The sequence below is a fragment of the Sorex fumeus genome, unplaced genomic scaffold (genome assembly GCF_029834395.1).
Source record: "Sorex fumeus unplaced genomic scaffold, SorFum_2.1 ptg000051l, whole genome shotgun sequence".
In the NCBI taxonomy this organism is placed as follows: Eukaryota; Metazoa; Chordata; class Mammalia; order Eulipotyphla; family Soricidae; genus Sorex; species Sorex fumeus.
This window is the reverse complement of record NW_026606108.1, coordinates 3,475,367-3,585,686: the sequence shown is the minus strand read 5'-3', so window position 1 is coordinate 3,585,686 and position 110,320 is coordinate 3,475,367. Positions and strand designations below refer to the sequence as shown.

Here is a 110,320-nt window from a genome sequence, read left to right as displayed (position 1 = left end):
CTGACCACATATAGTGCTACACCGTGCTTCCTGTATTCTCTCCAGATACTGGTTTACATCTGATTATGAACTGTGGAGGAACTGGTTTTAGAAATACCATAAAGGTTTTGAATTGAGGTTTTGTTGTTTTGGAGCCACACGTGCTTAGGACTTAATCCTATATCGAGAATCAGTCCTGATGTACTTGGAGACTAAGATATTGTGAAACTCAGCTCAACCATATGAAGCCAAGTGCTTTCTGTTTTATCACTCTTGTCCCCTGAAGTGAGTTTTATATTTACCTGCGTCTTTTTTTCCTGCTTTTTGGGTCACACTCAGTGATGCTCAGGGTTACTCCTGGTTCTGCACTCAGGAATTACTCCTGGCTGTGCTTAAAGGACCATATGGGATGCTGGGGATTGAACCCGGGTTGGCCACGTGCAAGGCCTAACTGCCGTAGTATTGTTACAGCCACATCTGAGTCATTTTTCAACATGTGATCATTTTTCTATAACTAGATGCTTAAAAAATATTAATATCTCATTTAAAAATAAAGTATAGAAACAATTGGATATACCAGTGTCTTAGCTGATTTTCTTAATTTATTAAGGTGGCTTTGAATAAATGGTTTTAATTAATGCACTAGATTGACAGGTGACTGTACCAGTTCATAGTGAAAAAATACCTGGATTCAGAATTATTCCTCTTCCTTCTCTTCTTTTGTTAGTGCTTGGAATTAAGCCCAAATGAAAAGTTAATGTTTTGTCACTGAACTACATGCCCTGCTCCCTGAATTACATTCTTCCTAATAAGAGGTTGACAAATATTTACTCTATCCATTCTCTTTTTTGAGTTTTTGTTTTCCCTCGGCACAGAATTTTGGAAATTTTTACTGTCCCATGTTATTTTTCTCTTCAATTTATTGATCCTGATGTAGCTATTTGCAGGTTGAATTGAAAGAAGTAATTTGGTTCCAGTTTCATCTGAATAACTTCTTGGACACTACTTTTTTACTTAAACAAAACTGCATACAAACTTAAATCCCTTGATAATGATCAATTTTTGCTTATTTTGGGTGTTTGGGAGTGGTTGGGCCACACCAGTGGTGTTCAGGGATTACTGCTGGTGGTCTTTGAAGGACCATTTGTTGTTCAGCAATCAAAATGGGGTTCCTTCATGCAAGGCATGTGCCTTACTCTTCTACTGTTTCTCTGGCCCCTTATTTGAGGTAAGAGAGTTGACTCAGTAACTTAATTTCTTAAACTTAATTATCGCTATAAGGGGATGCTGATAGTCAATTATATATAGACACAATTCAATAAAAAGATTAATGGAAGGAATTGGAATAGAAATAACTTTTAATCACAGTGGTAAGACAAAAGAGGACTTAAAGGAAAAAAAAGCAGTGTTTAAATTCATAGCTATGGTTGTCCAGTGAAGGAGACAAGTAAGTTTAGTTGTGTCAGGTTTGTGGAAATTGGTAGAAATGCTGCAGCAGTTGGAAATCAGCACTGTATATTATAATAGTGGGGATGAGAGAAGAGTCAGAATTTGCCATTGTTCTGCTGATTCTGATTTGTGTTTCTGTTAGGTCCATAGATTTTGGCTAGCTTTCGCCACAGGACACTTTCTGGAGATGACTGTATTCTGTCATACTTCCTCTTGAAATTGTGATTTAGCAGGATTTTAGGGAATGCAGGATTTTGCTGCACTTATTAGAATTGGTATTTTTATGTAAAAAACTTTTTCAACCAATAACATGAAATTCACCTGCAGAGGTTGTATGTTTTTGAGTTTAAATTTCTGATTTAGTAAAGTGAGATCTGGAAAGTTGGCAGTATTTCATTTATGATAAATAAAAGTTACATTTTATAAGTATGCATTAATTAAATATAGTATAAAATATGTTAAATATAATATAAATGTTTACAATTATGAAATGAGAATAGAATTTTGAGAGAATTGATAAAATTAAAATTCATTCAGTTTTTTTTGCTTTAAGATTATAGAAAATAGAAATGACTGATAGTTATTCTATTTTTTTGTTAGTGAAATACCGTGAGGCACAGTTGTAGACTTTCAAATTTTTGTGCTTGGATTTCAATTATACCATGATCAAATGCCCATCCCTCCACCAGTGCCCATTTTCTACCACCACGGGTCCCAGTATCCCTCCCACACCCCAAGATAGTTGTTCTTTTTAAAGACAAATTCAGAGGGAAATACATGCATTCATGTCACTTCGTTCAAAATGTAAATCCAATGACTGGGGAGATGGAAAAACTGGCAGGGTCCTGCCTTACATGTTGCTGACCCGAGTTTGATCCCGGGCACCCTCTGTGGTTGCCCAAGAGTGTACAGCAGTGATCTTTGAACTCAGAGACAGGAGTAAGCCCTCAACTGAGTGTGACCCCCAAACAAACAAAAAGCAAAATATAAACTAGAAATCCAGATAAATTAATATATCTTGTAAGAAAACAATATCAATATTTTAAAAAGCATACTGCATTTGAGGAAAAAACATTTAAATTACTATTGTTTTACCTTTTGTGGTATATTTAGGATCAGACTCATGGCATCACACATAAAAAACATGCCACACTCCTGAGTCACATTCCTGAACCCAGAAGTTCGCCTTTAATAGTTTTCATAGTATTAAATCAACTATTTAAACTTCTGCCAAGTTTATGTTGAATGAGCGATGCCAAAGAAATAACTTTTTAGGGATTAAATTTCGAATTTTTGTTGAAGTACAATTATACAATTCTTAATATCATAATGGCTTAATTAAATTTTAATAATAGTTCTAGTTTAGGACCCAGAGTGATAATACAGGGTATATGTGCTTACCTTGTGTATGTCTACTGCCAATTGTATCATTGGCATCATATACATTTTCCTAAGAACTCATTGGTGTTCACTTCTGAGCGCAGTCAGGAATAGCCCCTGAGTATTGCTGCATGTAGTCAGAGTCTACAACATTAGAAAATAATAGGTGTCATACAAGTAGTAGTATGAACTTCTATATTTGAAAATTTCTGCCTAGTTGGGGAAAAGAAGGATCAGATGAGTATTTTATATCATTAATTCATGTATCAATTTTGCTAACTTGAATATCTTATGTAAACATCCAATTCTAGGTCAATTAAACTGGCAATACCAATGGGCATATGGGTATTGAGTTTTTTTAAAAAAAATTGGAATATTTGTAGTATCTGCTATAGCTTAACTTTAAATGCTCTAGTGATTATTTTAATATTGAAATGCAGTATTATCCCATGGTTTTTCTCTGTATAATAAATGGTGTAACAGACTAGCCAGTTTTATTTAAAATTTTGAAATTTGGTTACATTAATTGGTGTTCCTGTGTGTTTGGAATTGCTGAAGAATACATGTATGGATCAAGTCAGAGACACTCATCTTCCTATAATAGCTGAGGGAGGAACTCAACCTTTTGAAGTAGGAACATTTTCTGTGACATTGAATGAAAGGATTTAATACATTGTGATTTTGAATTCTCTGAAGATGTAATTTCTAATATATGGGTTTTATTTTGTTATAGAGAGACAGAATGTAATGCCCTATATTCTCCTACTTCTCTTTTGTTTAATGTGCAACCTTCTGAGCTTGTCTGGATACAGTAGCTTTGAATTTTAGATAGAATGTATCTACTTTTTTTATAATCACTGAATGAAGGCCATCAGTGATATAAAAATAACACTATTTAAGAATTTTTGTTACTCCAAGATTGTAACATAGTATGATTTCTAAAAAATAAAAGCAAAAATATACTAGTTAAGAGAATAAATAGACCATTTTTTGTAGTCTTCACTTAAGACTTTAAAAAATTAATGTTGTACTCATTCAGAGTGACATTACTGCTCTAACCCAAAACTTGCATAGTAGTTGGCATCTAATAGGTTATTGGTGGATGTGAATTAACTTTCATATTGGCAGATTATTGGCTTAATGCAAGAACAAAATATATAATAATTATGCTATTGTAGAAGAAAAATTTGGTTTTCAGTTTACCCTTAATTTTTTTTCATGTTTTCATGAGTCTAGGCAAATAAGTTTTTCTCTCTTTTTTTTGATTTTGGGTTTTGGATCTACACCTGGAAATTTTCAGGGCTTACTACTGCCTCTATGCATAGAAATCACTCCTGTCAGTGTTTAGAATTACATAGGATGCAAAATGCCATGTGCAAAGCAGATGCTCTGACTGCTATATTATCTCTTTGGCCCTGTGGCAAGAAATATTCTCTGGGCCACATCGGTAGTGGTCAGGGCATACTCATGGTTCTATGTTTAGGGATCACTCTTGGTGTGGGTCTTGGGACCATATAGGTTGCCAGGCATTGAGCTTGTGTTGTCAGCTTGGAAGGCAAACACCCTAACCCTGTACTCTCTCCAGCCCCAAAGCAAGAAATATTTTATAAAATAGTTTGAGTAAGAAATATATAATTGGTAATACCTTGAATTCGGTTTTCCCTGTCCTTATCAATTATATACATGACATTACCATATTTTAATATTGCTTTGATACTGACAAAAAAGCTTCCCTTCTAATCTGTTTATTAGATACCATCAACTCCAGATAGGTCACTGGAAAATAAGCTTATTTTGATAAAGTGAAAAGAAGAGCCGGAGATAGTATAGGAGGAAAAGCACTTTCATGTGGAAAAGTCTTAGTTCGATCCCCAACCTTATTTATGGGTACCAGTACCACCACCCTTGAACAGGGTTGGGAATAGAGTTTGAGTAGTCAAACCATCCACCTCTACCTGTAGTACACATTTATTTGAATTTTTTTTGTATGTAAACCTCTTTGATATAAGTGGATAATAAAGTATTCTACTATCAAAACAATTTGAAAGTATTAATCATATTATTTTGGGTGATTCTTTAAAATTTGTATTGATTAACTGCTCACCACAAACTATAAGATATGGATAGGGAGAAGTATTTTTTTTATTTTTTATTATTTTTTTAATTTATTTTGATTTTTTTTAAATGGAAAAGTATTTTCCAACTCAAATAAAAACCTTTTTCTTTGCACTGTTGTTGGCCATAAACATCTATAGCTTAGAAAAACAGAAAATGTGCAGTTTCTAAAAAAGACAATATTGATTATTCAAAGATGATAATGTTGATTATCATGAAACTTTCAACTCTTTAAAATTATGAGTGTAAGTTTTTCATGAGTGGAAAATGGTTACCATTTTCCTGTTAGCTAGTAATTGCTGTTATTTATAGAAATATGGATCCTAAGAAAGATTGGCAAGAATTTCAAAGGAAATTGAAGTAAAATTTTTATGTGATAGCCACTGTTCGTACCTTTTGATTTTGGAGGAAGAGAACTTTCTACCTGAGAAATTTGTCATCATTTTTTTATTTTCAATTTTTCTTTTTTTGGGGCCACACCTGCTGATGCTCATGACTTACTCTAACTGACCTTGTTCTCAGAAATCATTCCAGGCAGGGCTTGGAGGACCATATAAGATACTGGGTTTCAATTCCGAGTAGGCCTAGTATATCGCAAGCACCATATTCATTGTTCTATTGCTCTGGCTGTCATCCTTTAATTGTATTATCAACTTCTAACCTATCCCCTTCAAGCTTCAGATTTTCTTTTGTCTGTCTTGAGTGGTATCAAGTGACACTAAAAAATCTGGAAATATTCCACTTTTGGTCACTGAACATTTAAATTCATTAATTTTATGATATTCATTCTTTTTTAAAAACTTTTATTGAATCACTGTGAAATAGACTACTACAAATTTGTTCATGATAAAATTTATGTCATAGGTATTTCAACACCCATCAGTCCAACAGTGTACATTTCTCAGCAGAGTGTCCCCATGTTCCTTCCTATCATCCTCACTCCCACTTCCTGCCTATGGCAGGCCCTTTTCTTCTCTCTTCTCTCCTCTCTCTTTCCTCTCTCTCTCTCTCTGCCTCTCTCCTTTTGGGCATTGATATTTGCAATATTGTTACTGAAAGGTAATAAAAATATCCCTTACCTACTTTTAATCCTGATATCTTTTCCAGCATATCCCTTCATTCTTATTCTCTTGTTCATAAGAATATTCAGAAAGTTGTGCAGTCAGAATGATATTGAATAAATCACAGAATAGCTTGTGAATATTTTTTCCATAACCTAACTAGATAATGAAAGTATGTCTTTAGTGAATGCTCCTGCATTAGTAAAATTCATTTCACATTCTTGTGGAGTATCTGGGGTATACTTTTTTTGGAGGGGGTGGGTCACACCCAGTGATGCACAGAGTTACTTCTGGTTTTGCACACAGGAATTATTTCTGGTGGTGCTCAGGGGACCATATGGGATATGGGAATCGAACGTGGGTTGGCCTTATGCAAGGCGAATGCCTTACCCACTATACTGTTGCTCCAGCCCTGTAAATGCTTTTTACTTTTGGAATTATGGGGGAATGTAAACCTTCTGGAATCTGGGGTAATGTAAACCTTTATGTAAACTTATGTCTTCATGTCAATAGCATGCCAAATTCATGTTTTTTGCTTACACCCCTTGTAGAACTATTTTCTGTATTTTCTACTCTATTCATTTATTTCTCTATTATAGCATTATGAAACAACACAATTTCTTCCAGACATCTTCCAATAATTCAAAGATATGTTGGTTATTTATCAAATTACTGTAGATTCTGCTTATCAGATTTGGACAACTAAGAATTACATAAAGTAGACACACTGAATCTTGCAGGATTGTTTGAAAAAGAAGGTTAAATGCAACTTTAACAGCTTTAAGTTTTCAGATAAAATTGATCTTTAATGTGACCATCCAGAACATATTTACATATCATTTGTCATCTTGATATTTAAAATAGAAAAGAAACAAGAATATTTGTATTGCCATACTGTACCAATTAACTTTAAAATAGTAGTAAACCCATTATGTCAGTAATCCTACATTTACAAATATTTATTTTCAACCAACATTTTTAAGTAGAGACTGGCAGTTGTCACAGCTTACTTTTGGCTCTGCTCAGGGCTCCCTCCTTACACTTGAGAAACCATACGAGATGCCAGGAATCAAACCTACGTTGACAAGTGCGAAGCAAGAGCCATGGTTGTGTGCTATAACTTCGGACCCAGATTTAAGTATTTTAATGCTTCTTAATAACTGTCTAAAATATACAGCTGAAAAATTTAACATTAAAAAACTTTGAGATTAGATAATTATATTGAAATAGAATTATAAAATATGAAATTATGAATGGGTAAGAGGTTCTTATTGGACTTTAGAAGGAAAAAAGTCTATATAAATGAAATTATCATTTTTTATACTTTGCTTATTTTTCTTATAACATTAACTCACAGGCCTACACTCATGAACCTATACACTTTATTTTTTTGGCTTTTTGGATCACACCTGGCGATGCCCAGGGGTTATTCCTGCCTTTGCATTCAGGAATTATTACTGGGATTGTTCAGGGAACCGTTTTGAATACAGGGTTTGAACCTGGGTTAGCCTCATGCAAGGTGAATACCCTCCCTGCTGTACGATCACTCTTGTCCTGAGTCTGTATACTTTTTGTTTGCTGCTCTTATCAACTGGTACCAGAATCCTAAAGAAGTTTTTAAAATATGTTAATTGGAGAAATATCTAAAAAATTTTTAGAAAGGAATTCACTTTGTGAAGGTATTCACAAGTCTGTACTTATTTTCTGTTTATGGATAACATAAATGGAATCCATGTGCATTCTGAGAAAATTTTGTCTGAGATCAGCAGATATGATTTTTGTGACATTTTAAGTTTATTGATATTGCTAATAAATTTGCAAAAATATTCATATGAGGTAGTTTTAAATTCTTGGTAAAAATGGATAAAAGATTGGTAACATTTAAAGTATACTGTGTTGTATTATCTTAGAGATAGTGATAATTTATGAGACGAATTTCTATGTCATTACATGAACCATAACAGCTGATTTAGGTGTAAGCAGTTAAGGAATAATGCACATACACTTATGTCTGGAGATCTTGAACAGACACTAGATTTTACTCTATAGACAGGTGCTGTGAATCTGTATTTGTTTCATAAATGTTCTATTGTTAAAAGCAAGAAGATTTTTCCCTTCCAGGAGAATTTCTTAAAATTATGTCTGAGCATTTATTTATGGTAATATTTTTATTTTCTACATGATTTTCTTTTAATATTCTTTATGTCTAGACATCACTAATTATAAACTTAAAAATGGTATATTTATTCTGTTCATCACATCTTCAGAATCATTTTTATGTTATAACATCAGTCATGGTAATATCCAGTGTCTTTGTTTTATGAAAATATTTTTGAAAATATTTTTTGTTTTATATGTCTTTTAACTAGCATTCATTCTGCTTCTATTTTTCAGATACATTTTTATAAATCTATTTGTAAGATCTATTAAATCTGTAGTTATTAAATCATTGTATGAGGAAAGTAATGCTATATTATATGTATAATAGATGTGCTTTTAAACATATGAACTCTTGTGTGCATGTTTTGTAAATATATAAAAATATTTTCTTTTTAGGATGCCTAATTATGTTTTCTGTGTGAACAGGTGCACACAGAAAGGTGTTGTTTTGTTTATGTTCTTTAAAATTTTAGTTCTTCATTTATAGGTATTTCAGACATACTATATTTGGTTATATAAGCGTATTTATATACCCTTGTTCACATACATGCACTTGTGCATATGTGTGATTTATTAAGTTTTAGATTGTGAACTTTTACCAATTACCAGTTTATGTTTATTTTATTTTACCTTTTTTGGGTCACAACAGGTGATACTCAGGGCCCTGTATTCAGGAATTATTCCTAGTATTGCTCAGGGGACCATATAGGATGCCAGGGATTGAACCCAGGTCAGCCATATGGAAGGAACCACCACCCCGCTGTACTATCACTCTGGCCCTAGTTTATGTTGTTTTTTTAGTCATTGGAGAACTGATAAATTTTTAGTTTATGAACATTGGAAACTCTAAAATATTTCAAGGCTGCTAGGTGTATGATAATGAAGTGCTTTTGTTTTGTAACAGCTGCAAACAATTTTCTCCTAATTGTATATTTTGTAAATACCAAGTTGATATCAAAACAAGAATTTATTTTAACAAATAGAATTATTACACCATTATCATATCTATTTTGAAACTTTTATAGGATTTATTAGTTCATATTATAAATAGAAGGTAACATAACTTAAATATTTTTGTATGTGCATTCTTTTATTTTTAGAAATATTTAAATGTTAAAATTATAATCTTTAGTATTTTTAGGAATTAGGCTTTATTTTTGCAAATTTTTTTTCTTTTGTGTACTTGAGCAATTAACTAATATTCTTATAGTATAATTACCATTTATTTTTTTAATTGTGAGATTGTATAATTTTCATAATTGAAATTTAATTTTTCTTGAATGCTTGAATAAGTCAGGAAAGTGCTTTATGTATTCATAAATACATCATTATTTTTTATATATGAGCTTCTATAAGTAAAGGTGTATAGGAACAAACTGCATATGCATATACTTACCTCAGATCCCCCATATGCAGAGTAAATATTGTTGAATTATGGTGAAATATATATTTCAAATGTTAAATTACTCCTGTGTATTTACACTTGGTGATCATGAGGAAAATATCTGCTGTGCTCATTGATCAAATGTATCTGTTTTTAAACAGTATAAGTTTATAAATATACAGATACATCCTATATACGGATACTTTAACAAAAATTTTGAGTTTCTTTTAGAACTAAAATGGTACACCAAGCCTATACATTGTGGAGTGTGACATTTAGAATGCTGTATATACACTTATCTCTTTAAAATGTTTACAGTATATGAGTATTACTAATAAGCATATTTTTAAATATCAGAAAAACATCAAAATAATCACTAGTTATTAGCATGCTTAGTGGTTATGAGGTTTATGGACCAGGGTAGTGTGGGCAGTTTTCTGATCTATTATGTATGATTCATCTGTGCCATTCTTTTTGGTCTCTAGAAATAGTGTGTATACATTTGTCTCATCAAGCGATTGTTAGACAAAATTTGAATGCTTCAACTTTTGTGTATCATCTTAGAAACTATATGAGTTGTTTTGGATTTTTAAAAAATTATACTATTTTATTTAGTCAATAGAATGTTCCATATTCAAATGATGTACAGCAGTAAAATCTTTTAATATTCTAGTTTATTTAGTTTTAATTATATTGCTGAAATTTTTAAAAGACAATTCAGGTGAAATCTAGTTCAAAGCATTAGTGATAAGCATTTTTATGTACACATGGACATTAGTGAGAGTAAATAATGTGATAGATGTGAACATTTTATTTAATACAAATTTCAATTTTATTTAGAAAAAATTTACCTTGTCCTAAATTTTTTGAGCATTCTTTATATAAATTGTTTTTGTTTTTAAGAGATATGTAGTTATACCTTATTTTGTCAAGTGATATCAACTTCATGATGAAGTCATTTACGAAATGTTTTAAAGTGTTACTAAGTTATATTTTTGTTACATGACAATAACCAAGAAAACTTTTTAAACAGTGGACAGCTGGAATATTTAGTTTTAAAGCTCTATGATATTGAGGTGCATTAAGAGTGACACCACTTATAATATGCAAAGACCTCATTGTGAAATATTTTTTACCATTGTCACTTTAAAATGGCAAAATGATAATCTAATAGCTCATGGACCTAAGCAAGATTTGTAGTTTTTCTGATATAGAAAAATGTCAGATGAAGGAAGTTTGACATTGAACTTTTTTGATTTTCAAAATGAACTACATAGAACTCAGTGAGATAGTACATGGTTTTGGGTCTACTCTGGTTTGACCTCTGACTCCACATATGGTCCCCTGAGCACTTTAGAGAGAGCCAGAAGTAAACTCTGATAACCCTTGGGTTTGCACCCCTCTCTTCAGCCTAAAAAAAGAACAAAACTGTCAGTCCATTCGGTATTTCTGGGGATAGAATTTACTGATGAATATTTGGGCATTTTACTGACTGTATTTAACCACATCAGAGCAAAATCGGAATGAATGTTTCAGAGATTCTTCAGGTACTGTATTCTTCCATCTAGGTATAGTCCCTTCCCTAGCAGCATTAACAACTAGCTTGATACATTTTTAAATTTTCATTTTTTTATCCATTCCCAGCTATTCTCTGGTCTTACTCCTGGCTTGGTGCTCAGGTATCACTCCTTGTGCTCAGGGGAGCGAATCATGCTGTGTGGGTCAGTGTCGCACAGTAGTTTAGCTGCCTGCAAGGCAAGCAAGCACCTTACCTTCTCTGCTGACTTGCTGGCCCCAAATTAAAGTTTAAACTTCCATTTATTCATGATAGTCTTCCAAAGTCCATCAGTCGCATATCGGTTATCTCTTGGTTGATTTAAATGCTGTTTTTTTAATGTAGAAATACTGTTATTTATTCAGCCATTGATTAGAAGCTGATTGAATTGGGCATGAACTCCACACTACTTTTTATTTCTTAAGTGACGGTTTTATGAAAACATACACGGTCATGTATCAAATATTGGGCATTAGTATAGAGTTTTTTCCTTAATACCTCATGTTCTGTTTTTTCTATATATGTTTATTTTATATATGTATATTAACTATATGAAATAAATTTATTTAAGACATTTTATACTACCTCTTGGAACTATATACAGTTCTGTATTAGTTCCCTTATTGCATGACAATATTCAAGACAACTTTGTAAATAGTAGATAGAAGTATTTAATTTTGAACATCTAGATAATCTAGATATAATAGAATCTTATAAAGTATAGTTTTGTAAATAATTCATTATAAAATTTGATTTATACAATTTTTGGCAATTATCCTAAGAAATTTAGCAAATTTGGTTTCATGTTTCGATAATCAGTTTTTAGGTTGAGGAGAAATTTAAAAGTACTTTCATTTGCCTTTCATTTTACAGTTTATATTTTGATTATTTAGTTATATATTTAGCGTAAAGGTAAAGGTAAAAGGCCCTCCCGTTGATCGTCGATTTGCTCGAGCGGACCCAGTAACGTCTCCATTGGAGACTTTGTTGTTACTGTGTCTGGCATATCGAATACTCTCGGTAGCTTGCCGGTATATTTAAAAAGTCATAGTTTGTAGTTATTACTAATGCCTTTAATCTTTTTAATCTTAGTGTGTTTTATAATAAATTTTACTCCAGTTATACAATTTTGTATTATAATTGGATTGCACGACATCAATCAAGACAATTTAAGTATACCATTTAAAATAAGTTATATATATATGCATATATACTTATATGGAGGTCACAAAGTATACTTTTGTATATATTTTTAAATAGCAAATTTCATGCTGTAAATTTTTTTGCAGCAAAATGGGTAACGAATTTCTTCCTGTGTTTAGCATTTTTTTCTTTATTCAGTTGAAATGGGATAAATCACCTTTGTATCTTTAGATGTTTATGTTCTAATGTATGAGGAAAGATAATAATAACTTCTGTCTTTTATTTTTGGTTTTAGGATATGTGATTAAGACAAAAGGTGAACATTTAAAATTTAAATTTGAGATATTTTTAAAAGAATTTTAAGTTAATCAAATTGTTAGAGCTATTTTGCTCTGCTGTATAAATCTACCACTGGGAAATTTACAGGTTTTCATATACTATAAAAGGATATTAAAATATGTAAAATTAGTTTTATGGATCAAAGATTTGATTGTTAATAGAATAGTTATATTACTCACTGAATCTTTTTGAATAGCATTTGGCAATGGCATTCAAATGATGGTGGTGTAAAGTTTTCAAAATAGTTTATGGCTCATTGGTGGTATTTTATCTTTTCCAATTAAAGTAAAGTAAAGGCCTTCCCGATGATCATCAATTTGCTCGAGCGGGCCCAGTAAGTCTCCATTGGAGACTTTGTTGTTACTGTGTCTGGCATATCGAATACTCTCGGTAGCTTGCCGGGCTCTCCGAGAGGGGCGGAGGAATCGAACTCGGGTCGGCCATGTTGGCTGCGTGCAAGGCAGACGCCCTACCCGCTGTGCTATCGCTCCAAAAGAGTAAAATTTGTGATAAATTGAGTATGAAATTAATTTGAATGTCTCATACAATATCACTAAGAGATAATTCATATATATTACATTTTATAATTTTATCCGTTTATCATAGAAAGTATTGGAAAAATCTGACATGGTAGTTCATAAATTGATCACTGTCACTGTCACTGTGCTCCCGTTGTTCATAGATTTGCTCTAGTGGGCCAAGTATTGTCTCCATTTTGAGATTTGTTGTTACTATGTTTGGCATATTTAATATGTCACCGGTAGCTTCCCAGGCTTTGCCATACGGGTGAGATACTCTCGGTAGGTTGCCGGGCTCTCTGAGAGTGGCGGAGGAATTGAACCCAGCTCGGCCAGACTGGCTGTGTACAAGGCAAACACCGTACCGCTGTGCTATTACTCTGGCCCATAAATTGATATTATAAATAATTACAGAAGTATGTACCCATGCTTATTTCTTGCTGACTTTAAATGTTAAGAAAAGATTATCCTTGGGAATATGATTATCATTGACCTTTTAAAATTTTATTTACCGAATATATACTCATCACAATTATAATGATGTTATTTTAACATTAAAATATATTTTGTACTTATGCATTTAGTATAAGAACATTATGTTTATATGTTGCTCTTGAACAATTTTGGATTTTTCAACGTTGTATGGAAAAATGTGGAAAATGTTTTACAATGCAAAATGTAATATGAAAATATAAGAACTTTCTAAATTCATAAATGGACATTTTTTCCATTTTTTGTGTCTCCTACAAAATTTAATAAGAACTGCACCATGAATGTTTGTTCTGTGCCCCTTGTCGAACTACGAAGATCAGCAATACAATCTTTAGTTTTCTAGGCACAGAAGTTAGATCCATGAGAGGAAAATTATCCCCAACTGGGGAAACCTGTTTTCAGATGTTTATTATTGAAACAGTGAAAGTCTTTCTTCAAAAAAATGAACAATTTTAAAGAACAAACGAATTTTAGTGACAAACTGCTTCTGCCTGTTTTCATCCCTGAGTATTGACATATTCGAAGGTTTTGGACTGGTGTACCCAACTTGCATTTTAAGTGACATGAATAAATTTTGAGTTTTCATGCCGAATCTGCGATTTAAAGATTAGGGAAACAAAAGGAGTACTACGACCCAGTGAAATAAAAAAGGATTGTACAAGAGAGTAAAAAGGTTGGTGCTGTTCAATTCTTTTTCAGTTTGTTCACAGATGTATGAGAAAAGTAATCAGTGAAGCATATGATAGAGTATGTTTTAGTAATTCATGCTATTATGACTAGATTAAGTTAAGATATTTTTTAGAATATGTAGAAGTTAATATTGCAGGTAACTAGAGAATGGATTATTTTACTGTAAGTTCATTGAATGCGTTTTCAGGGGGTTCTCATATTTTCAAAATTAGCATGACATTGTATCAACATTTTCTACATTTACACTTCATTGGCTTTAAAATATTATACAAAATTATCCCCTGGGCAGTTGTGTTTGCTGGGTGTTTAAACTTAAAATTTGTGTATCTTGGTATCTTACTGATATTTAACTTTTGCTATATTGTGTATTTCACAGGTGAACATAATAAAATAAAGTCATTTTAGATAACATCAGGAACATTCCTATTATTATGGAATTCTGTAGTGAATAGATCTTAATTCAGAAGTATAGGTAAGAAGTTCCTTGATCACAACTACTATTGTGCTTTGACCAATGGCATGAAGATAACTTGTTATAAAGTTATTCTCTGGTACAGAGCTATTTGGAGGGGCATCTTGGAGTTTGCAAATGTACCTGAGAATTATATATATATACATAAATACATACATATATATACATATAACAATAACTGGTGTCATTCCTCTGACCCTGAAAGAGCCTCTAATACGGCAGCTTTGGGAAAGACAAGTGGGGAGAGGCCGCTAAAATCTAAGGGGTTGATGAATGGAGATGTTCTGGCACCTGCTCGTGTAAATTGATGAACAACGGAATGACAGTGATACAGTGATTACATATATATATACACACATATATATTTTCAAAATTAAAAATATGAAGTATATACAGAACAGATATTAAATTTAGTTAATAGCTAGGGGCTCGACTATTCCTCATTAAGAAATCATAAATTAGATTATTAATTTTTGTAAATTTTGTTATGTGATAAAAATTCATAATGTATATAAAAGATTATAAGATTGAAAAGTAATACTTATATTGGTACATGGCATTAGAGATTGAGCCCAGCAATAGAAGTGATTAGTGATGAATGGTTTCTAACTGTTAAAGGAAATTGAGGCTACATTAATTGCTGCTTCAGATATTTAACCAGTATGGTGTATATTTACCATACAGTATTTCTTGTTTTTTAACACATGGTAGTTCCAAGAAAAAAATCCCTTAGTTTTAAATCACAGTAATGGTCCTTTCATATCTGTTATATTATTAAATTCCAGTATTTAAGTATTCTTTTTATTTGTCTGCTTTTTAGGTCACAGCTGGTCATGCACTGGGGTTACTCCTGACTCTGCACTCAGGAATTACTCCTGGCAGTGCTCAAGTAACCATATGGGACGCTCGGAATCGAATCCGGATCAGGCGCGTGCAAGGCAAACTTCCTTCCTGCTGTGCCATCCCTCCAGCCCTTTAGTATTCTTCATGTCCATCTCTGGGCCTAGTATTGCCAGCTTGCCATTAAGATTGTAAGCATCAGTAATTCACAATGTATTAATGGAGAGACATTTGGATTATTTAGGACTTGATACTTTGATTTTCTTAATATTTAATTAGTTTTTGATTATTTTTCTTATAATTTATTACTTTTTGGTGACATCTTGTATTGAAACTACAAAAGTTACTCCCTTGTTTGTAAGAAATTACCCTGACAATGGGGCCACAGTGATCATAGTATAGAGAGAATGTCTTTTTCCTTGCACAACACCAATGGGGGTTCCATCTCTAGCATCCCATATGTTCTCCTGAGCAGTGCCAGAGGTAATTCCTGAGTGCAAAGATAGGACTAATCTCTATAAATGGACAGGTTTGTCTCCAAATTCTACCCCAAACCCATATTTATAAATATATGTATATACATATTTATATGTACACATTATATTATATATGAGGTTTGGGGCCAAATCTGGCCATGTCATGTATGTGTACATGTGTACATATATATGTGTGTATACACACAAACACACACACAGACACACACATATATGAGGTTTGGGGTCAAACATGGCCATATAATGTGTGTATGTGTGCATACACACTGGGTATTTGTGTTTGCTAAATATTTAAACTTCAAATTTATATGTCCTGGTATCTCTTTGATAAATAACTTTGGTTGTATTGTGTATTTCACAGGTGAACATTAGATAACATCAGGACCATTTGTATTACTATGCAGTTCTGCAATTAATAGATCTTAAAGCTACAGGTAAGAAATTTCTTGATCATAAAACTAATCTTTTTTTTTTTCCTTTTTGGGTCACACCTGGCGATGCACAAGGGTTACTCCTGGCTCTGCACTCAGGAGTTACTCCTGGCAAAAACGAATCTTTTAGGGCAATGCTTTGGCCAAGAGCAGGAAATTTATATATAAGTCAGGGAAATTATAAATTTCTTGATAGGACTTAAAACATTTTGTGATTTGTGGGGAAGATTTTAGAATGAGATGAAAGAAGGTTTAGTCACAAATGTTACAGCTCTGCATTTTTTTATATTTGAAGGTATTTTCAGCATATTTATGTTAAAGTAAAAGTAAAGTACAGGCCCTCCCGTTGATCATCGATTTGCTCGAGCGGGCCCAGTAACGTCTCCATTGGAGACTTTGTTGTTACTGTGTTTGGCATATCGAATACGTCACGGGGAGCTTGCCAGGCTCTGCCGTGTGGGCGAGATACTCTCAGTAGCTTGCTGGGCTCTCCGAGAGGGGCGGAGGAATCGAACTTGGGTCGGCCATGTTGGCTGCATGCAAGGCAAACGCCCTACCGCTGTGCTATCGCTCCAGCCCATATTTATGTTAAATTATATCAGTTCATTGATTTTCATAATTTCATTTCTAAATCTCCTAGTTTTCAAACCGTCACCATGTTTATTGAAATGTCTTCATAAATCATCCTGTGAACTTATGAGTAAATTTGATTAAACAATGTTAGTTGGAAAAACAATAAAATTAAATGACTTAACGTTCATTTGAAAGAAAAGTGCCTGGATGCATAGTCTGCAATCTTTAGTGCTTGATAAGGCTGTGGAAATGTATGAATAGTAATAAGAAACTCTTCCTACAATTCCATATTATTTTGGTTACCCAAACCAATAATATAGCAAATAGTGAATCCCAGTTTAAAGTGTACCATCACTCCTCGACTTCTTTATTTTTTGTTATGCCCTTTGGGCAGGATACTTTTTATGTGCTACAAAATGTGAATGGAATAAATTTATATTCCTTAAACATTCACAGAGAACCTTATTTCCTCTAATCCAAGTGTAGATTTTAAGAGAAAATATTCTCTTCTTCCTCAGGTTAAGTCATGGCCAAAAAAAATTATTTTGTGCTGTGTCTGCTTGAGCAGTTTGTATGGCCAGCTTAATAGGTAAGGAACAGAATGAATAGCTCCATATCTTGGTATAGTTACCATTTTTCTCATGTTATTCACTGTTTATTTTTATAAGTTAACAAGAATGAAAATTTAATATAACAGTGTGAAATTAGTATCACAGATTTAAAGTTAAGACTCTTTAGCCATTCTATCATGTTCATTGTCCAGAAAAGTATATTATGTTAGATAGTTCTTTATATAAATGAGCTATTTAGCAAAGGAGGTGATCAAATTTCAATTTAAAGACACACGAGTCTCTGGGGCTGGAGAGATAGCATAGCGTGTAGGGCGTTTGCCTTGCACACAGCCGACCGGGGTTCAATTCCCAGCATCCCATATGGTCCCCTGAGCACAACCAGGAGTAAATCCTGAGTGCAGAGCCAGGAGTAACCCCTGTGCATCGCCAGGTGTGACCCAAAAAGCAAAAAAAAAAAAAAAAACCCAAAACAAAGACACACGAATCTCAAAGTTTCTGCAGGAATCAATCTAGTATTGTGTGAGAATAAATACCAGTACATCTTTTGATTCATAGAAAAGGAATGTTGATCTTCCTCTTATTTTTTATAGTGAAATGTCTTATTAGTTCACCATACAGAGAGCTTTATTATACCCTACCAATGATCTCATTGTATGCTTCTAAACTCTTCATATATTTTTCTGCTTTGTTTTTCCAGTGATGGATGAGCAAATAGGAAATGGATACAATAGCTTCTCATATCATTTTTACCAAAACCTGAAGGCAGTCATCATTGTATATATTTAGACTCTGCCTTCATGTTTTATTGTTGATATTTGCTATTAATAAAAAATCGAACCAGAAACTTCATTGTTTAAAATTAAACATTGTAATTGGAGAAAATTTTATCCAGATATGTTGACTCTGTTTGTTGATGTAGTTGAACTCAATCTCAGGAGTTTGTACTGCTGTTTAATAATTATAAACAGGGGCTGGAGAGATAGTGCAGTCGGTAGGGCATTTGCCTTGCACGCGGCCAGCATCCCATATGGTCCCCAAGCACCGCCAGAAGTAATTCTTGAGTGCATGATCCAGGAGTAACCCCTGTGCATTGCCAGGTGTAACCCAAAAAAAGCGAAAATAATAATAATTATTATTATCAGAAACTGAAGATGTAATCATTACCAGGCCTTATTCAGAGCTCCCATTAAATAATAAGTATACATATGTTTGTCATTTCAATTATGAGATAATAAATTTAAAATGGATTGAGAAGAAATAATTTTTAGAAATTTGCAAGGACATAGAAGTATGTCAGTATACTACATTTAGTTATAATAAAAGAATTCATTGGGAAATACCTCTAAATTCTTTTATTATAACTGTAGCACTGTCCTCCCGTTGTTTATCAGTTTGCTCGAACGGGCCCAGTAACTTCTCCATTGTGACACTTGTTGTTACTGTGTTTGGCATATTGAATACCTCACGGGTAGCGTGCCAGGCTTTGCTGTGCGGGCGAGATACTCTGGGTAGCTTGCCGGGCTCTCCAAGAGGGACCGAGGAATCAAATCTGGGCTGACCAGGTTGGCTGCATGCAAGGCAAATGCCCTACCCGCTGTGCTATAACTAAATGTAGTATACTTCCCTATTTCTGATAGGCATTTTATGCATCATTGTTTGAATGTTTATAAAATCAACATTTGTTTTCATATATTTGGTACAAATGTTCTATGTTATAAGTGAAATATTTTAAAGTTATCTTGCTATGACAAAGTAAACAGGAGTAAGAATACTGAAATTTTATAATTTGACTACCTCCTTCCCTTCATTTGTCAAGTTAATCATTATCTTGTCTAAAAGTTTGTTTCCTGAAACTTTAGGTATCAGTATTTTAAATTTTTAACTATCAGTCATATAATACTGCTTTTTTGGTTGTTTATTCATTAATATTTGTCATTTCTGTTGCTTCATTCTGTATTTTTCCATATTTTTAGAATAATTGTTCCTTGTTTCTGGTTTTTGGGTCATACTCAGCGATGCACAGGGCTTACTCCTGGCTCTGCACTCAGGAGTTACTCCTAGCAGTGCTCAGGGGACCATTTGGGATGCTGGGAATCGAACCCTGGTTGGCCGCGTGCAAGGCAAATGCCCTACCTGCTGTACTATTGCTCCAGCACTGTTTCCTTTTTTTGTACAGAAATTTTTTGTTGATATATTATCATGTTCTGTTTTATGCCTGTTGAGTTTTGCTGCTTTTCTAAATGCATGTTTATAGTTTTTATTTTGCATTTGTTGTCTTTTAAAGTATTACTATATTGTTTGCCTCCTTTTAGATAGCTACTAATTTTGGTTCCTATCATAGACCAAAATTCTTATATGTATATGGGACAGAAGATAGAAGATACGTCATTTGACTTGCAGCCAACCCATATTTGCACCACAGCACCCCATATGGTCCCTTGAACCTGCCAGTAGTTAACTGTGAACACAGAATGATAAGTAAGCTATGAGCAGTGCCAGGTGTAGCTCCCAAACCCTAAAAAAATTCTCACATATTATTCAGTTATATTTACTTTCTTACTTTCTGTAGATAATTTAAAATTGTTAATGAATTTAATCATCTATTGAGTTCTATCTCATTTCTTCTTTTACAGAATGTTCCTTGTTTATAATCTTATTTTTTTCTTTGGGTTGATGCTTAAATTACTTTGCAAGTTGGAAAGAATATATTTCATTTAAACAAGACAATAATTAGAAGAAAAGAAATCTCAAATACTTATACTTCATATATACAACTTCAAGGTATGTCTTTCTTTTTTAATGTAACTGTTGGTATACTGATAAGTATTATTTAACTTTCATTTCAGGCATTTCATATTTCATTAACAGTAATTTGTTATATAAACCATTTTTGCATACCAAATTGTCATCCTTCTATTGCAATTCTACAATCAGATTTTCTGAAATTATAGGTTTTTCTCTTGTATAACATAACTTGTAATGTTATAGAAAAATACAAGGAAACACAAAACTATTGATATTTTTGAAAAAATTTATTTAATTTTATAAATTGTATTTTATGTATTATGGTTGCTTTTGTTATTCTAATTAATGAATAGCTTAAACTACATCTTCTAAAAATGAATATGCTTTCATTGAGTGAAAGATATAAATTTATTGCTCATAATGTAATTTCATGAATTTGATTAAATGAATATATTTTAAAATCTTTATACTTGTAAATATATAGGAAGTTAGAAACTATATGCTTATTTGTTTTGGGGCCATAATCATTTCTTTGGGGTTGCTTCTGGATTTCCCCTCAGGAATCATTTCTGGAAGTGCTCAGGAGACCAGAATGGGTGCATGGGATGGAAATAAGGTCAGCTATATGTAAAACAAGCAACTTTTCTGATGTCCTTGGTCTTTAGCCCCCTAGAAAGAATTTATTAATCTGTCTCTGTCACTGTCTCCCATTGTTCATTGATTTGCTCGAGTAGGCCCAGTAACATCTCAATTTTGAGACTTGTTCTTACTGTGTTTGATGTATTGAATACGTCACCGGTAGCTTGCCAGGCTTTGCCGTGCGGGTGAGATACTCTCGGTAGGTTGCCGTGCTCTCCGAGAGGGGCGGAGGTATCGAACCCGGCTAGGCCAGACTGGCTTCACGCAAGGCAAAGCCCTACTGCTGTGCTATTGCTCCAGCCCCCTTATTAATCTATGAATTTTAATATTCAAATAATTGTAGATACATGGTTAGAGATTATTTTTGATCTGTTTTGTTCTTTGGCTTCCTATTATGCCAACATTTTGAATGCATGTGAATTAATCATTTATAAATGGAGTAAACAATTACTGCACTTAAATGATTCTTTACCTGTTTCATGATTTGAGGTGCATCCAAATTGCACATAATTGTTTCACATATGCCTGTCACAGGTCACGTTCCTCCCATTGTTCATCGATTTGCTCGAGCAGGCCCAGTAACGTCTCCATCATGAGACTTGTTGTTACTGTGTTTGGCATATTGAATATGTCACAGGTAACTTGCCAAGCTCTGCTGTGCGGGCGAGATACTCTCGGTAGCTTGCCAGGCTCTCTGAGAGGGGCAGAGGAATCGAACTCGGGTCGGCCATGTTGGCTGCGTGCAAGGCAAATGCCCTACCGCTGTGCTATCGCTCCAGCCTAAATCTGTTAATTAAAAGTATGTTTATGTCTTAAGAGTACAATGTTACCACACAACCTTTATCACAGAATTCCAATTTCATTGGAACTTAGCCTGAAAACTCTTCTCCCCAATGAATTAGTATAGTTTACACACTGTAGGTCTATTTTTTATAATTGGATATAATATTTACTCTTGCTTTGTATCTTTACCACATATGAGAGAGATCAATTCCTATTTTTCTCATTCTTAATGTATTTTTAGAGTGAGATTTCCTATTTACACAGAGGCATCATTCTAACCTCTAAATAGCCTTCCTTGTGTGTGTTTTCCCTGTGTATCTCTTCTATGCCTCTCTCATATATACATACACATATATATGAAAGAGATATATGTGTAGATAAATGTAGATAAATGTGGATATATGTATATATATATAGCTATATGTATGTATATATACACACACTATAGATCATAGATCAATATGTATATCAAGATATAGAGTGGTATTCCACATTTTGGGGTATTTGAGGTTTTTATATGTACTATCTGAAATCTTTTCTTTTTACCTCTTGTATTATCTTCCTAGCCTTTAGCATATCTTTGTAGTTTGTCTTCATGTCATAATCAGAGGTGCTCATGGTCAAGATTATTATTGCTTGAGGGACTATGTGTTGCCAGTTATCAAATCAACACTAGCAGTTTTATCCTATATCTGCAGCCCAGCTATATCTTTTTTGGTGATTTTGGTGTTGTGGAGATAAATAAGACTTTGAGGCTGTTCATACTTTACACACACACACATACACACACAGACACACTCACTATAATTCTCCCTTATTCTCCACAGCTTTACAAAGGTGATACATGGGTAAGAAGTGGAAACTTTAAGATTTATTCCCTGACACCTCCATTGCAGTCCATTTTCTTGTTTACCATTTGTGTGAACTTCATTCTTCAAAAGTGCTGCTAAGAATATGATAGTGTATTCTTTAGATGAGTTTAATGTGAAATCTAACTTACATTATCTGAAATTCCTAAACTATATACTATATTCATAGCAAATGTATTTCAGAGCCAATTAGATGTAATATTATGTATATTAATATTTAATTACTCAATTTTAGTGTCATTGATAGATACGTAGATTTTTGAGAGCTATGCTACTCTCACTATTGAAATGTTATATAGGCATATACCATAATCTTCGTTTTACAGCAGAGCATTACAGTAAATAATTATTTGTATATCGAATGTTTTGGAATGAGTAATATGTGGCCGGTATCTGTGGCAGTGGTGGGTGTCTGTGGCAGTGATCTCTGGCAGTGGCGGTTATCTGTGGCAGTAGTGTCTGTCATAGTGGGTGTCTGTGGTATTGACAGGAGTCTGTGGCAGTGCTTTCTGGCAGTGGTGTCTATAGCAGTGGTGTCTGTGGCAATCGCCAGTGTCTAGCAGTGGCAGGTGTCTGTGGCAGTGGCTGGTGTCTGTGGGAGTGGTGTCTGTGGCAGCGATCTCTATGGCAGTGGCAGTTCTTTGGCAGTGGCAAGTGTCTGTGGCAGTGGTGGGTCTCTGGCCGTCGTGTCTGTGGCAGTGGCATCTGTGTCTGTGGCAGTAGTGTCTGTGGTAGTAGTGTCTGTGATAGTGGTGTCTGTGGTATTGGCAGGTGTCTGTGGCAGTGGTCTCTGGCAGTGGTGTCTGTGGCAGTGGTGGGTGTCTGTAGCAGTGGTGTCTGTGACAGTGGTGGGTGTCTATGGCAGTGGTGTCTGGCAGTGGTTGGTGTCTGTGGCAGTGTTCTCTATGGCAGTGATGTCTGTGACAGTGGTATCTATAGCAGTGGTGTCTGTGACTGTGAAGGACGTCTGTGGCAGGTTTGTGTACTGGTGGGACCTCACCCTGACACTGGGATCCTGCTGGCTGTGCCCAAGGAACCTCTGATATCTCTGGGCCAATTTTAGTGGAACCGCGAATGTATATTTTCTATTTGTGTTCAGTAGTGTAAAGCTGGTGGAATTCCGTGACCGACCAACCTGGGAAATGCAACATGTCTGAAAGAAGATAGAGGAATAGAGTATTCCTGAACAAGTGATTTCTCTCTAAATTGTTTGTGTTCTATCTTATACCTTACATATTCTTTGCTAATTTCCCATTACCTTTTATTTTTTTTTAATTTTTTTTTGCTTTTTGGTCACACCCGGCAGAGCTCAGGGGTTGCTGCTGGCTCTGCACTCAGGAATCACTCCTGGCAGTGCCCAGGAGACCATATGGAATGCTGGGAACTGATCCTGGGTCGGCCGCCTGCAAGGCAAATGCCCTACCCATTGTGCTAATGCTCCAGACTCCTCCCATTACCTTTTAATTTACTTTTTGCTTGTTGGTTTGTGTTGAGGCCTCACCTGGCGCAGCTCAGGACTGACTCCTGGCTCTGTGCACAGGAATTACTCTCCTGGCTCTGTTCTCAGGGCTGACTCCTAGCTCTGTGCTCAGGACTGACTACTGGCTCTGTGTGCAGGAATCACTCCTGGTGGGGTTGAATTGGGCATTCAAACAGGGGTCAGTGGGATGCTAGGCAATAACTTTATCCTGTATTCTCTTGCCAGCTCCTTTACATTTTGGAGGGGCAGCCCCCAAACAGGAACCTTGTGACACTTGACCAGCTATGCTGGACGGTGGCTGGGTCTGACCCCGCAGCACTGCACAGACCCAGCAGTGTTTGGGCCACCAGTGCTTCCAACAGTGCTCAGGTCACTACGGCCACCTTCTTTGGTGCTTGGGAGCCTCTAGGGCTATGTCTCATCGTTCACAGGCAGTCACATGCTACCATAGGTCAAACTCGGGTACCTGCACAAGTGGCTCACAGATCCTTGAAGCCGGAGTACCCTCTGACTCTATATCCTTGTTTGGGTCATTGAAATTGAGTACTCAGCTGAATCTTTACCAAGCACTGTTGGAATGATATAAATAAGTGCATTCTCTTTCTCTTTTAATTTTTTTCACATTTTTAAATTAAAGCAACATGATTTAATAATAATAATAAATAATAACAGTTATTTGTAGTTGAGTTTTAGACATACAGTATTGCAATGGCAGCACCCATTCCACCACCAGGGTCAACTTTTTCCCACCAATATTCCCAGGCTCCCTCCCATATCCACCACCAGCCTGGCCTCGTGACAGGCACCTACCTTTCTGAATTTGGTTATTAAAGTTTGGCCCTCTTGATTTAAGTGTTGTTGACTCTGGTTTGGATGTTTGGCTGTATCATTTCTTAACACCTTTGTACCTCAATCCCCTTACCTGGCTCCGGTTACTTCTCACCTGTCTCTTCTCCCCCTCCCTCCACTCTCTCTTTCCTTCTCCCCTGTATTCTGGGGCCAAGGTTGATCAGGGCACCCCTCTCTTAAAACATTGTGTTCCCTCATTCATTAGTACTACATTAGTGATATCCTGTGTTTATTCTTTTTCTCAGGTTTTCTTCATTTAACATGATGTCTTCCAGTTCCATCCATGTTGCTGCAGAGTGCATGATTTGATCATTCCTTACAACTGTGTAGCATTCCATTGTAATACGTTTTCTTTCTGAGGGAATGTTCCATTTGGTTTGCTGCCTGCAGTCTGATAGTTCTCTTATTTAAGTGGCAGTTTCCCTGAAGCTACTATTTAAGTTCATTTTCATGTATATCAGGAGTACAACCCCTAGAAATGAGGTATAATGCGGCCAGAGACTTAATACAGTGGGTAAAGCACTTGCCTTGCATGAGGCTGACCCAGGATCAAGCCTTGGCCTCCAATATGGGCCCCCAAGCACCACCAGGAGTCATTCCATGGTGCAGCACCAGGAGTCACCACTGAACATTGCCATTTGTGGTCCCAAAACAAACAAACAAAAAGTACAAAAAAAAAACCCTGAGGTATAGTCACCTGTTACCTGTGGTATAGTTTCTTGTGGTAACACCATGGCTAGGGTCAATTATGAGAAGCCGACACATTTTTGAATCTACTGCTGAATCCGGGTTGGAGCGATAGCACAGCGGGTAGGGCGTTTGCCTTGCATGCGGATGACCCAGGTTCGATTCCTCTGTCCCTCTTGGAAAGCCCGGCAAGCTGCTGAGAGTATCCCGTCCACACAGCAGAGCCTGGCAAGCTCCTTGTGGCGTATTCAATATGCCAAAAACAGTAACAACAAGTCTCACAATAGAGATGTTACTGGTGCCCGCTTGAGCAAATCGATGAACAACGGGAGGACAGTGCTAATATATATATATGACAGGGGAGATAATAATGGAGATTATACACATGACAAAATGATGAGTAAAGTAGACAGACAATAGCAGATCCATTTTGACATAGAATTTGTATAAATGTTGGGTTTTGCTTTTTAGGAAATGAATGCTGTTTTTAGATTTTCAATTTACGTATCTTCATATATGTGTAGTTGGTATAAAATGTAGGTACTAAGAAATTTTCTGCTATTAAAGGATATGAAAGATAGGTATTTACATAGTATTTGATGAATTACAGAAGAATCTGTAATATTTCCAGTTATTCATTTTCTTCTATATAGAAGAAAATTATTCATTTTCTTCTATAAACTTTCATAGTCATTGACCAAATAGGTTTTGATGGCAGATGAGAGCATTAGTATAAATATTCTGATTTTTAATATTTACCTTTGTTTCTAAACATTGAGGATTAGATTTCCTTTTGTTTCCTTTTGCTGAGTCATGCCTGGTGATTATTACAACCTCAGGGCAACCATCTTAGAGCCCAGGGTTCATGCCTTTGAAGCATGGGCTTTCACCCTTTGAGCCAGCTCTGTATTCGTGGTTAAATTTTTTTTCTGAGTTATGACATTAATTCCATTAAGCCTATTTATGGACTTTACAATTTTCTTGTTTTGTTTTGGTGCCACACCCAGGAGTGCTTGTTCAGGGGTTGTCCCAGCTTTTCACTCAGGAATTAGTCCAGGGGACTGTCATATAGGGTGCTGGGATTGATTGATTTTAGGTCAGCTGCATGCAAGGCAAGCACCCCACCTGATGTTCTATGGCTCCAGCCCCATATAATTTTTTATCATTATAGTTTATCCAGAAGTTTAGAATTATATTGATAGTAAATAAACATTGTTGAAATTACAAGTTTAGATATGAGGATTTTATTTTTCATTTGGAACTACTAAAAGGTACACAATAATGTTCAGAAAAGAGAGGTAATAGATAATGTGATGATAGGTTTTCAGTTTTGTTAAGATTTTCATGAATTACTTTGTAACTTCCGAGCACATTTGTAATGTTTCTATATATTGTGCAGTTTCATTTTAAGCTATGAATTGGTATATGAATTCTCAGTATAAAATTACAAGTGGAATTTTGGTTTAAAGAGTAAAAATAAAGAGAACATGTCTAAATGATATAAGAAATAATTTGCAGGCTTTCTATCAATCCTGTGGCTGGAGCGATAGCACAGCGGGTAGGGCGTTTGCCTTGCACGCGGCCAACATGGCCGACCCGAGTTCGATTCCTCCGCCCCTCTCAGAGAGCCCGGCAAGCTTCCGAGAGTATTCAATATGCCAGACACAGTAACAACAAAGTCTCCAATGGAGACGTTACTGGGCCCGCTCGAGCAAATCGACGATCAACGGGAGGGCCTTTACCTTTTTACCTATCAATCCTGTATTCTCCCTTCAATGCCTGTTCATTAGTCTGTCTGTTTTCTTGCTTTTTCCACCGTGGCATACCCCTGTTCTCTTTAACATATATTTCCAATTTTTAAATAATTTTAATTCACTAAACTATTGCTTCACAAAAAAAGTGCATTAAATGCAGGATACTTAAGTAAAAATAATAAATAGGCTATGGGAAGAACATTCTTATTTCATCACACATAAAGGAAACTTTTTTAATTGGTTCACATATTTTACTTTAGAACACATTTTCCTAGAATATTATTAAAACATGATATAAAGGTGATATTAATCAGTCATAATGCACCAATAAGGTAATAATCTGCTTTTAATTTTCATTTGCATTTTTCTGTATTACAGGTGTGGTGACCTTGTGGACACGAGTAACAGAGATACCTTCTGCAGTGGTTCCTCACCATCTCTTAAATACTATCAGTATTTCTTTTTTATGGACTTCATTTTTCATGGTATCTTAAGGGCTTTTATGAATGTATTGTCAGCAACAGAAGTGACCTGCTCTTTGGCAAGTCATTGCCTGAGCCTGGAATAATGATTATTTTATGTTTTCCTATCTTATTGTACTTACCTCATAGCATTTTCCGCCTCCCTTTTCCCAAAGTTTATATGTACTTTATAAATGGTTGTATTTTTGATGTGGTAATGAAATTAATGCAACGATATGTACACCATCATTATGTCTAGGTAAATTCCAAATTTTCTCATGTACCCAGACCCTCTAGTTTTTTTTTTTTGGTATTGATTTGGAATACTCTGTTTTCATTTAATCATGGTAATAATATGCAAGTTTTCATAAGGTCTCAAATGAGATTATGTTAAATCTTAAATATTACCTCTAGTAAAATAATGTGCCCCTCCACCTTTTATAAACAAAACGTACTGAAGCCCTAGAATAGATGTTCTATTTTCAATATTCTATTGAATGAAGGACATTTGTTTCATGACAATTTTGATCATGCAAGGCAGAGCAAAATCAACACTTGTTGAAAGCACTGTTACATGTTTTCATGATATCAGTGGAATTTTTAAAATCTCAGTGTATCAGTGAGACTTCACTTGTAGCATAAGAAGCCAACATTTATTTGTTCTATGTTTAATTTCCATGTGTTTGATATATATGACTAATTGTATGTTTTAATCATCAGTTTCTGTAAACTTTGACATTAGTTTTCTAGAATAACTAAATGCACTGTTAAACTGTGATACACAGGTTTAAAACATAGAACAAATAAATGGGCATTAGGGATGAATGGTTGTTAATATCAAAATGGTCATGCGTCTTTCATCTTTTCCTGTCTCCTAATAGACAGGAGCTAACCATTTATTTAATAAATTTATTTAACCATTTGTTAAAAAATATATAATAAGTTTTCTAAGTGCATATAAGTTTATGTGGAATCCTCTTTGCAAGTGTGTCCTTATGATAAATATTTACTAATATTTGAGGATGTATTCAAATCAGTAAATATATCTTAATCAAATTTTTATTAAATTGAAATATATATCATTTGTGGTTAAATTGTTTCTCTCATGGAAGGGAACTTTGTTCAGTGCTGAATATTAGGATTTAATATATATGTTACTGTATATGTTAATCTATATGTTTGGATTCCTAACCTATTAAATAGATCCCTAGTTTTGCCAGTTTGGATCATCAGTCTTGCATATTTTGAGTTAAATAAATATTGTAAAATTTTAATTTTAAATGCTTTCATCACTGTCACTGTCATTGTCCTCCCGTTGTTCATCAGTTTGCTTGAGCGGGCCCAGTAACATTGTGAAACTTGTTGTTACTGTGTTTGGCATATCGAATACGTCACGGGTATCTTGCCAGGATTTGCTGTTCATATTTTAATTTAAATTTTTATTTACATTTTAAAATTTTTACATAAAATTACATTTCAGTTTTATATTTAAAATGTATTTAAGGTGCAATATAACAGTGTCTTTAACATCAGCAAGGTATTTATTAGTTTTCCTGGAATGAGAGGCACTGTAGAAGAGCCCAGGTTTAGGTTTAATAGATATATTTTCTATGTATGTGGTAAGTAAACAGTTTTTTTAAGTTTGCTCAATCATTTTAATGTTTTGATTTGTTTAGGATGTGTATTTAAGATGCTGCCTAGGAGCCAGAGCAATAGAACAGCATTTGCCTTTTATGTGTTTGACCTGGATTCAATCCCCAGCATCACATATGCTCCCCTTAGCAATTCCTGGACTGATTCCTGAGTTCAGAGCCTAGAGCAACCTCTGAGCATTGCCAGATGTGACCCACAAAGCAAAATAATAATAAAATCTTTCTTAAGAAGGTGCCATCTAAAGATAAACACTATAAATTTCTGATCTTACACTCTTTTAAAATTTACCTGTCATGAATCTAGTTAGGTCTTTGTAGATTATATAGCCTACAAACCACATTTGTTATATTTTACAAAATATACATCTCTCTAAACTCACTTCTATATCCCCTTACTGGTAATTTAAATCATTTTAAAAACTGCAATACAAAATTTATGTAGTTAAATCAAGTGTCCTGAGTAAAAATATTATATACCTTGAATAGTTATTGTTGAATTTATGAAGTATCCTTGATTATTCATTATAAGTACTTGAATCTGAGTTATAATCCACTTCATATGATAAAAATTTTATAAGCTTATATGTAACGACTATAATGATTGTAGGCATATACATGACATAAAGGCTTTTACTCAAAACATTAATTTCTGTATTTTCTCCTCCCTGTATCTTTCTGCTAACTTTTATTTATTTATTTATTTATTTATTTTGGCTTTGTGGGTCACACCCGGCGGTGCTCAGGGGTTACTCCTGGATCATGCGCTCAGGAATTGCTCCTGGCAGTGCTCAGGGAACCATATGGGATGCTGGGAATTGAACCTGTGTCGGTCATGTTGGCTGCGTGCAAGGCAAATGCCCTACCCGCTGTGCTATCCCTCCAGCCCCGGGAATCCACCTTCTGATGCAGCTCGGCCACCGTAGGCTTTTAGGAGCATCAAGTTGATCTCCTCAGTGATTGTTCTGCATTCAGAGATTCCTCCTCCAGAGATCCCTCTGCTAACTTTTGAATAATTTGCGATTGTATCAATAAATATTATTATTGGTTCATAATGGGGATAATGGAAATGACACCAAAGTCACTATTTTTGGTAAAAAACTTCCTGTTAACCAAACTTTCATTTATTTTAGTAAAAACTAAGGCCAACAGGAACATAGGGAAGTATATTGCATTATTCATAAGGGATAATATATATGTTATACGTCTTTAGTATTCCTTCAGTCTTTGATTTCCTATTACATCATTATATCTCATCATATTTTCACAGTTATAGTAGACTGTTTAATGCAAGATTTCTCAGTAGTTTAAGATATCTTGGATGTTGTGATTATTCTTTTTTGGTGGGGGGAACTGCCCACACCTGGCAATGCTCCAGACTCTGCATTCTATAGTCATACCTGGTGGGCTGGGGCTGAATTATTTTAGTTTAATTGTCAGTCAATTTATGAAGTTTTCTGAATTATTTTAGAATGTTCCAGTCTATAGTAAGTTATTCAAATGAAGTCAAGGAAAAGATACTGTAGGAACATTCTTTTCCAACTGTATAAGAATATTAACTGATTAAAAAGTATTAAAAATTTCTATCCAACATATTGAACTGTCATCATTTAATTTATGCTTTAATTAGCATGTTATGTGCATGTTTGTATATTTCATTTTACTTTTAAAATTCAGTTAAGGGTTTATGTTTTTGTTTTATGGTCCACACCCAGCTGTGCTGAGGGCTTCCTCTTGGCTCTGCACTCAGGAGGAAAGACTTGGCAGAGCTTGGGTTACCATATAGAATTTTAGAAATATCAACCCAAATCTGCCAATACAAGGCAAGCACCTTATCCATTAATACTATTTTTCTAGTCTCCAAGATTTTACTATTGATACTGAAAAAAATCTATTAACTTTGAAAGCCTAAAATATTGTAGATGTGTTATTTAATGTGTTATTTAACTACTTGTTTAGTTGAAAAATGAGATTTTGATAAGTTAATTACTTTTTAGGATTTTGAAGACGGGGGTGGGTGGGTGTTGGGAACCATATTCATGCTGTTTCCTGGCTGTTAACCCCTGGAATCACTCCTGGCAGGATAAAGGGACCATGCATGATGCTACGCAACACACCCTCATTGACAATGTGCCCTACCCAATTTTCTATCTCTCTGGCTCAAATTATCCGCTTATTTATTTATTAATTTATTTATTGGCTTTTTGGGTCACACCCAGAAATTCTCAGAGATTACTTCTGGCTCTGCACTCAAAAATTACTCAGAAATTACTCAGAAATTCAAGCAGTACTTGAAGGACCATATGGGAGGCCAGGGATCGACCCAGGCTGGCCTCGTGCAAGGTAAACACCTTACCTGTTGTATTATCACTCCACCCCCCCAGTCTACTTTTTTTAAAGGGAAACATATATATATTTGTACAGTTGGGGTATTTGAATCCATAACACATACTTGTATTTTGTGGAATGTTTCACTATCACTGGGAGAATCATAAATTTTGTATGTAGACTAGCCAAAGTTCCTATGTGCAGAAATAGATCATATTACGGGGAACTGATATTTGATTTCTGTGAATTGACCACTTTGTTGCATTATCAGTTCTCATTGATTAAGAGAGACTGATAAATTCTCTTTTTGTGATTGTCAGAGGTGATTAGGACTTCTATACTCCTGTTTTTTTATTCCAGAGTATCCCATACATTTTAATATTTTTTTCTTTTACTTTTCTCAGATGGAAAATATATGAATTTAATGAATCCTTTTGTGTTATCATAATGCTTTATTTATATCTTATTTAAGCCGTTCTGGTTAAAAATTCTTATTTTTTTTGAATAAGTGTGTCGTTCAACAATAAACATGTGGATATATATTTTTAATGTGATAGTTTTGTTCATCTGTTGCCTTAGTAGACCTGTTGAGTATTGAAATTTAAGGAATATTTAAGAAATGTCAACTGATAATTGATGTATTGGATGTTTAAAATGTTTTTTCAGTGAGAGACAAACAAGATAATAAGGAGATTAATAAATTGTTTATAGCTCTTTCACTTTAGTTTAGAAAATCCAGAAAAGTAATAATGCCTTTTCTGCAATCGTGATGTGCTGAAGGCCACTTTGTTTAAAAATTACATGAATAGAAGATATTATTTCACATCATGTATTCCTTCTGACTTTTATTATGCTTTTTTGTTTCTTTGGTTTTTTGTGTGTGTGCTGGGGGATTGAACACAGATCCTCACACATGGAAGGCTAGTACTCTACCACTGAGCCACATGCCTACTCCCCTTGTGACTAAATCAGGTTCAGAGTAAGTTTAAAATTTTTTTCTGATATTGTTCCTACAGGAAATATATTGCTGTTTGTTAAAGCATAGTAGTGGTTGATTTAACAAATTACCTGTTAAATTAGCTAATTGATAATTGGTGACTTATAATACTTTCCAAAATTCCATTTTTCACTTAGCTAGAATAGAAAAAGTGCTGGTTTGGAGATTTTTATGGATTTTTATGGATCCATTATAAAATGCAAAATTTGTGAATAGAACATTTTGAATGACAAATTTTTGAAAAATACATGTTATGGGTTTCCATACTGGGCACTATGCCTTTATGTGCATACAATCTATATACAGCTATATGCATAAAATCATATGTAATTTTAGTTTTTACTAAAAATTCTTAAAATGTTCTACTTTTTTTGTAAATATACATACCAATGTTGATTCATTTAATATATTTTTATTTACCTCTTCTCCCAAAATAGCAGCCAAATTGTTTTCTAGTACCTTATGCTATGTTGAAATGTCCAAAAGAATTTCATTTAATGTTTATTAAATGCAAAAATCTCTGGAATAAGTAAAAAGTTATAAATAATGGATTAATAAAACTATAAAGAAATTATATTATTATTGATGTAGATGTGACATAGTTGAATTATTTGGGGATTTATTTTGATAATGCTAAAAGAAATTGACAGTTAATTTTATTAGATGTAGATACTATTATTGTCATTTACCAAGAGAAATAATAGGTCATTAGAATATCATAATTTAGAAAATTAAAAATGCATTGCTCTTTGGGAACTCTTTCTTGTGGTGATGATCCAGGTAGTGATGTATAATTCTCACTTTATTCTGTGTTGAAAACACTATTTGGACTAAAAGTATTGTAGGAAGTAAGTCTTTCTATGGAGCTGGAGAGAGAATTCATAGGGTAGGGTGTATATGCACTCAATTCCTGGCAACTCAGATGGTCCCATTAATCCTACCAGGGTTTATTTCTGAGTATAGAGTCAGAAAAACTGAAGAGAACTCAAATCTTTCTTTTGCTCATAGAACTGCAGTGTAGCACTATACTCCCATTGTTCATCAATTTGCTTGAGTGGGTCCAGTAACGTCTCCATTGTGAGACTTGTTACTGTTTGGCATATTGAATACATCACAGGTAGCTTGCCAGGCTTTGCCTTGCAGACGTGATACTCTCAGTAGCTTGCCAGGCTCTGCATGTTTGGTATTGTCGTAGATGATGTGACGATACCCAATTCCTGTTCCTGTTTTTGTTTTTCATGAGTGTGTGTGTGTCATTGTGATTCAAAGATTTTATTGAGCATTCTGAGTTCCATTGGTGCTCATTGCCTAATGCACCACTCTGGATGACTGAGGAAGCTAACAGTATGATTTTGTTTGTGTGCTGTGAGGTGTATGAGGTGTGAGGACCTTGCCTCTATGCAGTCTGGGTAGTTGAATCACTCACACAGGGTTCATATAACCTTAAGATGGCTTTTTATTTTTTTGCTTTTTGGGATCACATCCAGCGATGCTCAGGGGTTACTCCTGGCTCTACACTCACATATTACTCCTGGTGGTGCTGGATAGACCGTATGGGATGCTGGTGATCGAACCTGGGTTGGCCACGTGCAAGGCAAATGCCTTACACACTGTACTATCTTCCAGCTTCCAGCCCTAAAATGTTTTGATTCATATCCAAAGGAGAGAATCTTAGCCCAGAATCCAGACTGTCAACGTGGTTGTTTCCTAGTCAGATTTTGTTTTGTGAAATTGTCATGTGTTGGCAAGTGGGAGGTATTTCATAACTGAAATATTGTTCTCCTATCTCTGGGTACAATGGGTATATATCAATATTTGCCAACTTAATCCCTACTGACTCAATCCCTAATGGCTCATCGAGGGCATTTTTTGTGGTTTAATCAGTGGAATATGGCAAGAATTCCCTCATATTTGTTTCCATCATTGTCCACTTGGCCTAATGTAATAGTTTCAGAAACATCTGCCTATCCTGCTACTCATTTCACCCCTTTACTACTGCGATGATTAGCATTAGCCTTACCTTCCCTTACTGTGTAGCCTAGATTTCGCATAGGTTTGATTAGTAGTAGCAATGTAGCAGCACTGTCCTCCCGTTTTTCTTCGATTTGCTCGAGCAGACACCAGTAACATCTCCATAGTTAGACTCGTTGTTACTATTTTTGGCATATTGAATACGTTACGGATAGATAAAATAATATTGCTGGAATTCCTGGAGACTGGTGCATACATATGCGTTTCCAGAACTGTAAGGAGATCTCAAAATTTTTCTGATATGTTTGCACTTTTCAGTTCGTATAGGACTTCAGGGCTTGTTTCCTCGAGTTAAAAGAGGAGTTTTACCTGTCATCGAATGTTCAGAGATGCCTAGCTGTATTGGATGAAGTGTGGGTCAGGATGCTCCTCTGCAATGCAATGATTCCTGGTGGTGAGCATTCTTTCTTCAATATTTTGTTCTTTCTGCTTAAGCTTCTCAGAACTGCCTGAGTGGTGCTGAAGATACTTGTATCCAAGAAGTCTTAGCTTTCTCTCTCAGAATACAAGGCTTTCACCCCCGTTCCTGGGAGTTTCTTTAAATCCTCAAATGCCTTGTGGGCCATCAGTTCATTAACTCACCTGGTGAGCCACCTTCTGTGCATAATACAGGTAAAAGTGGTAGCCTCCCCGCAATGGCTGGATCGATGATGATTTCCTCTCAAAAGCATTCCTTGGAAAGCTGAACAAAATGAGTGAGAACTCAATACCACCGTTCTCCTCGATGCTGAGGTCCAGCAAGCTCTTTGACAATGGATGATAGTCATGAATTATATTTTTTCCCAGGAATTTTCCTGCAATGTCCCCTTGGTATTCTATCCCTTTGGAGTGCCTCTCATAAAGGTGACAGTGGACTTAATGTATGAGATACTGATGAATATCTCCCCCCATAATAGGGTTGGTTGCCAACCCGTAGTTACGGCTGTGCTGTCACCTATCACAGATGACTTGAGTTTGTATATTGTGGTGCTTAGCACAGGGCCCCTGAAATGATGGCATGGCATGAGGGTGCTACTTTTTTTTAAAAGAATTCTATTCTGAGAAGTATTTCTAGTATCTAAGCCTGAGATAACAGGATGTTATGCTTTAGATATACTATGTTACTTCAGTGAGCTATTATAGATCCCTAGGGCAGTTGGTTATGGGTAATAAACTTGGCCTCAAAAGGTCTTATTCTATTAGAGATCAATAGCACCCTGAACAAGGCCTGTGCAGCATAGAATCCCTTTCTGGTCAGATCTGAATAGTGTTTGTACAATTGCACAAAAATTGAAAACTGTCCTGTGTTAGTGTCTGCGATGTGTGTGACCTCTGAGATGTTATCCTCCCAGCTCTGTGAATATCGTATCTTGAGTTTAAATGGTGTCATCACATCTTGGGTAAGACCTTGTAGAATTTTCACATATTCTCCAAGGCTTACACACTTGCAACCAGTATGATTCCTCGTATAATTACTCTTGCTTTTGGAATCAACTTAGACCCTGTTGTGCTGCAAAAGAGAATTTATGAATGGTAGAACCTGTATTAACATCATTCGCTCTGTTCCTTTTTATTTCTCAGGGTGGGCATAAAATTGGGGAACAACGAAAGGAGTCTGGCCAGAAATTTTTCACATTCATGCTCATTGATTTTTCCCAGGCTTTATTTTAGATTTTCAGATGCATCAGCTGTGCCCACCTTCATTTTTCTCCAATAGAAAACCTAGATTTGAAAATTTCATATAACCCCTTATAAGTGTCCAACGTAGCTTTGTTAATGTTAGATGAAATAAAATTTACAGCTTACCTGGTGAATTAGTGAATGTATATGCATTTCCTGAAACTTGATGCTGTTCTAGTACTTTCTTTGTTTTATATCCACTTCTCAGGGGAAGTCAGCCTGCAGAGCTTGCTGTCTTGAGTAGAAAGAGGTTCTCCACTTGTCATCAAATGTCTAGAGATGTCTGGGTTTATTCGTTGGAGTGCTGTTCCAGGTGAACCTCTCACATTCAGAAAGACTACTAGTGGTAAGAATTCCTTTCTTCTGTGCTCTTTTCTTCTGGATGGGTATCTCAGAACTGCCTGAGTGCTGCTAAGTGCACTTGTATCTAAGAATTCTTGGAATTGTCTCTTAGAGTCCATGACCTCTATGTACTCCAGTTCTTGTAAGCTTCTCTGGATCTTCAAATGCCTTGCATTCCATGAGGTCATTAACTCAACCGTTAATCCACCCACTCTTTATAGGTACAGGTGACTTGGTAACATCCCTGATTTTGCTGGATCGATGATGATTCCCTCTCTCAAAATCATTCTTTGGAAAGCTGAACAAAATGAGTGACTACTCAATATTGCCGTTCTCCTCGACTCTGAGGTCCAGCAAGTATTTTGACAAGGGATGGTAGCCATGAGTCACAATGTTTCCCTTGGCAGTATGCTGTTATATTTCCTTGGGATTCTTTCCTTTAGTAATTCCTTTCATGTGGTCACTGGACTTGGCTCAGGGAATTCTGCCATGTGAGTGCATCTAGTAGAGATAGCAGAATATCAAGATGCTATTCTTGAGAAATCTTTTCCTGTCCAATTTTCCCTCATCGGGGTACTGAATGTCTTGTGGCAATTGGACCTGGGGAATAACCTTAGACTCATGGAGTAAAGGATACAGCTGTCTCTTGCTGAGTTTCATCTGCGTTTGTGATTTCTTGATTGTGTTCATAGGTGGAGTCTTCCTCTGTCGTATAAATTTCCCAAGCCCTGAGGACCAAAAATTATAGAAGAAGTCAAACTCCTTTTGTAAATGTGGTGAGAGTTGAAATATGTTTTATGATTTGATTTTTGAACTTCCGTGTGAAATGTTAAGACGAACGTTTGGCCTTGGTGTTTATGTGCTGTTGTTTTTGCTTTGTTATTTTTTGTTTGTTTACTCACATTGCTTTTATTAAACATAGGTCATTTTTTACATGATTGACCATATCTTTTTGTCTGTATATTTGGGCTTGTTTATAATTATTGTGTCTGTTTTTTGTGTATGTATGATTGTTGCGTCCACTGAAGATTTGTGATTATTCCAATGGAGGTCATTGACTAGTGAACTACTCTGATTGGCTGAGGTTAATAAGGAGATTATTTCTGTTTGATGATATGAATTCTGAGGACAATGCCTACACAGAACCTTAGGTTGCTTCAAGGACAGAGGAAGTTTATATTCATCTCTCCACAGCGAAAAGTGACCCACAACCTGACAACAATATGAGTGTTTCATATTCAGGTCCCTTATGGGAGACCATACTTTTGTTGTGTCTCAGAGGGCTGTATGTGAGCCCTGACATCTTTTCATCAAAGCTTCCTTGATATAATGTTTTGAAATTTCCTGAGTGGCAGTTTACCTATGTTAGTCCCTCATTGGATTTCAATACAAACATTGGTGGGCTTCCAATCCTCTTAAGGCTTACAATTGTAACTGAGTCCTCTTGTTTTTGGAAAATAAACTCCAGGACTCTTGTATCAACCTCTATTCTACGTTCAGATACTATTTCAAATACTGTTGCATTTTTATCTCTGGCCCTGTGTTTACAGACCACCATGTGCTGTCATAAAATCTCTATGGCCAGTTGGGAACTTTGTATGAGATTGGACTACAGTAGTCTAAGCAGGATTCCTTCAAGTTTATGCATCCAGTTATGTACAGCAGTTTGCTGGAAGCATCGGCCATGCACATTGATAGTTTGCTCCAAGACAATGATTTATATTATGCTTGCCTCCCCTTACTAAGCTTCATCATTGCTTTGCTTCATATTAGATGAAATAAAACTCACAGTTTGCTTAGAAGACTTTGGTTGTGGACATTTCTTTAGCCTGACTGCAGTTTTAATGCTGCCTGTGTTTTGTATTCACTTTCCAGAGGGAGCTGCCCACAAGGCTTGCTGTATGGAGTGGAAAGTTTCTTCACCTATTATTGGATCTCTAGAAATGTCTGGGTATATTGCCTGGAGTGTGGGTTAGGGTGCAACTCTGGTACTCAAACTCTGGCACTCAGACTCCTTGTGGAAGTATTTAATTGTTTACTTCAGTCTCTGTGTTGTCATTCTTACAGAACTGACATGCACATAGATGCTTCAGTGTTAGGGGAGTACGTTTAACTGCACCCTAGGCAGTATGTGTGTATTCCATTTTCACCATGAAAGTTGGTTACAATAACCCATTCTTGAGAAATTTTTTACAAAGTTTTTTTATATTATATTTCAGCATACAATGTTGTAACACCAATTCCATCATCACGGTGTAGTTTCCTCCACCAAAATCCCTGGGTTCTGCCGAACACTAGCCTGCCTCTTTACAAGCACATTTTTTTTTTTTGCTTTTTGGGTCACACCCAGAGGCGGTGCACAGAGGTTACTCCTGGCTCTGCACTCAGAAATCACCCCTGGCAGTGCTCAGGGGACCATATGGGATGCTGGGAATTGAACCCGGGTTGGCCGCGTGCAAGGCAAACGCCCTACCCACTGTGCTATTGCTCCAGCCCCGTACAAGCACATTTTTAAATTCTACTTTTTCCTTTTTCTGGGGCCATATCCGATGGTGCTTAGGGATTATTCGTGCCTCTGAATGCAGGTATCATTCATGTCAGGCAGGGGGTGAAGATGGGGGATGATTAGAGGAAACCTACGGACACTGGTACTGGAAAATGTAAACTGGTGGAATGATGGGTCTTGTAATACTCTATAACTGAAGACCAATTATGAAAAGCTTTGAATGAGTCTATCTTATAGTGATTCAATAAAAGAAGTTAAAAATATTTAATTTTATTATCGGAAAGAGGCTCAGTGATGGTGCAGTGGCTAAGGGTCTTGTCTTGTATGTGGCTGACCTGTATTTGATCCTCAGCATTCTATACGGCCCTCCAAGTCTGTTGTGATTGAACTATGAGAAATATTCTTCATGTGCTATGTTCTCTTCATTACATAGTGTTAAGTTTTCAGACTTTTTGACTCTGAAACCTAAGCGTGGACCATAAACTAGGGTCCATAGGAGTTGATGCCTCAGTTTCACCTATCTTTTTATAGTCCCTCCACAATATCCATGGATGAATTTGCTCCAAATGTCTTCTAGAATTATCTGTCTTCTTGAGCTATGTCATGTAGAAAAACGTGCCATAGGGAGGAGAGTCACTAGGTGTTTCATAAATCATTTTATATCTTTAGAGAAGCATTATTGAACAAATTTTGGTCTTGCTATGTACGCAAGGAGTATCCATTTTTTGTTTCCAGTTGGACTGCCTCAGGATATAATGGATTTAAATAATTGCCTGGGTTTAATTGCCTGTATTTAAATGATTGCCTGGGTCTGTTTTGTTATGTATGCATTTGGGGGAGAATGGCCACATCTGGCTTATTCTTACGGATCACACCTGGTAGGGTTTAGGGCAACATATGGGGTGCCAAGTATTCAACCTGGGTTTTTATGTACTGGGCTAACTCACTGGGCACCTTTACTCTATTCTCACTCATGCCCCTGATCATGTGTATGTTGTTGGTGGTTGATTGTGCTGGTACCACTGACTTGACATTCTTAATTCCATTGTGTTCCATTGCCAAGTGGCCCATAATGGTTGATTCAGGTACTTGTTAGATGATTAATTTGGGTGCTATGAGGTGTGGAGAATGTGCCTCCAGGAAGTCTCTGATACACATAGGGCTCATATTGCTTGTGTGGTTTGCCTCTTCCCTGGAGTCAGCATTACCCAGAAACTGGCATATCAAACATAGTGTCATTTCTCATCAGAGCTTCATATATGAACCTGTCATGTTTTGATATCTGAGGCGTGTGCCATCTGAGATACTGAGTTGCTAACTCTGTGGATACAGGTTTTTTTAGTTTTTCTCTAAGTGGTCCTTAACCTCAGTGGCAAATTTGTCTATTATGGTTATGACTTTGAGTGCGCTCTTTCTTTGAGTTGCAGTTCCTAGAATATTCCCCTTTATGTTATTAGCATGCTATAGAAGTTGGCAGTGTGCAAAGCAGGGCTCCTACATGGGACTTCTCAATTACTGACATTGGCTAACAGTATGAGTTCTCACAGGATCCTTGTTTAAGATGGATTGGCTACTAGCATACCATCCTTTGAACATTTATGATAAGTAATCTTTTGATTTGTGACACATTGGTTGCAGATTTCAATTTTCTCTGTAAATGCCTAGTGGCTCCATGAGTACTTTTTTTTGATTTTGAAGGAAGCGCTTGCCAGATTTCCTTCGTTGTCATGCCATCTAGTTGTCCAACTCTCATAATGGGTGTTACAGTGCTGAGAATACTACAATACATTACAATACATTATGGACCCTCTGTAACTACATGTCACTGAAATGTTATTTTCGTGTTACAGGTAGTATCCCATTATGATTATATGTAACTTTAAATTTGTGCATTAGGGTTATTCCTTTGCACTCTGTCCTTGAGTTAGTTTCTAGAAGACTCCCCTTTATGTTATTTACATGCTGTAGTAGAATCTGTTCTCCTAGTGTTTGGCTTTTCTTGGAATCATTGTTAGTTTGATGTTTGCAATCATGTTTGCGTTCTAGGGTTACATTTTATAAAACACTGAGATTAATGGACTAGGTTCAGTAGCGTCAGTTCGTCACAAATGCATATTTTTTCTGTTTTTAAACTGAGATATACCTTTACAAAGCTGTTTGTAATTGGATTTCAGTCATACAGTATTCCATCACCCATCCCTCCTCCAGTGTACATTTCCCAGCTCCAGTGTCCTCGGGTTCCCTCTAGTAACCCCCAAATACTTCCTGCCTCTGCAGGCTATTTTCTTCTCACTCCTCCCTCTCTGTCTCTCTCTCCTTTGGGACATTTTGGTTTGCAATATTGATACTGAAACATTATCAAGAATATCCCTTACCTAATTTTAAACTTCAGGTTTTGTCCAGTGTCACCATTCCCAGCTATTATTGTCATAGGGGTCTCTTCTATGTCTCATCTTCCCTCAGCCCCCCACACACTTATGGTTAGCTACTCTCATCTTGCCTCATATCAACTGTGATTTATATTATGCGTACCTCCCTTTTTAATGTAAAATTCAGCATAAGTTAGATCACTGATAGCTGATAAAACGTCCCATGATGTTCAGGAAAATGTTGGGTGCATGTGTGTTCCCTGACTCTGGGTGCAGGACCCAAAGTGTTTGTGATTTTTGTTCACTCTCAGATGTCTTTGGCCTGATGGTCTTCTTGTCTGGACCGGAAAAAGTTCTAACGCTTGCAATGAGATGGACCAAAATTCCCTGAAGATGTGGTTCAAGATGCACCTCTAGTGGTTAGAAGCCTCCTGATGGTAAGAATATATTTCATTTAGGCTGTCCTTCCTCTTAGGGTCTCACAGAATAGCCTGAGTGGTTTTGTTTGTGTCCCAAGAGCTCTTTGGGTCTGTCTTACTGAGAACCCACTTTCACCAAGTTCATGTGCATTTCTCTGTACTGTCATAATCTTTGCAGGTGGAGAGGTCATTGACACACTCTCCAGCCACCACTCAGTTTGTACTCGAACAGGAAAGGATAGTAGCCTCCCTGATATTGCTGGATCAATGATGATTCCTTCTGTCAAAAGCATTCCTTGGAAAGCTGAACAAAATGAGTGAGAACTCAATACCACCGTTCTCCTCGACACTGAGGTCCAGCAATTTCTTTGATAAGGGATTGTAGCTATGATCTGGATGTTTTCCTGGGTGATATCCTGTAACAGCTTTCAAAACTTAGCCAATGAAATATACATATTGTCCTCAGTGGATCCAATTATAACGTAACAATGTCTCCAACTGAAGCTATTGTTAATTGGCACAATTGGTCAGCTTTCATGGGTGACTATAGTGGTAGTTCGCATGCAGCACTAGATTTGATTTCATTTTTTGGAATGCCTCTTGTCTACTGGAATTACATTGCACTGAATGTGTTTAGCATACCAGAAATGAAACAGGTAATATCTTGAATAAGAAGATCTTGTCCTTGAGAATTTGTGATAATGTACTATTCCATCAGTAAAATAATCTGGGTCCTGTGGCTTATTTCTTTGGTATTCTATTTGCTCTTACGTGCTTTTTGACATTGCAGTCATTGCCTTAGTTTCACCTGCCTGTGTGTTTCCTTATATGGTGGCTCTGGTGTTGTCTGCCCCATAGACTCTGTCAAAAGGTTCATGTATAATGTGGTCAGAGTTGCTAGACATTTCGTGAGCTGATATGTGTTGTACCATATGAAGTACTCAGCTCAAATTTTTCCTTTTCACTATGCTATGACAATCCTATTCTTTATTTCCACTTGGAATCCCTCAATACAGGCAATAGATAGGTATAATTTATGTTTGTATGTGTCTATGAGTCTGCATGTTTGGGTGTGTGTATGAGTGATATTTTAGTGTGATTGAGACAACTGTTAATGCATATTTTTAAATTCTTTGTGGCCCTTTTATAATGACCCATTCTGTCTGAATAAGATACCTAATTATAAGAATTCTGTTGAATGTTGTGAGTTGTAGGGATTATGCGTTACTAATTCTTTGAGTGGTGGCATCACACAGAGAAATGATAATCCCCTATGACAGTCCCATTCATTCCCTATAGAGGTCAGCAGGGTCCAGCATGAGATCTGCCAAGCTGTTTCTTGGCAGATTGTCATTTCGCAAACTATCATGTGTTGGTATCTGAAGGTGAGTGTACTCTGAGATATTGTCCTCTTAACTCTGTGGATACTCTATTCTGAGGTTTTTGTAAAAGGTGGCATTCCTACATGGGAAACACCTTCTGGAATGGTTGTATGTTCTCCATGGCTTAGACTTATAAACATTAAGAGTCCTCACAAAATTCCTCTTTCTTTTGGAATTATCTTAAACCCTTGTTTGCCATAACTGAGATTTTCTGACTGGCAGAGGCTATGTTATAAGTATTTCACTACTTGTTTTCTTATCCTTTATGGCTCAGTGAGGGCATTTTATTGGAGTTCTAGGAGAGCAGATTGACCACAAATCCTTCATGTTGTGTACACTTATGTGTCCCTGGATTGATGTGATATTTTATAATACTAAGCCACACACAACATCATGTTCCTCCAATACAATATCTTCATTTTTATTTTTCCAATATTCAACATACATTTGCATTGTGATGAAATAAAATTTAAAGTTTACCCTGGGATTGGTAAACTGAGCCTACCCTTAGCCTGGATGAAGTTCTTATACTGCCCTTGATTTCTATTCACCTTTCAGGGGCAGTTAGCCTGAAACGGCTTTCTGTCTTGAGTATAAAGTGGTCCTCCACTTGTCTTCAGATGTACATAGATGTCCAAGTGTATTGGTTGGAGTTGTAGTCATGGTGCACTTCTGGCACTCAAGAAAGACTCCTGGTGGTAAGAATTCTTTTTTTTCTGTGCTGTATTCTTTCTGCTAGGGTTTCTAAGAACTGCCTGAGTGCTGCTAAGGGCACTTGTGTCCACTAATTCTTGAATTTATCTCTTAGAGGCTATGGCCTCTATGTATCCCAATTCTTGGGAGATTATCTGGACCTTCAAATGCCTTGCATTCCATGAGATCATTAACTTGCCCGCTGATTCACCCAGTCTTTATAGGAAGAGGTGACTTGGTAACTTCCCTGATTTTGCTGGATCGATGATGATTCCCTCTCTCAAAAATCAATCTTTGGAAAGCTGAACAAAATGAGTGACTACTCAATATTGCCGTTCTCCTCGACTCTGAGGTCCAGCAAGTTTTTTGACAAGGGATAGAAGCCATGAGTCACATTGTTTTCCTGGGCAGTTTCCTGAAATGTCCCCTTAGGCTCTTCTCCTTTAGAGTGCTTCTTACCATAAATCGTTGGAATCTTACCATAAATCCATTAAAGGGAAAGGGTCTATTTTTGTGAAACTATTCTTTTCATGACTATGACCAAGTCAGGACCATTCACATCTGTTGTCTGACTTAAGTTTGCATGTTGTGATGCTTGAATTGGGTCACTTTACCTGATGAATATTGTGAGATTGTTATTTGGATTAGGAGAGTTTTACTGTATAGTATGTTTTAGCAATCAAGCAAGATTCCTTGCACTCTATTGTGTAATGGGCTGTATCTCAACCCTGTCCAACACTCTCACCTGCATTTGAAGTAGGCCTACCACCTTATGTTGCTGCACATATTTTCATAGCATCATTAGTGATAGTTAAAATAAAATTTGATGGAGTGCGTAGGACACTGTACTTCCTCATTAAGGTGCAGGTCTCGTAATGTGTTTAATTTGTGATTACTTCTCAGGTGGCATTTACCTGCAGGGTTTGGTATCTGTAGTGGTAAGAGAATCTCCACCTTAACTCAGATCTGTAGATGTTACATGGTGGAATGGCTCAAGTATGGCTCAAGAATCCTTGGCACTTAAATACACTTGGTAAGTATTCCTTAGTTTCCTGATGAGTTTTTGGTATTTTTTCAGAGAACTGTCTGAGTTGTGGTGAGTACATAAGTCCATACTGGTGAATATTGTTGCCATTTTAGTTTGCTGGTTTGATGATTATTCCTTTTCTCTAACGAGTTCCTTGGAAATCTAAAAAAATGAGTGAGAACTCAAAACTGCTGTTAATTTTAGAGCTGAGGTCAACAAGTTCTTTGGCAAGGACCATCATCCTTGCCCACTTGCAGAAGTTCCCCTTTGGGTGGCTAGCAGTGCCCCCTGAAGCTTTCTATTTGGATTGCTTCTTATCATAGGGTCAGTGAATGATGAACAAACTTGTTGTGATGATATGTCCCTGTGAAGATTTTGCTTGCTAACCTAGGGGCGACGTATTACTTGGCATATCTAATTGATGCCTTGAATTTGCATAGTGGGTATTTGCAAGAGGTTTATGAGCTGATTGCCTGGTGTAATAGTTCCACTTGGTTAGGAAAGTTTTACTTCAAAGAGTGTATCTAGGATCCTAAACAGATACGTTGTAATGTTGAGAACAAGAGTCTCTTGATTGCTTGATATTGTACCATGTTCCATCAGTGAGGTACATATTGTCTGAGGCAGTAAGCTTCTATTCTTAAGCTCAAAACAGCTGATTCAATATCACCTCAGTGATTTTTGTACTCATATATTTGAGTCTGCCCCACTTATCATATACTTATCATATACTTATACTAAAATATACTTATGCATATTTTCAAAGGTCTCTGGGCTGTATTGCAGAAAAAAATTTTCTAGTATAACTTTGTTGAGAGTCACCAGATTTTCAATATGCATTTTATGTCATTTTGCATGATGAATTAAGACCAAATTTGGGTTTTGGTACAAGACAAGGAGTATCTTATTCTAGGATTCCTTATGAAATTTCTTCTGTACTCATTGAATGGGTTATAGAAGAAGATTATTGTGTGTAATTTGTCCGAATCTTTGGGCTTGCGCATAGTTAATTGTCTGTTTTTGAATGTCTGTGATTGTGCTGAGGACCTGAGATTGTACATTCTGAGGTCCATTTTGTTCCATTGCTTAGTGACCAACTATTGCTTTGAATGCTAGTTATGTATTCAATTTCTTTTCAGTGGCATCTGGTCTGAGGACCGTGTTTTTAGTAAAACTTTCTTTATAGGATACTCTATATAGGATTTATATTTCCCTCAGAGGTTTAGAACATCCTACCATAGGGAGGCATAACCCAGAAATTGGCCTTCAAACCATAATTTCTTGCTTATTTTCCGTATGGGAAAAACTCATTTATTAGAGTTTCTTTGAGAAGTTCCACCCAAAATCTGAATGGTGTTTACTCTCATAGCCAATGTCCTCTCAGCTCTGTGCACACCATGTTATAACATTTCTTTCAGTGGTGGTGTGCCCTGAGTGTCGTTACATTTTTGGGATTCCATGGGAAAATCAGTCCTGCTAAATGGGCTGTACTCTATGATTGACACTAATAGCCAGTATGAGTTCTCACAGTATTTTTTCTTGATTTGTATCAACTTGGATCCTGGATCTCCAGTCTTTGAATATTTTACACTGTTTTAAGTTGTACTTCAGTTTGACCTGTGTTACTATGGGTGTAGATCAGTCCTTGCTCTCATAATAATGCCCATTTAGGTTCATGAGCTTAATAAGCTTAAAACCTTTGTAGCTCATTTGTTTGAGGTTGGAGCGAAGGTGTCTGGCCAGATTCTCTCATCTTTTCTTCTTTATTTGTGTTCCAAAGGGTTCTTTTTAGTTTATGGTTTGTGGTATCATAGATATGGTAATTTTTTAATTAGGTGATAATCAGATGTCTCTGTTAGTCTCATACCTGTAAAATCCATCCATTTACCACATGTGGATATTTATTATATCCGCATATACCTCTCTCTACTACTGTAGAGTTTGTTGGCATTAAAAACTCTTCCAGGGGCTGGAGCGATAACACAGCAGGTAGGGTGTTTGCCTTGCACGCAGCCAACATGGCTGAACCTGGTTTGGTTCCCAGCATCCCATATGGTCCCCCGAGAACCGCCAGGAGTAATTCCTGAGGGCATGAGCCAGGAGTAAACACTGAGCATCGCCGGGTGTGACCCAAAAAAACAAAACAAAACAAAAACAAAAACTAAAGACTCTTTCATCTATTTTTACTTAAGCTATTTGAGGATTCATCCTTAAATATCTTAGTTTGCTATGGAAGAAATTGTTAATTTACTATCTTGATTTTCTGGGACTGGCAGTATTGTGTAATTCAGATAGAGGTTTGGGATGCATTTCTTGTTTTATGGGTTTGATGGAAAAGTTTTTGAAGCATGGTTTCAATCTTAAACGAATGTAACTCCAACAGCACCAACTTGGTTAGCATTATGTTTACCCTTTTTGCTACAGAGTTCAAGTGTATATTTGGTTACTAAGAGTAGAGATAAAATTATATGCTTTATATAATTTTTTATATTGTTCTAAACTGTTGGTTGCTGGAACAACTCTTGAGACTGGGAAGCGACCTCAGAGATTCTGTGTTTTATGTTTATGTCTCAGGTACCATTGCTCCTGGAAATTTTTTGCTTTAAATAAAAAGAGATAATTCACCTATTATTTGTTGGGAAGAGTTGCCTGGAAGAATTGGCTGGAATTGAGGTATGTCTTGTACTTACACGATATTTGGTAGCATTACTTCTGTTCTCTGTCCTCTGTGGTAGGGCTTCTCAGATATCCATGAGAGTCCACAATTGTATGTATCCTTAGAGATCTTGTCTTCATTTTAAGTTGATAAATTTCCAGTTCTTAAGGGTTTCTATGAATCCTCATATGCCTTTCAGGCCATAAGGACAATGTCATCCACTGTTCAGATATAGATTAAAATTGATTGATTTTAGTTTATTATTATGATTATGATTCTTCTCTCGAAAGCATTCTTGGAAAGCGGAACATAATAACTAAGATCTCATTACCACTTTTCTCCACCGCATTGAGTTCTAGGAAGAATATAGTACCTATGAGTACCAGTATATAGTATCCATGAGGTTCCCTGGGAAGTATCCTGAAATATGACCTTGAGATTTTTCCACTTTAACGTGCCTCTCATCATGGTAGTCAGTGGATTTGCTATATGATAATGCAGTGGTTATTTCTTCCACTAAAGGTTTTGGTTCTTGCAGTGGTTAAAGCAGCATTACCATATATCTTGACTGATTTAGTTTGCATTTGTCATGCTTTGCATGGAACCCTTGAGCTGCTGGCATGGTGTGATCATGCCGCTTTGCTATGGGACTTCTATACTGGGGAGGGATTCTATCATCTCACCAGAAGAACAACTGGTATTTGTCACAAGAGCCTGTACCTGTGGGATATTTATTGTGCACTATGTTCCCTCCATTATGTAATGTAGGTTCTAAGTCAGTTGGATCTATGTATAAAGTTTGGAGTTAGACTTGAGGCTGTAGTGCCTTATTTACACCTACCTGTGTGTTGTTCTACACAGTGGCCATGGTGGTTTCAACCACAGTTGTCATGAAAAATTGTAACCCCCTGAGGGCTATAGACTTTTGTTAAAATTTTTTGTTAAAAATTTGTTTAAAATTTTTCTTCAGTAGTCATTTCATGAGCTGAGTTTTTTCCCTTAAAGTGGTGATACAAAATTTTGACCACTGAATTTAGGCATCTATGATCCTATTTGTATCTAAACTGTCTGTCCCCAGAACACAGTGGAATTATTGTGATAAGACTTGTTTGTGTCTGACTATATATTTAGATTTCTTGATGAGTCTCTGTCTATGTGATACATTAACTCCTATGATTAAGTATTCTTAATTCATTTTGGTACATTTAATTACCATTGAGGTAATTAAGAAGAAGATTTCTGTATTTTAGTTTGTTGTGTCGAAACTTTGCCATTTAGTGGTATCATTTTGTACAGACAACTCATACTTTTCTAAGATGCTTAGAATCATTTTCTGCTTTGTCAAGAATCCGGCCTGTCAAACACAGGGTTGCTACTTCATAAGATCCCAATATGGAAAACTGTCACATTTTACTATTTTAGACGTTTATGTTCTCGAGATGTTGTCTTATTAAAACTGTCAATAATGTTTTTAGTTCTTTCTACGATTTTTCTTTTTCATCTCAGGGGCAGGAAAATTTTTTGTGACCATGTGCAAATCAGTCTTCTTAAATGGGTATCCTCCATATGTGACACACCAGTATGAGTTCTCAGTAAAGTATTTCTGTTTTGTTAATCAAATGTTCTGTTCCATCATTTGAGTACTTCTGCCTGGTGGACACTATACCGAATATTTTGCTTTTAACCTGTGTCATGATGGTTGCATAATTTTCTCTCTTACTTCCAGTAATTCATCAGTCACATCTTTATGAAGCTACAGGAGTCGAGTCCGGCTGAAATTCTCTTGATTTTGCATCCAGGTGTAAGAATTTTGGTAGTATCAGTCTGCCTCTACCCTCATATCACTCCAGTGCAACCACTGTGATTTGAATTATGGTTATTTAACACTAATAAGCTTTAAAATTGCTATGATTAATGATAGGTAAAAGAAAATAGATAGTGTACCCTGGTGTATGCAGATGCAATTCTTGAACCTGTTTATAGATATGTGTCCCTTATTTTCTTCTCTTTCTCAGGTGCAATATTCATGATTAAATTGCTGTCTGAAGTGAAATATATGTCACCAATAATTGAATTTGTTTGAGAAACATGAGAAGAATATATGTCTTGATGTATTGCTCACACTCAAAAGAATAGTGGAGGTAAGCGGTCCTGTCTTCTTGGCTCTATTTTCTCTAGTGGATGTTCTCATAATATTAGAGTTGCAGTGAGTGCACATGTAATGTACAGAGATCACTTGGGTTTCTGTCTTGGGTTTAGAATAAAAAGACTCAAAGCCTGTTCAAGACTCTGCAGTCCATTTCAGGCTGTAAGTTTATTAATATACCTGCCAAATACCCATTCTGTATGGATAAAAGTGAAATGGTAGCCTCCTTGAGAGTTTGTTGGATCAATGATGATTCTCTCAAAAGCATTCCTTGGAAAGCTGAACAAAATGAGTGAGAACTCAATACCGCCGTTCTCCTCGATGCTGAGGTCCAGCAAGTTCTTTGACAAGGGATGGTTACCACTTGTCCTTTTTTTCCTTGTTTCTAAACAAGGAAATTGTTTCCTTGACCTTCTCCTTAAAGTTCCTCTCATAACGGGGTCAGTTGCTTCCTGGTATAATAATGTGATGGGAAGTCTCCTAGTAAAGTTGTTGGTTGGAGGCATGTTGTTTCAGGGCTTCTCAATATGGGTTCAGTGGATTCATGTCACAATAACTCTAAATGTGACTCTTGGTGTAGATGTTGTTTGCTATTCTATCACTCAAGTTCTTTTCAGATTGAGTAATTGAGTTGAGTTTCAATATTGTGTTTCATGGACTAGTAGTCCTTAAGCTGATGTCATACTTCTACCATGGGGTTTTTTTTTAGAATCTCAGCAAGAGAATATGCTAAATTTCTTTAGTTGTAATCTCTATTGCATGGTTTTTGGGCACCTAAACTTTTGTTCTTTATTTTGTTTTCATGACTCAGGTCCGTGTCTAGTCATACACTAGAACATTTTACTTTTCTCCTTGGAACAGCAACTGAACAGATTTGAGTGTTCACTAGGGTACTGTCAATTGCTCATGTACAATTCTGAAAGGTAAGCTCTCCATTGCATTTGAGCTCAAAAGTACCTTTGCCTTGGTTTGGCCTATTTGGAAGGCTGTTTGAGTACCAGTTCCCCTAATCCATGAATTCTCGGGCTGCTGTGGTCACTGGCTGCAATCTGTTAGACCATGCCAGCTGCTTCAGTGAGGCAGCATCCCCAGTGTGCTCGGATCGATGATGAGTACCCCTACCTCTATGCATTCCTTGGAAAACCTGAACAAAATGAGTGAGAACTCCCACCACCGCCGTTCTCATCGTAACTGAGGTCCAGCACATACTTTGCTCAATGGACTGTACTCCTGAAGTACATCTTCCCCTTCTTCATCTCCTGACCACCACATGGCTTTCTCTTTAGGCACAACAAATGAATTCTTATCCTGAGGTTGTTGGGAAGTTGGGGAATCGTGGATCCCTGGCCATAAGTCTAAATGTGACTCTTGATGAAGATTTTGTTTGCTATTCTATAACTCAAGTTCTTCTTTTCAGATTGAGTAACTGAATTGTGTTTGAATATTGTAGTGCTTGGACTAGTAGTCCTTAAGCTGACGACATACCTCTACTCTGGGAGCATCTGCCTCTCAGCAGATCTTAGATGAGTCAGCCAACATATTGTCATGATAAGGCATGGTATCCTATTCAAGACTGCCAATGTCTGTGACAGACATAGTGTATTAGTGTTGGTATTTTGGACTTGTACTTTGTGAACGGGACTGGCATTATATTGTGTAACTGTACTCATGGTACTGTTGGCCTGGGTGACTTCCCTACTAGACATCATATTGACAATTTTGGCTATGGAAGAATGTGAAGGGCTGGATGTTGAACGTACATTCTTGTTGTCCTCATTATTATTCCCAGTGGGTAAAATGAATGTTTAAGCAGAATTTGAGGCCTGAAAGTTCTTAAATGTCTCTTTTTTACTAGATTTACGATGACATTGGAACAATGTCACTGTGGATGATTGTTGTTTCGCCAGTCTGTATTTAGCTAGGTTCATTGTGTGTTCAGGCATGTGTCTGTTCAGTTTAGATATGATGGCATCTCTTTGTATTTTTTTGAAAGCTGGTGCCCAAGAATTGTGTACTGGGCTTTCCTATTGATTCTTAGCTTGCACTGTCACATACACATCCCCACACCTTTCTAGATTGAGAGTTCTGAGATTTTTTGTTTTAAGTGTGGGAAACCCAGCATAATGCATGAATGTGAAGCTGTGATTCAGTGTGTCTTATATTGTTTGGTACCATCCCACTGCTGCATCTTCAAGAGACACAGCTCATGGCAAACAGACCAGATTTTATTGACTGATTTTGTTAGAGCTCAGTTGAAGAGAGATGAAACATGTCTTGTTTCATTGGAAGCAACTACTCTGTTTTTAGACAGAGTGGCTCTTTGGGAGGCAACCTTTAGCTAGGCAATAATATGAATATCAAGTTCCTTGTAGTGGAAAGATCGGGTATTCTGTACTCCTCAAGCAGATTGTTCACAAAGAAATAGATCAAGAGTACACAGTGAATATTATGATAAAAACCAAGAAAACCCTTCCAAATCCAATGGCACAGGGTCTTCCACTCCTATCCTCAGTCTTACATATTTCTTTGTTGTGCCTCATTCTGCCATATGATATTATACCTACTGCTAAGAGCAAATACAAGTTTTGCATCAGGGATCTTGTGGCTGCTGTCTCCTGTTCCAGATCCTAAGGCACCATCTTGTTCTGCTTTTTGTGTACACTGCTCAGGTGGAGTTTCCTCATCAGGCACATGTTTAACAAGAAGAGTATTCTGTTGTTGCCAGGAAGAAGGTATATTCAAAATCTGGGTCAAATATTGGACAGGAATCTGTTAGTTTCCCTGCACATTACTGAAGGTAAGCTATGACTTGTTTCTGTGAATTCATTTGCTTTTACCTTGCTTCTGCCTCTATTGTGGGATATTTAAGAATATTCCCTTCATGCTGTGGGTCAGTCTTGCTGCTTCTGTGTGGCAGCCTCCCCGTTGAGTTGAGATTAATGATGAATACACCTAAATCTGCATTCTTTGGAAAACCTGAAGAGTGTGACTAAGAACTCACACTGCCGCCATTTTCATCCTATATGAGGTCAGCTAGTGGGCCAGTGTTTCTGCTTCTGTGAGGCAGCCTCCCCATTTTGTTGAGATTAATGGTGAATACACCTAACTTTGCATTCTTTGGAAAACCTGAACAGTGAGAATGAGAACTCACACTGCCACCATTGTCATCCTGGAGCGATAGCACAGCGGGTAGGGCGTTTGCCTTACAAGCGGCCAACATGGCTGACCCGAGTTCGATTCCTCTGCCCCTCTCAGAGAGCCCGGCAAGCTACCGAGAGTATTCGATATGCCAGACACAGTAACAACAAAAGTCTCCAATGGAGACGTTACTGGGCCCGCTCGAGCAAATCGACGATCAACGGGAGGGCCTTTACCTTTACCTTTATGAGATCCAGCACATGGTGTTCCCCCCAGATACTAGACATCAGAGATGGCTTTTGCTTGGTCATATGCATTTATTGCTGCATTCCCCTCGACTTCGATTAAGAGGAACTTGTCCAATGTCCAGAGCTGTTTTTGTTGAGGAATCAACTATCAGGAACCACAGAGGGACACGCATTCCTTGCTAAAGTCTTGTCTATTCATCACTGCACCCCATTCATGCATCTGAATTTATAGCTACTGGTTTATAAGACCAAAATGCCAGGTGCCCATGTGAGTCAAGAGGTTGTGATCTGTCGTGCCCATTCCCTGTGAATCTTCTCACGTATTTCCATTTTTGTTTATGTTGCTCAGGTGGAGTTTCTCTGCTAGAAAAGCACCGAGAAGAGCTTTCAGAAGTTAACTGAGCCAATGTTGTTTGAGAGACCCACATTGGTTGGGCCAGTTGATGCTTTCAGAGATAAGATCTCCATGCATCAAGATGACATCTGCTTTGGTCTTTCTTGTGAAACCTCCCTCTTGGCTTTACACTGTGGCCCCAGATAGCTGCTTCTTTGAAATAGTCTCCGCACGGTTCTGAGATCACTGATGAGTATCCCTAACTCTATGCATTCCTTGGAAAACATGAACAAAATGAGTAAGAACTCATACCACCGCCATTCTCAAACTATATGAAGTCCAGCATATAGTGTGCCTCACTGATGTTAGGCATGATGGATGGCTTTTCCTTGGTCATAGGCATGCTACATTTTCCATGACCTCCAATTAGAGGCATTTGGTATTCCAATGCCCAGAGATGTCTTTTTATTGAGGAATCAAGTATCAGAAATCACAGAGGGCTATGAACTCCTTGCTGCAGTCTTTCCTGTTCATCACTACACCCTATTGCATCTGACTTTATATCTACTGGTTTATATGGGTCAAATGCCAGTTGACCATAGAGGTCATGTGGCTCTGATCTCTTGTGCTTATTCCCTGGGAACCTTCTCATGTATTTGCGTTTTCGTTTACATGGCCCAGGTGGAGTTTCTCTGCTACGTTTGCTGAGCACAAAGAAGAACTTTCAGTAGTTAAAGCCAGTTCTGCATGGGAGACCCATAGTCTTGCGCCAGTGGACACTTTTAAGAGGTAAGATCTCCTTGCATCATGATGACATCTGCTTTAGTGTTTACTTGGAGAACAGTTCCTCTTGGCTGTACACAAGTGGCCTCAGATAGTTGCTTCTGTGAGGCAGTCTCCGTACTGTTCTGGGTTCAGTGATGTGTACCCCTAACTCAATTAATTCCTTGGAAAACTTGAACAAAATGAGAGAACACACACCACCGCCATTCTCATCATATCTGAGGTCCAGCACAAGGTGTGCCTCGCAAATGTTAATCACGAGGTATGCCTTTTTCTTGGTCATAAGCATGCAAATTTCCCCTCGACCTCCAGTCTGGGGCACTTAGCCTTCCAGTGCCCTGAACTGATATTTGTCGAGGAATCAACTATCACCAACCACAAACGGATATGCACTCCTTGCTAAAGTCTTTCCTGTTTATCTCTCGACTCTATACCCAGGGAATCGTCTCACGTATTTCCACTTTTGTTTACATGGCTCAGATGGAGATTCTCTGCCAGGCTTGCTGAGCACCACGAAGAGCTTTCAGTAGTTAACTGAGCCAATACTATTTGGGAGACCCAAATTGGTTGGCCAGTTGACGCTTTCAGAGGTAAGAACTCCATGCATGAAGATGTCATTCGTTTTAGTCTTTTGTTTTATGTTTTTCATTTTTATTAGTGAAACACCATGATATACAGTTGTAGACACAAATTTTTGTGCTCGGGTTTCAGTTAAACAACGATTGAATCCCCATCCCTCCACCAGTGCCCATTCTCCACCACTACTGATCCCAGTTTTCCTCCCACCCAAATCCCCCCCATCCCACCGTACCTCTATGGCAGGGCTTTCCCTGCCATCCGCTTTAGTCTTACTTGCGGAACCCTACCTCTTGACCATTCACTAGTGGCTCCAGATAGCTGCTTCTGTGTTGCAGCCTTCCCAGTGTTCTGAGATCAACGATGAGTACCCCTAACTCTATGAAGTTTTTTGAAAACCTGGAAAAATGATACAGAATTCCCACCGCTGACATTGTCATCATATCTGAGGTCCAGCACATGCTCTGCACTCCCCAAGATGTTATGCATGAGGGATGACTTTTCCTTTGTCTTTGGCATGCAGCACCCCTCAAGGCCTATATTCAGAGGCACTTGGTCTTTCATTGACTAGATCTAGTTTTTGTCAAGCATCCAAGTATGTTCACCCACACACGGACATGCACTACTTGCACTGCTTGCTCAGTCTTGTCTATTCATCACTGTCCTCCGTGCCTGCTGACTTTATGGATACTGCAAATGATATAATTGTAGGGGGGAGACCAAGATTTGTTGGTCCAGTGGATGCTTTCAGATGCAAGATCTTCATGCATCAAGATGGCATCCCCTTTGCTCTTACTTTAGGAACCCTCTTGACCTTGAATTACAGGCCCCATTCAGCTGCCTGTGGGAGACAGCCTGTCTATTATGCTCATATCAATGATAAGTACCCCAAACTCTACACATTCTTTGTTAAACCTAAAATAAGTGAGAATTCACACTGTTGCCATTGTTATTGTATCTGAGGTCAGCGCATGGTCTACTCCAAGGATGGTAGAAGTAAGGGAGAGATTCTCATGGTGATACTCAAGCATCACCAACCAAGGCCTTCCTGTTGGGTTCACCTAACATTCTAGGGACCCTCGCTATTTGCCAAAATTGGAAGACTCGGATGTGAACATATTTTCTGATAGTGTGGTGCCTGGTATTATAAAAATGAGAGTTTCATGCCTATAATACCTGATCACTTTGTTCTCAGGCATTTTTGGTCTCTCCTATGTGTGTGATGAGGAGATTTACATGGATTTGAAGGTAAAGAATTTTTGTTGTGCAGTCGCCAAGAATAGGCTAGCAGGTCCTCCCACTTGGTCTGTTAGTGGCTATTTAGCAGTTGCAATCTAGATGACTGACTCTCTTAGTTGTCAGAAATAATGAAGTCGAGATCATAGGGATGGCCTCTGTCATTGTTACATGGACTTGAAATAGGGACACAGGTAAATGTTATTTTGGTGACTGATCAGGTTTTAAAAATAGATGGAGGGCTCAAAAGGGTGTGATGTGATTGTAGAGGCTGAATATGTGACATTATGTGAGGCTTTGGTCTAGATACGTATGGAGGCTTTTTGGACAAGGATATGTAGGATAGTATAGGTTGTCTTGGAGCTGATATTGAGAGGTCCCCATACCTAAAAATATTGGTGATGAGCATGAGCATACCCTGTATTTCTACAGAAAAATTATCATGAACAATTTTGTAAGCCACTGTGTTTAATATTGTGGAGGAGGAGCCATGGGAGTGCACACCCTGGTACAGGGTTTCAAATATTTCAGTTCATTCTTTTTAGGATAACTTTTGATAGCTCCACTTTGCTGATGACATTGTTTAAATAACACCAACTTGTGTGAGGCATCTTGCCACTGTGCTTAGATCAATGATGAGTACCCATATCCCCATGCACTCCTTGGAAAACCTGAACAAAATGAATGAGAACACTTACTGCTGTCGTTTTCATCGTATCTGAGGTACAGCATGTTGTGTACTCCAGGGATTATATGATTGAGGTATAGCTTTCTCTCCTGTAGTAACTGTCATCTAGCTCTCCAGTCTTACAGTGCTGTCTAGCCATTGTGAACTTTATTAGTGCTCTTGAAAGGTTCTATAATGTCTAGAAGAATTACATGTAGAACATTTGAGTAGCCCATTGCTAACAGCCACTGCTGCATGCCTGCTATATGTTATGAAGGTCTGCTGGTAGCATGGAGTTCGTGAATACCAGCCTGTTTATGTCAGCATATAGGATATTTCATGAGAAGTAAAATGCAGGCCGGGGTGATTTTATAGATCCTGTTTGGGACAGAGGGTATCCTTTTGTCCCCAGTATTAGTGAGATCTTTCTGGGGGGAGTATGTGAGAGGCAGTATGTATATCTTCATTTGAGTGTAATGTTGAGAGTTTTCTCTTCCTTGGAGAGTGGTGGATGACTTCTCGTTTTGTGCAGACCTCAATACAGGAACCCCAATGTTCCTGGTCCATTTTCTTGGTGTGCTTTGAGACAAACATTTTGGTTTAGGCTTGAGGTATTCCACTTTTTTACAGAAGCTATCTTGGAAGTGACCATGAATTTTGGGCCATAATTGCTTGCCCCATGTTCCCATATAATGCATTTTCTCCTAGCCTTCTGGTGTACTAGAGACTTTTAACCGCTTAGCAGCACCTGGCTCTCATTCTGCTCTGGATAAGTTGCTGACATAGACCTGGGTACTACAGTGACCCTTGCACTAGTCATTTGGGTATTCAGTTGCAATATTTGACATATTCTCATGTAGAAGTAGAGAAACAAGTCCTAAAACAACTTTCAGGGCTGTGGGCTGCAGTTAGTCTACTTTGACCTCATTGCCAACCCTCGGGATTGACTATTAAGGCAAATTTTGGACTTAATGGGCCATGAAGGTGTCTTGTGTCTTTACCTTCATAATAACCTGGGAATAGGAGTAGTATAGAAGGTTGATTTACCCCCATTCTTAACACGTTTTCCCCTTTGTCTTTGTTGTTTGTTTAATTTTTGGTTTTGCAGTACTAGGTATTTCTCCAGCATTCTTCCTGACCCTCGGGTATCACTCTCAGCAGAGTTCAGGAGATCATATACATCACCTGGGATCAAACGAGGGTAGGATCTATGTAAGGCTAGAAACTTCATCACTGTACTATAGATCTGCCCCTCCTCATGCCTTTGGATGTCCATGCCTGTGCCTGGGCAAGTTTGTTCTCATGTCATCCCTTTTTATTTTTTCTGAAATCATAGGGCAATGCAAAGTGTGTCCTTTGGCTTCCCATTAGTTTCCTCAAAAGTTAGGTGATTTTGAGACCTTAATTCTCCCAACCCTCGGGAGCTTAGGTTCCTGTGATTCTCTGAATTAAGGTGCACATCATTTTCCAGAACAAAAACTTATAACCTTTGTGCCACTTGATTGCCTGATTGTACTAGTTACAGTTTAAGGACAAGCACTATTTTTTTCTTTGTTTTCTAGAACCTGTTGGATAGAGCTCAGTTGAAAGTATATAGAGTGTTATCTGCTTCCAGAGAAGGAGAAGCTGTGAGCAGAGTTTCTTATTGACATCAGTGAGCTGGCCAGATTAATTTTTGTCTCTTTAGAGGGCAAGACTATGTGCAAAGTTCTACACAGTGTGCAAGGTTCCCATTAGAAAATAATATGGATCCATCAGAATATGAAAAGTTCTGATGGCTATCTAGTATCACATAAGGCTCAAACATACACACATATGCATAGGGGTATGCACTCCTAACCAAAATCCTACCAGCTTTTGTCCTGTCCCCCATGGACAGACAAATGCTAGGCCTGCACTGGTGGGTCTTATGCCTATACCCAGTCATATTCTGATACATTCCTCATTTTTGTGTCAACTTCTCAGATGCAGTTTTTCCATCCAGGAATATGTGTGCCAAGAGCAGCTCCATATTGTCACAGGAAGAATGCTGCTGGGACATCCATGTCAAGTTTGGTTCATATGCTGTTCCTTTCTTTGAATGCTTCTGGAAGGTAAGCTGTACCTTACTCTGAACACATATACTTCAGCCTGGCTTTGATCTATATTGAAGCCTCTTTCAGGACCCCTATGCCTAGGTCATGATGCTTGCTTGATGCCACTGGCGCCTTAAGGTCATGGGCTTTGCTATATCAGCCCTGTCTAGCTGCTGCTGTCGGCAGGCTCCCACTGTGCTTGGATCGATGATGAATACCTCTAACTCTATGCATTCCTTGGAAAACCTGAACAAAATGAGTGAGAACCTTCACCACCGCCTTTTTCATCGTATCTGAGGTCCAGCACATGGTATCCCCTGGAAGATAGTCGTGAGAGACAGCTTTCCTGTGGTCACATACATGCACCACTGCCGTGGGCCTCCACTTCAGAGATAGTTGGTGGTGCCGGGCACAGGGCTTGGGTTTCATAGGCAAAGTTAGAGTGTTCGGGTTGTTTGATGTTGGAATCTCTAGCTAATTTAGCTTGTCTTAGGGACAGCCTACCTTTGTCATACACATATACAATCATCTCTGATCGCTGGTTGGAGAATACCTGAATCTCCATGGCCCAGTGTTCTGGGTACAGGGGAGGTTTTGAATGTTTTGATTCTCTGGTTGTGGGATCTATGAAATGTGGCTTAGACTTGGAAGAGAGTGGTAGCTTTATTTGTATCAGGTGCTAAAAACAGTTATTGGCCAAAGTTAGGGCCTGTTGGGTGTTGAGGGCCTTCTAGAGGTTGCATCCTAACATTTAGATTCTACAGTGGTGTACTATGGTCCCTGCATTACATAAGCATGTTTTAGAAGGTCCAGTGGATCCAGAATGTTACATGGAAGGTTCTGATGACTGCCATGAAACAAAGTCACTGCCATCCAGGCAATTTCAGCTTTTTCTGGAATCTTACCTACTTTTGTGCTGTCCCCTAGACCTGTTGTCTACCTTACAGAAATTGTTCCAAAGGTCAAATGCAATTTTTGCCCTGGTGGATCCTGTGAGAAATTCTAATGTCCTCTCTCTGAGCATCTTCTCATGCACTCTGCATGTTCTGTAAACTGCTCAGGTGTAGTTTACCTTCCAGACAAGTGTATGAAGAAAATTCTGTTGTTGCAGAAAGTAGGGAGACTTTGGTCTTGTGAGGGCAAGGATGCTTTTTCTCTCCATCAGTGCTTTTGGCCAGTAAGCTGTCCATTTTGTCCATGATTTCATCAGCTTTTGCCTTCATTATGGCTCTCTTGAAGGCTGTTTGAAGAGCCCTCCCACCTAAAACCATGTCCTTCCTCTGGGTCCTGTAGGTTATGAGTATTGCTTTATGTGACTGTGCTCACTTCTTGTTTAAAGCAGCCTTGCCATTGTGCTCAGATTGATGATAAGTATCCAGAACTATAGACATTCCTTGGAAAATCTGAACAAAATGACAGAGAATTCCCACCGCTGTCTTTCTCATCGTATCTGAGGTCCAGCACATGGTCTTCCAAGAGGATGGAAGGACTGCACCCCTGCTAGACCATCATGCTAAGTGAAATTAGTCAGAAATAGACATAGAATGGTTTCACTTATTTGTGGAATATATAATAGCATAATATGAGCCTGACAACCAAGGACAGTAGACACAAGGTCCTGAAATAATTCTTCATAGGTAGAAGCCTGTAGAGAGTAGATCTCTAAGTCAATGATGGTTGGAGGAATTTTTTAGCATTGGGACATTGGTGGTGGAGAATGTACACTGGTGGAGGGATGGGTGATTGATTATTGTATGACTGAAACTCAAAACATGAATTTTTTATAATTGTATAAAGGAGTGAAAGACAGTTCCTCTTGATCACATGCACACATTAGGTTGTAACGCCTTCTTGTCAGAGGTATTGTGCCTAGTTAAGGCCCGAGACTTTGGCTTCATTTAGAGGAGTTATGTTTCCATGAATTTTTGTTTCTGGTACAGGCATGTTTTCTGGTGTTGTGTTATCTAGTTCTATTAGGTGAAGGGCCACTTCATATTTCCTTATCCTTTAGTTTATGCAGGGTTTTCTTCCCCATTGGTGTGAACAGTGAGAAGTGTTTTAGACTTAAAGGCCATTTGGTGCTTATATTGTTGTAGGTGTTAAGAGCAGGCAGATGTGTTATGCCCAATGTTAGTAAGCATGCGAGACAGCTTCTGCTTGGTCACACACTTGCACCAACTCATGGGGGCATCTGCATGGAAGAACCCTGTGGTTTTCAAGACTGAGGTACTGGTTTCGGGTTTAGGTATAGAATTATTTGATCCTCATACACTGGTTGGGCAAACTGTTCTTGTTGCATTCTATTTCTGCAGAACAAGAGACTGTATTTCTGTGGGCTGTGCCTCACCCTTACTGTCCAGGCAGCAGTAAACTACCCAAGAGTAGATTATAGAAAAGTCACCACAGTTAGAATCACTAGCCATGGTTCCACCCAGTTGACTGTGTATTCATCTATTGGTTGTGATCTGGAGTGCTGGTGGGAGACTCTCAGGTGACTGGAGACATGCAGACCATGGAGACAGCATGTGGACAGCAGCAACTGCAGCATACATACTGATGCATAGTGGGCCAGCTGAGAGCAAGCGTAATTGAATCTAGCACACATGTCTGCTGCTGGTGGCTTATGTGTCTGGAACCTTACGGCAGGGCTTAGAGGGTCAGGTGTGATTATGAATGGTAGGTTTAGGACATGGGTGTCATATTTTGTCAGTACTGATGAGGGCTTTTGGTAGAGGATGTGGTTTAGAGGCGCAGGGTGTATGTCTTCATTCAGACCCAATGCTGAGAGGTATCATGATTTGTCCTTGTCACCTTGTCATTCGTTATTCTTTTTTTTCTATAGTGCTCAGGTGATTTGCCTGCTTTGTTTACCATGTACCAAGAAGAGGTTAATTTCATTGCCTGAGCTGACAGTAATTGGATACCAATGTTAAATTCAGGCTGGTTGCTACACTGCCTGTGGATAAATCCTGAAGATATGTTGTCTGTGTGTCCAAGATGCCATGTGCCTATGTATTATGTCTATCTGACTTTAAAAGGTGCTTGAGCACCCATTCACCTTGGCCATACATTACTGGGTTAGGCCCACTGCTTATGTGAGGCAGCCTCCCCATTGTGCTCGGTTTGATGATGAGTACCCCTAACTCTGTGCATTCCTTGTAAAACCTAAAAAAATTGAATGAGAACCTCCACCACTGCCATTCTCATCATATATGAGGTTCAACATGTTGTGTTCATCAGGGATTGTAGGTGTCAGGAACAGCTTCCCTGTGCACCACTTCCATTCCCATAGACCCTCACTTGAGAAACAATGGGTGCTGCCACACTCAAGGCTTTGATTTCATGGGGAAAAGTCAATTGTGACTTCCATCACCTGTTTATTCCAAGACAGTCACCTTTCTTGGTGGTATCGCTTTGAGTTCTATGGATGATACCCTATCTTTCTTGGGTGGTGCTTAGCTTTTGCGCTCCCTCTATTAAGCATCCAGTTTTCCTGGGGTTGGATGGTTGAGCAGAAGTTTCTCAAATTGAAGAATTTTTGTAGGGCTGGTGCCAGTACCCAATATTTGTTTTCTGTGATTTTTTTTTGATTATTGGTGGTTTCCTTGTGCTTTTTGATTTGTAGGATCAGTCTGGTCCTCAGAGTTGGCCAGAATAAGGAAGTTCAGTGTTTGTGGCAAGACCCTGGACAACAACCCTCCTGTCTGCTTTCAATGTGGGTTTGGCCTCCCAGAGCAGGGATAAAAGAATTCTGAGTCATATATGTGCTCCTGATTCCCAATGTGGATGAGGGCAGGTAGCAGGGCCAGTTGTAATTGCAGAGGTTATGGTTGTGATATGTAGATCTCTTTGGTCACAGCACTATGGGGACTCTTTTGACAAGGATGTAGCTGAGATGGGGAGGCCATATATATGTCTGCATTCAGGTGCAATTTGAGACGTTCGTGTATCTGGGAAAGAGGTTGATGACCTCTGTTTAGTGCACACTCTTGATTGCTTGTCAAGTTCTCTAGCAGCAACCAGAAAGGAACATAACCCTTGTAGATGGCTACTGCATATTTTCTAGAATTACTATGGATTTGGTCACACACCTCACACCCTTCTGAATTTTTACATGAGTGTAGGAAGATACTTTTCCTTCATAGTTATCAGGCTGGTATGGAAACTATGCCCTTGGTTCATCTGACTCTCAGAAGGCCATGGATGATTTTCTGCTGAAGAGACTGGGTCGTGCAGGTTGACGGTATCCTAGTGGGAAGAGTTGGTGTGTACCTGTGTAGAAGAAATGTTAACAATGGGCATTGTGATTCCTAGGAATAGGTTTCCAGAAGAAACCTATCTGCCAAAGTGGCATCTGGTTTAGGAACCGCCTTTCTTGACACCATGGGGATACTTTGAAGGTTGGGCCTTACATACTCTTGCTCTCTTGTTTATCCTCCTTTGCAGGTAGAATGTTGAGGTACATTCCTACGTCTGCTGGATCTTTACAGTCCTTTTTGCCATGGACCTGGTATCTTCTAGGTAGGAGTGGTACGTAAGGTTGTTGTTTAAACATCACATTTAGGCACTCCCCTTGTGCCTCTGAAGTCTCATTCATGCATTTGGTCAGTCTTCCTCCCACATAGTCCATTGAATTTTTCCTGCAACATGTTGGCCATCTACTTACTCTGAGGGCGCTAAGTCTCAGTGCTCAAAACAGTAAGTAGTCAGCTAAGTGCTCAGACTGAGGGTATTGAGATGCTTGGGTCAAATGTAAAAGGAATCCACACTGTCCAAAAGAGCTTTCTGACAGCACCCAGTGCTTCAATTTCTGGTGTGGTGGGCAGCCACTGTTTTTCATCAGGAGAAGCTTACCCAGTAGTCTGTGTGCCAGAATCTTTCCGTGACTAAGGATCAAATTCTGAGAGTGCAGCTAAAGGGTTGAAGAGTATATCCTTCCATGGCATCAGCGGATGTGTACTTTGACTATATACTGTGTACAGTACTGACTCCTTTGTGTGTTGGAGCTGAATCAGAAGATGACTATTAGGATCCTTCAGTGGAGATTTCTGTCTCTTTTAGTGTGCCTGCAGGATCTAGTGTTGCATGGTAAACTGCTTATTATCTGGACATCCATGTGCATCGCACAGATGCACTTATACAGGAACATGCACTTTTTTCTGAAGTTCATCCTACTGGTACTTTCTCCACATTTCTCTCATCTGACTTTATTGCTACTGGCTTACAAGGGCTAATGCCAGGCCTTCCTGGGGTGTGTCCTGTGATTGTGATCTGATGCCCAGTTCCAGAAAACTTACCATGTTTTCTAAATTTTGTTTGCAGGCTTAGGTGATGTTTGCCTGCCAGGATTGCTGAGCACAAAGAAGGACTTCCTATATTTAGCTGAGCCATTGCCGGGTGGGGGACCCAGGTTGTTCTGGTCAGTGGATGCTTCCAGAGGTAAGATCATCAAGCATCAAGATGACATCTGCATTGGTCTTACTTGCTGAACTGTACTTCTTTGGCATGCACTAATGGCCTCATAAGCTTGCTGTTTGTGTGAGGCAGCTTTCCCATTGTGCTTGGATCGATGATGAGTACCCCTAACTCTATGCATTCCTTGGAAAACCTGAACAAAATGAGTGAGAACCTCCACCACTGCCTTTCTCATCATCTCTGAGGTCCAGCACGTGGTCTGCCCCAGGGACATTAGTTGTGAAGTATAGCATTGTCTTCGTTATATCCATGCACCATTACCAGTCAGAGAGCACTAATCATTCAGGGCCAAGCACTTTGTTTTCAAGGGTAATGGTTCAGTAATCTTCACTTAGTACTCTATGGTCAAGGATAGCCCTGTGGCATCCTTCGTTTTGGAGCAATAGAACCTGTCTTTCCCTGGGCTCAATTATCATTTAAGTTTAGTCTGTTATACAGGAATCTTGTGATTTGCTAATTAATGGTGGCTTATCAAAAAGTGAGTCAGATCGGAGACCAGGGGAGTTTTTTTGGTAGCAGGTCTCAAGAAAATGTATTTGGTGGCTGAAATCCACAGTGGTGCCTATTGGTGCTATCTTACAGGCATTTTGGAGTGTTGATACGATGCTGAGTTGGCTTGAAGAACACTCTGGGTATGGTCAGAACCCTGGGAAGCTCTGCCTGTTGCATGATATTCTTGTTCTACCTGGGACAATTTGGATTTTGGACACTGAGCCACACATATGTTATTTGTAGGTGATGTGTATGGCATGAAGGGAAGGTCCCAAAAGTGTCAGATTAGATTGTAGAGATTGATCTTGGATACAGGATGTCCCTTTGGTTCCAGTGTTATTGGGGTCTCTCTAGAAGAGGAAGTCAGTGAGAGCCACAGTTGGTATGGATATATTCATTGATATGCTGAGTGGTCCTCATGCCTGGAAGAGAAGTGGAACACCTCTGATCCAATGCATGCCCTAGGATAACAGCTACTAATGCTCTCACCCATTGGTGTGTATAGAAATTTAATCACTTAGGGTTGATGTCATGCAATTTCTATTGGAGGTACTATGTTTAACATGACCTCAGGCTATCCTGGGTATTTTCCATAGCCCCAGAAAGTATGTTCTCTTTTGAGGGGCTGTGATGTTAGGGAATCTCAGTGCTCTGACAGTACTTGGCTCTCAGCTCTTTCTTAATGATGCTTTCCATCTGAGGATCTAGGTAACATTTGTTGTCTAGTGCTAGATTGGCAGGTGATAATGGAGCAGAGATGTCATATTCCTTTGCATACACGTTTACTTTTGGACCTCCCTATTTCTATACAGGGACATTCTGTTAGTGTTAGGGAGGTCTCAAGTGACCCCTATCCCATAAAACCTCTTTCCTTTGTATAATGTGAACAATCAAGACCAAGAAAGATTTTTGTGACCTTAGCCTCACACTTACTTGTTTTTTCCAACTTGTGTGAAGTATGTTGAGACCCATTTCTGGGCCTTCCATCTCTTATGCGTTTCTTGTGTCCTTTCCTTCATTATGACCCGGGGATAGAAGTGGTACTTAAGGTTTTTTTTCATATATAGGAGCTCCCCCTAGTGCCTTTGGGTTTCTATGTGGCATTTGAGTGTGCTCTCCTCATCCAGGTTCAATTCCTCCACCCCTCTTGAAGAGCCTGGCAAAGCCTGGCAAGCTACCAGTGATGTATTCAATATGACAAAAGCAGTAACAAAAAGTCTCACAATTTGTTGTGAGGCTTTACTGGTGCCCACTCGAGAAAATCGATGAACAATGGGAGAACAGTACTACATGGTGGTCAAGAACAAGACTGCCTATGGAGTTCAATGGTCTGCTGAGAGCACTGTGACTCAGTAGCAGTAGTGCCCCTTGAAATGGGGGATAGAGGCCTCTGACATTTAGTAAATGTTCATATATCTCAGCAATGTGCATAACACTTGTGCTAGATTGGCAGGTGATAATGGAGCAGAGATGTCATATTCTTGTGCATGTCTTGACCACCATGTAGCCTTTCACTCTTGACCCTGGTGGACCACCTTGGAGAATGAAGTAAAAGGACAGTGACATGCACTTACACTGCTGGAAAATCATGTTCACAATAAATTGAGGACAGTTTCCAGAAGGATCAGTCATGTTTGTAGAGTTCAAAATTATGGACACAATCTGGGCCTTTGTTTTGAGCACTAATGGAGATTGAGCTTGCGAAGAGTAGTGTATATGGTCATGTTTCAGCATAATGCTGTGATGTTCCTCCACCTAGGAGAATATGGAAGTCCGCAGTCCTCCTTATCTGTACCATGTCCCCAGAAAGTAGTTCTTCTCCTTGGTTCTGATGATGTTAGGTCTCCTCCTAGTGCCACACGTTTCAGTGGATCCCACATTACTTGGAAATTTGGAACTTTGGTATTGCCCTGACCCTGCATGAGGTGTCATGCTTCCAGAAGGCAGTTATGTCTTATATCTGGGGAGAAGAGATGTTGATATTTGGGATTCGTTATTTCTAAGTAGTGGAAATCATAAGCATTCTCACAAAGTTGTTGAGAACTCCCTCCTCGATGTCTTGTGGAGAATTAGGCCAAGGGAGAACATTGAAGGCTGGAACTCGTGCTTCTGCTCCTTTCTCCCTGCCTTTACCCTCCTTAGCAGATATGACATTGAGATGCATTTATGTGTCCTGCTATCTCTTTGATTCTCTTGAGTCCGTCCCTTGATAGTACCTGGCGATGGAAGCTGTATGGATGGTGGTTCACCTTGTACAATTGCTCCCTTAGTGCATTTGGGTGTCCATATATTTGTCCAGTCAGGATTCTCCCATGGAATTTCTTGTGATTTTCCTGGAAGACAGTGATTAAGGATTATGTGTCCTGAAATATTCAAAGCATTCTATGTCAGTGGCAGTAAAGCTCCGTCCAAACCCATACTGAGGCAGCTGAGACCCTTAGGGTTAAAGTATGTGGATCACATACTGTGCAATTGCTGACAACTTCCATGTTCTTTATTAATTGCAACTGATTCTTGCAATAGCTACTGGTAACCTGTATGCCAGAATTTTTTCTGGTTGTCTAAAGTCTAGCTGCTTATGTTCAATATGAAATTAGACAGTGTGTCCTGTAACTTTACCCCAAGTTTTTGGATTCTGGCAAAAGGCACAGCAGAAATGTTGGGGTATCTGAAAGTCTGACGGTGCCATCAGGCTGCTGATGCACTCGTGTCACAGGTACAGATTGATCTGCTGGCATAACCATACCCCCCTCATCCTTTGCATATTTCCTGAAACAGGGAATGACAGGTATTGTCTGGGCCATTGCATTGTCACTGAGTACACTGTGCTTCATGACATTCAAAGCTTCCCTTGATCCCTGGAGGAGAACACAGAGAACTTTAGGGTGAATATACATGGATTCCAGCAATGTGAGAGAGAATAGAGTCGAAAGCCTTTATTCTTGTGGTTGTGCAGTGCTTCTAGTTTCTGCATCTCCTTCCTTAGCTCTTGGATACCTGGGAGCTGTAATGTGTTCTGTGGGACCAGTGCTTAGCTCTCAGGGGAAAGGACAGAGTGTTCCCTGCTTTAGGGTATCAGAAGCTGTGATCGGAGTGCCTCCCTGGTACTGAAATCCACTTAGCAGATGAATCTGGGGCTCCTGCAGTAGAAGGATATCATCTCCTCAGTGCACCCATGGGTAAGCAGCTGGTTATGCCTGAATGGAATGTGCTAGTGACTGCCTAAGTACATCTGTCCCCAGAGACTTGCGTCGTCACAGAAATAAATATGCACACTGTCCTGCTTAATCATGCTGTCCCCTTTGTAAACATCACCTTTTTGGCTAGTGATTCCTCATGCTAAATGTCAGGTCTGCCTCCCGTGGGGAGTCTTGTGACTGTGACTTCTTAAGCCTCTTCAGTGGGGATCTTCTCACACATTCTTATTTTTGTGTACATGGTCCAGATGGAGTTTGCCTGCCAGGCTCACATGTGCGACAAAGAAGTTCGCATTGTAGAAGCAGCTAAAGTGATACCTAAGTCAAGGTGTGCCTGGGTTGTATCTGTTCCTCCAGACATACTTGGCAGGTAAGTTGTTCCTGTGCATAAGATGCCATCTGCTTTCTTTTGCCGATCTTGATGGGTGCTTCGGGACCCCTTCTACTTGGCCATGTACTACTGGTGCAGAATAACTTCTTCTGTAAGGCAGCCTCCCCACTGTGCTTGGATCGATGATTAGTCCCCCTAATTTTATGCATTCCTTGGAAAACCTGAACAAAATGAGTGAGAACCTACACCACCGCTGTTATCATCATATCTGAGGTCTAGCAAATGGTCACTCAAGGGGCAGTAGGCATAAGGGTCCACTTCCTTTTCATCACATGCACAGATCATCATTCCAGTCTTTCTCATCATGGTGATTATCATCTACCAGGCAGATGTCATGTATCTCTTTGTAACTTCAAAGTGTCCCTCTTGGACTTGTGTGGTTAGCTTGTTGTATGCGTTGTCAGCGAACCATGATGAGGATGATTCTTCTGTTGGAGAGTGATTAGCATTTGTAAGCCACCTAGTGACCAGGAGCTCTAGCTTTCTATCTGCCAGGGTTCGAGGAGATGAGAATTGGATTTGGATGTCAAACATTTCTTGGTTTGTAGAAGATATTAAGACTAAGATTTAGGGAATAAGTTGGAATGGGAGATGTGTTCCGAAAGTAAATAATGGGCCAAACATCATGATCTCTCAATGTCTGTATTGCAAACCATAATGCCCAAAAGTAGAGAGAAAGTATGGGGAATATTGTCTGCCATGGAGACAGGGGGAGGGTGGGGAAGAGAGGGTGTTCTGGGGAGATTGGTGATGGAAAATGTGTACTGGTGGAGGGATGGGTGTTTGATCATTGTGTGATTATAACCCAAACATGAAAGCTTATAACTGTCTCACGGTGATTCAATAAAATTTAAAAAATGACTAGTTTTCGGTGGCTGCAATTCGGCCATCTTCATGACATTCTGGGTTTTGGACATTGAGAGCTGTTGTCATACTCATTTGGCAGCAAGAATAAGGCACAGAGCATTTTCACAGAACCTTTCCATCCTGAAGTGGGGTGCGTCACTGTGTCTCAGGTGGTAGAAGGATACTGAGAAATCCACATGCTGATGGTATATGACATATTACTAACAGGGAACAGCCCAGGATCATCAGATGTGATTGTGGACGCCAGTCTTTGGATATGTGTTGTCCTTTTGGTCCCAGTACTGATAGTGGCTCTATGTAGCAGATTGTTGGTTAGAATGTAAGGGTTATGGCTTCTTATAAGGGTTATCCCTAGAAGTCTCCATGTGTAATATAGGTGGACACCACCATTCAGTTGCATGTCAACGACAGGGGATCAAATGCTCAATGTCACTCCACATGTGTAGCTTCTAGATGAATGAGGTGGTTCTTGCTGAGTGGTTGGCTTTTGTTCATAGGGAGCAGTGGAAGATTCTTGGACTTCAGGTCTACCGATTGTTCTATCACACTGAAAAGTGGGTTCTGCCCTGGAGTGCCAGGCCCTCAGTCATTTATCTATATCATGCCTGAGTTCCTGAAGACCCATCACTAGATGTGCAGAAGTGGCATTTCCCTGTGCAAGAGAGTGGTTTTCAATAGTATCTTCCAGTTTTTGGACCTGAGCTTCCATTATAGTTGTGGAATTTTTTTTGTCATTAGGGGATCTCTCTTCATTTCCATGTGGAGTATTGAGGCCACAGAAAAAGTTAAAAGTCGAGGACTCATTTTCATGCTCTTGTTTTCATGTGCCTCATATATGTGTAGGATGTTGAAGTCCATTTCTGGGACTTACAGCTCCTAGAGAGTTTTATATGTTCTGACTTTATGACTTCCTCAGGATAGAGTTGTTATGGAAAGTTTTTGCTCATCCTAGAAAGGCGCTTCCCTGCTGCATATTTCAGTATTGTTTGGACTAATTTCTTTCCATGCATGCATGATTCTGTGACATCCCCAGAACTTACTGTGAAACTGGGGTATCAAAGAAAATCATGCCCTGGGACAGCCCCATTGGTCCCTAACAACACTGTTACTCATTGGCTGGCTAGGCCACGTTATTCCCAACTCAGTCTGCAGAGACGGTCTGAGTAGACATGTCAGCACTGTGCAGGAGAGTTGAGCTGAGCACATCCTTGCTAATTTGTTTCCCAGTAGTGCTGACCACTGCTTCTATGGTTCCGGTAGCAGTTCATTCTTTTCTGTGTCCTGGAATTTGTGTCTGAGGTCTCAGTACTTGTTCTTGGGTCAAGGGAGAGACTGTGCACTTCTATAGAATAGTAGTGACTATGAGCCAAGAGTTTCTTTGGCATGCTGGAATTGACTTTGAATATGAACATTTGGCTGTTCCAGTGGGAGGCTGTTGCAATGTGGAACCAGAATGGCAGTGGGTGTATTGAATAAAGGCATGGGAAAAGTTGTTGATTGTTAGCCCCCCCCGCCACACACACACACACACACACACCACATGTACACCCACAGAGGAATATGTACTTATTTTCCACAATCCTGTCAACTTGTGTACAGTCTCCTACGCCTTCCATCCTACTCTATGACCATTCTTCTGTAATGGCTAATGTTATGTTGTAGTTAAAATCTTTCTTGCCTGGTTTTGGGCACGTTCTCATGCACTGTGATTTTTCCTTGGAAAACCTGAACTAAATGAGTGAGAACTCACACCACCTTCATTCTCATCATTTCTGAGGTCAAACATGTGGTGTGCCTGACAGATGATAGTCCTGAGGGACAGTACTTCACACTTGCACCTTTATCCAGGGTCTCCCTATATGAGCTGCATGGACATATAGGGAGACACAGAGATTTTGTTTTACAGTGAGTTTCCTAGTGATCGTCAGTTGGTTCCTTTAATCTCCCCAGCATGTAGTTTATTGAGGTACTTACTGAGACCTGATGGCTCTTGTTTCCTGATATGGATGATTTTCTTTGTGGAAATACTGTGCCAAGCGGTTTTTTCCTTCTTTCTTGATAGGTGCACTTCTTGTGCCTTTTGTGTCTATGTGTGTGCGTTTTATTTCTATGCATGTGTAGGTTTTCTCACTTGGCATTTGTTATATTTTAATGAAGCATATCGACAAGTACAAGTGTTCCCTGAGCTTTCCTATTGGGCTGTTTAGAATAATGATACTCAGTGTTAATCAATGTACCCCCACCATGTTGCTATGCCATGGAGATCCTCTAACTGAAAGGACTTGGAACTTATCATTGTGAATTACAGTGAGCTGACTGTTTCCATGCTTTATGGTGCTTGTTGCTGCTGGCCACTTCATCAGATCAGTGAACCATGGGAATTCCTGTGTCATAATTTACTTTATCTTATGTCCTGTGCTTGGAATCCAGATAAAGGGAGACGGAGTGTGTCCTACTCTGATTGCAGCAGTGTCTATGAGCAGTCTAACTCCTTGACTCCCTTTGACTAGCTGAGAAATGCAAGATGGGCTTATGCAATGCATAAGAAAGGTGGCGGTAAATAAACTCAACCCAGATCATACCACACAAGGTGATTATGTTTTGGCAGACACAAGAAAACCCCTCCCTTATGTAACCACATGTGGATATCCAGTCCTTCCCTAAGTACTGCCGAATACAGTGATGTCCCTCATGCCTATCATCTCACCTATAGCTACTGATATGTGAGTGTAAATAACAGGTTGATCCAGGATATCTTGTGCTTTGAAATCTTACGACTACTCCATGGGCACATTCTAATGTGTTTCATTTTTTGTCTTCAATGCTCAGGTGAAATTTGTCTGCCATACTCTCTGTGCTCCTTGAAAATTGGCCAGTTTTTTCTAGAGCAAAGAGTCACAGTTTCTCCAGGTCAATTTTGGCCATGGTGCCCTTTTCCTCACACTTCGGAAGGGTAAGTTGTACGTTATGTCCTAGATGTCATATGGTTTGCTCTTTTTTCTGCTAGTGTTGAACCTTTTTGAAGACCTCTCCCCTTAGGCCATATATTAGTGGTTCGGGGCACTGTTTGTGAGAGTCATTATCCTCAGTGTGCTTGGATCGATGATGAATACCCCTAACTCTACGCATTCCTTGGAAAACCTGAACAAAATGAGTGAGAACTCATACCACCGCCATTCTCGTCGTATCTGAGGTCCAGCACTTATGGTAGGCATAGGAGACATATTTTACTTGACCAATGTCTTGTAGCACTGTCCAGGTCCCTTTTCAGAAGCACATGGCATTCAGGACCTGTGACTGTTTTCTGTGGAGCATTAAAATATTAATAAACAGAAAGAGGCATGCAGTCCTTGACAGAATCTTGCCTAGTCATGCCTGCCATACAAATTTTTGACTCTCAGTTTGTGAGGTTAGATGCCACAATAGCTCAGGGGGATCCTATAGATTTGATCTCTTTTGCTTGGACCCTGGGCATTCACTCATGTTTTCTGATTTTTCTGAACACTACTCAGGTAGAGTTTGCCTGCCACACTTTAAATATGCACGGAGAGCTTCCTGTTGTCTTCTCAGTGGAGACTGATGGGATACCCAACTAAAGATTCACCAGGGCCCTCATATGCCTCAGACACTTCCAGAGGGTAAGCAGTTTATGCATCACATAGGAAGTCTCCTGTGGTTTATGCTTGGCCTCTTCTGTTCCTTTGAGCGCCTGTTCTTCAAAACCATGCATTCCTTGGAAAATTCATTCCTGGGAAAACCTGAACAGAATGAGTGAGAACTCCTACCACTGTCGTTCTCATCGTTTCTGAGATCTAGCACATGGTCTGCCCAAAGAACTGTCAGCATGAGAGACAGAATTCCCTTTCTCTCTCTCTCTGTCTCTCTCTCTCATACACACACACACACTACCTCACTGGTGCACCTGCATGAGCAGCTCTTTGCCTTTTAAGACTCATTGATTTTAGGGTTAGGTTTAGCATCATTTGATTCTCCTAGACTGGATTGGAATACTGGTCTTGTGGCATTCTACTAAGAAAGCTGTGATGTATTATTGTCAAATGTACATCATCCCTTAGTAAAAGCAGCATCTGTCTTACCAATGGTAGAGGAACATTGAGAAGTGACTAGATTTTGACTTCATTGACCACTACTCCACCATTGGCTATTTGAGTTTGCCTACTGGTTTTAACCTGGATGCCTAGTGGGAGACTCTCTGGTGACTGAATTGCTGACATGCAGAACATGTAATTAGAGCAGCATCTGTCTTACCAAGGGTAGGGGAACATTGAGAAGTGACTAAATTTAGACTTCATTGACCGCTACTTCATCCGTTGGCTGGTGGAGTTTGCCTACTGGTTTTAACCTAGAGGCCTAGTGGAAGACTCTCTGAATTCATGTCTGAATTTCTGACATGCAGAATATGTTGACAGCAGCAACTACACTCTGTTAACCTAATGTAGAGTGGGCCAACACCTCCACACACACTTGCATCTGGTGGCTGATGTGGATGGAAGCTGAGGACAGTGTTAAGATGTCTGGTATGATTACAAATTTTAGGTTTGTGTCATGGGTGCTACTCTGAAACAGTTGAGAGGAGGGTTCTTTGGATTGGTTGCGGGTTCAAGGGGTAGGGTGTATGTCTTCTTTTAAACACAATGCTGAGTGGTGCAAAGAATGGTCCTTAGGCATTTTCTTACGTGTTTACCATTTTGTTTGTATTACGCAGGTGGAGTTTATATGCCTGGCTTGCCATGCACCAAGAAGAGCTTCCTTTCATCACCAACTAGAGCAGACACTGATGGGATTCCAAGGCCAAAATACAGTCTGTGGGGCATGGTATATTTCCAGTGGATAATTATAGAAGGTAAGTGCTCCGTGTGTTCAATATGCTATGTACTTTGGAAATATTTTTGTCTGTCTTAAAGGGTCCATTCCCCATGACCGTGTCCTACAGTCCACAGCAGATGCTTTTGTGAGACTGGCCTCCCCACTGTGCTCGGATCAATGATGAATACCCCTAACTCTATGCATTCCTTGGAAAACCTGAACAAAATGAGTGAGAACTCCTACCGCCGCCGTTCTCATCGTATCTGAGGTCCAGCACATGGTGTTCCACACAGATAGAAGTCATTAAGGGATATTTTCATTGGTTAAAGTAATACTACACCATTCAGAACTTTTTTGGAGGCACTTGGCCTACCAGGGTGTGGTACTATGTTTTCTCTGGAGTAGTCAATTATCATCACTAACACAAGGAAGTGCAGTTCTTGCCATAGTCATGCCTATTCATGCTTTGTTTCCCATGTCTGTCACTCAAATTTTGGGGTATTGGTTTGTGGAATCAGATGCCATACTTGCTCACGGCATCCTGTGTCTGTGATCTCTTGTGCCTAGATTCTTGGCAGTCACATGTCCTGCTTTTTCTGTTCACTGCTCAGGTGGAGTTTGCCTGCCTTGACTCCCCATGTGCCAGGAAGAAATTTCATTGTCTTCTGCGTGGATACTGGGATACCCATGTGAAGGTGCAACAGATATTTCAGGAGGGTAAGTTGATTATTCATCCAAGAAGCAATTGGTGTGGTTTTTCTTTGGCCTCTCTTGACTGGTCCTTGAGAAGCTGTACCTTAAAGCCATGCACTACTCGGCTGGCTAGCTGCTAATGTGAGGCAGCTTCTCCACTGTGCTTGGATCGATGATGAGTACTTCTAACTCTATGCATTCCTTGGAAAACCTGAACAAAATGAGTGAGAACTCCTACCACCGCCGTTCTCATCGTATCTGAGGTCCAGCACATGGTGTTCCACACAGATAGAAGTCATTAAGGGATATTTTCATTGGTTAAAGTAATACTACACCATTCAGAACTTTTTTGGAGGCACTTGGCCTACCAGGGTGTCGTACTATGTTTTCTCTGGAGTAGTCAATTATCATCACTAACACAAGGAAGTGCAGTTCTTGCCATAGTCATGCCTATTCATGCTTTGTTTCCCATGTCTGTCACTCAAATTTTGGGGTATTGGTTTGTGGAATCAGATGCCATACTTGCTCACGGCATCCTGTGTCTGTGATCTCTTGTGCCTAGATTCTTGGCAGTCACATGTCCTGCTTTTTCTGTTCACTGCTCAGGTGGAGTTTGCCTGCCTTGACTCCCCATGTGCCAGGAAGAAATTTCATTGTCTTCTGCGTGGATACTGGGATACCCATGTGAAGGTGCAACAGATATTTCAGGAGGGTAAGTTGATTATTCATCCAAGAAGCAATTGGTGTGGTTTTTCTTTGGCCTCTCTTGACTGGTCCCTGAGAAGCTGTACCTTAAAGCCATGCACTACTTGGCTGGCTAGCTGCTAATGTGAGGCAGCTTCTCCACTGTGCTTGGATCGATGATGAGTACTTCTAACTCTATGCATTCCTTGGAAAAACTGAACAAAATGAGTGAGAACTCACACCACCGCCATTATCGTCATATCTGAGGTCCAGCACATGGTCTGCCAATTCAACTTTAGGTGTGAGGCAAAGCTTTCTATTGGTTATATGTAATAGCATCTGGTACTTCGTTTAGAATGTGTTTTACCTTGTAGCATCAAAGACTTTGGTTTCCCAATTAGATATTGATTATCATTTTCTACATCCCCTTAGGAATTTGTTGACTTAGTTCAGTTAGTACATGTAGTCCAGATGTGTCATTCTAGTCCAAGGAGGATGATAGCTTTTCTTATTCTGGAATTTGCTTATTATTTGACAAAGCGCTAGTGTCCAGGCAGCATTTGTTTTCCCAAAGACTGAAGCATTGAGGACACGTGATTGGATTTGGATGCCATATGTTGCTTGGTTTTCAGGAGGTAGCAACATATCAGTTGCAATAAACAAAAAATTACAATTCTCAGAGAAGATTCTCAGTTGCAATCATAAGGTAGCAACACACAAAGTATTTCTTTCTTGTGTGTTTCAGTGGTGCCTCCTATCAGGTGGTTATGACCTGAACGGTTGATGTTGTTACTTAGAAGTGTGGAATAATGTTTCTCAGAGCCCATGTTGAGACCCTAGTCAGCATTAACTACTGCCTGTGACCCTGTCATTGGGTGGGTCAGCTGGTACCAAGTGGTAGAAGCACAATGATAGGCATATGTTCCGCTTGTGGCAACTGATTTCAACAAGAAGCAGAGTTGAGGAGCCAGGAAAGTCCACTGTTATTGGAAAGACCAAGTTGGACATGGTGTGTGCCTTTATTTCCAGCACTCACAACAGTTCCTGGATGAGGATGTGTGTAGGAAGGTCATGGAGTGTTGCTTTCTTGTGTGATTCTGTGAGTCCCCCGTGTACAATAGAGGTGTAGGGCCACTAGTCATTTTCTAAGAGACTGGGTACCAAATTATCGAGGTAATTCTGCATAAGGACAGAATTGCCTTGTTCCCTGTGTGAAAGAGGCCATTGTTTTTGATAATTTTTCATGATTTCTGGACCTGGCAAAATAACCCCTGGCCCAGTATAACTCCCGCCTAAATCCATGCAAGAGTGTAGAGCACGAATTCAGTTGAAGTGTTACTCCATTTCCCATTCCCAGTGTGTAGAATGTTAAAGTGCCTTCTTTGGACTTAGAGTCTCTCAGAATCTCATGTACCCTGGTGTTTATAATGGCCTAGTGGTGGAGGTGGCATGTAGGATTTTGGTACATTACTCCTGAAACATGATTCCATATTGCCCTTTTTCATGCATATGTGCGGTTAGGATTGTATCCACAGAAGCCCTTTATTTTTCCTGAAAGGTGGTTGCCAGGGTTACCTGTATTAAAGGCTAGTTGCATTTGTTCTTGGTTGTATTGTCACTTGCATCCCCCCTTGACCCCTAAGTCCACGAAGACCCTTTGGGTACAGGTGTGTGGATCCCAGCTCTGCTGGATTGCAGAGATTCCAGTCTGTATGCCTATGGTTGCCTGATAGCTAGTTCTTCTACATCAGGAGAAGTAGCTCATGTATATTTCTGTGTACTAATGTGTTTCTGAGTTTCTTCTTTTGCTTTGGGCTCAAGTAAGGAAAGGATGAGTGTGCCATATGTTAGGTCAGTACCTGAGAGAACAATGACTCATTGCCACCTGGTGTTTACTTAAGAGATTAATATTGGGCACTGTATTGTGAAGCCTCCATGTCCTGCCATCCAAATATTGGGTGGCATTCACTTCATTGGACATACAAGATTCTAAGTAAGACCTTGTTTGATGCCCCCCACGAGCCCCACATTCATACACCCACCAGGGGGCATGAAATTTTTATTACAGTTCTGAATTCTCCTGTGCTTACCCCCATGTCTATCATCCTACCTTATGGGTACTGTTTTTTGAGGGCAAATGCCAGACCTGTGCTTTCAATCTCATATACCTGTTCTCTGGGCACTTTGTCATGTCTTCTGCTTTTTGGTACACTGTTCAGGTGGAGTTTGCTGGCCACGATCAACATTCATCAAGAATAGCTTCCTTTTGTTACCATACATCATATCTACCTGATGTTAGGTCTGGATACTGCACTATACGTGAACACTTATGGAAGTTAAACTGTCCCTGCATTCAAGATGTGATCCAGTAGTCTTGGAGGCCTGTCTGGGAGGCTGCTTGTGGATCCCTCCTTTTTGTTCATGTGCTACTGACCAAGGACAGCTGCTTTTGTAAAGCAGGCTCCCCAATGTGCTTGATTAGTACCCTAACTCTATGCATTCCTTGGAAAACCAGAACAAAATGAGTGAGAACCTCCACCACCACCATTCTCATTATTTCTAAGGTCCAGTATATAGTCTAACCCAGAAAGGTCAGATGCACGTGCCATCACCTTGGCCCCCGCTTCTCTGGAACCTGTTATTGCAGCATCTAGCACTATTGTTTTCATAGAGCGTTTGTCAAAAATCCTTACTTTTTCTTAGTCATAAGCACATTTGCGGTGCATGTGGCATCCTATTCTGTTTGTCTAGATATGATGACAGTGATAATTTCCAGGGTTGTGCTTAACATGTGCGAACCATCTAGTATTCATGCAGCATGTGGCTTCCCAAAGACTGGACATTGAGGAGGAGTGATTTTATTTAGAGGTCAGGTGTTGCTTGGTATTCAACAAATATCAAGATTAGGTTGCAGTTGTCTTAGTTCAGCACTATGTCTGTTGGCACATGTCTGGTAATTCTGATATGGAGGGTAATATGTGTCTCTGTAGTAGGTGAACAGGAGGTAGAAGAACTCTTACATGCACATGTGCTGCTGACTACCAATATAGACAAGAGACAAAGTACAGTAACCATGAGGGACAGATGTCATTTCATAGTCCAGATTGGATGTGGTATGCCTTTATTCCCAGCTCTCTTTGGGACTCCCTTTAGGACTATAGGGTTGAGAGGGTTATGGAGTGTAGCTCATTTTGGGTGGGATTTTGAAAGGTTTCCAAGTGCTCTTGAGGTGGATGACCACTTGTCAGGACCAGACATAGGAGCCACATTCTACATAATGTGCATGAAGAAGAATGCATGGGCTTAATATCCAGTTAGCTACTCAGGTGCATAGGCACCACAGTACTTGCTTGACTCCTTTGGGCCTCTTAGGTTTTGAAAATTACTAGAAAGTGATTTCCCTTCCGGGTGGTTGGTTATTACAGAATCTCATTCTCCATATAGCACCTCACTCTCAGTTGGCCCTGATTAGTTGCCACCACAGTGCCTGGGTTTGCTCATGTACTTTATGTGTAAGCACCCACAAGGGCAGAGGTGACATATATCTGAGCAGAGGAGTTTTTCACATAGATGTTTTATGATTTCTTGACCTGATCTGTCATTAGAATTGGGACAGTCTTACAAAGTGACCCTGGACCAGAACTCCCTCTTTATGCCATTCAAATAGTCTAATGCATAGAATCACTTGTTGATTGGGCTTCATACTAATGTTCACATTTCCCTAGTGTATAGGATGTTCAAGTATATTCCTGAGTTATAGTATGTGTTTCCCTTTCTGAGGTCCTTGTTGGTGCTTCAGCCTCAGGTGAATGGAGCTAGAGTGTGCTATATCTCAATGCAGCAGCAGCTAAGAGAACAGTCACACCTTGGCTTTCTGGAGTCCACTTAGAAAATGAATGTTGGGCACTGGAGTGTGTGGCATTTCTCTAGTACCATCCAAAAGTTGGGGAATTAGGTAAACTTGACAGAAAGGATGTTGGGGATGGTATTGATTGTTGCTTGGACATACTTGAGCCCCACTGTCATGTACCTACACAGCAACCTGACATTTTCTTTACAGTTCCACCTACTCATTTTGTAGCACCCCATGTCTACCATCCTACCTTGTGGCTACTGATTTGTAAAGGGCAACCACCAGGTCTTCTGAAAGGTATATATTGTGTTTGCAGTGTTGAATACCTACTATCCAGGCATCTTCTCATGCATTCTGCTGTTTTTGTACACTGCTCAGGTGCAGTTTGCCAGCCAGTCACAAGATTTCATCATGAAGAGCTTCATTCCAGTGCTAGCACAGCATCCTGAATGACCATGGCCAATTCTAGAAGGTAACCTGCCCCTGCATCCATGATCCAATCCCCTTTGGTATTGCTTAGGACTTTACTGAAATGTCCTTGAGGATTCATTCACCTAGCTCATGTGCTACTGTCCAAGCCAGATCCTTATGTCAGAGAGAATCCCCACTGTGCTCGGATAGATGATGAGTACTCCTATCTCTATGCATTCCTTGTAAAACCTGAACAAAATGAGTGAGAACTCAAACCACCACCGTTCTCGTCATATCTGAGGTCCAGCACGTGGTGTTCATCACATATGGTAGGCATAGGAGACATATTTTACTTGGTGTTCCACACAGAACGTAGGCATAAAGAACAGCTTTTTCTTGGTATGCATGCAGCACACTCCAGAACCTTCAATCGAGTCATTTGGCCTTCAAAAGCCCAGGACTATGTTTTCTTAGGAGGAGTCAAGTGTCATCATCCACACAGCAACATGTAGTTCTTGCACATTAGCTGTCGGCCATGCCTATGTCTGAATTTATGGCAATTGTTTTTAGGACAGATGTGAGGCCTGCTAGAAGGATCCTGTGTCTGATCTCTTGTGCCTGAACCATGAACACACCTTCAAACAACCTGCTTTATCTGTACACTGCTTAGGTAGAGTTTGCTATACTTGTCATGGGTCAAGAAGAGCTTCCTGTTTTCCATTGAGTGGAGATGGACAAGATACCACGTGCTCTTCTGCCATAGACACTTCTGGAGGGTAAGCTGTTTATATATCCATGTATCTCTTTACTGTTGTTTATCTTTGGCATCTCTTGAATGGTGCTCGAGGAACAGTTTCTCAAGACCATGTAGTCCTGGCCCAAGCCAGCTGTTTGTGTGAGGCAGCCTCCACACTGTGCTCGGATCAGTGATGAGTACCCCTAATTCTTCATTCCTTGGAAAACCTGAACAAAATGAGTGAGAACTCACACCACCGCCGTTATCATCATGTCTGAGGTCCAGCACATGGTCTATACTAGAGATGATAGCAATGAGAAGAGATTCTTCTTGGATAGAGAAGAAATTGCCAAGTTAATAATGCTTGGAGGGATAGCATGAAATGGGAGATGTGTGCTGAAAGTGGATAAACCAAACATAATGGCATCTTATTATCTGTATTGCAAACCATTATACCCATAAGTAGAGAGAATAATTGTCTTCCATAGGGGCATGGGTACATGGGATGCATAGTGGGGACATTGGTGATGGAAAATGTACCCTGATGGAGGGATGGCTGTTCGATCATTGTATGAATGAAACTGAAAATTGTCCATTAGAAGAAGAAAAGAAAGGGTTTCCCCTATACACATACATGCACCCTTACCTTGGGACTTCCCTTCAGGAATTCTGGGCTTTCTAATGCTTTGGTTTCATGGGGTGGGGTTGAGTGTCCGTAACTTTGTTGAATCAAGACATTCTCATTGTCTGGAAATTTGGTGTTCTAGGCCTAGGAGGTGAAGAGCATGTTTGTCTTTCAGTTGAATTTAGTTTAGCTATTGCTAACCTTTTGTTGTCCATGTACATTTTGACTTTCTTGAGGATGAGGGTTGTTAGGAAGTTACTTTGATTTGAGTGTCATTGAGGGGTTGTTTGGGGATCCTGTGTCAAAAGCACTCAGCTCCAGGCACCCTAGAAATTACTGAAAAATTTATGTTGTGTTTATTCAGTGCTAAAGAATTGCTTTAGTGGTTAAAGTGGTTCAGAATGAGTCCTGAAAATTGCTGATTACCAACTTGAATCCCCTTATACATGCACATGCACAAGGATACACACTCTTTCACACCATCCCTTCTAATTGTGTGTTGTCCCCATGTTTGCCATCTGACTTTACACCTACTGGTTTATGAGTTCAAATGACAGGACTGCCTTAGGAGATCCTGTGACAGTGATCTCTTATTTCTCATTCCCAGACAACTTCTTATGCATTCCACATTTTGTGTATATGGCTCAGGTTTTTTCGCCAGCAAGGTTTGCTGTGCATCAAGCAGAACTTCCTGCTATCACTGGAGCTGAATTGGACTGGAGAACCAGGTCAACTGTGGGACAGATGGTGTGAAAGAACTTTTGATATAAGGTAAGCTTTCCCTTATGATCTGGTACTATCTACTTTGGCAATACTTTGTTCTGCTTTAAAGTGTTTGAGGATTCCTCCCTTAAGGCTGTCAGTCTGCCACTGTGACCTCTGAAATCATGGGCTGCATTAAAATTACACAGTCCCCCTGCCTCCCCATTGTGTTTTATCGATGATGAATTTCCTTAGCTATGCATTCCTTGGAAAACCTGAACAAAATGAATGAGAACTCTCACTGCTGCTAATTTCTCTCATTGAATCTGAGTCTTAGCCCTTGATCCGACCCTGGCGTGAGGTAAAGCTTCCTCTTGGTCATCTTTACACACCTTTATCTTGGCCTTCATTTTGAAAAAACCTTGCCTTTCAGTGTCTAGGAATTTGATTTTATCAAGAGACACCAGATATCCTTTGATTTGTGGTGTTCTTAGCATTTGCAGACCCTGTAGTTTCCAGGAAGCTGGTGGCTTCCCAAAGACCTAAGTATTGAGGATAAGTGACTAGAATTAGATGTCAGTGGTTGCATTCAGCCCTGTGATTGTTGGTGGCTGTCAAGTGGTTGCTAACTGGTTGTCTTATATGGCACTTTATAGTTGGTGGAACTATGCAATACTAGCTGCTGCTTGTCCTCTTGCTGTGGGTTGGGTCAGCTAGTACATGGAAGTAGACGATACTGACACAGTTGTGCTTCTGGCAGCTAAGGTAATAATCAGATGTGATTGCAAAAGCTGAGTCTGATCATGGTGTGCCTTTAGTCCCAGTACTCATTGTGACTCCTTGTAGGACTCTGTGGGTTAGTGGGTCAGGGAGTGTGCCTGCTTTTGGGTTTGAGTCTCTAAGATCCCCAAGAGCAGTTGAGGTGGATGACCACCCGTCAGGATCAGACATAAGGACCATATTCCACATGGGGTTCATGGAGAGGAATATATGCACAGGATATGTACGTGGCCAGCCACTTGGGTCTGTTGGCACCAAAGAACATGCTTCAGTCCTGTGGCTCTCTTATGTTGTTCAATGGCCTAAGGAAGAGCTGGTAGCTGGACTGTTAGGGATCCTCAGCCCCCTTTGCACCTTGCCCTCTTGCTGGTTCCTGATGTGCTACCACCATTGTGCAAGAGTGCTTGCATGTATTAAATAGACACGCCCCAATAGGACGGGTGACATATTCCTGTGTAGCAGACCTGTTGACATTGGTGTTTTGATATTTTTGACATGAACTTCTGGGACACTTTCTAAGTGACAACTGGCCCAGAAGAACTCCCTCCTGATGTCACTCAGAAGAATTAGAACTCAGTATCACTTGAGGGCTTGGCCTGACACCCCTGTCTATGTTCTTCCATTCTCCTCCCCACAGTGTAGGATCTTGAAGTACATTACTGGGACCTATTGTCTCTCCTAGTCTCCCATGTATTGATGGCCTGGTGATGTTGATTATGGCCTGGTGATGATGTGGTATGCAAGGTTTTGGTTCATTATTCCAGAAAGGTGCTCCTATAGTGCCTTTCTTTGTCATACATATGTCCATTCAAGTTTGCTCCCACGGCATCCCCTGCACTTTTAAGATACAAGGTTGCAGGGTCAGGTGTGGTCTGCACCATTGTATTGATACTTTAGTGTACTGTTACTCTTGGGATGTAACAATCACATTGACCTTTGACTGAGGCCATGCAGACCCTTAGGGAGAAGGTGTGCGGATCCCTGCACTTGTGGGAGAGCAGAGCTAAAAGCCTCCATGCCCATGTGTGCCCACTAGTAATCCGCCATTGCTTCAACATAAGAAGCTCATGGTTATCTGTATGAATGTGTTTCATTTCTGAGATCCTGGTGTTTAGAATTCAGGTTAAGGGAGATACTGTGACCTATTGGCAGATAGCAGTGGCTTTGAACTGAGTGACTCCTTGGTACCATTAAGTCTATGTAGTAGAATGTTTGGCAGTAGTGTGTTGTGCCTTTTTCCCCTGGAGTCTACGTAGGACAGTAGAGGGTAAAGGGAAGTTGTTGTTGGCCTCCTAGATATGCACAAGCCCCACATTTATGCACATGTACAGGGACTTTCCCTTTTCCTCGCAGTCCCTCATTATGCAATGCTGTTCCCCATTTCCACCTTTCTCTTTATGGCTATTTCTTTGTGAAGGTAACTGTTAGATTCTCCCAAGAGTATCCCTTGACTATGATCTCTCTTGCCTAATATGTGTGCTCCTTTTCATGTGTACACTGCCCAGGTGGAGTTTCCCTGCCAGGCTTGCTATTTGCCCAGAAACACTTCCTTTTCTCACCAGAGAGGAAGATGACTTGATAGCCGGGTCACATTTGATCAGGGTGCTGTGTTGCTTGTGGATACATCAGGAGGTAAGCTGCGTCCATCATGCCATCTGCTTTGGTCGTGCTTCACCCTATCTTAAAGGGTGATTGTGTACTTCTTCCTCTTGGCCTGGCACAACTGACCCAGACCATCTGCCTCTGTGAGGCAGTGCTTGGATCGATGATGAGTACCTCTAATTCTATGCATTCCTTGGAAAACCTGAACAAAATGAGTGAGAACGTCTACCACCGCTGTTCTCATCGTATCTGAGGTCCAGCACATGGTCTGCCCCAGCACAGCTTTTCCGTGGTCACCCACCTCTCCTGTCACCTTAACATTGAAGGTATCCATCCAGCCTTACAAGGTTCAGAACTTTTCTGTCAAACTTGTTAAGTATACGTTACTCTTTCTGTCTAAGAGTTGTGCAGCCTCAATGGTCATGTGGCATCCTTGACTGAGAAGAAAGATGAGATCAATTCTTTTTCTGGGCTCTTCTTATTATTTGCCCATTCTCTAGTTTTCAGGCAGAATTTGACTTGCTGCAGTACATGAAGGCTGTGGATTGAAGTTAATTCACTAGATTTCAAAGTCATTTGTCATTTGGTCACATTAGATCAGGGTTTTGTGTTCCTTGTGGATACATCAGAAGGTAAGCTGTTATGCGTCCATGATGCCATCTGCTTTGGTCATGCATTCGCAAACACCCAGGTAAACCTATAAGGAAATTCACTTTTGGTCCATGAAGCAAGCTATGAGGGCAGGAGTACTGAAACAAATTGTGTGGCCTACAGATCTAGGCAGCTGGCAACAAGGCCAAATGATGAAACCAAAACCCAATATGGATTGCTAACCCAGTGGGTGACACAGCTGTAATCACGGATAAAAGAAAACTGATATTCACTTGTGCTGCTGGAGCTTATGTTGAGAAGCAGAGTGCAAATCCCAGGAAGGTCAAATATGCTTGCAAAAGATGAGCTTGGGGCATAGAAAGTCTCTTTGATCACACCACTGAAAAGGACTCTCAGGAGAAGTGTGTGGATTAGAGAATCAGGGTGTAGGGCTCCTTTCAGTTGTGATTCTACAAGGTCCCTATGTATAATAGAAATGGATGACCTCAGGTCAGTAGCATACACAGAGACTGCTGATTTCTCTAGGTCCTTCAACATGGTGTGCATGGACAACATTGACTAGATCTGTAGGCCACACCATTTGTTTCAGTACTCCTGCCCTCATAGGTTGTTTCATGGACCAAAAGTGAATTTCCTTATAGGTTTACCTGGGTGTTTGGGAATGTAGGTCCCCCCTGCCAGGGGTTGGATACATGCTACCACATGGCCATGTCGGCAGCAGCATTGTTTGGAGTGATAGCATATCCCTGTGTAGAATTGGCATTGGTGTTTTTGCAATTTCTTCTCATTGTCTGATAGTAGCATCAGGTAGATTCCCCAAAGTGTGCTCTGTCCTACAGACCTCTTGCTGGTATCATACAGACACTGTAGGTCACGGAATAAATTTAGATATTTGGCCTCTTGCTGTCATGCTTTGGTTCTGCTTTCCATTCTCCCCATCATTTTGAATGAGGTGTTGAGATTCTCCTGACACATTAGGGTTCTTTTTTTCTGGCTTGAGAATAGAAAATGTACAGATGTTTCTGTTCATTCATCCCAACTCTTTTCTCCCATAATACTTGGGTTCACATTTGTCAAAACTGACTTGCCCAGGAAAAAATGTGGCCTCGGTCTCCCAGAACACTTTCTGTGAGTCCATGAGAAATAAGATCTCCTTCTGACCCCAGCGCAAACCAGGAGACTTCTATGGAGAGAGGATGCATGAATTCCAGAGTTTTCAGTATAAGATAGCTGACTGGCCTCCAGACTCTAGCGGCCTGCAGCTCCAGCAAGTTCTTATTTATAAGGAACAGAATTTCATTGCTATCTGAATACTGTTCTTTGTATGGGTTTTTAGGTACCTGATTCTTGTAGTTTAGTTAATGAGAGAGTGTGCTCTGCTTCCAAGGCAGAGCTGTAGTGAGCGCAGTGGTTCCTTGGCACCTTGGAATCAATATAGAAGGTGAAATTTGGGCTCCTACCATGGGAGTCTGCAGTTGACTAGAATGTGAAGCATAGTGACAGTGGGTAAACTGGACAGCGATTATGACAGCAAAGGTGCTGATAGATGTCCAGACACACCTGATTCCCACAAAAATCCTCACACACAGGCTCATGAACTCCTTGCTACAATCATGCCTAGTTCAAAATTGTCCCCCATGCCTGCCACCTGAGTTTATATGGCTGAAGATTTATAATGATAAATGCCAGGCTTGCCTATGGAGATCCTGTGGCTTTAATCGCTCATGCGTTCTGTGTTTTGTTTACACTACTTAGGTGGAGTTTGCCTGCCATCCATGCTGTGTGTAAGGAAGAACGTCCTGTGGTCCCCGGAGACTGACGAAATACACAGATTAAATTGGCCAGAGTGTTCTAGTGCCCATGGCCACTTTCAGAGGGTAAGCTTGGTTATAAGGGTGCTTGTGAGAGCCTTTGATACCCATTCCCCAAGGCCATGCACACCTTGCCCAGGGTAACTGTTTCTGTGAGTTAGCCTTGCCACTGTGCTCGATCAATGATGAGTAACCCTTCCTCTATGCATTCCTTGGAAAACCTGAACAAAATGAGTGAGAACTTCCACCACTGCCATTTTCATCGTATCTGAGGTCCAGCACGTGGTCTAATTGGGGATGGTAGAATCTATGAACAGTTTCCCCTTGTTTACAGTTGCTCACCATGACCCATATCTCTGCTTTGGGCACAGTTGCCCTTCTGGGGCCCAAGGTTGTATTTTCTGTGGAAGAATCAAGGATCTTCACTCACCCAGGACAATACTCCTTGCCAAATATGTGACTATTCAATTTCTGTCCCCCATGCCCACTGTCAGAATTTATTGCTTGCAGTTTGTGAGAGGAAATGCAGGCCTTGCAAGTGGGGGATCCTGTGTAAGTTATTTCTCATGTCTATTCCTTGGACACTTTCTCATGCATTTTGATATTTTGTGTACACTGCTCAGGGAGAGTTTGCCTGCCAGGCTTGCCCTGCGCCAAGAAGAGCTTACTGTGGTCTTCAGAATGAAAGCTGCCGAGAAAGCCTATTTAAATTGAGCCTGTACTGTGCACACACAGTTCCAGAAGGTAAGCTTTTTCCATGTCCAAGATGCCAGCCAGTTTGTTTTACTTCAGCCTGTCTTAAAGGCTGCTTTGAGGACCTGTTCCCCAAGGCCATTTGCTACTGGTCCAGGGCAGCCAATTCTATGAGGTAGCCTTGCCACTGTGCTCGGATCAATGATGAGTACCTCTAACTCTATGCATTCCTTGGAAATCTGAACAAAATGAGTGAGAACCTCCACCACCGCCGTTCTCATCGTATCTGAGGTCCAGCACGTGGTCTGCCCAAGGAACTGTCAAAATGACCGATAGTTTTCCTTTGGTTATACACACACAACTTCCTAAGGGCTTTTGCTCAGAGAGGTCTATGCATTGACTCATGCATTGATTTCAGTGCTAGGTGTAGAGTCATTTGATTCTCATTGACTGGGAAGGCATAGTGTTCTGTGGCATTCTACTCCTGTAGAACAAGACTATGTATTCCTGTAGGATTTTACTCATCCCTGCTATCCAAGTGACATCCTTCCATGCAAGGGTGGGCGGGGGGCTGTTGAGAAGTGATTATATTTAGAAGTGAGTAACCAAAGCTCCACCTAGTTGTCTGTTGGAGTTTGTCTACTTGTTTTGCAGTGGTAGCTGAAGGTGTGGTATATATAATACAGTGTGTGGCCAGCTGGTATACAGTTGCAACTGTAGCCTTCTAACCTGGTCCAGAGTGGGCCAACTTAGGGCATGGACTCTTTAGAGATATACAAAGACGTACTTGCTGCTAGTTGGTGATGTTTATTGAAGCTGAGGATAGGGTCCAGAAGTCAGGTGTGACTACAGATTGTAGGCTTGGAACAAAGGTGTTGCTTTGTCCCAGTTCTAATGAGGGTTTTTGGAATCTGATGTGTGTTAGAAGGACAGGGTATATTTCTTGTTCAGGCACAATGGTGAATAGTAGCATGATTTGTCCCTGGACACCTTCTCATGTGTTCCATTTTTTACTACACTGCTCAGGTGGAATTTGCCTACCTGGCTTGTCATTCACCAAGAAGAGCTTCCTTTCATCACCAGAACAATGTCTTATGTGATGCCAAGTTTGAATTCTATCTGGGTGCTATACGCCTTTGGATAATTCCAGAAGGTAAGGAGTCCATTTGGTCAAATTGTTATATCCTTTCAAATACTTCCACCCGGCTTGAATGGCACATTCCACATAGCCATGTGCTACTTGTCAAAGTCAAGTGTGAGGCAGCTTCTCCACTGTGCTTGGATCGATGATGATTACCCTTAACTCTATGCATTCCTTGGAAAACCTGAACAAAATGAGTGAGAACTCCTACCACCGCCGTTCTCATCGTATCTGAGGTCCAGCACGTGGTGAGCCTCACGAATGGTAGACTGGAAAGGCATATTTTATTTGGTCAAAGGCATGTAGCTCCACCCAGGACCTTTGTTCGAGGGATTTGAAGGTCTTTGGCCTTCCCAGGCCCCTGACTATGTTGTCCATGTGGGAGTCAAGTGTCATAATCCTAACAAGGTCAGTCTTTTCCCCAGTCATTCCTAGTCTTGCACTGTGTCCCATGCCTGCTTTCCAATTTATGACTACTGGTTTGTGAAAGCAGATGCCAAGGCAGGCAAAAGAGGATCCTTTGACTATGATCTCTTCTGCCTGGTCTCCAGGCACTCTCTCATGCATCCTGTGTTTTGTATATACTTTTCATTTATTTTTTTTGGCTTTTTTGGCCACACCCGTCGATGCACAGGGGTAATTCCTGGCTCATGTAGTCAGGAGTTTCTCCTGATGATTCTCAGAGGACCATATGAGATGCTGGGAATCGAACCCAGGTCGGTCGCATGCAAGGCAAATGCCATATCCACTGTGCTCTCACTCCAGCCCCTGTTTACATTGTTTAGATGGAGTTTGCCTGCCAGGCTTGGCATGTTCTAAGAAGAACTTCCTGTTGTCCCCAAAATGGAGATTGATGAGATACCACGTCATTATGGACCCGAGTGCCATTGAACCAAAGATCCTTCCAGTAAGCAAGCTTCTTATGCATCCAACAGGCCATCTGGTTTATTTTATCTTTGGCCTTGGAGCCCTTCCTCTTAGCCATGCATTAATAGGCCAGGGCAGCTGCTTGTGTGAGGCAGTCCCTCCATTGTGCTTGGATCGATGATGAGTACCCCTAACTCTGCATTCCTTGGAAAACCTGAACAAAATGAGTGAGAACTCCCACCACCGCTGTTCTCATCGTATCTGAGGTCCAGCACATGGTCTGCCCCAGGATTGGTAGGCATGAGGGACAGCTTGTATATAGTCAAAGGCACACTTCTCCACCTAGGTCTCTGTTTAGGTTCCCCTCCACCCCCTACCTTACCTGGCACAGTACTTTTATTTCATAAGGAGTGGTTGAATATCCTTCACTGCATCTCTCTTGGATCTGTGCATGCTAGCCCCTTTTTTACCAACTGTGAAGGGGAGGTGAGAAGGTAAAGGATTTATTCTGCTCTGGGTGTGAACTGATAGGTCCTTAGCATATATGATATGTGGATGATTGCTTGTAAGATTCACGCCCAGGGACTGGCTGCCTAATGCTTAAGCTTGTTGTACATGGATACCTCGAGATACTGTGGTGGCTTAGCTTTTGGGTCACACCCAGTGATGCCCAGGGGTTTCTCCTGGCTCAGTTACTCCTGGCAGTGCTCAGGGAACCATAAGGGTTGCTGGGAATCGAGTCCGGGTCAGTTGCATGCAAGGAAAACACCCTACCTGCTCTCCTATCACTCCAGTCTTGGGAATGGAATGTTTTGGAGTGTTTTTGTTCATCCATTACTTGTAATTCACTAGTACCTGTGTGTCCATGTCTGTGTCTGTTCAGATTTACTCCCATGGCATCCCGCAAATTTTCCTAAAAAACATGGCCAAGGAAAAACACCCTGCCAGCCCATTTGTTACTTTGAGATACTCTCAGAACACTATAACTCAGTTCCCAGCACGACCCCCTAGTGTCCCTGGTAGAGTCCATGGAAAGCCCTTTCACTAACATGAAGGTGTGTAAATCTCAGCATTTTGTTGGAGAGCAGAGCTAACTGCCTTCATCCTCTTGACAGTGGCTCCAGTGTTTGCTTCTACATTGTGAGAAACATCTTATGGTTTTCTGTGTGCTAGAATTTGTTTTGGGATCTGGATTCCTGGTGCTTTGGCCTCAGTTAAGGGAGATAGAGTGTGCCATGCTTCCAGGGCAGCAACTGCTATGAGCAAAGTGGCTCTTGTGAATTCTGGAATTGACTTTGAAGGTGAACACTGGACTTCTGCAGTGGAAGGATGTAGTATTCTGCATTGAACAAGCATCTAGTGAAGTACTTCCAGAGGGAGTCAGGGAAGGTCCTGGTGGTTTCCCAACATACATGAGCCCCACACACATGTGCACACTGTGACATGCACTTTTTATTACAGCCCTGCCTACACGTTGACTGTCTCCCATGCCTGCCATGTGACTCTGCTACTAATTTATAAGATCAAATACCTGGCCTGCCCTGGGATCCTATGTCTGTGATCTCTCATGACTGGTTTGCAACTATATTCTCATCCATTTTATTTTCCTGTACATTGCTCAGGTGGAAATTGCCATCTACCGAGAAGAACTTCCTGTTCTTGCCTGAGTAGATGTCAATGAGACAACCAGGTCAAAATTGGGGACGATGCTATAGTGTCCATGGACACTTCGAGAAGGTAAGATGTTTATGCATCCAAGAGGCCATCCACTGTGTTTTACCTTTGGTCCTTCTTGAGTACTTGAGGATTCATCCCCCACAGCCATGTACTATTGGTCCAGACTAGATGCTTCTGTGAGGCAGCCTCCCCACTGTGCTCGGATCAATGATAAGTACCCCAATCTCAATGCATTCCTTGGAAAACCTGAGAAAAATGAGTGAGAACCTCTACCACCGCCGTTCTCATCATCTCTGAGGTCCAGCACATTGTCTTCCAAAGGGATGGTACACATGAGGAACAGCTTCCGTCTTTGTCATATGCATGTACCATCACCTGTGACCTCCACATTAGGGGTCCCATGCCTTAAGGCCCAGGGCTTTGATTTCAGCAGGTACTGTGAGCGCAAAGACTCTTAGGCACCTGGAGTACACTTAGATTATAATTTTTGGGCTCTGGCATGTGAGGTTGTGATCTCATGCTCTTCAAATGTAGAGTGGCATTGGGTAAACTGAATAAGAGGGTGCTGCGGGAGATGTTGTTTGCTACCCAGACACATACAAATACCTCATTCAAGCACCCACAGAGGGACATGAAATTTTTCTCTAAACCCAGCCTATTACTGTACTGCCCCTCATGCCTACTGTCCTAGTTTATTACTACTAGTTTCTGGGGACAAATGCAGACCTGTCCAAGGGTATCCTGTGGTTGCAGTCTTGAATATCTGTTCTCTGGGCATGTTCTCACGTGTTCTGCTTTTTATACATTGCTCAGGTGGAGTTTGCCAACTAGGCTCATGGTGCACCAAAAAGAGCTTCTTATCATCACCAACCTGGAGACCAGCAGGATATACTGTTTGAGTTGGGCCATGCTGCTGTTGTTCCCGAAGTTACTTCTGGGAGGTAAGCTGTTCATGCCTTCAGTAGGCTATCCTGTCTGTGATTTGGCTGTCTTGAAGGGTGCCTGAGGACTCCTTCCTCTTGGCCATGCATTACTGATCGAGGCCAGCTATGTTTGAGGCAGACTCTCCACTGTGCTTGGATCGATGATGAGTACCCCTTAACTCTATGCATTCCTTGGAAATCTGAACAAAATGAGTGAGAAACTCCACCACCGCCATTCTCATCGTCTCTGAGGTCCAGCACAGTGTCTGACAAAGGGACAGTAGACCTGAGGGACAACTTCCCCCTTGGTCATATGCATATGCTGTCACCTCAGGTGTTCTCATCATAGGCAAAGTGACATCCAGATCTAGGACTTTCGTTTCTCTGGTGGGAGTTGTTGTCACTCGTCCTTTTTGGACAGTGATGTGTTTTGTCCTTGATGCAGAGTCTTTCTTTCCCTAGGCTGTGATTATCGTTTGTGAACTTGAAGCATCAAGCTTCCCTGCAGCTGAGGATTGAGGAGATGAGACTGAAATTAGGAGGCCTTCTGAGTGTTTATTTTTGACCATGTACCATGGCCCTACCCTGTTGGCTGTTGTCTCTACCTAGTAATTGTGTCATCGAATACTGCTGTGAGCCTATCTCGTGGTTGTAAGAGGTATCCCTGAGCTTCACCATCTGCTACCTGCCATCCTGACATGGCTCAGCGAGCTGGGAATTAGGGCTTGAAATACACTGATATGACAGCTCATGTTGATGGCAGCATTGGGCTGAAACCACATAGTATTGATTTCAGAGGCTGATAGAGAATTTTAGAACTTTTGGCCGAGGAACTAACTGGAGTCCTCTGCTAGAGATTGTTGCTTCAGGCTGGACACTAAGAGGTCCCATTTCCTGAAGAGAAGTTAATGTCCTTTCACATCAGATCCACTCCCCTGTATTGGCTGCTGAATGTTACAGGTCATTCTGCTTGTGGTCCTTGGAGAGCAGCTTGACGCCTTGGTTTTGACAAGCCTACTATTTTCTGGCAGGTGGCACCACAATCACCTTGAACTTCAGAACTTCCAGGTTTTTCTTTGGCTTCAGGAAATGTACTTTCCCCCATCCCTTGTCACATTTAACTGGTTAGGGAATAAAAGGTAAAGGTAAAGGCCCTCCCGTTGATCGTCGATTTGCTCGAGTGGGCCCAGTAACATCTCCATTGGAGACTTTGTTGTTACTGTGTCTGGCATATCGAATACTCTCGGTAGCTTGCCGGGCTCTCTGAGAGGGGCTGAGGAATCGAACTCGGGTCGGCCATGTTGGCCGCATGTAAGGCGAACGCCCTACCCGCTGTGCTATCGCTCCAGCCCAGTATTCCAGCCCAGTATTCGATGACACAATTTTTGTGCTTGGGTTTCAATTATACAATGATCGAGTACCCACCCCTCCACCAGTGCCCCATTTTCCACCACCACTGATCCCAGTACCCCTCCCACCCCCCCATCTCCCCTATCCTCCCCTGCCATTGCACTTCTTTTTTTAATTTTTATTAGTGAAACACCATGAGGTATAGTTGTATACTTACAAATTTTTGTGCTTAGGTTTCAAGTATACAATGATAGAGTACCTATCCTTCCACCAGTGCCCATTTTCCACCACCATTGATCCCAGTATCCCTCCCACCCCCATCCCTCCTGCCTCTGTGGCAGGGCATTCCCTTTTATTCTCTCTCTCCTTTTGGGTACTGTGGCTTGCAAAAGAGGCATTGATTTGCAATCATGTTCAGTCCATAGTCTACTTTCAGCATGCATCTCCCATAGTGGTGATGGGAGACACCCTATCACCCTATCCCAACACCCTATCTGAGCTGCCTTTTCCCCTAGCATGTGCGGCTGGCCTCCAAGCCATGGAGTTTACCTCTTGGTACTTATCTCAGCTATTTTTGGATGTTAGTCTCCTATTTTGTTACTTTATGTTCCCCAGATGAATGCAATCTTTCTATGTCTGTTCCTCTCTTTCTGACTCATTTTGCTTGGCATGATACTTTCCATGTAGTACGACTTGTATGTAAATTTCATGATTTCTTCTTTTCTAACAACTACATAGTAGTCCATTGTGTAGATGTACCAAAGTTTCTTTAACCAATCATCTGTTCTTGGGCACTCAGGTTTTTTCCAGATTCTGGCTATTGTAAACAGTGCTTCAATGAACAAAGAAGTGCAGATGTCACTTCGACTATACTTTTTTTGCCTCTCTGAGATGTATTCCCAGGAGTGGTGTTGCTGGGTCAAATGGGAGCTCAATTTCTAATTTTTTGAGAATCATCCATACTGTTTTCCACAGGGGCTGAACCAGTCGGCATTCCCACCAGCAGTGAAGGAGGTTCCTTTTTTCGCTACATCTTCCCCAACACTTGTTGCTTTTGTTCTTTTGGATGTGGGCCAGTCTTTGTGGTGTGAGATGATATTTCATTGTTGTTTTGATCTGCATCTCCCTGATGATTAATGATGTAGAGCATTTTCTCATGTGCCTTTTTGCCAATCAGATTTCTTCTTTGATTAAATTTCTGTTCATTTCGTCGCCCCGTTTTTCGATGGGGTTGGATGTTTTCTTCTTGTAAAGTTCTACCAGTACTTTGTATATCCTTGATATCAACCCCCTTGTTGGATAGGTATTGTCCCCTGTCCACTCTCAGGTCAGTTAACTGTCCCCTCCCATGTCAGTTAATCTGCCAATATTCAAACCCGGGAATTGACTTTCTTTGCGCAACTGCCCCGGGCGTCCTCTAGGACTCTGGGTGACCCACCAGCCCTGAGCCTCTTCCTGTTTGTCCCCAATGCTGTGGTGCTGGTCTTCTTCTCCTCCCAGTTGGTACTCCCCCCATCCCCCCCCACCATGTACCTGTGTGGGCGTGGCCTCTTCAGAAGTGGGCGTGACTTTGGTAGAAGTGGTCGTGGCCTGATTTTAGGCAGGCAGCCACAGGTAGTTTAGTCATACCAAGAAATCTAGTGTAACATCTCAGTCCCCATACCTCCACACCAACATGAAGAAACATCGCAAATCCCCACCATGTGGGGAGGATGATGAAAAGAGTCCAGAAGCCTCAGTAGATGCTACTCACCTAAAAGACCTCTCGGATAAAGAATTCAGATATGAAGTAATGAAGATGTTCAATGAAGTCATGAACAGTCAGATGATACCCAGTAACATGACAGAAACAATCGAGAAATTATGGGAAGAAATGAGAGCAGAAATTGGAAAGCTACACACAGAAATGTCACGAATAAAAGATTCTGTGGATGAGAAAGTCAGTCTGTGCCCTCAACAGTAGAATGGCCACAGCTGAAGACAGAATCAGTGAGCTGGAAGATCAGCTGCACCAAGCCAACAGACAACAACAAACAATGGCAAGAGACCTCAAAATAGCTCTAGAGCGAATCAGAGTCCTAGGAGATGATTCCAAGAGGAACAACATTAGAATCAATGGAGTATCAGAAGCTCAGGGAAATAATTCCAATGAAAAAGCCATGGCCAAACACATCATTGCTGAAAAATTCAGAACTGGAGAATGCAGCCATTCATATTCAAGAAGCCTGAAGGGTACCAGCTAAAAGAAACCCTAACAAAAACACTTCAAAATGACATATCATAGTTAGAATGATGGATGCCACTGATAGAAACACAATACTTCAAGGAGCAAGGTCAAAGAAGGAAATCACATACAAAGGAGCACCCCTTAGATTCACAGCAGACCTATCAGAGGAAACCCTCCAAGCCCGAAGGCAGTGGTGGGATATAGCAAAAAAAGTCACTGTAATGAACGCTTCACCAAGAATACTCTATCTGGATAAACTACTATTTTAAGGGAAATTTTAGTTGTAAGAAATAATTTGAAGGGATCTTTTTTAACCTAGTCTTAGAACCATTTTATATACTTCCTCATTCTACAGAATTTTCCCTCATCATATGTGTCAATTTGTGTAGTGATATTTTATTGCTTATGATCTCCCGACAGTAGAAATATTCAATTTGAAGGTTTCTGTTTCTCAACTATTTTTTTCTGTAATTTTAGGGTGTATGAATATTGGTATTACATGAGATTCTTAACTGCCTCATCAAAGACGAGCTGATACTATGACTTTTGCAAATTCTGTGAAAAGCACAGTGATACATTCTTTGTGTGTGTGTGTTAAATTAGTGTTAATTCTTTATTTGTTTTTATTTTTTAATTTTTATTAGTAAAACACCATGAGGTACAATTGTAGATTTACAAATTTTTGTGCTTGGGTTTCAGTTATACAATGATCAAGTATCTATCCCTCCACCAGTGCCCATTTTTCAGCACCACGGGTCCCAGTCACCCTCCCACCCTCCATCCCCCCCATCCCACCCTGCCTCTGTGGCAGGTTATTCCCTTTTGTTCTTTCTCTCCTTTTGGGTGTTGTGGTTTGCAAAAGAGGGATTGAGTGGCAATCATGTTCGGTCTATAGTTTACTTTCAGCATGGTTCTCCCATCCTGGGAGGATCCTCCCAACACCCTTTATTTGGTGCTCCCTTCTCTATCTAAGCTCCGTTTTCCCCTAGCATATGTAACTGGCCTCCAAGCCATGGAGCAAACCTCCTGGTAGTAATCTCGGCCACTCTTGGGTGTTAGTCTCCTATTTTGTTACTTTATGTTCCCCAGATGAATGCAATCTTTCTATGTCTATCCCTCTCTGACTCATTTCGTTTAACATGATACTTACAATGATAAATTCTTACATAACATCTAATGTTCTAATAAATGTCTTTCCTGGGTTTTGTTTTTTGTTTTTTAAGGGAAGTGGAATATTAATTGGTACTGTATAGATTATACAATATGAGATTTTCAATGATAATGGCTTTTGTTTGTTCTATTTCAGAAGTTTTATAGTTTCTCATCTTCCTGCAAATGCCTTAAACAGAGTTAGTTGGGGAATGTCAAAGATACTCCTCAGCTTTGGGGCAGAGGGAAGTTTGTGAGTGCTGAGTGGAATCTTTTCCTGAATTCTCAGTGCTGTGGTTGACAATACAAGGGGAAGTGTCCTGTGTTTCCATGTCTGCCTGAACTCTCTCCACACCCAAGTCTCTAGTAGCATTATGTACTTCCTGATCCTGTATGTGTCCTGCCTGAGTTGTTATGACCAGAAAGTGAGGAATCAAGTTGAACATAATCTCTGGCTGGCCTGTGTGAATTCCAGTGTTTCTGAGAAATTTGTAGTTTTTTTTTTACATTTCTTGTCACTCTGAATGACTTTCTAGGTAGTTGAGTGATGGATTCAAACACATGTTGTAAATCAGGGTAAGCACCAGGAGTAATCATTTAACTATTTTTATTATCTACCATAACTGTTGTGATTTCCCTCTTAATCCATTGAGATATCTTGATTAAGGAAAAAATTTTAAGATTGAATTTATATTGAGATTGAATGTGCATTGTTTCAATTGAATTTTACAACAGGCCAACATTTTTCTGAAATTTTAAATATATTTAAAGAGTTTGCATTTTCAGTTTTTCAGAAAATGTCAGACAGTTCTTGTTCTGATTTAATTTAAAAAATAGCAATTTTATTGGATTAACATTAGAAACACCTTAGAAAGAAATTGCAGTAGCTATTATTTGTGAAGTATGTTATTGAACTCCTTTTTTCTTTCAGAAGGTCACTTAAAAATGACTTATTTCTCATGTTTTTATATTTGTTTCAGATCAGCAGGAACAAAGCTCAGTATTTATATGAAAATCTTTATTCCTTCCTCTTGAGAAACTGTGTGACTAAAAGACTGGGCCAGTGGTAAATCTTAAATTGGTAAGCATATGTCTCTATGTTGCTATTTCTTCTGTGACGGGTTTAATTAATATGGAGCATGTGACAATTATAAACATGTCATCACCTAACAACATTGCCTCCAATTACAGAAAGCGAAAGCAGACATAGTGAAGAAATGAGCCATTTAGTGAAAGCAGACTCTTTAATTTATAATTTCTTATCAACCAACTTGATCTATACATAGAACACTCCCAATTGGCAGTAGGAAAATGTATATTCTACTTATATTCATCAGAGAGATCATAAGCTGGGCATAAAATTGGACTAAAAGAATTTTTGTCAATGTGATTTTTAGTTCAGTATCCACTATATGTTCATTGGCTCTGAGAAGGATGGAAGTTCAGTGCATGTCTGAGGTGTGTGCACATGACCCCTAAAGCATGTAGTCCAGGTTTCTCTGTAGGAATACAGGATACCCACATTTGTGAGTGATGTGTCATTCAAGTTCAATTACAAGATCATGTGTTTGTATATATGATTTATATTTGCATATGATAGTTTATACTTACATCTGTACTTTCCTTTTCGAAATTTTTCTTCTCTTTTTCTTGGTAGGTGATAATCAAACCTAAAGGGAAGGGAATCTACTGATGCCTTTATCTGTAATTTTGAATTTTGGATTCAAAGCATGATCTGACACAGTGCTTCTCAGTTGGTGTTGCTCTGATCCCACCTGTACACTTTTACAGGTATTACTGATTATATTAGCAGGGCAGTGCATGTTTTTCTCAGAAGGGCCTGGATATACACGAGGTATAGGTATGGTTTGGGCTATACCTATTTTGGTTTTTAAGCCATACTTTGCAGTGCTAGGGCTAACTTTTCATTCTGTGTCAGAGACCATATAGGTTACTAGGAGTCAAACCTGGATTGACTGCATACAAGGCAAAGCGCCCTTGTACCTTATACTATTTCTCTGGCCCCAAGAACTTGTCCTTCCTACGCTTTATGATATTTGGTGGCAGTTAAGTTGCATAAAAAAACACCACAGCACCCAAAAGGAGAGAGAGAACAAAAAGGAATGCCCTTCCACAGAGGCAGAGTGGGATGGGAGGGATGGGGGGGTGGGAGGGATACTGGGATCAGTGGTGGTGGAGAATGGGCATGGGTGGAGGGATGGGTTACTGATCATTGTATTACTGAAACCCAAGCACAAAAATTTGTAAGTCTACAACTGTACCTCATGGTGTTTCACTAATAAAAATTTAAAAATAAAAAATAAATAAAAAACAAAAATAACCTCCAAGGCCTCAGATACTGAGGATAAACAGTATATTTAGAATAGGTAAACGAGAGTGTTTTGAGTGTTCTTGTAATAAACCCTGCCCAATGACACTGAAAAAGATGATTGATAAGAATCACTGTCACTGTCACTGTCTTCCCATTGCTCGAGCGGGCACATGAACGTCTCTCTTGTGAGACTTTGTTGTTAATGTGTGTGGCATATCGAATATGTCACAGGTAGCTTGCCAGGCTTTGCCATGTGTGTGAGATACACTCGGTAGCTTGCCGGGCTCTTCGAGGGGGCGGAGGAATCGAACTCGGGTTGGCCATATTGGCCACTTGCAAGGCAAACGCCCTACCCGCTGTGCTTTTGCTCCAGCCCATTGATAAAAATAGGCATATATAAAATAGTATTCAGGAAGTCCTATTAATGTTGAAATTGAACAAAAGTATGTCTCTAATGAGTTGTTCTTCTATTTTCAATGGAAGCATTTCTTCTCTTTTTCTTTTCTTCTCAGATGTTGACTTCGATACTCTTTAGCAGAGAATAATACTAGTAAATCTCATCAAGATCTTTAAGGCAGATAAATTTTTGCTTCCCCGTGTACCAGGGCTACCTCTGATGGTAAGTATCTTTCAAAAGAGCCTTGTCTTACAGGAGAAACAATGTGCAGATAGAAAATTAGTTGTTAATTTTCAGAACATTGATGAGTTGGTTGTATTTTAACTGACTCCGTAGGTGGCTTGATAAGTTGAAATACAGCCTTTCTTATATTCTTAGTTTCTCTGCACTTAACTGCTAATATGAAATTTTTTTCTTATCCAATAAAAACTTAATTCCTTTTTAAATGGATCTATTACATTATCAACAAATTAATATATACGGAAGATATAGTGGATTTTCAGTCAATCATTAACTGAGTGAATTATCCAAAATTTTGAGGAACAAAATAGAGGGGTTATGCCATATCTCTCTAGGATAATCAGATGTTTGTTGATGCCCTCTCTGCCCTGAAAAGGTGAAAAATGGCACCAGTGTTTATTATCATTGATTTTATGAAGTCATTGTTTTGGTCATAACATGGTGTTGGCATCTTAAAAATATAGATTTGCAGGGTGGGAGGGCTGAAGCAAGAGTACAGTGGATAATTTGCTTTCCTTGCTCTCTGTGACTCATGTTCAATCCTCAGCATCATATATGGTCCTCTCACCTTGCCAATACTGATCCCTGAGTGCAGAGCTAGGAAATGAGTCCTGGATGTGGCTCACAAACAAAAATAAGATAAATATTATTGTGGCTTTCCCCTGTATACTCCACGTAGATTTCTTCTAGCATGTATAATGAAAGAGTGCATAAAGTTTCTTTTGCCACTGCCAGGCTTCTTAGGAAATGCGTTCCTCATTCTTGTCATTTTCCCCACTGTGTCCCTGCAGGTGATGCCCACTACTCGAGGTAGATGTTTACCGTGAGTGCCATTATCTCTACCACCAGCTTCACTAACACAATGACACCGCTTATTCCTGCATGGAGATTCCTCCCCTTCCTGTGTTGCAGTGGACACCTCCTGCAGATAAGAAATGCTTAACTGAGAAATGCTCATGTTGGGATATCATCGATGAGACTTTAATTTGGGCATGGTGACTGTTTCCCTTGCTGCTCCTTGACTCAATCCTGGAAGCCTCAGTAGAGGAATTAGAATTGCACAAGAAACTCAAAATGGTGGAATTGCTCAGTGCTTCCATAAAATATGCATCTATAATTTTCATTTCACACATGGTAAATTTAAAAGTAAAATATATGAAAAAGAAACTGCATATTTTTCAGAATTGAAAGCATATCTAGATATCCTATATTCAAATTATCTGCCCTCCTCCCTCTCAAATCTCAGTACCACTTTTCCTCTAAAAAGAAAGTGTGTGCATTCTTTAAGTAGATAGATGGCACACATGAAATATTTGGAGGAGTTTGTTGAAATGAGTCATATATACCTTCTTATGAAAAATGTTTTTATTTAAATATTTTAATGCTCTTTTCAAACTTCATTAATTTATATCATTAGTTGAATGATTAGTTGCAGGAGTGTTTTAGTAATGAGCAATTACATGTTTTAAGCATTTCTCAATCAAGTACTTATGTTAACACTAAATTTTTATACAGTGAACCTCCCTATAAATTATTAGTTTTACCTTGTCTACTATATCATAATAAATTACTTAAGGAAATCAATAAGATTAAGCATATACACAATTTTCAAATTGTAAAAATTATTACAAGATTTTAAAGTGTAAAATCTTTATCCTCAATCGGCAATGAGTGCTATTGCTGGTTTTCCCACAAAATTATAATTTTATACATATTCAAAATCTTTTGAAATGTGATAGCCCAAACTATTGTCTTAAACTGTATTTCTTTTGGTTTTGAGTTTGATCATTTTTTCATGTTTATTAACCATCTGTATTTTTTTTACTTTTCTCTTTATGTCTGATTTTGAGGTGGAGGGGGGTTTTAGTATCTTCCTGATTTGGAAGAACTCATTATTAGGGGATTAAGCTTTGAATTGTTAAGCATTATAGGTTTTTTACACACTATAAACTTGGTTTTTGTTATAATAATGTGTATGATTGTGATATGTCTATAACCATGTCTGCTTCTATGGCTTCTGATTTTCGTGTCATTTTGGAAAGATATTTATACTGATTCCATAAAACTCTTCACCTGTGTTAACTTCTAATTCTTTTGTGTTTTTTAATTCAAAATTTTAAATCACAAGTATTTTTTTATTTGAAATCTTAAAGTTGCCTACTTATTTGCCATTACTTGCTATTATTTGCTAATAATTGCCCATTAATATGTACTGCCATTTGCACATATGCTGTATTTTCATCTGTGACTAGCTCCATTTTTGTTCTGTGGGTCTGTGTGTCTCTTCTGCTCCTGTCTCATATGTCTTCTCATTGGAAGAAATTACAGTTTAAACTGTATCACCAACTGTAATAAATCAATTTAGGGGAGAATTGGTTTTTAATATTATGTCTTCCTATCCAAGGATAAGGTATGTCCTCTTCAATTCAGTATTTTTGATTATTGTTATTATTTTATGGGGTTAATTTTGTCTTTCATTTTATTTTCTTGGTCATTTTTTCCTTTACATGAAAGTGTATTTTCTTTGAGATAAGGATTTAAATTTTTTTCAAGATATGTATACTCAGTCCTTTACTAATAGTAATAATTTGTCCAATGATCTAGATTGGAGATATGCTGATAAATATCACTGGCACTTTTAGAAAAGTTTGTGAAAATTTTCCTCACCCTTGTGACAGGTTATGTTTTGTTTCATTTGAGAGGGTATTTGTTGGGTAAAATCTGTGGTACTCTGAGGTTATTCCTAGCTCTGTGCTTGGGAATGTCCCCTTGTGTTGCTAGGGGACCACATATGGTGTTTGGGATTTTACTGGGGTCAGCTGCATATAAGGCAAGTACCTTACTTTCTGTACTATTTCTCTGGCCCTATTTTAGGTTCTTATTAAATAGACTACTTCTTTGGTTTAACCAGCATATTGTTGCTATTTTCAAAAAAAGATTTACAGAAAGAGCTGTGATCAAAGAAAGCCAAATGTATATTAACCTACCACTTGGACAAGGTTAATAAGTGTTTCAAACAGGAAGTTAGGGATTTTTAATTTGTCATAAGGTAGTTGAAAAGGGTTTTATCATAAGGCATGAATAAAATTTTTCATGAAGTATTTTCAGTTTGGTTAGAAGAATATGGTGAGGATCTTAATATGACTCTAGGTGATCAAATTGTCAAATAATAAGATGCCTGAGTAGGATGTCAAAGATGAGTTATTGAGCAAATTGATAATTTATGCATTGGCTTACCATTATATCTTGTTGTATAGGACTCTGCTGTAGAATCAGGTCGGTAAGTTATTTTCACATGGTTGGTCTCAACCATGAATGTAAGGTGTTAATTTTAATTTTTATATCTTGTGTATCATTACAAAATTATCCTACTTTTATTATCTTTCTAAAAATTTCAATCAAACCCAGGTGGTAGATGTAATCAAATGTTTTGCATAAGAAATTGTATTCCTTAAATGCTTATCATTGTGAAATCATTCATTTTATATTATTAAAATTGCTCCTTTTCTCCTGGAATGAACAACTTTATTTACTTAAAGGGTTTATTATTTATACTTATTATAAAATTATGAGTGTCTGCTTTCATTTGGAATTTTTCCACATATGCTACTAATTGGAACTCATCTGTAATTTTCTATTGTCATGGTTTTATCATTTTCTGGTTGTGTTAAATAAATTTAAGATTTTTGAGGTTTTCCTGTTCTCTCTGATCTAGAATGAATTGAAAAGGTCTAGCATTAACATCAGTGATTCAGTGAACATACCAATGAAATAATTTTGATGCATTTGTTTTGGTATTTTGGAATAGAAGTAATACTATCTAGAAAATGCTCTCATTTTTCTTATTATATTGCTGTTTTGATTTATACCTGGTGTAATGTGTTTTCTTCTGAAAGTAATAATCTGGGATTTTAAAGTATATAGTAAGACATTGTACAAACTATTAGTCTATTCACTGGTTTCAAGCACCATCCATTTCCATTCCAGTTTTGGTTATTTCTGCACTGACATTTTTAACCCTATAAGCATAACTCAACTTCTCTCCTTTAATCTTTGATAAAATTTACCAGTTTTAACGGTAAAATTTACATAATCTTGTATACCTGTGGTTTTTCTAATAAATTATTAAATATGTTTAAAGCATTTATTTTCACTGTTCTTAGTAATGAAATATTTGCCCTGATGTGAACTTTTACCAATTTTTGCTATGGCCGTGTTACACAGATTAGAGTTAAGGAAATAGTAGTGAGCCTAGGAACCTAGGTTCTACCATTGGCAGCAGTTTCCAATATTCAAGTTACTTAAGGCATTATTTAATTTTAATTTTAAAATCATAATCTATGTTTCAAAACTTCTCATTTTATTAAAAAAATTACAATTAAAAATTATTCACCTTCAAAACTGCTTATCAATACTACATATTTCTCATCTTTGAGATATGCAGTCATGCAGTTCTCTTTAAAATTTTAAATAGAAAATTACAATTAAAAAATTTTAAACTCATGACTTGCTGTTCATTATAACAGTAGTGTCAGCTATTAATATTTCAGCACCAGTTCTACCACCAGTGTGTTCTTCCCTACACCAATGTCCCCAGTTTCCCACCCATCATATCATCCTACCTTCTTGCAGGCATAGGCAAATTTACTTCATATTGTTTGTTATAACACAAAGGCAAATGGAATGATCAAAGCATAGATAAATAAGAGTCAATTTGTGAGAATTGTTTCATCTCACTTTTATGTTACTAAAGTCATTTTGAGGATCTACTGTGCAGAAGGCTGTACTAGCAATTCTAGAGTTTCTTTGTTTTACTTTCAGATGTTCGAGCACACATGCACACACACACCACTTCCCAAATGTAAATGTCTATTTGTAAATACAGATAGATATTTTATACTGTTCCGTAATTTTGTTTTGTTTGTCTTTGTCTTTGTGTTTTAGATTTCATATCACTTTGAGAGGTAATCATTACCCTAATGTCAATTTTTATAGATAGAATTTACATTATTAAATGCACATATTTTAGCCATATGATTAAATAACTTTTCTTTAATGTGTATAACTGCTACCTAATTAAGGAGTTAGAGTACTTCTCTTACTTGATAACCCTTTTCTAGTTGAGCCTAATTCTCATAGATATCAATTTACTGATGTGTATCTTCATATAGATCAATTTTCCCTCTTGTATTTAAGTTAAATTACATAGTATGTGTCTTGTATATTCCACTATTTTGTTTTATCCCTATAGCAATAGCTTTGGGAAGTGTTATTTTCAGATGCAGTAACATTCCATTGAATGTTTATCCTTTCTCAGGCTGATGGTTGTCTAGGCTGTTTCCAATTTATAACTATGATGAATATTTTAGCGCATCTCCCCTGTAATTATCTAAAATGTAATTTTCCTGGACATAAGAAAATTTTAATAAGAAAAGTTTGTGTTATCTTTTAGAATCTTCCACAGCACGTTTTTAAAGGGGTGGAACCTTTGTATACTTTCAAGCAGCAATGTATGGGATTTTCAAATGCTACCCATTATGATCAAATGTTAAAATTTGTCATTATTTTAAATATCTACTTAAATGAGTGTGAGAAGTCTTAATATGAGGGATTTAGTTTCAATTAAGTTTATAACTTGATTGTTAAAGAGGATACATGAAATAATGAAGTTAACTCATACATAAATTTTCCTTAGCAAATTTTCCCCCAGAAATTAGTTATTTTTAGAATACATAGAACTTATAATATTTTGGGTTAATTGCGTGTTTTCTTGGGTGGTTTTCAAATTTTGGTCATTGCAAATACTGCTATAATAATATGAATGTATATCACTTATTTTTTCGTTAGGGCATTGAGATTTATAGAGTTGTTTATAGTTGAGTTTCTGGCATAGAATGTTGAAACACCAATCCCATCACTAGTGTCAACTTCTCTCCATCTATCAGTGTCCACAGCATCTTTCATACCCCTTAACAGACATATTTTTAAGTTTGGATCCAGTGTTTTCAGTTTTGTTGGTCTGTGCTTTAGATATGCTACAACTCTACACCTCACTATTTTGAAGTGATTTTTATACTTAAATAAAATTATCAAAAATAGTACAGAATTCCTTTATAGAAATTCTTTACACTGACTTTCTAATATTAATATTTTGTGTACTTTTTGTAATGCATAAAAAAGTTTTTGAAATTCTGAATATTAATATTTATATTATATTAATAGTCTGAAGACCATATTAAAAGTTTGCAGTTGTCCTGCAAATGTCCTTTCCACTAATTCATTCTGATTCAGTATATCATATTGCACCTGTATCTCATTTATCTCCCCATCTCATTATATGAAATTTTCTTTTTATTTCAGAACTTGATACATTTGAAGAATTATTTTTGCACTATAATCTTCAGTTTGTACTTTACTGGGTATTTTCTCATGATTGTGTTGTGTTATTTTTGACAAAAATAACAATGATAATTGTGTTCCAGTGGATTTTATTGTGTATATAGTGTCTTGTTTTTGCTGATATTAAATACCACCCTTGTTAAGAGTGTGTATTTAAGGTTTATCCGCTGCAAGTTTGCTGTTTTCACTTTTTAATCAATAAATATATTGTGCATAAATACCTCAACTATACAGATATATTTCTGTCATAATGCATTTACTCACCAATTCTAACACCCATTAATAACGCCTACAATTATTGCTGTGCTATTTGCCTAAAAATAGTTTCCTATTTCAATGTTACCTTCTAAACGTATTTAAATTTGTCTATAAGGAATTTCAGTCATTCTCCATTTTTGCATTTAATTGTTGGTATGGATGTATTTGTATTTTATTTATTGGCATTTTTATTGGTATTTTAATTTATCGTTCCTACCTTTGTTCTTGTTGCTGTGACCAAAGTTTATGCAAGTTTAGTTGTGGTCCTTTACATGTCATTACTGGGCTTCACACAAATGAATTGTGCTTGCTGAATGGTAAACACTTTACTGTTTCTGGGGCCGCCAAATAGCTTGGCCTGATCAGCCACAGATCTGCAAGGCAGGCACTTTTTGTCACTGTACTATCCTGGAGTCCCCTAAAAAGTTCATTTCCTAAGTTCAAATAAGCTTTCACTTAATAAGATTCTGCATGTAACTGCACCATCATTTTCTTTTGTCTCCAGCCATTCCTGTTCACTTTTTCTGCAACACTTTTCTTGTTTTATTCAATTGTCTGATGTTTTTATTGAACATAAATTGACTACATCTTTAGCTATTCATCATATATGGGTATCTTCTGAGTTCATTTCTCTCTTTGTATGTTATTCTTTTTTTATTTCAAAGCAACATTTAATTTTGAAAACACAATATCTGTAATAACTATGCCAATCATTTTTAAAAAGTTGATGTGGAAGCATGTTTTTAGATTTTCTTGTAAAAGATATAAGTGATAAAAGTTCTTGAAAATTAGTGTTTTAGTATTTTTTTTCCTTAAATTTTTATTAGTGAAACACCATGAGGTACAGTTGTAGACTTACAAATTTTTGTGCTTGGGTTTCAGTTATACAATGATCGAATACCCATCTCTCCACTAGTGCCCATTCTCCATCACCACCGATCCCAGTATGCCTCCCACCCCCCATCCCCCCATCCCACCCTAGGAACATAAAGTAACAAAATAGAAGACTAACACCCAAGAATAGCTGAGAAAAGTACCAGGAGGATTACTTCATGGTTTTGAGGCCAGCTGCACACACTAGGAGAAAAGGCAGCTCAGATAGAGAAGGGAGCACCAAATAAAGGGTGTTGGGAGGTTCCTCTCAGGATGGGAGATTCGTGATGAGAGTAGACTATAGACCGAACATCATTGCCACTGTATGTTATTCTTTAAGGCTTGAAATAAGATTGTGTAAGTCCAAGTCTTTGTTCTGGTTTTGTTAAGAGGAGAAAATGGCCATTCTAGGTCCTTGATATATTTTTTAAACTTTTATAATTATTTTGTGCAATTCCTAAGGATAAAAAGCCCATGTAGGGACATGAATTTTGTTTTCTGATCTAACACAATGGCATATTCAGCATGTATTCAGTCATTTGTGATTTCTCACAGAATTTTCAGTAGTTTACATTATAAAGGTATTCCTTATAGTTGCTAGCTGATTAATCTACTCTATTAAGTACACTTCTTTGTTTTATGATAATCTTTATACATATTTAAGATTTGAGTTTTATAACTTTCTGCTATAATATATCAATAGGTTTAAAATGTTGAACTTTTGTTCAATATGGCCATACTGAGTCCTGCAACCATTGTATATTCTGTAACAATTTCTATGGAAGCTATGTAAGTAAGCCAGGTCATCTTTTGATAAAACAGTTTATTGCTTTTGAATCTCTATAGCTTTTCCTCCTTATTTTATTGTTAAATTGTCAGGGGATGGGGCTGGAGCAATAGCACAGCAGGTAGGGCATGTGCCTTGCACGCGGTCAACCCGGGTTCGATTCCCAGCATCCCATATGGTCCCCTGAGCAGCACCAGGGGTAATTCCTGAGTGCAGCGCCAGGAGTAACCCCTGTGCATCACCAGGTGTGACCCAAAAAGCCAAAAAAAAAATTGTCAAGGTACTCCAGTATGATACCAAACAGAATTGGTTAGTGGTTTAGTTTATTTTTTTTTCTAATTACCTTTTCCTAATCTTAAAAAAAAGTATGTAATTTCTATTAAATATAGCTATTTGTTTTATAATATAAGCAACATTTTCATTTAACCTTAATTTTGTGAATATTTTTGTTTCAGAGGGCTTCCCTTCTCATTGACAACTAAAATCTGTAACGATGTTGGGATGCCTTTTATTTTTTCACAGATAATCAATGATTTTTTTATTTTTTAAACATCAGTGTTTTCTAATTCAGTTATTTCTATTGATCTGAACTCATTCAAAAAGCAATTTCTTCTAATTTCCATCTCATTCTCATTTGATCCTTTTAAAAACATTTCTATTATTCTGCCTATATTTTCTTTTTCTTCATTTTTATGAGCATCTTTTTATTTATTTTTGCATGTTTTTGTCTGTTTCTTAGAGTTCTTACCTGCTAATCTGGGTCATTTTATGATATGTTCCTATAGACACACATGAAATTGGAGTCTTGCATAAAAGGAGGAGAATATGAACACTAAATAATTTAGAAAACATAGGTTGAGGAGACAGCAGTTGTTTTTTATTACCACATGGTCCCCAACATCACAGGGTATAACGCTGCGACCTTAAGCCACCATCATGGTGGCCCAAATAATCCCCAACATCACAAGGCCTAAGTAGCACCACATCCTTGGGCCCTTGCATTGAACCATGGGCTTCATTGACTGAATTTTCAAGAGGTGCGCCATGGCCTCCTGAGTACTGGCTTGAGAGATCACTCATACCTCACACAAAATTTGAAGCTATGTTTATTATTGTAAAATACATCTTCATATCAATGTGGTATTTGCACACTCACACTTGTCGAAGTTGCTCATTTGTACTTTCATAATTTATTGTGGTGCTTACCAGGATCATTGCAGTGCTTTCATGAGTTCACCAAAAGTCACACATTGTATTTGTGAAACTGGCATAACTTTTTTCAATTTTGGTACTTTCTGGGGATTACAATCTTATTTCAGTGCTTATTCCCAGCTAACTGTGGTGGAGCTCAAAATTGCTGGCAGTGTCTGGGATTGGAGGTAACATATTCTCTCTCTACCAGAGATTTGTAATTGTGACCAAATGCTTATAAACAGGTATTCATACACCCTGTGCTATTCTTCTGAGCCAAGCTAAAGATTAATTTTTTAAAATCTTATTAGCCTTTAGTATTAATGATTACATCATGGTAGTAGATTTTTGGTAAAACTTTTTATTTCATTATAGTTAACCTTTAAAATAAGTGGAAGTATTTTTATTTAAACTTGCCATTTTATAATTTTTTTCTGTTTTTTTAAACTTTTGTTCCATCTCTTTTACTTATTTAGTAGGTTTAATGAATTTTTTTTATTAAGGTTACCTATATACTTTCAAATTACATAGTGAAAAATGCTATATTTGATCAGATTAATAGACTTTCTTCTTTGAAAGAAGAAAAATTAATGGTCAGCACATTCCTTATAAAGTAAAAGAAATAATGGCTAACAATACCATCTTAAAAATGCCAGTTTCTGCTGAGGTGTTTGAATTTCTCAGTTGCCCCAAAAACTATTTGCAATGTTATTTGAATTTATAACTGTTTTATACATATACCTATGTACTAAGGTTACTCATACTGCTTTCCCCATATTGCTCTTTTAAATGGTAATTAGCTTCCTAAAGCAGGTTTGAATGGTTTGTAGCATACCACCACAGGGCACCACAGCAATAATGGTGTCAATGTGATAACTCGAGG

General features: G+C 39.0%; 8 non-coding genes and 25 pseudogenes across 8 annotated transcripts; all 33 read left to right on the top strand.

Annotated features, from left to right (window-relative positions):
• The first annotated feature begins 35,560 nt into the window (after nt 1-35,560).
• On the top strand, nt 35,561-35,655 carry LOC130033156 (small nucleolar RNA SNORD116). Its single transcript, XR_008793905.1, has one exon. It is a non-coding gene; the product is annotated as a small nucleolar RNA SNORD116 (small nucleolar RNA).
• Nucleotides 35,656-37,175: 1,520 nt separating this feature from the next.
• Nucleotides 37,176-37,272, top strand: LOC130033158 (small nucleolar RNA SNORD116). The gene has a single exon (XR_008793907.1). It is a non-coding gene; the product is annotated as a small nucleolar RNA SNORD116 (small nucleolar RNA).
• Nucleotides 37,273-42,475: 5,203 nt separating this feature from the next.
• LOC130033157 (small nucleolar RNA SNORD116) lies at nt 42,476-42,572 on the top strand. Its single transcript, XR_008793906.1, has one exon. It is a non-coding gene; the product is annotated as a small nucleolar RNA SNORD116 (small nucleolar RNA).
• A 1,975-nt stretch (nt 42,573-44,547) lies between these two features.
• LOC130033160 (uncharacterized) lies at nt 44,548-44,645 on the top strand (annotated as a pseudogene).
• Nucleotides 44,646-45,435: 790 nt separating this feature from the next.
• Nucleotides 45,436-45,531, top strand: LOC130033189 (small nucleolar RNA SNORD116). Its single transcript, XR_008793913.1, has one exon. It is a non-coding gene; the product is annotated as a small nucleolar RNA SNORD116 (small nucleolar RNA).
• Nucleotides 45,532-50,358: 4,827 nt separating this feature from the next.
• On the top strand, nt 50,359-50,451 carry LOC130033155 (small nucleolar RNA SNORD116). The gene has a single exon (XR_008793904.1). It is a non-coding gene; the product is annotated as a small nucleolar RNA SNORD116 (small nucleolar RNA).
• A 766-nt stretch (nt 50,452-51,217) lies between these two features.
• On the top strand, nt 51,218-51,318 carry LOC130033159 (uncharacterized; annotated as a pseudogene).
• Nucleotides 51,319-53,051: 1,733 nt separating this feature from the next.
• On the top strand, nt 53,052-53,150 carry LOC130033190 (uncharacterized; annotated as a pseudogene).
• A 54-nt stretch (nt 53,151-53,204) lies between these two features.
• On the top strand, nt 53,205-53,296 carry LOC130033191 (small nucleolar RNA SNORD116). Its single transcript, XR_008793914.1, has one exon. It is a non-coding gene; the product is annotated as a small nucleolar RNA SNORD116 (small nucleolar RNA).
• A 782-nt stretch (nt 53,297-54,078) lies between these two features.
• LOC130033186 (uncharacterized) lies at nt 54,079-54,179 on the top strand (annotated as a pseudogene).
• A 570-nt stretch (nt 54,180-54,749) lies between these two features.
• On the top strand, nt 54,750-54,848 carry LOC130033182 (uncharacterized; annotated as a pseudogene).
• Nucleotides 54,849-57,059: 2,211 nt separating this feature from the next.
• LOC130033179 (uncharacterized) lies at nt 57,060-57,160 on the top strand (annotated as a pseudogene).
• Nucleotides 57,161-59,376: 2,216 nt separating this feature from the next.
• LOC130033168 (uncharacterized) lies at nt 59,377-59,477 on the top strand (annotated as a pseudogene).
• Nucleotides 59,478-60,533: 1,056 nt separating this feature from the next.
• On the top strand, nt 60,534-60,634 carry LOC130033181 (uncharacterized; annotated as a pseudogene).
• Nucleotides 60,635-62,295: 1,661 nt separating this feature from the next.
• LOC130033188 (uncharacterized) lies at nt 62,296-62,396 on the top strand (annotated as a pseudogene).
• Nucleotides 62,397-64,738: 2,342 nt separating this feature from the next.
• On the top strand, nt 64,739-64,839 carry LOC130033173 (uncharacterized; annotated as a pseudogene).
• A 4,007-nt stretch (nt 64,840-68,846) lies between these two features.
• Nucleotides 68,847-68,947, top strand: LOC130033175 (uncharacterized; annotated as a pseudogene).
• A 3,746-nt stretch (nt 68,948-72,693) lies between these two features.
• LOC130033167 (uncharacterized) lies at nt 72,694-72,794 on the top strand (annotated as a pseudogene).
• Nucleotides 72,795-73,315: 521 nt separating this feature from the next.
• Nucleotides 73,316-73,411, top strand: LOC130033185 (small nucleolar RNA SNORD116). The gene has a single exon (XR_008793911.1). It is a non-coding gene; the product is annotated as a small nucleolar RNA SNORD116 (small nucleolar RNA).
• A 1,184-nt stretch (nt 73,412-74,595) lies between these two features.
• Nucleotides 74,596-74,696, top strand: LOC130033169 (uncharacterized; annotated as a pseudogene).
• A 587-nt stretch (nt 74,697-75,283) lies between these two features.
• Nucleotides 75,284-75,384, top strand: LOC130033164 (uncharacterized; annotated as a pseudogene).
• Nucleotides 75,385-75,971: 587 nt separating this feature from the next.
• Nucleotides 75,972-76,072, top strand: LOC130033170 (uncharacterized; annotated as a pseudogene).
• A 2,200-nt stretch (nt 76,073-78,272) lies between these two features.
• Nucleotides 78,273-78,369, top strand: LOC130033187 (small nucleolar RNA SNORD116). The gene has a single exon (XR_008793912.1). It is a non-coding gene; the product is annotated as a small nucleolar RNA SNORD116 (small nucleolar RNA).
• Nucleotides 78,370-80,269: 1,900 nt separating this feature from the next.
• Nucleotides 80,270-80,370, top strand: LOC130033178 (uncharacterized; annotated as a pseudogene).
• Nucleotides 80,371-80,985: 615 nt separating this feature from the next.
• Nucleotides 80,986-81,084, top strand: LOC130033174 (uncharacterized; annotated as a pseudogene).
• Nucleotides 81,085-82,360: 1,276 nt separating this feature from the next.
• Nucleotides 82,361-82,463, top strand: LOC130033183 (uncharacterized; annotated as a pseudogene).
• Nucleotides 82,464-84,667: 2,204 nt separating this feature from the next.
• On the top strand, nt 84,668-84,768 carry LOC130033171 (uncharacterized; annotated as a pseudogene).
• Nucleotides 84,769-87,109: 2,341 nt separating this feature from the next.
• LOC130033176 (uncharacterized) lies at nt 87,110-87,210 on the top strand (annotated as a pseudogene).
• Nucleotides 87,211-87,821: 611 nt separating this feature from the next.
• LOC130033166 (uncharacterized) lies at nt 87,822-87,921 on the top strand (annotated as a pseudogene).
• A 985-nt stretch (nt 87,922-88,906) lies between these two features.
• On the top strand, nt 88,907-89,007 carry LOC130033162 (uncharacterized; annotated as a pseudogene).
• A 798-nt stretch (nt 89,008-89,805) lies between these two features.
• Nucleotides 89,806-89,904, top strand: LOC130033163 (uncharacterized; annotated as a pseudogene).
• Nucleotides 89,905-91,512: 1,608 nt separating this feature from the next.
• LOC130033180 (uncharacterized) lies at nt 91,513-91,613 on the top strand (annotated as a pseudogene).
• A 776-nt stretch (nt 91,614-92,389) lies between these two features.
• Nucleotides 92,390-92,490, top strand: LOC130033165 (uncharacterized; annotated as a pseudogene).
• The last annotated feature ends 17,830 nt before the right edge of the window (nt 92,491-110,320 follow it).